Source organism: Trachurus japonicus, chromosome 4, assembly GCF_045865225.1.
Source record: "Trachurus japonicus isolate A0001 chromosome 4, Traja_1.0".
NCBI classification, from domain to species: domain Eukaryota; kingdom Metazoa; phylum Chordata; class Actinopteri; order Carangiformes; family Carangidae; genus Trachurus; species Trachurus japonicus.
The window spans coordinates 30,199,731-30,343,909 of NC_140910.1; the positions used below are offsets into that span (position 1 = coordinate 30,199,731).

General features: G+C 41.6%; 1 protein-coding gene across 2 annotated transcripts; it reads left to right on the top strand.

Annotated features, from left to right (window-relative positions):
* The first annotated feature begins 22,191 nt into the window (after positions 1–22,191).
* Positions 22,192–94,376, top strand: brinp3a.1 (bone morphogenetic protein/retinoic acid inducible neural-specific 3a, tandem duplicate 1). Of its 2 annotated transcripts, none has more exons than XM_085775166.1 (8): positions 22,192–22,331; positions 22,626–22,948; positions 50,246–50,436; positions 53,318–53,502; positions 73,892–73,997; positions 74,737–74,973; positions 83,087–83,309; positions 92,576–94,376. In XM_085775166.1, the coding sequence occupies exons 2-8, from the start codon at positions 22,683–22,685 to the stop codon at positions 93,690–93,692; spliced, it is 2,325 nt and encodes a 774-aa protein (XP_085631292.1). In that variant the 5' UTR covers positions 22,192–22,331; positions 22,626–22,682; the 3' UTR covers positions 93,693–94,376. The 2 variants fall into 2 exon arrangements, with proteins under 2 accessions (XP_085631292.1, XP_085631294.1); XM_085775168.1 differs by having other exon boundaries at positions 22,629–22,948.
* The last annotated feature ends 49,803 nt before the right edge of the window (positions 94,377–144,179 follow it).

The following is a 144,179-nucleotide window of genomic DNA, read 5'->3' on the forward strand; positions in this document are numbered from 1 at the left end:
CTGTGTGTCTCAGAGAAAATCCACTGGAAACTTATTGTGGGAGCTATGCTAATTTCCCTGACAATAGTGTGGGTGAGGGAAACATATTGCCTGTTATAGAGAGAGAATATGTGTGTGTGTGTGTGTGTGTGTGTGTGTGTGTGTGTGTGTATGCATATAACGCCATGCATAAGCTTTATGTGGGAACCCATATGTTAGTATGCGTTCCTCTCCTTCGCTGGCTGTATGTAAATGTGCTCCGAGATCAGCTGACTTTGACTTTATTATGGCTCACATGATGCAACGCTACAGGAAGCCCAAAGCGCCCGCGGTGCCAGACATGGTGCTCTCAGCGGCCTTTTGTCTGAGATTTGTTGGAATGAAAACTGGGCTGTGCTGCAGAGGGCAGGCTGGCCAACACCACACTGGCAGGCAGGCAGGGAGGAAGGTAGGGAGGGAGGAAGGTTGAAGAAATATACCGAGGTTTTACGAGACCGAGGATAATGTTAATTCTGTGAGATAAATCCTGAGAAATCTTAAATTACATGCAACAAAAATCTGGAGGTCTTATGTGAGAGTCTAGCCCGATAAAACCCACAGAAATTATGACAAATCTAAAAAAAGGTTTTAACCTTCCTGTTGTCCTTCCCAAAAAACTGTTGACCCAAACTGTTCCCTTCCTCCATCCTTCCTTCCTTCCTTCCTCTTCCTTTTGATCCAATTGACCTGATCTGTTCCCTCTCTCCATCTTTCTTTCCTTCCTTTTCCCATTCTTTATTTCCTCCCATCTTTCACTTCGTCCTTACTTCTTCCATCCTTTTTGATCCAACTGACCCATTCTGTTCCCTCCCTCCTTCTATCTTTCCTTCCTTTTCCCATTCTTTCCTTCCTCCCATCTTTCACTTCGTCCTTACTTCTTCCTTCCTTTTTGACCCAATTAACCCAATCTGTTCCCTCCCTCCTTCTATCTTTCCTTCCTTTTCCCCTTCTTTCTTTCCTCCCATCTTTCCCTTCGTCCTTACTTCTTCCTTCCTTTTTGATCCAACTGACCCATTCTGTTCCCTCCCTCCTTCTATCTTTCCTTCGTTTTTCCCTTCTTTCCTTCCTTCCTTCCTTACTTGACCCAGGAGGACAACAGGGGGGTTAAATTAGTGGGACTACTTTTTGTTGCATCAACAAAAAGCGAATAAATTACTGTAACAGGAAACTGCGTGTTGATGTGCACCATGGATGGATGTGTGGTGGAAGTTAATGACGGGGGATGTCCCGGCCCAATCTGCAAGACTGATATCACAGCTCAGTGCATATTTAAATTAATTGGTAATAGCTTTATTAAGCCCTGATAAAACTTCTTTATTTATTTAAGCCCACTCTGTCCAAACTCTGGGTCAAATCTGCAGCCACAAAATTGATCTGGTGCAAAGTAATAACCGCGGTCATAATCCTCAGTGTGGCCGCAGTACATGTGCTGGTGTGTGTTATTATTATTAAAGGCAGCTAATGCACAGGTGAGGTAGAGCAGAGTGTGTCACGATGATTTGTTAGATGAATGTATCATTAATAGGTTATGGCTGAATACACTTTCATCACCACCCAATGATTTGCCAGAGGCACTTCTTTCCTTCGTAATTACATAATCACACACTCGTATAAATGACAAATACCCACTGTATTTTTTTTTTTCCGCACACAGCAAAGTAAAGGGCGGGTTCAATAAGAAGCGTCCATGTGCTGTGAACACGAGGGAATCCACTGATCCTGTGAGGATTGATATTGAAAACAAGACTTAGTGGTGGTACTACCAGTACTTCAGGTATTGATCCGCCCGCCTCGACTGCAATGCAATGCAACATGATCCAGCACTGCACTGCACTCGTTAGTCGAGTATGTGCAGCCATGCATCCCTGAGAGATTATGTTGAAATGTCAGTGACTTACTTATCTCACTAAAAATGATATTTAACTACATAAACTGCTTTTCCTGTTTTGCAGTCCGGTCTGTTTTCGTATTAAACAGCTGCTAATGAAGGCCTTGCTCTTGTAAATGTGTCACTCTGCTTTTGTTTAAACACCCAAAAAACGTAGTGCTAACACAACAACGCTGTGACTGGTAAAGTGAGTGGAGCATAAAAAAGAACTATAGCAGTAACTCTAATCAGCCGGCGAGCAGTAGCTTTAGTGAAGATATTGACCCGGCAATGACCAGAGTAAAGAAAGTGCAGCTGCTCTGGGTGGCGTACAAATCTGTCACTTTACCCCGAGCTGCTTCTGCAACATTTTGCAACAAGATCTAAACACTACAACAAACCATGTCCATGTTGTGTCCTGATAAAAACAGCTTGACACCCAGAAACTGTCAGAAACTTTTTAACATTTCTTGAGAAGAGACTTGGTGAGCTGATGTTCTATGGAGCAAAGATTTACACTCAATGAAAATGAATCTGTACCAGAAGCTGATGGACCATTTATTCAGAGAATTGATGTCTTTGCTCACCAACAGCTGTCTCCAAAAGTGGAAAGTAGCATTGGTATTGTTATTATATTTCAATATTAGTGGCCTTTACGCACCAGGAACATGACGAATGAAAGACACAATAAAATGCAGAATATTTGACGGCAAATATTTCGCATCAAGACCAACCATACCAACGACGATGTGAATATCCAACATTCCGCTTACTTCTGCTTTAAGCAATATCGAATTAAAAATGCCTTATGGAAACAGTATAATTCGATTAGGCCTGTGCATATTCTCATTTGTCCAGGTCATAGTATCTCAAAGGAGGTTAAATCGAAAGCAACTGGACAAATAACTAAGTCCAGTTGCTTTCGATTTAACCTCCTTTGAGATATAATTCGATTAAATATCATGAATATTGATAAAAAGTTAATACTGTCAGAATTTCTCTTGATCGTCAAATGCTGATGGAAACAGTTTTTGCTGGATAAATGTGAGTTGCGATCGAGTTTTATGTCAATTCTGCTACATATCCCAGCTGTTCAAAGACACGGCAAGAGTAAACAAAGAAATATGCAGGTGTACAGGCGACAGACTGGCTTCATGTGAAGTGTCACAATCTCCCAGAACTGTTTTTTAAGCGCTGCCGTTCACAAACCACAGGTGATAGACAGGTCAAAACGGTGTTTACACGCCGCTGTCTTCTGATGACAGTCATGCTGCATTATAAGCACCAGCCTACAGCCCAGTATAACTTATATTAGTTAGTATAACAGTATAACAATATTTATTTATATTGGCTGGCGTGCATATGGCTCGTTACACTCCGATAATCGGTTGAGATGAAGGATGGATGTCCTTCTATTTGGAACACCTTAAATTGCAAGAAAACAACTCGACACATCAATATGATCGCAAAACATCACATGACATCATTACACTGGGCTTTTTATTCGATTTAAAGGTCTCGGATGGAAACACACTTGAACCGGCGTTATTCGCATTTATATTTTTAGCGATATTTAAAAAATTTGATTGCCAGGTGGATGGAAACATGGTTACTGTCATCTTGTTACCAACTCTACTACCTCAAACACAGCAGCTGATCACTGTCCTGACAGCCGAGCTGTTCATTGATGCTTCACCACACATTGTCCTTCACCTCGATGTCTTTGTTATGTTTGTGTCCCTTGTCAAACAAGACAAGAGTGGTGAGAGACACAGGTTGTTGACTTTGTTGTCACAGTGATGCTTAGGGTTGTGGTGTACCTATTTTTTCACACAACACGATTGGTTGATGTGTTTAGTCGCTGGACGAAAGTGCACAAACAAATACTGACGTGCAAATTACTCGCAAGAACAAATACATACCCGTTGTGTGAGGGCCTTAAAGGGGAATTGCCGATTTTTACAATCTGGGCCTTATTTCTAGCATAAAATATGATCATTTACTCACCCAGATAACTTTGGTGTCATTACAGGTCTACAGGGCAGCAGAATGCAGCCTCTAAATAACACATTATCTGCCGCGAAACTCGTTCATTTCACCAATATTTAGTTCTGATAGGCTAGTACTATTCCCCTCTGAGTCTGGAGTGACCTGTTCAACATCTGGCGTCTGTAGGTTGACCTACTAACCTCTGACCTGGATGATGTCATCTCCGACCGCTGCCCGGCTCATTCTGGCATTCGGGTCCGTTTTTAGCTCAACTAGCCGGAGCTTTAGTGAGTCCAGGCTGAGGAGAGGAAGCCTGTGGAAGCTGAACTTCGTCCAGCTGCTCATTTTGTTCTGACAAGTCGGAAACACGCAGAAACGAACCACAGCATTAGCGGTAGCAACTTTTTTCATATGGATATACACAGCCCTCGGCTGGATCTAATTTCGTCGGGACGACTTGTAATGACACCAAAGTTATCTGGGTGAGTAAATGATCATATTTTATGCTAGAAATAAGGTCCAGATTGTAAAAAACGGCAATTCCCCTTTAATGCAATACTAAGACGTTATTATTACCAGCAATCACCATCACCTTGCAAGAAATGTCCATGTTTGGCACCAGTGAAGATCTACAGACTCAGGACAGGACGTAACCAGGAAGACGACAGAAAAACAGCAGAAGGAAACAAATGAGGTTTTGATTTAAAACTGTAAAACCACTGACTATTAAATGTCTAAAGGTCATGCTCACAAAAATCGAACAAACGTGGGACAACCAGGAAGTTCAGTGAGCCTAGAGTCGATGCACGGTATCACGTATCAGTTTTAGATCAGTAACGGCAAATGTAATATTTGATTGATTGATTCACTCATTCAAAAGAAAAGCACTATTTCCAGGCCATAAAACCCAGTCACTGTCACGACCTGAAGTCATATGTCTTATTAATGACATTTTGATAGTGTTATGCTGGATGGACATGGATGATGCTCACACATTTACAATGAAACAACCCTCTACAAAAAAAAAAAAAAAAACTCTTCCTTTAAGCAAGTCCCGCTCCAAAAACAGAAGCTCAGAGAATCATCTTCAGATTGCAGCAGCCACAAACCGACCATGAAGGGAAGACATCAGCGCTGAGCTGTTTCCTGCCTCTTTAGGGAGGAGAGAGTAATGCTGGGAGACAGGCTGAGAGTCAGAGATGCACTGAAGGGTGTCAATATAGTACAAAATAGAATTAAAGTGTAATTAGGGAAATCATTACCTGACACTTCTGCAGTGGGGGATTTGGTTAATTTACTGAACAATCCTTCAGCGAATGGACTGTGTCTTAGAAGATTTTTATGTCAAGGGTGACTGAGTGCCTGCAAGTGGTAGAGGATGAATTCATAATGCGCTCCTTAATAATGGAACACAGATTCAATCAAATCCGCTTTAAAAGTGTTTATGCAGTGTAAAAAAGATGGCAAAGTTGATGCTGACAGAGTCGTATCTTATACTGCATCAAAGCCTGAGCTACTACTGTGAGGGGCAATGCATCTGCTTTAAAAATACCTCCTCATACTCCAGCTTCCTGAGATTTAGAGATACGACGACATCAAACGACACAAAGGGGTTAGCTGTAAGCTGCAGGTTTTTTTTTTTTTTTAAAGGTGTTGATTGCTCCTTTATTTAACCAGGTACAGCCTGTGTTGATTAAAATGTCATCATCAACACAGACCTGTCGAAGAGGGCATTAACACATGTTTTGATGAAGACATTAATGACAAACAAAGAGAGTTCAGAACAATTACCTAATTAAGGATCATAATAGGCATGATTAAATAAAATATAAACAAGAGCAAAACAAAGGCACTGACATTGTGTACCATTTTCCTGATGCTTTTTCAAATGGACTTGAACTGATAGTAATTGATAAATCACAGATTCATATGTGGAATTCAAACAGTGGAAGCTTTGTGTTGTAATTAGCTAAAAGGCACAGTGGTGTATTCAACTGCATCCAATGTGTTTATACTCTGGTTGAAAGATTGATCATTAAAGAAAAGTAAAATATTAAATAAAAAGGCTGTTTTTGCACTTGTAAAGAGAAAACAGGATATATCTTTTTTTTTGTTTTCTTTTTTTTTTTTTTAAAGTATATTTTTCGGCTTTTTGCCTTTATTTGATAGTGATGACAGTAGAGATAGACAGGAAATGGGGAGGCAGAGAGAGGGGGAATGACACGCAGGAAAGGTCTGCCCGACGCGGGATTCGAACCGGGGACGCCTGCAGCGAGGACTGTAGCCTCTACATGGGGCGGCCGCTCTACCCACTGCGCCACGCACCGCCCCAACAGGATATATCTTTAAAGAAGAAACTGAAAATATCTCAGGCTTTTTGATGATTTATCTTCTTTAGTAAATTTGACTTTAAAGGGACTGAGCAACATTGGGAGACCAGTGAAATACAAAGGTTTGTACAGCTGATCAGGAGCATAGATCATAGTATCATCCACATAGAAAGGAAAACGTTCAATTAAACATGTAAGACAATTTATGCAAACAGAAAAAAATAACGGCCCTAGGATCGAACCCTGGGGTACGCCCTGAGGAAGAGGAAGCCCAAGCAAAGCAGGTCACATTTAGTTTGAGCCGTGACCCTTTAACTTGTACGTTTTTAGAAGTAGCTGTTGTCTTGGGATATTAATGTGGAGGCAACGTCGGTGACATTGCTGCTCGCTACGCACTGATCATTTCCAGGCGAGAACAACGTAGCAGCACACAAGTTACATGACCGCAATTAGCTACAGTCGGTCCCCGCGGGAGGGAGATTTATGAGCAGGTGCATGTTTTCGTGTGTTTATTTGTATGTGTATGTGTGTTGTTGTTTTTTTTTAAAGTGCCTCGCTGGGGTAAAGCAGCGTGGCACGTGCGATGCCATTATTTTCACAGAGGAGCTTCATTTGTTGCTCCTTCTCAAGTAATTAATTTATTCATGCCAGTTAAAAATAAAACCAGGAGAGGACCCTTGTGAGAATACGGGTGGAGGCAGGGGAAGGAGCTGGAAGGGAGTCAAAACATCTGCTGGTCGCTCTGCACAGCCGCATCCATTAACCATCAGAAAAAACAAATAAAAAAACACCCCAATTTTGTTTTTTTGTTTTTTTTATTATTACATGTTGTTCTGTTTCATGCGTTCTCACCGAGTGTGGCCAAAAAACATTTCTTCTCCTCAGAGAAAAGAAATGAGAGCTTTAATCCTGAATCTTGATGCTTTTTTTTGGATTATTATTGTGGATGAAACCTTCAGCATTTTCATCCAGCTCTCCAGACATTCCCATGAATGTTAAAAACTAATAAAAAAGGACAGATATGAGAACGTCTAGTTCTTCAGAAATACTGTTTCTTTTTCTTTTTCTTCTTCTTCACTTCCCTTCCAGCCAAACAGTGAATAAAACCTAATGCAGAGAAGGTGAGTCTGGTTTTAACAGAACAAAACAAAACAAAAAATCTTTTGTTTTTATGCATGTTTAAACAGGACTAATCACCCGGTGCAAGGATACGAGCAGAGTGTGCTTTGTGGGTAATGATGCAGTATAAAATAAAAGGTGTGGAAAACATGACCTTCAGTCACGAGGTAAACAAGCACCAGCAAGGAAAAAAAAAAATCAATTCTGCTTTAAGAGAAGTATTCACTTTTCCTCTATAAATACCCTCTGTACTTGTAACACGCCCCCACAAGATCATTTACAATGATGAATATTTTAAATTAACTCCAAATTAGACTCTAGATCACAAAATGACTTCAGGTAGGTGGACACACACACACACGCCGCTACATCACAGTGTGTGTGCGTTTATGTGTGTGTTTCTAAGCACTTCTTATTTATTTTTAACATCTCCCTGGCCTAAATTGGGAGTGCACAAGTCCTGCAGCCGCCCCCCCGCACACACACACTCCTCTTCACGTCAGTCATTTTCCACCAACACCCTCAGATCCCAACATTTCATTTATTCTGTAAGTGTTTGTGATCACACGTAATTTGCTTTTCTCTCCACTGTCCCAGTGTTGATGGCAGCTGATGAGGTTCTCCAGAGCCAAGCCTTTTATTCTCCTGAGAGCATGTCCCAAACAGCATCTGGCTGTACCTTATAGCCACACACACACACACACACACACACACATACACACAGTCTGTCACACAGAACTGCCACATACACACTGACTAACACTACTATATTTAACCAGTTCGGTCTGTCTCCCTACTGCATTAGTTCCTAACCGTTTGTCCATCTGCAGTCAAACCATTAAATCCCACTGCAGTCTGTTGTCTGCTGCTTAAAATCTCACTGCTGTGTGATTCCAGTCTTGCAGGAAACATATGGTCTCTGATTAAAAAAAAAAAGATGATTTTATGTCATGCCAAAAGAGAAGCAGAAATCAATTCATAAATATCACTGCGAGGGGAATTTGTCTTTGTAACCTGATACCCCAGAGTCGTACGTACACGGCTTTAAATGATGATTTAGTTTTTTTCTTTCTGTCTTTGCAATATTTCTGTGAGGAGAAACTCACTCTAGGTTTCCATCCTATTAAGATTTTTGAAACATTTCCAACCTCAGCAGCCACCATATTATTTCAAATATAGCCCGCAGCAAATGATTGAGCAATACCTACAATTTGTTATGGTAATAGTCTCAGGGATTTTGAAATGATGATATTATTAGGGTGAATACGGTAGTGGAATTAGTGAGAAGAAGAAGAGGAGAGAGGAGAAAATTCAAAGCTATCAAGGACAGTTAATTTACCCCACACACCCCCAAAAAACTGAAAATCTACACAAAAAAGTTTGCATGTCATTAGAACATTAGAAAAAAGTTATCAGGTACAGCCACTTCCCCCCAAAAAAGCAGCAGTAACCCCATAACGAGGTCATCTGAGATCTAATGTGAGCAAACAGTGACCATAAAATTACTGCAAACATCTCAGCCTGCACAATCCAACAATTCAAAAGTCCAATATTTACCTCATTATCTCTGAGATTCTCCTCACTCATGGCTGCAGCACATTGGGGAGGGAGACTCTGCAGCTGTCCTCATACCCCCCCTTTTTGGTATTATTATTATTATAGAAGCACATATTTTTCCAAATAATCCAAAAGCTATAAATGCACCAGACTTATTAGTCGGAAATGAGAAAACCCTTAGAAATAATTTAGCTGTTTTATGCATGAAGAGGTAAATATGGATTCAATGTCACTGTTACTTATAGTCATTACTCTTTACCACCTTACACCATTGATCTGTCATCTTTGCACTAGTCACTAGTCATTCGAATGGAACACCGGAAATATTATGAATATTTTTATTCTATATTCTATATTCTTAAAGGGATAGTTCAACATTTTGGCAAATTGGCCCATTGCCATAATCGCTATAGTCATAGCAGTAGGTTCGTTACCTTTAATTGTCGGTGCAAGCTATTTTTAGAAAGGCATAGCAGAGCCGCAAGCTGCTCAGAGCTACGCTACAGAGGCTAATGGGATTACTTGGTTTCCCTCATCAAACTCATCAAATACACAATCCAACAACTCCACAACGCTCTGGTGGACAAGTTGTGACCTGTACATTCACCACGATATGAGATAATAACAGAAGGTTACCAGACAGAGTTGTTTTAGAGGGAAATGCAGAGACTGCTTGATGAAAAACTGTCCCTGAAGGCAACGCGCATCAGCGGTTTTGCATGAATTTCCCTCTAAAACAACTCTGTCTGGTAACGTTCTGTTATTATCTCATAGCGTGGTGAATGTGCAGGTCACAACTTGTCCACCAGAGCGTTTTGGAGTTGTTGGATTGTGTATTTGATGAGTTTTATGAGGGAAACCAAGAAATCCCATGAGCCTCCGTAGCGTAGCTCTGAGCAGCTCACGGCTCTGCTCCGCCGTTCTAAAAACAGCTTGCACCGACAATTAAAGGTAACGAACCTACTGCTATGACTATAGCAATTATGGCAGTGGGCCAACTTGCCAAAATGTTGAACTATCCCTTTAATAGTTTGTACAAAGCTGTATATTCTTCTCTCTTTTATAGTATTTGTCTCTTCATATGCTGCTGTAACGCCTACATTTATCATACCTGGATACATGTAAATAAAAAAGCATTATGTCTCATGTCTTATTGTTATTTCATATCGTCACCCAGCATCTCAGAGCTTGTGCCTCAGAAAGCAACATCACTGTGAGATTCACAACAATATTAAGAATATACAGGAAGCATGTGTGTGTTCTGTGTCACCTCCTGTATCCTGCTAAGCCGTGTGGGCCCTTTGCGTACTCTGATGATGACAGTTACACTTAAAATGGGCGAGCGATAGCCAGTCCAGTCGGGGCTTATATATATATATACGATATGTGAGCCGCATGGAGAGGATTGGATTGGAGCGAGGATCTCTCAGGGTATTTTAGCTGGACGCTGCAAAAGACTGGAGGCTGCACGGCTGAGGTCATTTATCAGCAGCCAGTCGCCGCAGGCAAAGGCTGGGTACTTTCTATCCCTGACCTATGTTCTCTATAAACCCAGACAATGTCCTACTAACACTGGGTTTTATTCTGGAGGAAAGTCTCTCTATCACTGGTGAATTGTTTGCTTTTTGTTTTCCCTGTAGGGGATGAATTGTCCTTGCGTCCCACTCCTTCCCTCCTCCTTCCTCCACCACCACCACCACCACCACCTCCCCGCAAATGTAGACCAGTATCAAGAGGGAATACTGTGAAGAAGCAGGAGAACATAACACTAACAAGGTTTATACAATGGGCAGTGCCAGCCAAGCAATCTGCTCGGTCAGATAAGCATTCTTACCATATTTTATGAGACCCTTAACCACATTCAGCCCAGCTGGACAAAAATGAAACTGGTTGCTAAGCTAAAAATAAGAGAAAAAGAAAGTGAGCTATTGTGCCAATCATGGAGATAAGTACTTGTTTTTTGTCGTTCCTTTGTTTGTGTACATTATACACACAGTACAAGTCGATCATTCAGCCAATAAACACAGTTTGAATCAACATTTAATCAGATGAGATCTGTTTCCTCTCTGGCTCCCAGCAGGTCCCACCTGGACCCATGCATCATCAAATCCTACAGAGTTTAGTTTCTGTGTTTGTTCTACCTGAAGACTGTCATATTATTTTATTTGATCACTCAGAAAACCACTCAGCCAATCAGAAGACAGTCCCATAGCCCCCTCTCTTCTGATTGGTTGACACCGACCTGTTGTTACCACAGCTCCAGAGGAAACCTGAGAGAGGAGATGGAAAACTACACAGTCTTTTTTTCCATTCTTATAACGCAAAGAAATAGTTCAGCACTGAACAAGTATAAAAAAAAAATATAGGACCTTTAAATCAGTTGCCATGACAATAATTACATGACTGTTAAATTATGATGAAATCCAGAGCTCCATATGACCAAAAAACAAAAAAAAAAGAGACAGAGCTGCATCTCCCACTTAAAAAAAAAATCGCAATTTGCTCCAGATGAATTAACAACGACAGAGATTATGTAAGAAGCCTGATGAGTCAGCTAATAGAAGTGATGCAACTAATGCTGCAGCCCATACAAAGAGGAATATCAGAGGTTTCTACACATCATACAGCTCTGTGAGGGTTTTATAACACGGCCTGGTTATTTATACGTATCGTATATTGATTGGTTTCTATTGTGATAACGTCCCTGCTCTGCATATAGCAGCATTACAAGTCTCTGTATTCTCCCTCTCATTGTTAGTGAGTTGGAGAAACAATCATTTCAACAAATCTGGATGATGGAGTCGATATCTGCCTCCACTATTACGCTCGGCATCGCTGACAAGAAAACAAGAATATGTTCTAACTGCGATAATCACGGCGCCTTGAAAACGCCCAGACATCGCTGGAGTTAGCCATCTGCTTGTTAGCCCCAGTGTTTTTCCACTCAATAAAAACGCAATAATGTTTACTCTTTGCTATGCAACACCATAGCGTATATATTTCAATCTGTGAAGTTAATGGTTTTTCAACTGGAGTGGCCACATTTGCAAATAACAATTTTGCTCCTGCAAATGAACTCAACTCCCTGATGAGGTGAAAAGTCTACCAGCCTTAACCGGGAGGGAATGATTTCACACGGGCTCCTTATCATATCATATACATTACACATGCACATGCACGCACACACACAAGTTCATGCATGCGTGAGTGCACACACACACACACACACACACACACACACAAACACACAGTGGCTGTCACTGCACTCCTGACTGACTGTGTGAATGTCAGGATCGTTCAATGAGAGAGGTTGAACATCTGGGGAGGCTGCAGGAGAGGAATGAGCCTCTCCCTCTGTGGGTTGGCTGACACATTTTATTATTTCTCTCTGTTTTCCTTTGTCTCTCTCTCACTCTCACTCTCTCTTTCTTGCTATATGCTCCGTGTGCTCTATTTGCATGAATGGGTAATGGCAATTTTAAAGGGAAGCACATGACGTGACATAAATAAATGACAATAAAAATGAGAACACACATGAGATAACAACAGAGACCGGCCTGGGTTATAAACATATAATGGATTTCTATACTGTACAGAGAGATATTATATACTGTATAAACTGCATTACAAGCTGCTCTCTCTCTCTCTGTGTGTGACAAGGTGGCAGGTGAACATGTGCTCGCAGGTATTTGTGCGAGAGTGTGGACTTTGCTTTTCACAACTTCATTCATAGAAATTTCACACATGTCCAGCCTCAGAAATAATGAACAACAATGACGATGCTCACACACACGAACACACAGAAGGAAGAGGAAGTGTAAAGTGAAAAAGAATAATAATAATGTGCTGAAGTCCTTGCAGGCATATGCTGTTGAAGCCCTGAAACAGCACTGATCTATCCAACTCCTCTCAAACAATGCACAATAAAAAAGACCTCACAGTGGAGCAGCGAGTTAATTAGAAATAAAAACAAGCTTCAATACATGAAATCCTGGAAACAGAAAAGAAAAAGCAAGGTGAGTGTAGTGCTACTGGACAAGAGACGCTTTTAAATCGTCTCCGGATTCTGCTAAAATTCACAGGATCTGCCAAACGCCCTCCTCACCTCTCACAATTAAAGTGTCAGAATTATCATTGGCCAGAAAAGGAAACACTCCTCTTCAACCCAGAGAGGCCGCAGTGTTGTGACAGGATAATAAAATTAACAGAAGGGTGTGAAACCACTTTGCGACCTCTTATGAGGTCATTCTGACTGCAGGGGAAAAAAAAAAGGACCGGCTGAGGTGAAACCACCACTCAACCCAGTGAAATATATTAGACCAAAGGAAAATCATCATCAAACACACAGTGAGCTTCAGCTGGTTCAATTCCCAAATCCTATGTGCTTACCTGGTGTACTATCTATGTCCCCATGGATAGTCAGGTCTATTTAACCCTGTTACACTGAGTCTATAATTATTTTACTAGACTGTATTTGATCATATTTTCAATTAAATTAGTCATAATTAAACTCCTGTCTGTCTATTAATAGTATTGAAAATCATCCTGACCCATCCTGATGATTGTTTAAACCATAGTTTCTCCATTACAGCAGAACTGAAATCAGCCCCAACTGTGAGCACTTTTAAATCCAGGTTAAAACCATTTCTCTTTTGCTTATGGCTGAACTCTTTTTTAATAACTTTAAACATTATCTATTTTCCTTTCTTCCACTTTTTTTCATCCTTCTTTGCTCTTGCTTTTAACTCTGTGTTTAATGTTTACATTACATACATATGTTTTTATTTTTTTTAAATGTTTGTTTTATGCCGTTCTTTTTAAATGTTTTGTCTTTATTAACACTGAGTTGCATTGGTATGATATGCGCTATATTTCCTTGCCTTGCCTTAAGTTATACATTACAGTATATATAATTCAGATAAGCTGATGTATGTGATCTTTACACAGACACACAAATATACAAATAGATTTGCATTCCTTATAACAATGGAAACAAATATTCTCTATCCATGATGCTTAGACTAACAGAGACCTGTCTGACCTGACAATTATTTTGGCTTCTTTGTCAAACCTGCATATTTTAAAGGTCCCATAATGTATAAAGTGAGATTTCCATGTTGGATTATAAAGCAGGTCTAGGTTCTATATATTGATAAGGTGGAAATACTGTATCAAAGCCTCACGCCAGGAATACACTGGGAACGGCCGTTGACTTTTAATCAACTGATCTCAGTCTTCAGACAGTTGATTGATTGGTCAAACTGTGTTGCTCCTGATTGGTTGGGACAAAAAAAAAAAAACAACCTCCATCCACATGACAAGTTTGTGGAATAGTTTGCTGTAGACACACAGGAGAGGTTTTTTGGCTCTTAAAGCCACATATACTTCTTAAGGATATTAAACATTTCAAATAAACCTCCAGAACAGTATAAAATATTGGGACCTTTCACCTTTGGCTGAAATAAGCCTCAGTTTGCAACTTAATACCAAACTAAAAGAGCCTAATTTTCTAAAACATATTTCTGTGCCTCGGTGGGTTTTGCTGTCCGGCCGACTAAATTACTTTTGAGACAAGTGGACGGGTCGAGTCGAGGGAACTGACTGCAGCAGAACCTCCAAGAGTCCAAGACGACAGCAGAGTCTGCAAACTTCTTAAAGAGTCATCCTCAGCCTCAGAAATCTGCTCCATCCACCCTGGGGTGAGATCACCAGATCAGCTGAGCAGCACTTATTATCTGATCCGCGTTGCCTGGCAACAACCGGGGTCCCGGTGAAGCATCACCTCGCCGCGAGTGAAGTCGTGAGAGTGCACCGAAAGTCGGGGCTCCTTAAAAGGGGGCTGAGCTCTGAGATGACGCTGCAGAAGTAGGTAACTTTACTTCTGCCGACTCTGATAAGCGTCGACGTCTGGAAAAAACACTTTGAAGACTTATTTTTAAGTCCCTGGCGAAGCAGATTATCCTCGCAGCGTTCTGCTGCTCGGTAACTCTCCAAACCACACGCCTCATTTCACTATCGTCAAACTATAAGCGATCGGTTCATTTAGGTCGTTCAAAGATCAACTGTGTTTGTGTGTTTGATTCTGACCTCATTAATTCAGCTGCTGATAGACATTTAGCTATAAATAAATATCTCATTTTACTACCAAGTCCTGCATGGTCTCGCGTACTATCCCTTCAAAGTAGAGCCAGGGATCCTCGTACCCAGAGTTCCTTGCTTCTGACTTTAAGACTGATTAATTTAGTTTGTCTATTTCCTTTCAATTGAAGGTGGCGCCCCAATTTTCACTGAGTGCAAATTTAAATTCAAGCGTAGTCGGCGCTACAGTTGATTAATGGCGTGTTTGGTGACCCAAATGAGCAATAAGTAATACAGATACTGATTATAGCTTTGTCAGACTATTGGCTTTTTTAATCACCACATTATGTTTGCCTCTGACCCTGCTGGGAGATGTTCTGTGGACGACAGCGAGAGAGGATGATTCTCTCCTCTTCTTTTTTTTTTTTTTTTCTCCCCCATAATTGACTGGTAGCAATTTATAATTTATGGACACACAGAAGCAGCTAACTGGCAGCCTGCACCACTTAGCGCTACTTATCCAAACAAGGCAAAAAAAAAAATTCAACGTCTTGATCCATCAAAGGCTCAGAGGCGGAGATAACTTTGAAGATTTATTTTTGAGCAGAAACACATCTGTACCGAGTACGGCGAGGCGCGTGTTTCATCTGGCATCTGGAAGTGTCTTTCCCCCGTCCCGCGCACGTTGCACGAGGAGAAAACAAGTAAAGCCAACACTGCTGTGACAAAGCACCGACAAAGGCTGTCAGGTTTTCAGGCTAATTAAAACCTCAGCCTCACTCTGTTCCCTGATCACTCCTCACAAAGACCCTTGAGTGGCATCAATGAGCACGCTCAGGCTTAAGTGAATGTTTACCTCCCCTAATGACTATCTGTCTCAGTGCTGAGTAAATGCAACTGCCTCGGTCCTCTTCGCCACTCGTCGAGGTTACACGGAGACGAGGCCTCGGCCCGAGAGGTCTGCGTGGCAGCTGTTTACCACACACACACACACACAAACACACACACTCCACCATTTGCAGGTTGTTATTGTTTTTGCTGTGCGTAATGATGGTCGGACAGCATGGAGCAACGCGCTGCTCGCTGCTTGTTAAGCAACAGAACAAAGCAGAACACCTCTCTCCTGCTCAGAGCTGCACGACAGCCGCCTCTTTAAAAAGTCCAGTCAGGTGAATGGAGGACTCTGACCTCCTGGCATACAGTATGTGAACATCTGAATGTGAATATCTCTTCATGTGTGTCTCTGATGGAGTGATGGAGTGCTCGAACAGAACAAATCGCCTTCCGTAGCCGGGTAGAAAACCAGCATGAGAACATAGTGACACATAGTTTCACTATCTCATTTTTCACTCTATCACCGTTTAGACTAATCTGATGTTTGTAATGTCTATAAAACCAATTATTGGACAAACGTTACTATTTCTGTGTGCACATTTTTGTAATTGGTCATGGCCGTTAGCCGTTTAACTTTAATAACTCAGTGACTCAATAAACGGTCCATGAAAAAAAATATTTTTTCCAGCGGATATCTGAGTTTCAACATGACTGAGCTAACTGGAGTAGTTTCATGTCGTGTCTGACCACGGGAGGGTTTTAACAGCTGACGTCCTGATGTTAGCTTAGCTACCGCCGTTAGTTTAGCTACCGCCGTTAGCTGTCCCTGTCAGCTGCAGCCACTGATGCTTTCTAGACACAGTGATTCCCCCAAACTGAACAAATACCACGCATAGCAATACAAAACACACAGACAGAAATGTTTCTTCAATCATTTCAGATTTGTCTTAAAGCAGATATCATCGGCACGGCCGTTTCGGCTAATGCTGTGTTCAAGGCAGGCTTTTGAAACCGTAAGTTACAGCTTCAAGTCACAACTACGACTTGGTAGCGTTCCAGGTAACCCGTAGCTCGTGTTTTTACCGTCCTGTTGTCTGTGAAAGTTCCCTATAACGGCCACTCGTAACTTCCGACCCGTGAACTCGTACCAGATCGAACTGGTATGACTTCACAGGAAGGAAAAACACAAAGTACGAGTTTCCTTGAACGCACCATGAGTTAGCAGCCCCCGCCCTTGTCAGGCATCAATTGGTCCTCGTGCTACGTCACCACATTCACGCGCATCCCTTGGCTGCACACACAGCCCTTCATGCCGTTCTCTCCCCTCATTGGATAACACTTGTATCCCACAAGGAAAATTTTCTCCTCGGGTTACAGCAGAGCAGAGTGACGGAGAGACTCGTGTTTTAGGCTGAAATACTTCATGTAAGTGATTGCTGACGGAAAATAGGACTATTTAGGACTTATATTAACAAAAACATTCCACTGATATCTGCTTTAACGGTGATAGGGCGTGAAAAAAATGATATATATAGCTAAACTCTTGTTCGTTACTTCTGTCCTCATTCAAATTATGTGCTGGTTTTCTACCCAGAAGTAGTTGTAAACAACAAGGCGATTTGTTCTATAGGCGATAGAGTCAAAGACAAAAATGGTGGGTTACTAGCGACACTCAAACTAACTCATGTCTTATTTCTACATCGTATTTTAAATATACAGTATTCATGGTTTAAAAAATCTATTAGAATAACAAGGGACTGTTTTCCCTGGAGCTGGCCGACTCTATTTTCCTCCAATGAGTGATGCTCTACATCTATAAACAGCAACAGGCTCACAATGAGATGGAGATGGCGGGCGCTGGGTCAACAAACAGTCACACCAGAGAGCAGAGTTTGCATCAACTGCACTGGACCCCCCGTGGACATGTTTGGTCAACAAAAGTTTTTTTTTTTTTTTTTTAAGGTCGGATCTGGTCAAATAGAGAAATACAAACTGTTTATTGACATTTAAAGAAAACCACAGTCTGGATTTCTTTAAGGCCGCACAACAAGCTGTGAACACAACACTGATACTGAGGCTTTAAAGTGATGAGGCAAAAACAACAACATACGGTTCTCTATATAGACATCCAGCCGGCACAAACAAACATTAGCATTCATTCAGAACTGGCAAATCCAAATCCAATACTCCCTGAAGTATCTGGGCTAATAGTGTGTGTAGTCGGTTTGTCAGGGATTTCTCACTGCTCCGTCTGCAGACGCAGAATGATGAAATTAAATCAAAACAGTTGGTGTGTTTTAAATAACCTGCTCAAAGTGCAATTTGAAACTGACAGAGTGAAAACAAGTAATGGAAACGTGAATTTCAACAAAATCAAATGTCATATGAAAATGTATGCTATTCTTTTTTAATGCAAACTATTTGACAAAGAAATATATGACAAAATTGATATGGAAACCCTTTTTTAAATTCAAATCATGATGCCTGCTGCTTCAGGCCTCAGGAAGCAGGATCCAACCAAGAAACCATGTTCAGCTGTAACTTTATCACAAGAGGAGAAAAACAGGCTTTGATCATATAACATCACACAGAAACAGACGATCCACCAGGAAATAAAAAATAATGGTCTGGAAAACCTCCTGAAGTTGGATCTCCAACTAAGGAAAGTCGTGATATGAGAATCCAAGATGGCTGCTACTTGTGTCAACAGCAGTGAAGAAGCTTCAATTTTACCATTTATTGTCAAGTCAGACATGTGTAATTACTGTGTTATATCAATATGCAATGCGATGCAATGCAATGCACGTACAGGCCAAGCCCAGGGTCTGTGCCACTGGGTGGTCGCAATAAGAAAACTGCCCTACAGCCTCTAATAAATATTGCATGTTTGGTGTTTTTTGTTGAGAATATAGAGAATAATTCAGTCATAGAAAGATGAGGCTACTGGGGGGGTTTGTGGGCTGTTGTCATCACCTTCCTCCCCAGTGCAACAGCCCTGCATGTGGGGGCAACTGTGTCCGTTGTGTCTTGGTGGTTTGATGGAAGGGTCACAGGTTTGCTGAGTTGTGTGTATCCTTGTGGGGGATTAACCTGTTTCTAACCCAGTCCAAATCACAGGTAATCCGCTACAAGACCATTCCAAATTTCTAAATCGTCTTGTGGACAAAACTGAAGTTGAGAGGCAGGAGCTCAGTTGTAACTACAGTCCATTATGCACAGTCATTTGACCCATTGTTCATGTAAAAGTACTCGTATAAACATAGTTGTTATTTTCCACCACATGCATTAAAGCAGAAGTAAGCGATCCGGTCGTTTTGGCTAACTTCCTGTCAGCCGATGGAGTTAGCAGTCCCCGCCCTCGTCCCTATGTCACCACATTCACGCACATCCCTTGGCTGCACACACAGAGAGGACCGCCCCTTTATGCCGTTCTCTCTCCTCATTGGATAAAGGTTGTAGGATACAAGGAAAGTTTTCTCCTCGGCTTACAGCAGAGCAGAGTGACTGACAGACCCGTGTTTCAGACCAAACACTCTATGTAAGTGATTGCCGTCGGAAGATATAACTATGTAAGACTTATATTAACACAAACATTCCGCTTACTTCTGCTTTAATGTGGTTGCTTGCAGCACATGTTTACAAATGCATGTTTATGTTGCTTCTGTTATTACAGCTCAGGTGTTTCTCGCACTAGTTCCTGACTGCAATGAGCAACCAACCCTAAAAAAAAAAAATCCCATTAAGAGACAATAAAGCTAACGCTGAGGTAAAAGTTGTAACCCTGAATGTGACACAAGGCCAAACAAGTAACCTTTCTTCTACATGGTTTGCAAATTCGAAAACGTCACATCTGCAGCAGGAGGCTCGGCTCGCGGTTTCCATGGTTCTGCTCCGGCAGTCTTTGGTGACCGTGGCCTCAAAGAGCATGTGGATGTGGATGTGGATGACTCCTTGTTATAGGTCACCGCTCAGCTACTGTGACCTACACATTTCCTGCTCCTTTCTCAGGCTATAATGAGCCCTTTTTACTGTGACATTCTCTTTGATTATCCCCCCCTCCACCCTTCATGTGCTTCGTTTACATCTGGTTTCACATGGTTGTTCCTTATGTTCCGTCAATTTGCCGATCAATCCCGCTGCCTCGCCACATCTCAACAAAGAAAAGAAGTCCACTTCAACCCCAACGTCACACTACTACATCCATAAACACATCTGCTCTTGCACACACACACACACAAATTGATGAATGATTTATTTGAAGCAGTATAAGTGTAAGCTGCAGGGACCTGGCTGCCTCATATGAGGTTTTTGGGGCTGGGAAACCTGAAAACAATGTTCTAAAAACTTGCCTAAAAAGCAACGTGAATCCATGGAAGTAATGAGCCGTGACACTCTCTCCACTGAAAATCATATTTTATTCAAAACTTAACAAAAAAAAAGTTTAACCTGTGCTTGCAGCAAGGCAAACTTTAAATGGTCAGCTACAGTGTGGTGTTAAAAACAAGCAGGTGAAAGGGAAAAAAAAGCCAGAAACAAGCAACACTACGGACCGGAGGATGTCGGCTCCTATTAGGGAAGTTGTCCTTCACAAGTCATCACAGCTGCGAGGCAGGGTCAGAGGAGAAAAAAGGGAAAAAACAGGCGCCCAATCCCAAGACATGATGATGAAACCGTGACAAATCAACTCATTCTTTCACTCCAGATTCCCGCAAGTCGCTGTGCCACGGGATTTTTTAGTTTCTCTTTGAGTTTGGGAGCCAGTGAATCTCACGACTCAATGGTGTTCATTTCTCTAATCCAATCCCTGTATAAAACCCTCCCTTTGAACGTCTACAGAAAAAGCTGAAAGGCAAGCAGCACACATCCCTCCCTCCCTCCCCGCGTTCGCCTTGCTCTCTGCCTCTCTGATCCGCGCTCAGTGTCCGATGCTACGAGCCGCTCGGATAGAGCGAGGAGGGAGGGAGGGGTGAGGAGGATAGAGCAGATCTAATTAAGTTTGCTGATGGTGAAAGTGATGATTATTCTGCAGGAAGAAAAGAGAGAGAGGAAGAGGGCAAAGAAGATAACGAGGGTAACTGCCGAGGGGGGGAGGGGGGGGGGTGGATACACCCTCCACTTCTGATGATGATGATGATGATGATGATGATGATGATGATGGTCACCACCACAACCTACAACCATCATTAAAGTCATTATTCACACAATTCCAACTTCCTCAGGATTCATTCACACTCAGAACTCAGATCTTGACTCCAAGACTGGAGAGTATAATATTAATGTTATTACGTCAAACTCTATTGTGATTTTTCTTTATTTTCAGGACATAATTCCACATTTTTTTCCAGATATTTTTGGGAATTCCAGCAGTAATTTTCCTGATGATTTGATTCCATGTTTGAAAAATTAACTGGATCCTTTTAGCAGGATGAAACAAGACAAGAGAAGCTGTAAAGTCAACTCATTGAAGTTGTCATGCATTGGTTTCTCTCTCTCCATCCATCCTTCTTTCCTTCCTTCCATCCTTTAATGTGCAGGAATCTTAACTGCAGGTGACTTAACTACAGTTTTTTCTTTTTTCTTTCTGAAAAACGAGCCACCTGACTGGGGCACATCATTATCCCTCTGACCATCGCCTCATCCTCCTCCTCCTCTTCCCTCCTCCTCCTCAATCTGAACACCTCCTCCTCCCCTCACTTCCTCCAGTTACGTCCCAGCCAACCGGGGGTGTGCTCGCTGCTGGAATAAATTAAATTGCGGCGGAGTTGGGAGGGAGGGAGCAAGAGAGAGAGAGAGAGAGAAAAGGAGAGAGAGGAGAAGGAGAGGCAGCGCCGCCGATGCCATTCACACAGTGCGTGCGCTGGGAGTCCAGGCACCGTCAGCAGCAGCAGCAGCAGCAGAGCTCTCGTGCGTCCTTGCATGCGCCTCGAGCGCGTCTCTCCAGTCAAGAGCAGAATGAGTTAGAGGGGCTGTAGCGGGAGAGACGACGACTTGGGGGGCGGTTTGGTCATTTTACCCCCCAAACCCACACCTCACCCCTCTCCTCTCCTCCCCTGAGCTTCTTCTTTGACAATTTAAGTCCACCTTGGAAACCTGCATCCTGCGACTCTTCCCGTTGGACCGGACCGGATTGGACTTACAGTGACCTACAGTAAAACTGCTGCTGCTGCTGTTGGAGGATCGAGGCTCCGCTGGAAATATGCCACAGTGAGGAGGGCAAAGGAGAAAAAAAAAGAAAAAGAGGAGAGCTGAGTGTGTCGGGTGTGAGTGTGTGTGTGTGTTCCGAGGAGGTTGGATGTCATCTTCGGTTTCGCTAACACCGACCTACCTCTACCTCTACCTCTAATTGTGCGTCTGTCTGTTTGTGCATTTGATTTGTGGCAAAAAAAAAAGAAAAGAAAAGAAAAGTCCTTCACGAGAAAAGTCATCCTCCGATGTTGTCCCGTCTTCGCGCCGAGCGGAGCCCAACTTCACGGTCCTGTCTGGGGATTTTGCGGAGATTAATTCCGACCTGTTACGGATCACAATACTTACAGAATAAGGTAAAAAAAAAAAAAATAGGAAAAAAGTTAAACCTGAATTCAATAAATATAATGCTGTTTTAATATTTTATTCCATTACATGCATTAAATGTTTTATTTGTTTATTTATTTGTTATTCTGACCTCTAAAACGCATGATTTCTGACCCATAACACCGGACCACCGCAGCTCTCTCGGCTCATCTTCATCCCACTCACGCGTAAAATCAGCAGAATCACAAGCGTATTGTTCCCAACCCCTCTTCCTTCTCTTCCCCTCCCCTCCTCCTCTTCCTTTTCCTCCTCCTCTTCCTCAGCAGGACTCGTCCAGAGTGCAGGGAGAATGAGGAGTCACCGGGGCCGGGGGAAGCAGCATGAGTGGCCCGTGCATCTCCATCATTAGACTGACGGCCCTCATGTTTCTATGGAAGTGGTTGACACTAAGCCTGCTCCAGAGCTGCAGGGTGTCGGTGGGGGGGGCAGCCGGGGACCACGCCACTGGGGCCGGCTTCAGTGGCTCCTCCACCGGGCCCCTCGCCTGGCTCCTGTCGGACAAGGGTCCTTTTCAGCGCTCGCAGGAGTTTGTTGATTTCACGGAGCGATACCAGCAAGGATTCACCACCAAGTACAAGATATACAGGTGAGAGACTGTGCTGGTTGGTTGGGTGTTGGGGGGGGGGGGGGCTCAGGTGCATGTGAAAGAAGGTTTCTGAATCCAACAGGCTCCAAAATGCAAAGCTGCAGACTTTAAAAAAAGATGAATTCAACTTCTGATTCTTGTGTTTTTTTTCTTTTGCATTTCTTTTTCTTTTTCTTTCCTGCAGGATCTTTAGAAAAGTCCAGACACATAAGATCACCATAATGCTTTTCTTCAGAGTAGAAAAGATGCAGATTTAGTAGGTGGCAGACTGTAGGATGAGCGTTGAGAAGAGATTACTTAGTGAGAGTTTTTGCATACAAATGAAAAGCAGCTCTGCATGGGCTCTGTTGTATAGAGGCACAGTGCTTTTCTCTCCTCTCCGGGGCTCGGCTGCCTGCCTGCTTCCCTTTTCCTCTTTTTCTGTGGGCAGCAGCAGCAGCAGCAGAGACATATGGTTCGAGCACGATACAAACCCACAGAACGCTGCATATCATCGGAAAGTCAAAGTGAAGATACCGCAGGAGGGTTGGGGCGAAGCAGCGGGACGTAACAGATATCTGACTGAGCCAGTTGATGTGTGACAGTGGGTAGACGGGATGGCTTCAGAAGTGTGTGGTGTGAAGTGCGGTGGGTGTGCTGCTTTAGAAGCAGCAGGGTTTTTGTTTGAAAGCCTGCGACGATGACATTTCCTCAGCTTTCGGAGACAAGAAAGAAAGAATTAAAAGGAACGTTTTTCCAGATGTGAAACGCACGGGGTGTTAAGGAGTTGTCTCTTTGATTGTCACTGAGATGTACACAGGTCTTAATGGAGAACAACATGCACATCTGCTGCTGATTCAGAGTGGCGTTTTTTACATACGAATTGGCAGATCTGAATCTTGTAGCCTACGTCAAGAGATAAAGGGCTGACGGATTCGTCATCTCACTCATGCGTTTCATGCTTTTAAATTCACCTGCTATACGTCAGCGCAGTGATTAATGTTCCTGCACAGATCAGAGTGTAAAACTTCAGTTCAGCAGGCATGTGTTTGTGTGTCTGCTGCTGTGGAAACATTTCTATAGCATTTAAATTGACAGAAAGCCTCCAGGTGGTCCACACACACACACACACACACACAGTGACCCCACCACACACACACACACACACACACAGTGAGTGAGCAGCTATAGAGGAGCAGGAGATTTATTTTAGAAAGCAGCAGTAATGTTTCCAGAATGCTCTTTTTCGCAGTACAGCTAAAACGAAACTTTGACAAAGTCGACAATCATGCAGCGTGATACAACACTGTGCCACCTAACAGGATGCTGAATGTCTGAGTGTGAGTGTGACCGTGTGTGTGTGTGTGTGTGCCAGTGCCAGGTAAGTGTTTTGATCCTCCTGTGATGAGAGCGATGCTGTCGGAGCGTCCGCGGCAACGGTGGCGGTGGCGGCCGTGAGCTGGTGCCAGCTGAACAGAGGTTTTGACTGACACTGGCATTTAGCAGCTGACAGGGGTGACAATGCCAGGCAAAGATAGAGAATGTAGCAGCGCTGTTGGCTCCCTCCTCCCCTCCCCTCAACCCCTCCCTCCCCCCTCCACATCCATCACTTCCTCCCCCACTCGCTCTCTGCTGGCCTCTTCTTTCTGTCTCCTCGATGTCTCCATACCTCTCTCATTTCATTTATTGTGTATTTGACAAGGACAGTGCACATTAATGAACAATTTTTATGATGCGCACATCACGTCATATATGTAAATATGCCGGATTTAGTAGGAAGCTACCTGCGTAAGTATGAAAAAACATAGTATTAGCAGCAGTTACAACAATAAGAAAACAGATAGCAGCCTGCATACATATAATATCAGTAAAAAATAAGAAATAAGAAAACAGATAACAATGCCATGCAGCAGCAGCACTGCATGGCATTGTTATCTGCATAAATATGAGAAAAAACAGAATATTAGCAGCAGATTCACAATAAAATTGCAATACAGAATAAGATACAGTAAGAAATAAGAGCTACTAGTACTGTATTAAAGTGCTAGTCAATATTTCATTCATTCATGGGTGCAGATTTGGTGAGACAGTAACCATTCTTTAAGCTGTTTTTTGAATGAACTGTCTCTAATCGGGGTTGGGAGATCTCTCTCCCTGCTCGTGTTTTTGTCCTCCTCCTCCTCCTGCGCCTCCAGCACCCTGCCCTGTGCATGCATGCAAATCACAACAAGATATTTGCATGCACAAGATTTCACGTCACTAAAACACACAAACACACACACATGGGCATCGTCTGACCACTTTCATTTCCCCAAAACTCCAGCCCTGACACCTTTTTAGTATTCAGTAACCTACAGTACGACTTCCATTGACCTCTATCAGCAAATATACAGAAATGCAAACTTGACATGTCTATAACCCCCCCCACACACACACACAGACACACACGGCCCCCCTGAGGTACAGTGGCCTTTTCAGTCTCCTCTGGACAAAGAGCGTAAAGCCGGCTAATTAGAAGAAGAAATCCAATAGAAACTGGAGGAGAAGAGGTAAAATATCACCATGTTAATAAGTGAGAATAATCCTCCGGAGCTGTCAGTCGCTTCTCCTCAGGTTGAAAAACAACCTTTTTATTTTATTTTATTTTTTTTTTATTTTAAGGCTTTAAATATCTTTCACCCGTAGCACTGTCATCCATCGCCGAGCAGTGGAGGATGCCAGTTTTACTGAGAACTAAAAGAGATCACAAGTGTCTTCAAACCTGCAACGGGCTGCTCAGGTTCCTTCTTCTTCCACTTCTTTTTTTTTGGGAGGGGGGGTGGGGTTCATTTTGGAGGCCAGACAAATCTTTGAGTGATTCATATTGATCAACAACAGCGTTCAGCCTCCTGCAGACACATTAGACTCCTTTTTATGGGTCAGTAAAAATCTTTTTTATTGCCTCTCCAGTCGTCAACGGTTTGTGTCGTTATCCTACGACCGAAAAGCCCAAAGTGGCCTCTGAGGGGGGAGCACGTCCTCACTCTGCAGCGTCAGAACCCGGTCCCCATATGGATAGGAATACAAACACACACACACACACACACACACACACACACACACAGAGGGGAATAGCAATAAGAAATTAGTTTTAATTAACCAGCGGGTTAAAAGAAGGTTAAATAAAAACATTAAAATCTAACCTCTCCCTCTCTCTCTCTGCCTCATCCTCATGTCTGTCTCACATTTTCTCCCCCCCCCCCTTTCTCTCTCTCCCTCCCTCCCTTGTCGAATGATCTCAAACCAATTGCTCTCCCTCGCTCATAAATATTCTCCAGAGCTCAGTTGGCCTTTCCCGTCAGGGGGCAGGAGAGAGAGAGAGAGAGAGAGATGAGGAGTTGGGACTACAGGGGACCATGGGAGTGCAGAAGGGGGGGGGCACGAGGCAACCAGAGTTTTACCCCCCCCTGCTGGGAGGCGACTGCTCCAAGAACAGCTTTCGTTTTTTTATGATAAAAGTTTTTTTCTTTTTCTTTAAATGAAGAATTTTCACAGCGTATTATTCCGAGTAGAAGTCGTGAAGTATTTAATTTTTACATTCGCAACCTTTCATCTTTTGTCTGGACTGTATTAAAGGGGCAGATTAAAGAGCTTAGAGACACATGCAGCTTTTCTGCTGCAGCACTGTAATGTGGAGTGTTGTCGGGAGAAAAAAAAAGTGCTTTTCAAACCGTAAATCCTCCGAGTGAAAGGTTTTCTCTTCTCAAGGTCTGATCAAATGCAGTAATGGGAGCGGTGAATTAATGGATTCAGAGCATTCAAAAGCAAAAGTGAAAAAACAGCCATGAGCAAACAGTCAAACACTTTATTCATTCAGTCCGTCTCCCTCGTCTCCTACATGAGGGGTCACAAACACTTCTGGCTTTTATTTCATGTAGAAACAGTTGTGTGTCTCCCTTGTTAGCACACACACACACACACACACACACACATACAAAGCTCAGTGTTAGCAGTTATCATTTACCTAATATGGATAAGACGTTTCAGTGCAGCAAATTAAGAAGCTGGAAACGGGTGTAAGATGAACAAGAGTGTGAGTCATTTAAAGGTACATTGTGTAGGAATTACTCCCATTTAGCGTTGCGGTTGTATATCGCAAGCAACGCAATCGTATTTTTCATGCTGCATTCACGTGAAATTGGGCGGCAGACGGACGACAGCTGCTGCACGTAACGGCATAAACAAGCCTCTATGTAAACAAGTGGTCCGTCAGCACGAGGCAAAACAATACACGTGACAATATGTTGTCATGGCGATGTCGTATTGTTTACCTGACCCACGTTTTACCGGCTTTCTCTGGACTTCTGTGACTAAAATGACATCTGGTTTGTTACCGACGGCCGTCTGTCTGACTACAGGTGAATGCAGCATCAGTGTAACGCTCCATTCCTCCTCACTGCGTTACCGTGGTGACTTTTCACAGACGCCACCTCGATCCGAGCCGACAGCTCCGGGGTCTCCGCTGAGTTTCCGTGGTTTCCTACCGTCACGCTGCCACTGAACGTAAAAAAACATGGCGACACGACAACATGGCAGCCAGCACCGAGCTTACCCGCTCCATGTAGATACGAATGATATGAACGGCTAATTCAGAGCTGAAAGGAACACTTCAGTTTGTTGATGGGGGTGGGGATACTGATTAAAGGGATAGTTCACCCAAAATTGAAATTTTGGGTGCATGTCAATATGCATTTTGGGTGCATGTCAATATAACGGTTGCAAATGGATACCAACTGTCTTCGTAACAAAAAGACACACCAAAAAACATCCAAATACCTCCATGCTGCTCGTATGTAATGTCCGTCTTGTATTGAAGCCCCAAAATGCGAAATTGTCCCGAAAAAAATTAAATAAGTCTATATTTCAAGCTTGTTTGTAGTGGAAGCTTCTCGAAGCTCCTCTTCCCGGTTCGTCAACGAACTAGACTTATTTAATTTTTTTCGGGACAATTTTGCATTTCGGAGCTTCAATACAAGACATTACATACGAGCAGCATGGAGGTATTTGGATATTTTTTGGTGTGTCTTTTTGTTACGAAGACAGTTGGTATCCATTTGCAACTGTTATATGGACATGCACTGCTACGCCGAGACCCCCTGTAACTCAGAGAAGCCACGGAGGACTCTGAAACTTCTCCCAGCCCTTAGTCGACATGAGGGTGAGTAGATAATGAGTGAAATTTCAATTTTGGGTGAACTATCCCTTTAATGAAAAACAGACTTTTGAACCAAATAATCAATTTTCATGAATAGATAACAGTAGAAGTTACACAATGCCCCTTTAATAAATTCAGAGTCTTGTGGTTTTTCTTTTTCTTTTTCATTCCCATGAACGGGACACGCTCTCGCTCCAGGTTTCCTGGTGTGTGGTCGAGCCGTTTTCCACAGACAGGAGCGTATTAGTCAAAATGTCAGCTCCTCCTTTCTTCTTCATGGGCCATAACTTTTACATCACGCCTCATCTCCCGTGTTTTCTCCTCTCTTCTTCTGTGCTGTCGGCCCCCCCGCCGGCGAATCCACTGGCTTCGTTTGATGTAAGGAGTCGTCTCACATAATTATAGAGTGATTAGTGTTTCAATTATATGCAAACATGTTTGTGGAGAGGATAGGGTGCAGCGGCATGACATTACAATACCTGGTGCTGCACTGTGTAATCATGTCATTCAGACTTGGAGGCAGCAGACAGAGGCCCATTGTGTTTTATCTGTCTCGTGTTTATGACTCTGCTATTGTTGTTTTGAGCGCTTTAGATGGGGAAGCGCGTTTAAAAAGAGATTATAAAATGGACTGGAATAAACGGGTACACAACTGCACGAAAGCAATGAGGAGAAGAAAAGAAGAGATTTTTAAGAGAGGAGCGCGTCAAGGAGTATATCATAACACAATACTTTCATTTACCACATCATAGATAATCCTGCAGGTGCATAGGGAATAATGATTTAATATTTCATGGAAAATATAAAACTCTTAGCTAAAGTTTTCGAGTTTCGCCTTGACAAAGACTCTGAAAGTCTGCGTTTTAACCAATATGTCTGACTGAATAAAAGCTTTAAATACATCACCTCTTTCTTGTTCTGCCTCAGAGCATCTGAGCTAAGATGTGTTTTCTTTTCTTTACACCTGGAATGGCTTTTTACAGTGACGTTCCCTTCGTGCACCGTGAGGGTGACTGGCAAATCAAATGGCAAGCTAGTTAACATAGATGTGAACAAGGAGGAGCATTCAGTAGGTTTATTAGAACACAGTGTCCTGAATGTTAATACATCACAGCAACATGTCCCTCCATGACTGCTTCCTTAAAGGGATAGTTCAACATTTTGGCAAATTGGCCCATTGCCATAATCCCTATAGTCTTAGCAGTAGGTTCGTTACCTTTAATTGTCGGTGCAAGCTATTTTTAGAACGGCAGAGCAGAGCCGCGAGCTGCTCAGAGCTACGCTACGGAGGTTCATGGGATTTCTTTGGTTTCCCTCATCAAAGTCATAAAATTCACAATCCAACAACTCCAAAACGCTCTGGTGGACAAGTTGTGACCTGCACATTCACCACGCTATGAGATAATAACAGAACGTTACGAGACAGCGTTGTTTTCGATAAATTCAGAGACTGCTTACTGAAAAACTGACCCCGACGGGAACGCGCATCAGTGTTTTTGCATGAATTTACCTCTAAAACAACTCTGTCTGGTAACGTTCTGTTATTATCTCAATGCGTGGTGAATGTGCAGGTCACAACTTGTCCACCAGAGTGTTTTGGAGTTGTTGGATTGTGTATTTGATGAGTTTGATGAGGGAAACCGAGAAATCCCTTGAGCCTCCGTAGTGTAGCTTTGCCAAAATGTTGAACTATCCCTTTAACCCTAAATATAATGTAAAGAGCAGTAAAGGAGGATAGCTGAAGAGACTATCCTTATTGTTTTGTGCACCAGGATGTTTATTTCTGTTGTAAACTTTCAGTTACTTTCGGTGCCACCCTCAAGTGGCCGTTTGAAGAACTGCAGTTTTCTGCACACTTCATTTTTCAGCCCTGGAGGCTGCTCATCGTTCATCGCTCATTTGTTTGCATTTATTCAGGCTTGAATGCTCCATGCTGTTGTTTTTAATAGACAGGGTCAATAAAACAATAGTGATATGCACCAGTGATTGACAGTTCATCAGTTGAATGCAGCATAAAATGTCCGATAGTTTCATAGTTGCATGAACAAATCCCAGACCTGCTTCCTCTCTGGCTCCTGGAGTGTGCCAGTTGTTGAACAGGTGTGAAGCTCAGTACAACAATAACAACAACAGATGCATGAAGTGAGAAAATGAGCGAGTGAAGACAAATCCAGAAAACATCTCAATTAATTTGACAAAAAATGCACTGCAAAGATTTTTTTTTTTTGTGTTTGCAGTGTGTTGAGCTCTCAGGGCCACCGTACTCGTCTCCCCTGCAGTCCACACATTGTTTGCTTTGAACCAACGCCGTGATCGATTCTTATCTCTTAACCAAGTTGTTGTTTGTGCCCAAAACCAAGCAAACTTTCATTTTTAATCCTTTTGTAACAGTTCTGGAAGGAGACGGAGAGCGCTGTCCTGAAGGTAAGGACGGCAGATCAATACGACGCTCTGATAAACCAACGGCTTTGTTGTTGTTGTTGCTGAGTTTGGAGGTCTTGTTGTAGTTGGGAAGACTGTCCTAATGGTTTGTGGTTGAATGGGGGGGGGGTTGGTTTATTAAACATTGGTTTATTTTCCATATCGGTGTCTGAATCTGTAAAAAGGAGAAGTAAACAAATCAAAACTCCATCTCTTGGTTTAATTGCACAAATGCAATGAGAGATTATAAAATCAGTTATAGCTGGTTCACGTCATGCTTTATTTATTGTTAGTGCTGCATGCGTTCCTTTAAATTCAGAACACATCCCAGCACTTCCCCCTCCTGCTACCTCTCTTTGCCTTCCTGACACACGTAGCCAAATCAAATCTGACCTTGTGGCTCACGGTGCAGGCTGTAGGAGCCGGCCGGTCCATCCTCGCTGCCATGCTCTCGTTTTGTTTATGATCAATATATTAGTGTCTGGAAATTATCGTGGTAAAGATTTTGTTTGCGAGCCCGTGGCAGAGCCGAGATCTAGTTTCCCCGTCAGCCACACCACAGTGTTTTCTCTCTCACGCCTGAACGGCCGAGCAGCTTGTTCAGTGGTGGAGAGACGACGGGTCGGTTTATAGTCCTGCAGTCAGAGGTTGAATGTGTCTTCGGGACAGAAAGCGGAGCCTCCTCCTCCTCCTCCTCTTTCTCGTTCTCTTTCTCATGATCACCAGCAGCAAAGGCAGTGACGAGGACTTCATCCAGCGCGCAGCTTATGGCTTCTGACAAGTGTGTGATGGGGGAGTTATCAGGGCCAGAGGTCCGTGGAAGCAGCTTTTACGAGAGGGGAGAGAGTCTGCATGAGTATGGCAAGCAGATTTAACATTTCAAAGCTAAATTTGACTATCCGGAATTAACGTTGTAGATATCAACAACGTCTTTCTGACTAGTCGTAATTACATTTTGAATAGTTGGATTGTTTATTCAAGATATCTGTAATTCAGTTTTGCCTAGTCAAAAAGAACATTTCAGATATCCACAACTACATTCTTCCTAGGACAAATGACGTCACTTTTGCTATTCATGTGTATGGGGTTTGTCATTACAGATATCTACAATTCAGTTGCGGATATCCGCTATGTGAATTATGGATATCTGTAACTGAATTACGACTAGTACGAATTCCAGTTTGAGATATCTACAACGTTATTTTGTCTAGTCATAATTCCAGTTACAGATATCTACAACGTCATTTCGCCTAGTCAAAACTTAATTTAAGATATCCGAAAAGGGACATGTAGATATCTTTAATTGAGGTGAATTAAAGATATCTTGAACTGGAATTATGACTAGTCAGAATCAAATTGAAGATATCTCAAACTGGAATTAGTACTAGTCATAATTCAGTTACAGATATCTGTAATTCACATTGCGGATATCTGCAACTGAATTGTAGATATCTGTAATGACAAACCCCATACACATGAATGGCAAAAGTGACGTCATTTGTCCTAGGAAGAACGTAGTTGTGGATATCTGAAATGACAATTGTGGATAGAAAGAATGTAGTTGCAGATATCTGAAATGTTCTTTTTGACTAGGCAAAACTGAATTACAGATATCTACAACACATATCCAGTCTGGCTTTTAAATGTTAAAATGGCTTGCCATAGCATGAGTGTGTTTTTATATGGATGGCCAGAGTTACTGTAGGAATAACTGGGATGGAGTTTGCATACCAGTATGAGGAGGTGCTGCTTCCTCCCTCAGGGGTCAACGTATTTTATGTCCTCGCCACGTCCCCACGTCCCTCTGCCGTCAGTGGGTTTTTTTTGTTTTTTTTTGTGGTGTTATTTCCGGAGCGCTGAGTCTTCAATGAAGCAATTTCCGTCGCAGTGTCACAAGTGGTCAACTGCAGGATATCTTTTCTGTGCAGTGAATCAAACATTTAAGAGTAAAGTGCACTATCAAATATTGCAGCTCTGGGTGTGTTCACCAAGGCTGAGCAGAGCGGATCTTCCCTGACATCTTGGAATCCAATAAAAACCTTCACCGCCGCAAAGTTGCAGATAAATCTAAAGTAACGTCTTGGTCGGTTTTTTTTTTCAAAATCACAATTTATTATTGTTTTTGAACATCACTTCACAGTGTCAAATATACCTGTGTGGTAGTGATAACAAGGGCAAACTGAAATGATGCAGTCTAAGGTACGTAGGATGTTCATGTTTCATAGTTTTTGGCAGCCTTGGCAGCGCATTTTATTTAGCCTGAGACTGAGAAGTGGTCTGAGTGGATGACCCTCTGAATTCCAAGAGGCGTGACCAGAGGACGTAGATCATAATGCCTCTGTAACGGACTTGGATAGACCTTGAACCAATCAGAGTAATGATCCAGATGACGTCTGCAGAAAGACGATAGTGTCTAACCCCCAATTTCCACTGGATCCGTCTCCGCTCCGTTCCGACTTTTTACGTTTTAGCTTTGTTTAACGTATCAAACGTTCGGATCTCCGGAGCTCAGAGCAGCCGGAGAACCGAGATCACGGGGGAACTACAAACTACAGATCACTTTGTCTCTCTGAGGTTGATTTTCTGTCAGTCTAATTACTCTGTGGTATTCTCTTTTACTTTCAGTTTGTGTTCTTGTTTTAAAATATCGTGGCTCTCCACCTCCATGATTAACATTTTTTAATCCATGACGTCCTCTGAGCTTCAGGTCCATCTGATTGATTGATGAGTTGTTAACTTGTGCCAGCGAGCAAAACTAATGTTGACAAAGTGATGATTTACGATCGGAAAGTCTGTCGTTGTGTTTTATTTTGAAATTTACCGGATGATTGGTGCGTTTGAATTCCTGTGTGGGGCGATCAAATCGACGGGGATTGACGCGTGATGGCTCCATCGTCCGGCAAGTAGCTGCCGGAGCTGTGACGGACTGGAACGGAGACGGATCCAGTGGAAATTGGGGGTAAGGATTTCTGATGGTTTTGCAAAGAAAATCTCAAAGTGTCCGTTGTCTACAGACACTCAACCGACTAGAGATGCACGGATAGGCAATTATTTCATCCGCAACCGCATCACAAAAGTCGTCATCCACCCGCCATCCACCCGAACCAACGTTTTTTCAAAACCACACCCGCCCGCTGATTCCGTCCCAAGCCTTTTGATCCATATAAGCGGTTGATTAGGCTACTATATCCGTGATCACTATAAGCGGTTTCCACTGTATTGTCATTTCCATGAAGAAAGTGTTGACTGTTGTTGCCAATGCCCTCAGATCAGGAGTGCGTTCCTCACAAAATGAATAAGGTGTTGCCATCTCTCATGCACAGACAGTGGGCAATTACTGCAGTGCCTGATGAAAATTTGACTGTTTCAAAGAGTGCTGCTCGTTTTTCGTATGTGGGTAACAATATTTAACTTTGTATATATTTTTCCTAATTGGTTCAACCGCCACCCGCCCGAATCTAATTAAAATATATTTTTTCGTCATGTCACCCGCCCGACCCGCGGTTTATCCGCGGACTCCGCGGTTGTGTCCGCAAACCGCGCATCTCTACAACCGACGTTACGATAGCTGCTCTTCGGTGGACGCCATGCTGCTTGTAAATAAAAGCTGCTAGACGTCACTTCTATTGTCTGTCCGTCCTGGGTGACGGATCCCTCCTCTGTTGCTCACCCTGAGGTTTCTCCGATTTTTCCTTGTTAAAAGGGTTTTCTATGGAGTTTTTCCTCAGTGGATGTTAGGGTCTAAGGGCAGAGGATGTTGCTATAATGCCATGTAAAGCCCTTTGAGACAAACTGTTTATAAAAATGGGCTTTACAAATAAAATTGCCTTGCCTTGACTCGGTTTTCTGGGAATTGGAAGTCGGCCTCAACGTCGTCTTCTCCAGACGTATCTGCAGAGAGAAATGAAATCACTGGCAGGTTGATCTGGGTTCACATAGCTGTACCTGAAACCCAGTGCTACTTGCATTTAAAGGTGTTCTCCTCCGGCTCTCTGTCAGCGTTGTTTGCTGCCATACCAGAGTGCAGTGAGTCTTAGAACTGGGTGGGCCATGGAGGGGGCCAGGAAAAGAAGTTTGCATTGCGACAGAATTGAGCCCTAATCAATAGGGCAATCTAGTGTTGCAGCCGCCACACAGTTTGTATGAGGGGTCATTGTTTACTCTGACTGCCCAATAAAAAAAAAATCTCTTCAACTTCAGTTTGGTTTACAGAGACTGTGTCTTTGAGTCGCTCTCTGAGCTGTGATCGAAGTCGACCGCGAACGCAGTCGGGAAGATTTAAACCTCATTCATGTCTCTCTCTTCGTCTGCAGGTGTGTTTGTAAACCAATCACCTTTGGTCTCAACAAGCCAATCACGTTGTCTCTGTCAAACTTAAGGAATCCCTTCTTTACCGCTGTCAGCTGTGATTTCAGTGCACATAGCTCTGACCCCCTCCGCCCCTCTTTCACCTCCAGTCTTCACATCACATCACATCCAGATCTCCAGAGCTCTCCTCCTCCTCCTCCTCCTCCTCCTCCTCCTCCTCCCACCACCACCAGTATCTAAACCTCAGGGGGATTTCCTCTCCTTCACAACAGCTTCACCCCCCTTTTCAAATCGACATCTCACATCCATCACCTCTCCTGTTTTGCACACGGCAATAAAAACTTGATTCATAGACTGTGAATGAAGTATCTCCTGGTGTCGCTGCATACAAATGACAAAAAAACTGATTTTGCAAAAAAAAAACTATCAAAAGTCCAGGTCAGAAAAGACAGAAAACACAGCTGTCAACTGTTTACAAAATAAAATGATGTTTTTGTTTGAATATATATATCCAAATATGCACTCTGCCTATGTGCATAATATGTGGTGATTGGCTGGTGCAGCTGGAGTCTGTGATTATAGAGGTAATTTAAAAAAAAAAAATCCCATGCAGGCCTGTCTTTTACTGAAAACACCTGTGTCATGACGAGGAGGAGGAGGAGGAAGGATTTAGTGGAGCTGCTGGCTTTCCATATGTTTGCATGTGTGCGTGTGTGCGTGTGTGTGTGTGGATGGGTGGGTGAGACTGAGCGTGCATGCCCAATTATGTACACAATGTGATTCCAGGCATTCCTTGTTCTGTGTGTGGAGCGAAGTCTCTTGTCAACACTGTTATGACAAATTGCGGTACAAAAGGGATCAGCAGTCTTGATGTCAGCAACCCTCTCTCTCCCTCTGTCTCTGTGCTGTGCCCTTGCTTTCTGCTATCAGAGGTGTAGTGATATTCATGGAAGCTACAAATCAATAACGCAATTACTTTTTTTTTTTAACAAAGATCACCCTCCTACAACATTTTAGCTGTTTTTTTTTCTTCCTCTTCTTTGCACTCAGCAGTATTTCACACTTTCACCAAATCAGCCTCAATAGGCTAAAATAAGGTGAAATGATAATAAAAAAAGAAGAAAAAGAAAAACTTGCTACTTTCCTTTTTCCTCTAAGAAAAAAAATGTTTTGTCACAACAACAAAAGAATGAAAAAAGGAAGATGGCCGTTATAACAGTCTTATTTAACTGGTGTAAAGTAGGAAAAAAGGGATTTTGTTGTGTTCAGTTCAGTCATATGTTAAAGAAAATGTCCATTACAGCAAGTAAGAGTAAACCATCACACACACACACACACACACACACACACACACACACACACACATATACACACACAGAAGCAGATAGTTTGAGTGTATCAGCAGAGTCTTCTGTGTCTCTACCTGTAGAAATATGATTGGCCGTTAATGGTCAGCTGGTTGCCTAGCAGCCGATGACATGAGTATGCAGCTGACGGTGAAGGCATGAATGATGCAGTGTTGTTCTGACCTGCTGTAACAGTGTGTTTTGTTCCTGTAAAAAAGACACATACACAAACACACACACACACACACTTGTTTTCATGCCTCCACACACTGACAACAGCCTCGGGCGTCGTGTTCTTCAGGTCGTCCGACCCGTTGTCATGAACAGCGGATCTCCATGACGCCCGCAGGGGGATCTCTGCACATACGGCAGCAAAGTTCAGTCGAGGTCTGGAGGATGAGTTGAGTTGATTTGGGTGGTTGAAGGTCAAAGGTCAAGGTCACTGTGATCTCATGAAACACAACATTTCACATAGAGGAGAAAGACTATCTATCTATCTATCTATCTATCTATCTATCTATCTATCTATCTATCTATCTATCTATCTAAAGTTAGTTTATGATGGTTGTCAGAATGGCTGACAATTATGCTTTTAATGTCAACCCAGTGTGTGTGCATGTGTGTGTGTGTTAATGGTGGCTGCTCTCTCTCAGAAACAAAGGCAATTGGAGCGCAGACCCTCAGTGAGAGGAGTTCAATGTCAGTGTCAGTGACTGGACATACAAACAGTCTGATGACTAAACACTGTTCTTTAAAGAAGTTGTTGTATATATTTTATGGAAAGTGTTTATTCCATGTTAGCTGAGTGGATTTAAAGGTCACATATTTGTGCTGGATACAAAGCTGCAGACACCAGATGATTTGGTGTAACTTAGAGTGAGTTCAAGTTGTACTGATTTTAATCTTGAACGCCCTCTGGAGTCGGATCTCCAACTCAGAAAGTCACTCCTGACATGAGGCAACTCATCTTTATTTATAGCACATTTCATATAATACCAAGGCAACTCAATGTGCTTTACATAAAGACAACACATTTAAAAAAGAACAGCATAAAACAACATAAAAACAAACAGCAAAGAAGAATAAAAAAGTAGAATAAAAGAAAATAGATAAGATAATCAAAGATGGCGGCTACTCGCGTCAACAGTCATGAACATGCTGCAGTTTTACTGTTTTTTTTTGTTTGTTTGTGTTTTCTCTGGTAATTGTTTCACATTAAAGTCAGCCATGTAGACTACATAACACTGTTCAATTCTTACTCTTAGACATTTTCCTTCACTCTTTGTATGTGTAAAAAACAATTAAAATGCTAACTAGCAGTGGCTAATGGCCCGTTTGTTTTGGTGCATGTTACATGTTTCCTTCGCAATGTTTTTTTAAAAACGTTACAACCTCTTTGCATTGACATCTAACATTTACATGTATGAAGTCAGTAGATTTTCATTTTGTTACATTAATCGTCCATTTTTCCAACTTCCGTGTTTGTTTTTCAACTGGGAAGCGCTAAACTTGTATGTGACGTCATTCAGAGCTCTGACTTCCAACGTAACCTGAACGCACCATCAGCATAGCGACCCATGTGAAGCAGACGAGAGTCCACTTCTCTGGCCTCTGAGCTGTTTGTTTATGGCCGAACCACAGTGGTCCAGACCGATGAGTGCCCTGTGAAGGAGGAATTATGGGTAACTGAGGGACGTAGTAGAAGTTTATTCACAAACCCATTGGCAGCAGAAACCCCCGCCTCAACACGCCAACCAGCCTTCAAAACTCTTCAGACTTCGGCTCGTTGCTGTCGTTGTTGTTGTTGTTGTTGTGCCTCCTCTTCTGCTACATCATATGATGGACAGATGGTTCGGCCAATCACCTGCCAAGTATTTTTCCATAAGCGCCTTCATCCCCCCCTCCCTCCTCCCTCCTCCTTTTCCCAAACTGTTTCCCAACAAGCCGTCCCAGATGGTTTCTGGGTAACAAACCATCTGGTGCGTCACAGAAATAAAAGGTAGCGACACCTCCTCAGCTCTCTGACGCTCGCTGCTCATTCTCATTTATTTTTATTTGTATCAAAATCAAAAAAAAAAGTTGCGTCTCCATCAGGAGGCTGGGTTTCTGTTTCCCGGCCAGGAGTAGGGGATTTCTGTTTTTTTCTTTTTTTTTTGTCACCGTAAGGTTGCCAGGCAACTGGGGAGAGACTCTAGACTAATGAGTAATGGCAGCTCACTTCAGTTGTCTTTAGTCTGACTTCAGGCCTATTTTAATCCATGTGGTGAGTATTATTTCAGACCAGTGAAATTTAAAAGTTAATGCATGTATGAGGGAGGAGAGGAAGAGATCCAGTCTGACAGTTTCTGGTAGGAATTTCTTCTCTGAACTGAAACGAGACGCCCCGGAAAGTTGGAATCTCGGCTTCTTCATGGCTGTGCAGGTTGTTGCTTTCCTCTTGCACCATTTTGCATCCCCGTAATCCTTTGCCCGTGTAGTAGTTCCAGGACTCAAGTCGGGTCACGGTGTTAACGTGGCTAATCAAGCGTTTTCAAATGTTGAACTTTAGGAACGCTGTGTAGCATCAAAGGGAAGCAGGAAGCAGCGTGTCGCCTTGTTTATGGGACCTCTCAGCAGGTTTAATAGGATTTTCACAAATTAATGGTCTGATGTTTGTTTGATGTCGGAAATCTGTTGGTGGCAATTTCATGAAGCGTTCACAACCAGCAGCTATTAACTACATCATTACTCCTCTCTGTCTCTGTCTTGATCTCACTCTCTTCCCTCCATCTTTTTGTTGTTGTTGTTGTTGTTGTTGTCTTTGTCCCTGCTCCATCACTGTCCAACTCTCCTCCTGTTAAGACGGGCTCATCGCATAGCTTAATTAACAAAAAAGTCAACGTGTATGTGTGTATGTGCTATACTATGAAGGTGCCTTTCAAGGGGTGAAAATGCCCACAATGCATCTGGCATGCGCAAGAATTCCTTTTTGATGTCGCTGCAATGAAAAAGCCGTCTTTGTGTGTAATTCTTAATTTTTGCAAAAGATCATTTCTCTGTTGCTAATGGTGCAAACACACTGAGCAGGATCAGTGTCACATCAGATTAAACCAAGAGGAGGAAGAACATAAAGGGAGAAAGCTGCTGCTCCGTCGACGTCGGCGTCTGCCTCGTGTTGGGTCGAACAAATAAATAGTAATGTAGTGTTATGTTACTGAATGAAGCATGAAGGACTTTTCTTCCCATTCTGCACTATTCTCTTCGGGGAGGTCTTTGAAATAACTTTGAGTCTACATCAACCAACTGTTTTGCACAGCGGGTTATTTTGGTATCTGGGGTAACCCAGCTACAAAACACAACAATGTGTTCTCACTCAGGCCGCACCGACGACAAGTAAATGTTTGTCTTGCAGGTAAACGTCGCTCGTGAGTTTATTTGTTCTTAAGTCAATTTTTTTTTTTTGGGATAGATTCTTTTTGTTATTTCCCCCCGACACCTGATTGTGTTTCTCTTTGTTTGTTGCCTCTTGTTTTCTTTTGTTTAATTTGAATATGATGAATGAGCTTTGATTATGTTTCAAAATGGAAATGAAGTCAACGCCACGGCCAGTTATACATCCTGCAGGCCAAATAACATTTCTATTCTTTTTTTACATTTTGAATGAAATCCGGCACTTAATTAATGGACATAATGCAGAAAATGGTCACAAAATGTTTATACCGAACCGATCAAACAGCAATATGTTGCTTCATTGCAAATAAAAGGATTAAGCTGCAAGCTTTTAGTTTTTTTTTTACCATGACACTAAAATCTGATTTATAATTAAAAAAATAATTAAAAAAATGTAACACTTCATTTATTAATTCATTGCCATTTATTAATTCATTGCCATTTGTAAGCCTTTGATTTAATAGGACATTGCAACAAAGTGCTGCAGGGGATTCACCTGCAGCAAACTGCACCCAAACTGTAGCAGAAACAGATTGAACATGATCTAATCAGCATTTTAGGTTTCCTTCAAAACACAAGTGCAAATGATATTAGTTAGTTAGAAGAATTAAAACACACACCAGCACTAGGAGCTAAATGAATCCTGAGATCATCCACAAAATCCACCAAATTTGTTGTTTGAGTCAAAGGTGAAATTCAAAGTAAAATCACATGTGTTTTTAAATGTGCATTAATTATATAAGAGCTCATGTTTCATTCCTTTGCTTCTCTAGTGTGTAAATATTGTGCATGTGCTTCAGAGTAAATCCACATGCAGTTTGGATAGAAACAGTTTTGATTGCTGCTGCAGAGAGCAATGATCTGGACCTAACTGCTCCAAAGTCATTACACCGTATCTGCGTTAAAAGGAAAAAAAAAAAAACAGTGAGGAGAACAGAGATGGAAGGGAAACCGTCTAACAAGCTCACCGTTGGAAACAAGCTTATAAATGCAAATATCCACAACACCTGCGACGATGCCGAGTTGGAGCTATTTTTACTTTCTCGCTTTTTCTTCCACTGTGACGTTCAGATGTTCCTGTGATGAGTCGGAAACGAGAACGTTTGGTGGCAAAAAAATCAAACAACACCAAGGAGAACGAGGATCATGGAGATACAAGACATGTGTAGTGATTTTAACCATAAATGATGTTTTACTCCATGACGTCCTCTCACACGGTGCCAGTTTGAAGGATGTGGCGTGGCCTCCTTAGTGGTTTCTAATCATTTCAAAGAATTATGGCATAACCCAGCTGGTGGGGCTGTTTTTTTTTATTAACAGTCTTTATATAGACGCTCCCCAAAGTATTTTTCTTCACAAAGAATAATGACATTGAGGCCGATCTAAACAATAGTGTATGTGGGCCGGTTCCAGGGTGCCATTCCGAAGGGCCGCCACTCCGAACGTTTACTTTAATTTGTCGGAATGCCGACCCTTAATTATTTATGGGAAAAGGGTGCCATTACGAACCTGAAAGAAAGGGTGCCATTCCGAACCTGAAAAAATCTTGAATGGTTTACGGCACAGTGTAAACAAGCTTAATTGTGGTGGTAGCGTAGTGGTTAGAGCATCTGCTTTTGACGCGGTGGATCAGGGTTCGACTCCCGGGAGAGATACATATTAACTGCGATTTTATTGGCCTCTACCTAACCTTTTTACTAAACTTAACCAACTCCTTTCTACATTGCCTAAACCTAACCAAAGCACAGAGCAAGGACATTTATTTTCAGCAGGAGTGCCGCGGCTGCATCAGACCATGGATGTAATGCATCAGACTCGCACCTGGGTGAAACTTTGGAGGCGGAGGGGGAGGGGGAGGGGCCGGTCGGGCGCTGTCCCCGCGGCGCGTCGTGTCAAGCCGGGCAGGAAGTCAAACCACGAGAGAATCCGGTCAATTTTCAAAATAAAACACATTCGGAACGGCGGCCCCTCGGGAAGTTCGAAATGACGGACCTTCGGGAATTTTCGGACTGGCAGACCGTCGGAATGGCGGTCCTTCGGAATGGCGGTCGCCCCCCATGTGGGCCAGTGCCATTGAGCTTTCAAGTAATGAAGAAGTAGAATGCCACTTAGAGTACAGTTGATGGGACTCAGCTCGGTGCTTGAGACTCATTGGAAATATGAGAATTTGTGAGTTGTGCTATTGATTTATAGATCAGAATTAAAATCAGAAACGTATTTATTGCCAAGTATGTTTATAAATACAAAGAATTTGACTTGGTTTTCAGGTGCAGACATAAAGTTGACCTATCAAGGGCACGAAAGTACTATTTGTTGTCCCACAGGGACGTGTCTCCTGCTGGCAGACCCATGTAGGTCTCCAGAGTTTGGCCATGTTGGAAACTACATTTGCCACTATGCCAAGGGAAGTGGTCACATACGTATATGACTCGCCTAACGCTGCTGCCCAATGACACGGCGTCACCACAAGGCCGCCATCTTGGCTCAGTCTGCTCGCTCCCTCAGAGAATTCAGCCTATGGTGCATGTTCTACTAAAATAACCAGAACTTGCTCAGTTTTTGAATGATTTTCCAACAGTTGGGTTTGTTATGAACGTCAGAAAGGCAGTTATTAAAATTATGAATAATTAGAATCATGTACGTTTCTATGAAAGAAACTATAGAGTAATAGCTATATACTGACAAAATTTCACAGAGTTATGAATAGTTTTATAGTGCAGATGACTGGATCACCCATCTACTGCAGCCAGAGTCAGAGCAAGTCGACCTACGCAATATGGCTGCCTGTGAGATATGTCTATATGCGTAGTCCGATCTACCTCCTTGAGCGGACATAAAGCATCCTGCAGGGCCGACATGTGATTATTGTCAGGAGAGGGAAACTGTAGAGCTCATACTCATCATGTGAATAATTGTGAGGGCTCTGGAGAGAATAGGAGGTGTGAAGGAAAATGTAAGGAGCTTATTGGAGAGTGGTGAAAGTGCACAGGGAAAGGAAGGTGATTTTCTGGTTGTGACTGGTCTGTATTTAAGGAGTTAGACGACAGAAGCAGCAGAAAGAATATGACCTGAAGGTGGCAGTAATGCAACTCAATGGATGCTGCCTGCCGTTAACTAAGAAGAAGAAGTGAACAGGTGTTTCAAGGCCGAGAGGAGACAGACAAACACGTGAAGAGCTCAGTTGAAGCCTGGAGGCTGACACGTTTGTGACTGGAGAAGTTTTTGAGTGTCCTGATTTTGAAACTGTTGGCAGAGGACTTCAGTCTTTGAAAAAAGTGACTTTGAAGAACAACTAAGCATCTGAAACAGAGCGAAAAAACAAAGACTGATCACTTTGAGTTACTAAAGAAGCAGATTAAAGCTCCACCTTATGTTGAACCAACTTTATTTTCAAGCGAGCATACACTAATAGCCTACAAATATAATCATGGGTAGTATATTCTGATTTTGCCTATTTCCTTCCAAGTTATCACACACTGGACCTTTAAGTTGTAAGTTTAAGTTGTATTGGTGCAGTTTTACCAAGTGTTCAAGGACAGGATGAGTCCAGCTGTTTCCCTTCACTCATCACCAGTTTAAACTCTGGCTAGCATGCTAACAGCTAGCCAGCTCAGCGCTGCAGACGTCGTGCTGCTCAGAGGACGTTGTATAGTATAGTGAGGTCTTGTCTTGTAAACACATTGACGGCTCTTGTGAGGCGACAATCACCACCACCTGCTCCCAGCACGGCGCCGCGCTCAGCAGCATCAGCAGCAGCAGACAAAGCCTATAAATAGCCCCTTGGAGGTGAAAGACAGTCGTGTTGTTTTTTTTTTTTTCTGCTGTAAAATATTTATTTATTTGCAAGAATCGAGTTCCTTCTTTTGTTTTTAAAAGTGCTCGGTTGTGTTTCTCTGACAGCGTCTAATGCTCTCGCTAAAAGTCCAGCCCTAATTGTGTCATGGAGACGTCGCTGCTACGACTGCGTTGCTTCTGCTCCACTGTGTCTCAACTGCATCAGCCGGTTATTAAGGGATAGTTCACCCAAAATTCAAATTTCATTTCATTATCTACTCACCCTCATGTCAACTAAGAGCTGTGAGAATTTTCAGAGTCCTCTGTGCCTTCTCTGAGTTACAGGGGGGGTTCGTGCAGCAGTATTTGTCCATATAATGGTTGTCAATGGATACCAACTTTCTTCGTCCAAAAAGACACACCAAAAAACATCCAAATACCTCCATACTGCTCGTCTGTAATGTCCCTCTTGTATTGAAGCCCACGACATGAGAAATTGTTCCGAAAAAAATTAAATAAGTCTATATTTTAAGCTTGTTTGTAGCAGAAGCTCCCAGTGTCTCAGTTCACAGCTCTTCCTGTGTCAGTGCAAAGTGCTCATGTCGGGGCTTCAATACAAGAGGGACATTACAGACGAGCAGTATGGAGGTATTTGGGTGTTTTTTGGTGTGTCTTTTTGGACGAAGAAAGTTGGTATCCATTGACAACCATTATATGGACAAATACTGCTGACTCAGAGAAGGCACGGAGGACTCTGAAAAGTCTCACAGCTCTTAGTCGACATGAGGGTGAGTAGATAATGAATGGAATTTGAATTTTGGGTGAACTGTCCCTTTAGCTGGGTTGATTCCCTGATTTGTTATGTTGGGCAGCGAGCAGCGCCCTCAGGCTGCCTGTACGCCGTGATGGATCTGAGACTCCTGCGCTGTGATGGACAGGTAGCAGGGTCCGACTCCCTCACCTCCTGGTGCAGGGCGCCGCGGATCGCTCAGAGGGGGGGCTGACAGCTAGATGCTGGGCGAGCCCCCTGCTGAACAGAGCTGCAGGTGAAATAAACCTGCCCGTGCACAACTTGTGTGTGTGAGTGTGTGTGTGTGTGTGTGTGTGTGTGTGTGTGTGTGTGTGTGTGTGTGTGTGTGTGTGTGTGTGTGAGTGTGTGTTATAGGCAATTCCAGTCACTCAGCCCCTCACTGAGGAGTGTTAAGGGTGAAATATGCCTGCAGTCCTCCGTGAAACCCAGAGTCTTTTCATGTGTGTATGTGCGCGGCGTGCAAAAACGGTTGAATGGAAATCTTCCACAACAGATCTGTGTGTATTTACTGTATATCCCTTCTCTTGTGTTAGGTTCAATATCACCAGTGACCCGTTTTCAGGTTTTTAATGCATAAAAGTACCACATAGATTTGTTCATAGCATCAAGGCTTTTTGACTTTGTCAGGAACCTCTATTTAAAGCAGAAGTAAGCGGAATAGTTGTGTTAATATAAGTCTTAAATATATATATCTTCCGACAGCAATCACTTATAGAGTGTTTGGTCTGAAACACGGGTCTGTCAGTCACTCTGCTCTGCTGTAAGCCGAGGAGAAAACTTTCCTTGTATCCTACAACCTTTATCCAATGAGGAGAGAGAATGGCATAAAGGGGCGGTCCTCTCTGTGTGTGCAGCCAAGGGATGCGCGTGAATGTGGTGACGTAGGGACGAGGGCGGGGACTGCTAACTCCATCTGCTGACAAGAAGTCAACCAAAACGACCGGATCGCTTACTTCTGCTTTAAATACAGACCAGTCACAACCAGAAAATCACCTTCCTTTCCCTGTGCACTTTCACCACTCTCCAATATGCTCCTTACATTTTCCTTCACGGATCGCTAATTCTGCTTTAAACAAAATAAAACCAAAAAATTCAACAAAATTCTAAAATGCTCTGGTTAAATTATGACATTGTGTTGTTAGGGTCAATTTTGACCCGGTTATAACAATAAGAACAATAATGAGAGTTAAAACTGAAATCATAAGTGCAAATCAACCCTTTCATGGATAAGGAGTCTAACAATGTAACCAAGAGATGAGAAACAAATGGGATGATAAATAATTGTTTTACTGTGTTTTACAGCTGATTTAAGACTCGGGTCAGAACTGACCCTAACACCATAGATGGCAGCAGAAAGCTGACAAGAGGAAGGTTGCATTGAAGCCAAGGGGTGTACTGACAAAAAAGGCCCACAGGCCCACACCAAAGATATTAAAACCAATATTTTCATATGGTAGCAGAAAGCTAACACAAGACGAAGGATATACTATATGTGTGTGTTGTGTTCTCCAGATTAGCTGTGGCACCGTTCATAAATGTCCATCAGCGAGCAGCACAGTGAAGCCGTGTGTCTATCACAGTTAAGCTCTCCCTGTTTCTCAGCCGGCCCCAGTGGAACGGACACAAACACTAATGGCTGCTCGTTATAAGAGAAACGCCGACATGAAGCGGGGCCTTAATGAGCTGCTTTCTGCTTTGTATTTTTCTCCGGGGGGTCGTTGTTATTGGTGGGAAATTGATTGGCAGCCGGCCCCGGCACCCACAGGGGAACATCCTGCGATATTTCTGGGCGATAGCTAAAAGTTGTTGCAGCAAGGGCGGTAGCTTTGTTTAGATGTCGGCGGCTGCAGGCGCCGTTTGGGTCATGTGACGTGTAGGACGACAAACGAGAGGAATCTCAAGGTTTCTAATTTCTCTGCTCTTTTTAAAGCTCTGACTGGAGGAAACTTTACGTCATTGAAAGTTTGAAGGACTTGTGAGCTCTTATTATCCTGACATGCAGCCGTATCCTCTGTCAGTATTATGATGTCAAACTGTCAAGAAGCTTTTGTGTCACTTTGTGCCAGTCGTCCACTCAGACTGTCTGAGTTACACAAAGGCATATTATACTCGGACTGGAAAGGATCCGTTAAGTCTGGACACTTCAGAATATCATTTAAAGTCAAAACCGGTGTTAATGCACAGTTTCATAAGAATGAATCAGGACTTCATATATATACATAGAATAAACTACTGATGCAAAAATACCTGACACGTCAAGGTGCTTCGTATTAATCAGACCCTCCAGAAAAATGCAATTGCATAATCAGCTGAAGTCTCCATGTCATGCAGAGGTCACATTTTTTCAAAGTGCCACACGTTCGCTGTAAAAAGATCTTGCATGATGTTGTAATCCCCTGCATTTTTGTCGCAAAAAAGTCCCTAATATCTTTGCAGAATAATGTGCAGAAAAATGTTGCATGTTCACTTCACACAGGAGCAGCAATTTTCCCCCTGTTGCCTTGGGAACGTTATTGCGTTAAGTACACGACATGAAACGTCATCGCCTCGCGCGATACAATAAACAAGTCCAGAAAAGCTTATAGAGTAAAAGCTTTGAGATTAATAAGACAAATCAGTCTCAGTGTCTACAATACGAAAGATCACGGAATAACTCAGGAATTTTTTGTACGTTTGAGTCACTGAAGCTTTGAAAAAAACAAAAAACAAGATGAGAACTTTAATATTCCCAGCATTTTCTGATGATGATATAATACACCAGATTGCATATCATAGGAAGTCATCAGAAATTTGTCTCTTTACTTGAAGGTAGTATCTTAGTAAGAACAGGATGTCCGGGGATCCCTTTTTTCCTTCTTTTTCATCAAGTCACATTTTTTGCAAGTTCTTGTTTTAGCAAATTCCTGCAATTGTATTGCATAAAATTGCAGAAATACCTGGAATAGTTCATCATATTTTTAAGAAAACATGCAAAAACTCAGCCTTTTTCAGGAAGGACTGAGTAAAGCAAAAGAAAAAAGGAAAAAGATCACATGGTTCTGTTTAACCTTCAATAATCACTCCGTCCACACAGCTTCATCATTGTGTAACAGTTTGTAGGTTATTGTCGTTACGGCCTTTTTATATAATATTTAGGTTTTTTTGGCAGCATTCTGTGCATTAATTAAATAGTGGGGAAAGCAGACTGATGACAGGAAATGAGGTGACAGAGACGGAGTACAACACGTAACAAAGGTCCAGAGCTGGACTCAGACCAGAGACACTGTGAGTAATGGGCAGCTCTGCACCACAATGTGCCCCCCTCTTCCTCCTCCTCCTCCTCCTCCTCCTCCTCCTCCTTTTTTTGGCCTCAAACAGCCTTTATCCTCTAAATTCAGGCTAAAACTGATATCTTAATTGCAGTCTGTCTTGTTACGGCATCTCCCATTCTGCATCAACGCATGATTAAATCAAGATAATAATAAAAAACATGAAAAACAAGTGGTGAGGAGTGGTGGATGAACACAGGAATAATGCAGTGTTATATAATGTCTTTTTGTTTATCCTCTAATCAAGTCTATACTCAAGTCATCGTCTCTTCGCTGCGTCTCAGGTGGTGCAAGGCCACTTGAGTCACGCCTCTTATTGTCTATCATTTATCTCTCCACTGATTTAGTAGCTCAGCGCCAACAAACACACACACACAAACCAGACACGCATATTTTTTACATTTTTAGTGAAAAATTCAGCAGCTTTTGTTTGGTTTGTTTTTTCTGTTGAGAGGAAGCTCCACCTCCACCTGTGTGTTTCTGATCTTTCTTTTTTCCTTTTGACATATCACCGTCGTGTGCGTGAAACGTGCAATTTTACATGTAAGTGTCGCGTCGTCCCAGCAGATAAGTCAACCTCCCACCCAACAGAGAATGAAAAGGTCTTCACTCCCCCCCCCCCTCCCCCCCTACCTCTCTCCTGCTAGGTTGAGGTTGCAGCGTGTTTATTACCAGCGGTATTTGAATAGAGCTAATCTATGCATCAAGCAGCAGCACTCAGTCTGCTCTTGGTAGATAAAGGCAGCCGCCGTGCGCTCCAAGGCCGGGCTGAATATCAAACGCCCTCAGAAAGCAGCAAGACTCTGTCCATGATTACAGCCTCAGAAAAAAAAAAAAAAAAAGTGACTGGAGATGAGAAAATATTGCGCTATTATTTAAAATGGTCGGTGGAGAAACACAATGTTTTTCCACCATGGTGCAAAGCAATTCTGCGAGCTCCATGGTAGGTGGAAAGCAGCGTGAGGCCGTTCGCCCTTTCAAAGAGCGGCGCGCAGAGATTCACTCAGAGGTCGTACGGACGGCGTATTTAAGGCTCGGCGAGGAACAGATCTGAAGATGAGCCTCCTCCGACGGTGCAAGCTGCGGCCTGTCGGCTGGAAAAACCGCCCCAATAGTATTTTGGGTTAAGAGTTAGGGTTCTTATTTCCAGAAGCAGAAAGCAACTGTTCAGATCAGTGTTTTTATTTTGACTGTGATATAAAAGTTTGTGTACTAAAGTTACTACATGTTGGTATGATGTATGCAACACATTGACTAAAATCATGGATACACCGATTCCATTAGATCCAGAACTCTGTCTTTTAGGAAATGTAACAGACTTGAAACTAAGGAGATGCATTGATAGAGCTTTTACTGTTTTCCAGATTTACCTGGAAGTCAGATTCCTCCCTCTATATATCGAAATGGATAACAGAAATGATGAGCTGTTAGCCCTTAGAGAAGATCACTTATGTCATGAGAAACGTACAGAGTTTTCTTTGTGGGTATATAAATGTGGGAATGTATGTGGATGTATGTGCAGTACATGTATGGCTGAGGATACACACCTGTGGTCCTTTTGATGTCGCGTTTGTAAAATGACAGATTTCTTGAGGCTGTATGGAAGGTGGAAACAATTATCCAGAAAAGGACAATCAATCTAAATCTAATCTAAACAGATACGACACCTTTTTAAAGACCTGACAACCTTTTATTGAATAGAGAAACATTAAAGGGATAGTTCAACATCTGGCAAATTGGCCCATTGTCATAATCACTATAGTCATAGCAGTAGGTTTGTTACCTTTAATTGTCAGTGCAAGCTATTTTTAGAACGGTGGAGCAGAGCCGTGAGCTGCTCAGAGCTACGCTACGGAGGCTCATGGGATTTCTTGGTTTCCCTCATCAAACTCATCAAATACACAATCCAACAACTCCAAAATGCTCTGGTGGACAAGTTGTGACCTGCACATTCACCACGCTATGAGGTAATAATGGAACGTTATGAAACAGAGCCGTTTTCGAGGTAAATACAGAGACTGCTTGATGAAAGACTGTCCCTGAAGGAAACGCGCATCAGCGGTTTTGCATGAATTTACCTTTAAAACAACTCTGTCTGGTAACGTTCTGTTAACAGAGTTTGATGAGGGAAACCAAGAAATCCCATGAGCCTCCGTAGCGTAGCTGTGAGCAGCTCACGGCTCTGCTCCGCCGTTCTAAAAATAGCTTGCACCGACAATTAAAGACTATAGGGATTATGGCAATGGGCCAATTTGCCAAAACATTGAACTGTCCCTTTAACCTGAACAGCTGTGGACTCTCTGTAAGCCTTGAACTGGTTCAATTGTAAATCAATGTTAACACCCAGGTACGATGTTTAAGGTGTCCTAGTGACACTTGTGTCACTATGTAATCTTTTTCTAATTTTTTTTAAATTTTGTATTATTATTATTTATTTTTTTATTTGTTTTGTTCATTTGTTGGTCTTTATGATTTATACCACTCTGTCTCTTTAGTTACAGTTGTTGTTTAACCTCAGTACTTTGTTAACTGTGTAATTAAGTGGGAATGAGTCGAGCTGTTCTTGCAGAAGTGAAAACTGCAAAATAAAATACTCAAATAGATAAATGTCTGACAGTGATAGAAACACGCTGATCCGTTACAACCTGTGTCCTCTCATGTGTGTCTCTGTGTGTGTGTGTGTGTGTCCTTTGCTGACGACGGACATGTGTTTGTGTGACATTGCAGGGAGTTTGGCCGCTGGAAGGTGAACAGCTTGGCCCTCGAGAGACAAGAGAACAATGGCTTTTCTCTGCCGCTGGACCCCGACTTCCTCCAGACCATCAGGCAGCTGGGCAGGCGGCCCAGTCTCAGCGCCATCACCGACAACATCATCAGGAAATACGGGACGCACTTCCTGCTCTCCGCCACACTGGGAGGTAAATGAAGGAGGCGAGAGGTGGTTTTTTACCTTTTTTTCTTTTTTTAGATTTTATTGACTTACAGACGGGGGGGGGACAAACATTTGGCCCCCGTTACACCACAGGACGTCTTCCAGAAACCTGCTCACTTGTTGTCACAGGCCGTCAGCTGCCAAACAAAGGCCTTAAAGGAGTAATCTGTCCCAAAGCCCGCCTCTTAATCGTCTCTGGAGCTCTAAAGCTTTGTGCATTGTTCTCAAACAACTAAATATTTGACCAAATATTAGCCCAGCTGTGAGCGAGGTCCGATTTCTCTCTCTTTTTTCGGGGTTGTTTAAGCTCATATTCTCTGTTTCAACACAGAAAAGTCTCATGTTTGGACGAGTTTGACAACATGAAATACCCGCAGATTTTTTTAATTTTTTTTTTTCATAGATGCGAGTGATGCTGAGCCGAGCTCCCGTGGCTATCTGCTGCTCCGTCTCCTCCCAGCTCCTCCGCTGGCTCTTTTCATCTCTGGTCTCTCTGGTGTATAAACTCTCAAAGCCCCGGTGGAAACAGACAGTATTTAAAATAGATTACAAAAGACAAAACCCTGAGCGCTGTGTGAGCAGAGAGCAGAGAGCAGAGAGCAGAGAGCAGAGAGCAGAGAGCAGCAGGCAAAGTCTGACCTCAATTAACATTTCACATATAGACAAGTCTTCATGACATTTAACCCTTTAGGGCTCTGAGCTGTTTTGGATACTTTTAATTTTGCCTCTTAAGATCTTACAATGTATTTTTTTTCATTTTAATCTATTTTATTAATGTATTGGACCCAAAAATACACAAATCACATCGAGTAGCATCAGCTGATTCCACCACTTTTTGTAAAATGACCAGAAATGACAAATATATGGACAGAAATGCGACGCCGGCCCAATTTGTACTAGTAAATTATGTGCTATTATGTTATGTTAAACTTTATTATAGCCTCAGGTCCACATGCAAGACACACAATACAAAAACAGACAACATAATACATGCACTACTCAGAAAAAAGTTATGGGATATTTGACAAGAATATCCCTATAAAAAGTTCCTGCTCCAGTGATATTCTATCATGAAAGCCTTTTAAGTAGAAGGATGCTATGGTCATTTCTTTATCTCAAAGTTTTCTCAAGTTTTCTCCTCGGCTTACAGCAGAGCAGAGTGACTGACAGACCCGTGTTTCGGACCAAACACTCTATATAAATGATTGCTGTTGGAAGATATAACTATTTAAGACTTATATTAGCACAAACATTCCGCTTACTTCTGCTTTAAGCTCTGCATGTAAAAGGTTATAGTGCATTTTAGCTGCATTCTGAAATTTAATCCAAAAGCCAAACATCCCTAACTTTTTGAAAGCTCTGATGAAAGCTAAAAGTTCATATTTAATAACAATCATTAGATAGAAATTTCTAAAAGGATAAAAATGTCATATCTCAGGTTTTATTATCTATCAACATCAAACAAAAAAAAACTAGGAGAAAGTTTCAAATCTGCACTTTCAAGCTCCAGGCGACCTTGAGTTTTGGTTACGCTGCAGCATCACATGATCTGATCGAACATCCTAGAGGGGTTAAAACTCTTTATGTGGCAAAAACACAAAATAATTTTACATCTGAACTGTTGAACACTGGGTACAAAGATGCCACGACATTAAACCTGTGGATTTGTTCACTGACGTGTCAATTAAAGTAAAAAGCAAATTTCAGGTATGATGATACTGAGATATGATCATTATTATTATCAGCTTCTTTAATTCCTCTCTTTGACAGTTAGCAGAGTTCGCTATAATCCCCAGCAGCACCTCTGAAGCTCGCTAATGAACCCGTTAGATCTCACTTCATCTACCTGGAGACGAGCGTTAACCCTTCCCTTCCCCCTCCTCCCAGGCGTCAACGTGCTGCGTGATGTGAAACTTCAGTGTCTCTCTCTTCAAATGAAAAGCACGTCGTCGCCTGTAAAAAGTCGACGACGCTGTTGGACAGGATGTTCCCATTGATCCGTCGCTCCCTCTAACATCTGTCAGTCCACCCGTCCTCTCACAGCTTTTGGCTCTGTTTCGCCTTCAGAGACGATCTCCCCTCCACCCCCACACCCCCCACCCGCCTCCGTGCACTAACACAGGGAGATTTATTGTCCCTGAATTTGCACACACAGGATGAGATGAGTGGAGGCTGCAGCAGGTTTTCACCCTCACATCTTCTGTTTTCCTGCCTGTGTGATTGTGTAACGAGCGCTGGCAGGTGTTCAGTGGTTAATATTTACCACCACGCAACAGAGAACATTTTGTATGCATGCATGTGTGTGTGTGAGTCACAACTAGGGTTGCAAAATTCCGGGAATTTTCAAAGTTGGAAACTTTCCATGGGAATTAACAGGAATATATGGGAATTAACGGGAATATATGGGAATAAACGGGGATACGTATATCCGAAATTTACAAAATTGATTGGTGAGGGTGAGTAATATTTTACTCAACATTCATGTTTTTGTGGTTCAGTAGAAGAATTGATTGTTCATACAAGAAGTTCTACTCACAAATAAATCTGTTGAAATGTCATGTTTTGTAATTGTATTATTTTCCAAGGATGACTGCTTATGACAAAGCAAAATATTTACATTTATGTTTGGATATGATACAGTTTGTTTAAATTACCCCAAATTTCCAGTTAATTCCCATAAATTCCCATGGAAAGTTTCCAATTTGGAATATTTCCAAAATTCCCCAGCTTTACTTCCCATGGAAAGTTTCTGGGAATTTTCCGGAAATTTACTGGACATTTTCCACCCCTTTGCAACCCTAGTCACAACTGAAGTTTGTGTACCTATCTCTGTGTGTGTGTGTGTGTGTGTGTGTGTGTGTGTGCAGGGGAAGAGTCACTAATGATCTTTGTGGACAAGCGGAAGTTGAGTCGGACGACCGAAGTCAGCGAGTCCAATGGCACAGCTGTGACTCTGGAGGCTCTGCACCAGCTGGCTGCCTCCTACTTCATCGACAGGGAGAGTACGCTGCACAAGCTGCACCACATCCAGATCGCCTCCACCGCCATCAAGGTAACACAACAACACCCAACACCGACCGCCACCGCCACCGCCTGCTGTTTCTGCATAACAATTCAATTCAAAACAAAACAAAACAAAACAAAAAATCCCATTTGCCAAAGATTCAAAATGCCTCTCAGTGTTGGATCTTTTTTCTTGTTTTTACACTTATGATTACGGCAAATTAGCTTCTGTCTCAGTCGATAAACATAATGATTCGACTTAAAGAAGTGGTCTGGATTAGCTTTAACGCTCTCGCTGAAGAAATAATGAAATCTCAGCCAGTTTAGAGTCTGAACAGGAGGAAGTCTACATCAGCAGGTTTCTGCTCGTCTTAATGAGAAAAGCTTCAGTGTTTTTTTCCGTCCAATCAGGGTGCAGTTTTTTTTTCCTTCTTCTTCTTCTTCTTCCTCATCTCTGCAAATGAATTCATGACACCCTCTTTAAACCACTTTATTAATACTCACAAACACTATAAGATCACTTTGAAATAGACAAACCACTGCACACTGACATAGACTTTACTATTTATAAAGAGCGTTTTCACTTTCAGCATCATCATGTTCGCTTCACGCACTGCAAAAAGAATATTTGTCTTATTTCTAGTCAAAACAAATCTCATTATACCTAAAATAAGACTCATCACATAAAAAGTAGCTTGTTTTTAGACACTTTTTTTACTTCTTTCAAGCATATTTTCACTTGAAATAAGTAGAAAAATCTGATAGTGGAGCAAGTTTTTCTTCCTTATTACTAGCACAAAGAACTTGCTTTCACTGGCAGATTTTTCTACGTATTTCAAGTGGAAATTTGTTAGAAACAAGTGAAAATGATCTAAAAACAAGTTAATTTTTAGGTGATGAGTCTTACTTTAAGTGCAAAGAGATTAGTTTGGACTAGAAATGAGACATTTTGACAAGAAATAAGACAAATATTCTTGGAAAGATTTTGAGTTTTTGCAGTGCTTAGGCCTTATTAACAAAACATTAACACGTGTGCTCAAATGCCAACTGGTCACATGACCCATAATTATCCAAATCGTATCCAGAATTTAACAAAAATGACACAATACAATGTACAAAACAATCTAAATATGCATCACTGCAACAATCATGGTGTCAAGTAAAAAAAAAAAAATCAACTATAGCCAGCATCTCATATGTATTATGTCAAAATAAAAAGCCATCAGCCAACAGGAACTATAGCAACAATTGCACTCAGGAAACACAAAACTCCTGCTGTGATTTTAAAATCTGTGATTCATAGACTGCGAGTCATTGACTCAGACTAACAGGTGTTTATGTGCTATATTTTGAATGAGATAATAATAATAATGGCGCTCGTGGTCTCCTGTGGGAATAAGTATTGGAACAATTAAGGAAATTACACAATGGCACAATGGTCAGTACTTGCCAAGTACTTAACACTTGCTAACAATTAGTGTGTGTGCAGTTTACGACCCAGCGATCGGCCCTTCAGTGGCGCACGCTATCGTTCTGCTGCAGATTATTAAAACATATTTTACAGAACATAAGGCAATCTCAGTCCTCTGAGCCTCCATGAGGACTGATAAACTTTTTTTTTTTTAATTAATGAACACTTCAGAGGGAGTGGACTTCAAAGCATCACATATTAAAGCCAGAAAGACAGAGGTTACCCATGGTAACCTGAGGAGCAGAGCTAATATGGGAAAGTTATTTAAAGAGGCAGAGAACACCTTTTATAATTAAATTGGTTATATCTCCTTATCCTCCTCTTCTCTTACTCCTATTATATATTTGGTCCTATATCTATAGGTTTTTCTTCTTGTTCTTGTTGTGCACCTTGTGTAGCAGTGTTTGCTCGGAGTATCATGTATAAATAAAGTTAGAATTGAACATTTTTTCAACCACAACCTCCTTTTATTGTGATTTTAATTGAACCCTAACAAACATTACATCTAAGTCACTTGTTAATTGAACTATTATCAGTATTTGATCCAAGTTGATTAGAATACAAACCGGCCTTTTTAAGTTGCTGCTGCACAGATTCACAGATAAAAATTAGTTTTCTCTCTCAGTCATTTTAAACACTCAGTATCTCTGTGTGTTTTGTCTCACGACGTCTTCACTGCTGCGGATCCCCCCCCCCATCGTGGGACAGTTAGATTTCCTTCTTCATGAAAACCCATGAGCCAAGAAGCTTTTCTTTCCACTCCACACTCTTGATTTTAGTTCTTTTAGCCTCTTATGTTTAGTCGCCTCAAACTGAAACTGAAAAAAAGAAATAATATCAGAATTTCTTTTTAAGCTCTATTTGTGTTTTAAAGTTTTAAAGTTTGTGTTCAAAGAAACTCGGTTTTAGATCATTTCAGTGACAAATCTCTTCACTGCCTCGCTCTGACAGACTCCTGAGCACCCGGGGAAAAAAACTTTACATGTGATTCTGTCTTCTTGCTTTATGATGTAGTGAAGCATCATTTAACATCAACTGTATTTTCTCTGGAGAACAAAAATGGACAAAGGTCTTAAATCTTGCAGCATCATTAGCCTTTCCTGAGGCGACACCAACACCAGTGAATTTCTCGATACTTATACGATACCACCTTTATAAAAAAAGAAACTGTTTCACATCAAACTATTTCAAGTATTTAAGCTCCACTGGGCTTCAACAGCTTCTCAAATTGAGAACCAAGGGTCTGCACACCAGATACGAACATGATACGTCATTTCATTTCTCTGTGGGGACGGTTCACGTTCACTCTGGTTTCAAACTGGTCCGCACCACTGGCAGAGTTTCATATTTCCATGACGACTGACCAGAAAAAGACGCGCAGTAGGCTACGTCATATTTGCGTGACTCAGGCTCAAAGTTTGTGGTGCGCACAGTGGCGGCCTTAGACATCTGGGGGCCCGTTTCAATATTTCATATGAGGCCCTACCCTGTTAAACATACAATGATTTGCCAGCTATGTGCCCATGTGTCGCTGATGCTTTAAACCCTGAAAGGACGCAGTAACGCACTATCCATGCATCCCAGGTACGCACAACACATTAAGTGTTACAATCACTATCAGGGCAAGAAACCAGGACTTCGCAGAAAAAACGAGGACTGAAGTTGGTTTTCATCAAAAAGCAAAATCATTATGTACATTTTCAGACAAACTACAGGCTTTAACAATATTCTGAATTTAAATTGGCAACAAAAGTAATGAGAGCAAAGTGCTCCGCGTTATTTCAGCACCACGGACAAGGAAGGGACGAGACATGCGGACAGACAGACGTCTACAGGCGCTGATCCTGCCGGTGCTGCGGTGCTGGAGCAGCAGACAGACAGCTGTCTCCTTCATTATTAAAATCTGTAAATAAGCTGCCAATAATATCACATTTTAGTTGTGCTCTCGCTGTGTTTTATTTCTCTGTTAAGTTAGGACGTAGTCATAGATCGCCTGTTTGGAGGCATTTTAACCCGAGGAAAAAAAGGAAAGAGGAGGAAAGTGATTGACAGACGTCAATCATCAGGTTACGCAACTGGGCGCACGTCAGGAGGAAAGCAGGAAAAACAAACACTAAGAGAAAAGGAATAATACTGGGAGAAGGAAAACGAGGGTCTATTGATAGTTTGCGGGCCGTTTTCAAAGGTAATAGCCTACGTTGTTATTAATATTTCCTGCCGTATTATTAATTAGGAGCGATTAGTAGGCTACAGTCGCGGTGTGGCATGACACGCGCATCAGTGGTTGTAGAGCGGATCAGGGGTCGAGTGTGTAACCGCACGGTGGACAGAGCTGTTTGTGTGTGTGGTGGATAGGCCTGTGTGTGTGTGTGTGTGTATGATAAGGTGAAACCTATGAATTATTGTAGGCCTACTGTCTTTTACTTGGTGGCTGGCAGCTGGGGGCCCCCCTGGTGGCTGGGGCCCGTTTCAATTGAAACGGTTGAAACATAGGTAAGGCCGCCTATGGGTGCGCACCAGGCAGACTGAGCAGATCGAGGTCCGACCACGACACAAACCAACACAGGTTCTATCAACGTTTTTTTTTTTTTTCGCGTTGGAATCGATTTAGTATCGTTTCTCATGACAACCCTATAGGTGCGTGTGGTTCTCTCTTCTTAAAGGGACAATGAGGGGTTCGCGCGCATGGCGAAATTCTTGGACCGGTGCAAGACAGACGAAAGTGAAAACATTTGCCAAGAATGTTTTCATCAATGAAAGTCTGAGGTTGGAAGACGATCAGATACCGTCATAGTTCCGACCATAAACGGCGATTCGGCGGCGTTAAACGTTATCTCCGTAACTGGCCTACATACCTCCGTCCGGTTTCACCGTTTTTATGGACGTGTCCATTTTTACCGTTGGGTATAAATGGGCCTTTATTCTCATGACCCGCTGGGCAGCGTCCGCGAAACCAAAACTAGGAAATGCTGGGCGAGCAGACCACTTAATGATAATAACAAAATAACAATAAAGACAAAACGATATATTTATCGAAAATGGACCCATTAACAAGTGTGGGTAGATTCATCCACATTAATATGAGACTTTTTTATAACGAAATACAAACTCCTGGTTGTCCCTTTAAAAACCATTGTCCTGCAGCTACATAACACGTAACATAAACAAATACACAAATACACTGACTGACTTGAAATTCCTTATTTAGCTGGCTGATTACAGATCTGTTTTTCCGCCTAACCCTCTCTAACCTCATTGCACACGCTTTATTTATAAAGGTTTTAACGTGACACTGGAGTAAACATGCAGCAGCATTGTTTCCCCTTCTCCTCGCTCCTTCATGTGTGCATTCACGGGTGTGTGTATATTTATATATATATATATATTTATATATGTACGCGGAACAGCACCACTATGCATATCAAAATATGCTTATGATGTAAATATCACCCTGCATCTTTTTTACCGCTTAATACCTTCGGGGAGTGTTCATTCATCACTCTGTCAGTTGTTATCAAGCAGAATGAATTGAATCGGCTGAGTTTGCCCTTCGCGCCGCAGACTGAATCCTCTGCGCGTTCCCAGGAATCTGTTTCTTCACATGGCTTTAATGTGTTTATATTTGCTCGTGGTAAACAACAGATTAACGTCGCTGAATGTCGGTAAAATCGGCAACCTGCAAAAAAAAAAAAGAAAACAACAACAACCATCTGAGACACTGTCAGCTTCCTGTTTATCATGGGCTGTGTGCTGTGATTACACCTGTCTCTGCAGTGGGAGTTATGGGACTGGATGTATCGGGAACAAACACCTCTGATCTGACTAATGGATCCGCAGTTATTGCTTTAATATGAACCACAGTGTGGGGCCTGTCTCAGCTGATCTGGGAACTGTCTCTTTCCTGCACTGACTTGTGGGTAAAAAACCACTGCTTCACTCTGAGACAGCGGTGCAATAGAGAAAACGTGCGATATTAAATAAGAAAAAAGAGCACTTATCTGAAATAACAAAAACTGAAGGAAGAGTGGAAGAACTGTCAGAGCTCAGTTGTCAGAAATAGGCTACAATTATAAGAAAACATAAATGTGATTATTATAGCAGCGTTAATACACTCCATCCGGTGAAAACCATGTACCTCCTTTTCTCTGCGTAGGCTATGACAAACATAAAGACCATCAGTGATGAGATGAGTTTCATTTGGGACTAATTTTTTTTGTTTGTTTGTATTCTGGCGACATTTGGTCATTTAAATTTCACTTAAGCTGCGTTCACACCGGACCTTTTGTTTTTAGAACGAGCGACGAGTTTACATGTTAAGTCAATGCAAACGAGCGACTGAGCGTTTAATCGCCCAGGCGAAAAACGCTGGGGCTCGGAGCGACGGAGCGTTTTTTCGCTCAAGTCGCTCCCGTCGCTCCCGTTGCTCAAGATGAGAAATCCCAACTCTCCAGCCGTCAGTCGCTCGTCGCTCAGTGCTGATTGGCTGCTGTAATCCCGGTGGTGCCGGTTTAAACAGAGACACATGGCAGTGGGCATGACGTCATCAAAGCGAAAATGCAAATCTGTGGCTCTGTGGCTCAAATTGACAAGCGACTGCAGCTGAGCAACGGGGCGTTTTTTTGGAGCGATACGAGCGACAGCGACAAAAATAAAAGGTCCGGTGTGAACGCACCTTTAACAGTGAGAATGTCCATGATTTTCCTAGAGGTCTGTGTGATGTAGTAAAATAGTTCCATCTGAACATCACACTATAACATTAAACAGTCAAAATTTAAAAAAAAAAAGTATACTGGAGAAACTTGAACTAACCAAATGTCACCATGTAAGTGCCATAAAACTGCAGTTCCTTTAACTGCCACTAGACTTAATTGAGTCATTCCTCATTGACCTCTATGTTAAAAAACTCAGGACATCCTGGTGCAGAAAGCAGCATCTTTAGCTCAATACTGACAACTGTGGATAACTCACCTGTTGAAATTGTATTTAAATCTTAAAGTTCTGCAGAATTGAGGGCGTGGTCACTGGATGAGCGTGTGCTTTCCGTAAACTGGTCGTCCAGGCCAACTGAACTTTTTTCTTGGTTTCTTGAAGACGTTTCTGCAGGGCTGAAGAAGCTTTTCGGATTAGAGATGTGATGAGAAGAAACGTCTTCAAGAAACCAAGAAAGAAGTTCCAGCAGGACAAACATTCACCGACGTCTCGTCTCCACGTTCTCCACCGTTTTGGACCAGCCAGCGTCAGGCGCTGCCAAGATAGTGAGGGTGGACAATCATAACGTAATAGAGGTTGCGACCATCTTTATATCCCGTCTGTGGAGCTAATACATGTGGCATTTTTGCTTGATTAAAAAGCAAACACATTTATTCATTAACTTTGTCAAAAGACCAGCCAATTAGAAGACTAATTGCTTTTCCACTTCGCCGTTTGCTTCTTCAAAGTCCACAAAGTTTTCCTTCCAGAATTAATTAGGACTTGAATGAATGCTATAGTATGTTATGTCACTATTGCATTAACCACATTTAATTTCTAACTGAGGCTGATTTAAGTTGATATCGTAAATCAAATGTGAAATGTGAAAGCGCTTGGCTGCATACAGGAGGACATGGTGACGCCTGCTCTAAAAACTACTTTGCCTTGTTTGTATGTTGCTGCTGGAGTGGTCTGCAGCGACGGGAGCGTAACTTAAAAAAACACAAACATAAAGTCGTCTGCAGTGAGCGTGGAGGAGCCAGAGGAGCCTCTTAATACAGAGCCGCACTCGAAAAGAAGAAGAAACATCAGCGTCAATTTCCCTAATTCTGACCGTGTGTGTGGCTGCAGATCGTTTGGCCTTTTTTTTTTCCTGAGCCACAGCCCATTTTTCATGGACTTGTCCTTATTGATGCTCCACTATAGAGCCCCATCAGAGACAGGACTGTACATTCTCTAAAGTGAATTGGCAAGAGAGGACATCGAGCTGATTTGGCAGTCGCCACTGAACCCGAGTCCTGCTAAAAACCCCTCTGATTGAGATGAATGGAGAATAAGCCCTCTGGGGGTACATTTGTTTGTAAGGCGTTTTCAGGTGACTGATGTAAAATATTCACAGCGTCAGCAGCCTTTAATTCCAAACATGGGTTTCTTTTTCTTTTTCTTCTTTTTTTTTTTTTTTTAACCTCACCCCAATGAAGACGGATGCCAAAACAAAGCCGCCTTTAAGAGGCGCAGTGGTCCCCTGGTTTTAAGAGATAACATAGTCTAAATGGTAGAAATGTCTGGCCTGAAGGAACAGGAGCACTGGAAAATAATCAAAGACAAGGAAAAAAAGAAGAGATCGGAGTGTGGTGGTGGTGGTGGTGGAAGTGGAGGAAAAAAATGGCTGTGCTGCCTCATAGTGTGATGAATCAGCCTTTCCATTTCAGTAATTTCCTTTGAGAGCCTCCGTCATTTGTCAAACGTTTTGCGGTATGAGTTAAGGTGTCATGCGACTGAACAGCAGAGATGAGACGAGGACAGACAGGCCTTATTTAGCATTTACCTTTTAGCCCGGGATGCTGCAGGTACACAGGAAATGCTGCATCAATCAATGCGCTTACCTTTTTATTTCTTTTTTTTTCTTTTTTTTGATTTCTCCAGCCCGGGCCATGGCTGCGTATTGAAGATTCATTAAACCAAAGTTGGGAGGAGAATATCATTGACGGGGAGGAGAAGTGATAAGGAATGTTTGACCCAATTTGCCGTGCGAGCCCTGAGTGCTCAGTCAGTCATGCAGCGTCACGCTTCATTTGTCGGCGTCGCAAAAAATAAAAAATAAAGAGAGAGAGAGAGAGAGGAATAAAAAAAAAAAGAAAACCACACAAGTAAAACCGGAGCTTCAGAAATCAGATAATGGCAGCGAAGGAACAGTCGCAGCAGCAGAATGCAGCTCTCTGAGTTCAGGGCAGTTTGATGGAAGGATAAATAAAACAAAACCAAACAAAAAAAAAAAACAAAGTGTTCTGGACGCTGTTATCAAGAGCACTGGTAAATAATTCATTACAAGCTGATTTTTTTTGTGGTTTTTTTTAGCATTTTCATTATTCAGAAAGCAAGATAAATGTCCCTCTGTTTTCTTTTCACCATATTCAACTCATCCAACCTTTAACAGAAGCCACAGGTTTCCCTTTAGGTCGGTGTTAGCCAATCAGAAGAGAAGAGGCTGTGAGTCTTTCTTCTGATTGGCTGACTTGTTTTGCAAGTGATCCAATAAGAAAAGTAGATCAAATTTAAGAATCAAACTCTCAGGTAAACCAAATCCTGCATTAGTTGGTGGTGGGGTCCACGTGGTGGGCGGGGCTTGGTGACTGCTTTGTTGTGACATCACAAGGCCACAGGAAGAAAAACAGCAACTTTTTTTATTAAGTCTTTGGAAAAATGAGCCACACACTGATGCGTTTAAGGTTCCATGTTTTCAACTTGCCAAATATTTTATTTTCAAGTTAAGTAAGTTCTGATATCTGAAGATATTTTGTCAGTCAGTGAACCAATCAAAAAAGTGGAGGATCTGAGCCTCTCTTCTGATTGGCTGACTATTTTATGAGTGAGCCAATAAAAAATAGAGCAGATTTTCAGAGTAAAATTATCAGAGAAACTTAATCTTGGGTCCAGGTGGTGGGCGGGGCTTTGGGTGACTGCTTTGTTGTGACATCACAAAGTGACAGGAAGTCCTGACGGCTGATTTTAAGGCTCAGTTTCTGAATACAGGCTGTGTGCATTTCTCTGTGGACTGAGGCTTTGATACTTTCACAGTATTAATATAAAACCCAGAGCTGCTGTTTAACAAAAAGAGACATTGGACTTTCTACTCTCCACCTTTAATCTGCAGCAGGGTAAAAGAAGCAAAGGCTAGAGAGGAGAAATAAATACACAGGATCAGATTTATTCTCTCTCTCTGCCCTTCTTCAAGTGGCTGGGACTTCCTGTAAAATAGCATAACTCACTTTCCCTTAAAAAGACTCAGTGAACATAACACTACACACTGTATCACTGTATTAAATTCCACTTTCTTCTAGGAAAGGTTCCCCTCTGTTCCCCTGTGGCTTTGAATGGCTTTATTTTTTTTCTATGAGGGCACACAATAATCTCATTCTGATGCTATTTTCTCCCTCTCCCCTTCTTCCTGCTCATAGTTTATAAGCTTATCCCTCGCTGGTTGATATTAGAGTGTAAGCCAGTGCAACAAAGTGGTCTTAAAACATCCATTGAAATCCTCAAAGACTGAGTAAACAGGCGGGAATGCATCTCAGATGCAAATGTGGATTTGCACATCCCTCCGTGCCGTGGTGATTAAGCAAACAACCGTTGTTGAAGGTGCAGCAAAAGGCAATTTTGAAATGAGCAATGATTTTCATGAAACATTAATGTTATCTTGTACTTTTTTTTCTCCTTCTCCTTCTTCTTCGTCGTCTTCCCTCTCCAGCAGGCAGAAAGTGCAGCCATTTAAAGTCCATTGTTGCTCAAAACATCTGACAACAGCAGCTCGCTAAGTGACATTTTATGCTGTTTTTGTGAAATTATTCATACGAGGGATTTGCAGCAGTGATGAATCCTCATCAGTAAAATATGCTGCAGCCTAACTGCTCTTCTAATAATATTAAAGCTTGTGAATTTTTTTAAATAATGGATGTGCCTCAGAGCCAGTGGACTACAGTACAGTAACAGGCTTAATGCTGCAGAGGCCACACACCAGCGATACGCCAGTGAACGACATAATCTGAGACGTTACAACAGCAAACTTGTTCAATCGATTTAATCTCGTTCACTTTGCTCAGTTGATCAGCTGTGTGTATTTAGTCCGAGCCTCTCCAGAGGGAAACGGAGATGTTGAGCACACAGTGATGAATCCCAGCTCAGCGTCTCCGTCTTTGTTTCATGTGTCATGCATTTGCTTTTGCAGCAGCAGCAGCAGCTTTTATTTTCTGTTCTTGCAACAAATTTGAACTTTACAGAAGCAGAGAGAGGTGTGTGTGTCTCTTCTTGTGTGTGCATAACCTCTCCAGTGGGAACACGAAGCCACACACACGCACACACACACACACACACACACACACACAAACACACACACTGATGTAGAAAGTGAGTAAAACTAGCAGCTGTGCAGCGCTTAATCCAGTTATGGTGCCAAAAACTGGCTCTGGCTCTCACCTGCTCCAATAGTTGAAACAACACGTCCTGAGCCATCGTATTTGGGCACCGAAGGGGGGGTGGAGGGGTGTGTGTGTGTGTGTGTGTGGGGGGGGGGGGGTTGTCTGAGAGTGGAAGTGTGTCAGCTCTCCAAGCAGCAGTGTTTTCCCTCTACAACATGTCTGGCAGCAGAGCAGAGCTGCATTTTTCTGCGACAGAGTGTAAGATGAAGCTGAAAAGGATGCCTTCAGGGCCCACTTGGGAATATTTGTTTGCCGCTTGAATACACAGACCGGTGACAAAATAAAGGGAAATGAATGGAAAGAAGAGAAGAGAAGAATAAATGCAGATCCCTTCTCATACGGGGGCACGGGAGAATGAAGACGATATGAATCACACCACATGCTGAGGCTGCGGCATCAACCGTCACCAGATCTTAATCCAATTGATGGAATAAATATGGCTGACAGTCTGCTGCACCGTCTTCAAAGAGGCTCCCAGAAGCTTTTTATTGACATTTTGTCTTGTTGTTTTCCACTCGTGCGTCTTCCTGAAGTGAAGCCAGAGTATAGTAAAACATTAGGCCGATGCATTCAGATGGCGGCGGTCACGAAGGCTGCGTCCATCTTTGTTTACAAAGCACAGATTCAGCTTGAGAAGATCGGTTCTTCAGTTTGCTCTCGAAGTCGTGCCACAAACTTTTCTTCTGTGGATGTTTCACCAGACCGTTGCAGCCCACAAAACCATGGACGTCTTTGCAAACAGTTACTTTTTTCACAGCTGCCATCATTAAAAGCACCAAGATAGAGTATAAACATAATAATGATATGTAACACAAATTGTTGTCGGCGTTGTTTCTTTTAGAAATGTCAGTTAACGCTGAACACTGACACGCAACTCCCACATCCACCCTTTGAATCTGCTTATTGAGTATGAAGTTATGAATTATTGTTGGGATATCTATGCTCAGACACTAACCAGACATCGTTGAAGACATGAGCCATGTTTGCACAACAATAACCAGAATCAAATAGGAATAAATACAGATCCGTCCTCTTGTGTCATCAGTGACCCGTTTTCAGGTTTTAAATGCATAAAAGTACCACATAAATTAGTTTATAGCATCAAGGCTTTTTGACTTTGTCAGGAACCTCTATTTAAAGAAAATAAAACAAAAAACTAAACTTTTTCACAAAATTCTTAAATGCTCTGGTTAAAATTATGACATTTTTCATCAATTTTGACCCGGTAATAACGATATGAACAATAATAAGAGTTAAAACTGAAATCATAAGTGCAAAACCAACCTTTTCATGGATAAAGAAGCCTAACAATGTAACCAAGAGATGAGAAACTGACCCTATGGCAGCAGAAAGCTGACAAGAGGAAGGTTCAATTGAAGTTAAGGGTTATACTGACAAAAAAGATATTAAAGATATTAAAACCAATATTTTAATGGAAAAGGAAGCTGAACAACATAACCAAGAGAAGAAAAACAAATTGGATGAAAAAACATGTTTAGTGTATTTTACAGCTGATATAAAACACGGGTCAAAATCGACCCGAACACCATAGATGGCAGCAGAAAGCTAACAAACGACGAAGGTGAATCATGTCGATTGGAAAATTTAAATCCAAACGGGCTCATTCGGAAATAAATTTCTTTCCGTTCAAGATGGGTGGTTTATGCCGGTCGATTTTCAGATCAAGATCCATGTAAAGGGTTAATCTGATCAAAGTTGTCTCTGCTTCTGACTTTCATCCACTGGCTCCTTGGTGGTGGAAGGGAAACAAAACGAAGCGTTGCCGTGGCCAACCCCCTCGCGTAGATCACAGCAGGAGAAGTATAAACTGCTGTGGCTGCAGCTTCATTAAAGAGTAAAAACCAGAAACAACAGGAACGATACAGGTCGGTTCTGATCAGAGGAGGCAACAGGCAGGTAGAGAGAGACGGAAAAACTTCTTCTTCTACTGTACAGTGAATTTATTCAGATGAATTGCTTGATGCATGTACACGCACGTTTTAATCGGATCATATTATTTCGCGCAATGAAGCTGGAATTTACGATGAGAAGAAAAAATGCACCTGTAAACGTGGCTGTAGAGAAGTTAAAGAGTTAAACAGCGTTCAGACTGTAAACACTAGTAGATGGAAACATGAGGCAGGTGTGATGAGATTCCTGACGAGCAGATAAACAGGTCACGTCTGCAGCACGTGGAACGACCGGGAGCTGCTGCTTATTCCAGGAAAAGCCTTTAAGTGCAATTAAATGTTCCATTAAATGCAGCTGTTAGTTATTCTGACACAGTCAGCACAATTATCTTGTTCTCAATTATGGCACATTAATAACCGCCTCCCCTCCCCCTCCCCACACACACACACACACACACACACACACACACCTTCCCTCCATGTCATTTACATATCACATTCTTAGAACAACTTGCATGTTTTTTTGTTTTTTTTAAGCAGCGACTGCCTCTTAAGATCCTGAAATATGTGTAAACCTATGAAATATTTATTTATATTCTTTTAAATTCTTTCTGGGGGTCGGTTTCTAATAGAGCGGGCTGACTGTGCACACATGCTCTGCTCCACTGGGCTCTTTTTTTTTTGCAGATGGTCTCATTGCTATGCATAGAAAAGCCCATCTTTAGATTTGCATTTGGTCAATTTTCCCCTTTAAGTTGGACATCTGTCTGTGTTAGGAATTAATCTGCGTATCCCTATGGAAGCTCCTCGGATTTTAATTAATTGTGTTAACGCATCAATAATATAAAAAAAAAAAAAAAATCAGTTACGTTCTCTTCTTTCCCACTTCGTCTCCGCCGGCCGGTCCCCGACCAAAATGATGGCTTTGTATTCAAAAGACTTTATTTTAATAAGTTTAAATTGAAAAGCAGCAGCTGAGTTCAGAGCAGGATATTGAAAGAGACACTGGACGACGGACGGACAGAGCTCCCAGCTCTTCCTCTCTCTCTCTGACCTTGTGATAGACGTTAGAAAAAAGGAAAAAAACAAAACAATTTTCCTGCCCACAGCGGCTGAAAAACAGTCGTCCTTTCCCTCGCGGCTGGAAAACCACTGTTGCCGTCATTAATCCACCTAAAAGATGCGTTTACTTATATCTGACCTATGGGAAAATATTAAAAGAAGACACAGTCATGGTGTTTGGCAATAATTCGCAAAGTGACAGCGAAAAGGAGATGGATTTCCCTCCAGGTTGGCAGTTTATCTTCTCTGCCCCGTGAAGCCTGGATAGATGGATTTATATGTATTATATATATAAATGTATGTGTGGTCTAAATCAGGCTTTTGTCAAGGAAGACTGAGCTGAGATTGTGAACAATCAAACCGTGAGCTCAAAGGGGAAAAAGAGCGATTCTTACACTGTTTTATGTGCGTCTCTTGTTTTGTCAGCACAAATCTGGAGTTGTGTCTTTGAGGCCTCGGCGCCGTCGTCGTTGCATCTTCCAAAGCTCGCGGCAAAAAGTTGTGAGATCTTTTTCATGCCGGTCTCAGAAGGTACTCTAGTACTTTTTTTTTTTTTTTTTACTTTTCCAAGTTCTCAGCCAACTTCTTCAGTGGATCAGCATTTGAGAAAATTTATTTTGAAAGATACTTTTTTTTCATGCAGTCTGTCCTTATCATTATGCAGCCTGTAAAAAAAAAAATAGCGACATCACTTTGATCTCTTTTGACACAGTCTAATTTCTGCTTAATTCAGCCGACTTCCCATGCCGGAGGTAATTACCAGACCATTTTTGAGGAATTTTTAGTTTATTTTTGTTTGTGTGTGTGTGTGTGTGTGTGTGTGTGTGTGTGTGTGTTGGCCTGTGCCATCAGTATTAATCTTTTATACGTCTGCCAGGAATGGCAGCAGACGTTTGCTGCTCTTAGTTCTATTTTCGCCTCCTTTTGTGTCACATTTTTCATTGAAAAACTTGTCTAATTACACCTGGCTGTGATAAAAGACCAACACCAGCAGCTTCACTACAACAGAGTCTCCTCTACGTTCTTTATTTTTTTATTTCATGTGAAGTCATGTGACGTTAGTTTCACTGCTGCTTGACTCTGAGAAAGTCACTGCACATAATTCTTCTGGAGTGCAAAGAGCAATAAGACCCTGAAATGCTTTACTCTCCAAATATAAAGTGAAGTGGTGGCGTGAGAGCAAATCACCCGAGTTTGCATGACCTTGATGCCCAGAAACTCATTTTTAAGCACAACTAACCCAGCCCACTTCTGCACGGCTCTGCAAAGTTTATAAAGCACCATGTCACTACAAAAGACCTTCAGATGAAAAAGGGCTTGAAAATATCCAAAATATCAAGTAGTCACCGGGTTTTAATACAGTTCAGTCACAGTCAGTAAAATCAATCCCACACAGGCTCATTCTGGGATGTCTTTAAGTCATTTTTATCACATTAAAGCTCCATACAGTATAAAGGTAGATGTTTGTATTAAAGCTCCATACAGTATAAAGGTAGATGTCCATGTGTAGTGTGATTATAAAGCAGCTCTAGGTTCTATATTAATACTGTGAAAGTATCAAAGCCTCAGTCCACAGAGAAATGCACACAGCCTGTATTCAGAAACTGAGCCTTAAAACCAGCCGTCAGGACTTCCTGTCACTTTGTGATGTCACAACAAAGCTAGTCACACTAGGCCCCGCCCATTTACCACCTGGACCCACCATCCATCCAACAACATGTAGGATTTGGTTTCTCTGAGTGTTTTATTCTAAAAATCTGCTCTATTTTTTATTGGGTCACTCAGAAAACAGTCAGCCAATCAGAAGAGAGGAAACCTTGATGTAAAACTACATTGTGGTGATAAAAACTACTGAATATCTTCCTATTAAAACTTGCCAAACTTTAAAATAAAACACTGGACAAGTGCAAAGGGCGGGACCTTGAACACATCACTCTATGGTTTGTTTTCCACAGATTGTGGCCCTGGAGCTCCAGTTAATTGAAGCAGAAAAAAAACAAAACAGTTGTTGTTTGTCTTGGCATCATTCTGTGTTATTGTATTCAGTCAAGCCACATATTGAATCACAACATTTTAATTTAGAATTAATGTAAATGTAGAGTTTGTTTTGGAGTTAAGCCAGCGGAGAACGAGCAGCAGCAGCAGCAGCAGCAGCAGCGGGTTTTAATAGATCGCACAAACTGGTAATAGAAATAAACACATTCAGGTCGAGTGGGACCGGGGATCATCTGCCTGAACAGCTTCAAAAGCTTCATTTGTCCCGGAGAATCATTTCCTCCTGGCACACAAGAGAGGCTTTTTATTTTCTTATTAAAAAAAAGAAAAGAAAAAAAAACAAGACGAGGACAACGGGTTCACTTCATTTTCCCACATGTAAATACAAGCAAGCAACAGATGCTCGACAAGAAACCTTATCTTAGTCCTCTACACTCTATTAGCTTCTCTGTCATTAGAAACTTTCTCCACATTAGCATCCAGTTCTTAAATGACTCCAAGTTTTATTTTTATTTATTTTTATTTTTTTTCCATTAGTGTGATTTGGGTTTCTGTCTCAGCTTAGGTTCTGTTTGGATTTACTCAGTAAAAACCTGCAGAGCTCCTCCACCCTGCACACACACAGTGATGTGTTTACTGCCCAGACTGTTTATTCAGACAAACAATTCATGCACACACATCTCACTGCTGGACAGTCCACAGGTCTCTGTATACATATCTCTCTTCAAATACGAGCTGGTAAAAAAAGAAAAGAAAAGAAAAGGTGGACAGAGACGTCTCCCTGTGGCTCAGCTGCTGAGATTCTTCTCTTACTCCGTCATGGCTGATGCTGCTTCTAGGGGTGGAGATCTTACTCTGGAGATTTTTTTTACTGAATTGTTTGAAATCCTCTTCGCACTCCAATTGCAACCAATCAATTAAATGTTTTTTTTCACAAATATGAAAAAAGTCAGTCACCTGTGGAACGGGCTGTCCTGTAAAAACAGCATCCAATCATCTTGAACGCCACTTTCAAGTCAATTGGATCGTGATGTGTCAATCAAACTGCCATCTCTGTCCCTCCCTCCTCTGTGCGTACCGCTTTTTGTGCTTTTTGTGCACTAATCGCACACGCTCAGAGTCTGTTCTTGCGCTCTGGAGGCGTGGCTTCGGAGAGGAGTCTGAGGAAAGGAGCTTGGACTTTTGAATTGTGTATTTTCAAAATGTGGCCTGCTGGAACCGTTTTCCAGGATCTCCTACTCTACCTTTTTTTTCTGAGCTGAGGCCTTGTATAGGCCCTTTGGGTCTCTTGTCTGGGCTTGCACCTATTGTTTTTGGGGGTTTTTTTTGTAGTAGTATTTTAATATGTCCCATTTTTATTCTTTATTGGTGCAAAATAAATAAACTAAACTAAAACCTTTAATCTGGATCAGGACAGGTGTGTAAAACCAGGCTGTTCAAAACGTTTAATCTTTAACAATCCAGCATCCAGGATCATGTGATCCATCTTTACTTTTATCCCAGCTGTTCAAAGCAAAATTGCAAACTTTTCCCAAATATGGATTATCGCTTAAAATGAGACATTTATGAGATGTTTTATTTGAAGAAACAAACAAGTAACAGCAGAAAACAACACAAACATCTAGTTATAGCCAGACCTGATCTGACCCACAGGAACTACATAAAAAAGCAAATATACATTACTCAAATAAATACATTGTGGATATTTTTCCATGAGTTTTAAATATGATGCAATATACATAAATGTTGTTCATTTGACCAATTTGAATATTAATTGGGATCAGAATAATCAGGATTGAACCAGATTAAAACCAAGACTGGATTAAGTGATCGAATCCTAAACCCCATTTTGAAGATTTGATCCAATCCTTTATCCAAAATCCAATCAGATGACTTTTGAACAACTGGGCCCAAGACCTCACGAGCCGATCCAGATCCAGATGTTTTTAATGAATCCCACTCGTCTCATTCGACCTCCAGGAACCAGGAGAATCTTCATTAGGTAATTAAATCCATATAGCTGCATTATCAGATCTATAAAAGTACCGTAATAATAATAATAATGCACGTTGTGAGGATAAATAAGTCTGACAGGCAGCGAGATGACCCACTCTCAGAGCCAAACACACCAACTGCCAATTTGTTTGGCACCTCGCTGGATGTCACTGAACCGTTTCCTCGATTCGTAAAAGAGGGAAGAGAAACTGGTGCCCATTCCCACTCCAGCTCTCCGTCGCTCACTTGGAGTGTCATTTATTCTCACACCTCCCACACAGACACACCACTCTCCACTGGGAAGAGTTGTGTGTTTTTTTTCCTCTAGGCTACAACGTCCTCTCCCTCAGCAGCGTGAGCGACAACCGTGGTGAAAATTGTGCTCTTCTTTGATCGAGGAGGAGGAAGGAGGGAAGAAAGAAAGAAAGAAAGAAAGAAAGAAAGAAAGAAAGAAAGAAAGAAAGAAAGTGGCTTGATTGGTCATGATTGCAATAATCACACCTGCTGTAATCTCACTGTGGTTGTAGTGTTTTCAGCTCCGTCACAGGTGCAGTGAAAATGGGCCAAAAGAAAAAAAAAAAAAAAAAAAAAAAGCCCCACTTGTCACACTCTTTGAGCTCAAATCACACACCTTTGTGTCGGACACCATTGATTTTAACAAAAAAAATAAAAAAGCACTATTGAATTCAAGAGAAATTTTAATCCACAGGCAACACCTTTGAAACCGTTTCACACACCACCCCATAATACTCAGACAGTTATAATTTATACGGGAGTACAATGTGTAAAACTAAATTAAACAGCATCAACATGTGGTGTTATAATTACCCATAAACCTGTGGTAACTCTTCACAGGGCACTTGTTTATGCCCTGAACCATTAGAGGCTTTTTTTTGTTTCTCTTTTTTGTTTTGCTGCAAATCAAGAGCAATGATGTTAAAAAAAAACAAAAAACATTTTAAACACATGGATAAAGTTACAAAAAATGTTATAATTGACAGTTAAAAATGCTTGATGAGTATAAACTTAAGTATTTGCCTTCAACTTAAAATAGTAACCGAATGTGGTGAGTTGCCCGATAATACACTAGGCTAGTTATAGCCTGACATGTTAGCATGTTAGCATCTGCACTAACGCACACAGAGACACCCTGGACTATAACCTCAACATATACTGCAATATACCTACTACCTCAATGTACTGTGCAATAATACATAACTCACTGTGCAATATATTGTGCATATAATTTATTTTTATCTATTTATTTGTATACTATTGAAATGCTTTTATATTGTATTTTTATTGTATTGCTTGTTTTGCACTGAAGGGGGGCTCTAAATTTGTTATACCGCGAGTATAATGACAAATAAAGGTATTCTGATTCTGATCCGATATGTAGCTAGGCCATAGAGTTTATGTGTTTTGTGAGAGGGGATGGCAGTCTGTGATTGGTTGGATGAAGAAAGGCGGTGCGAGAGGATAGCGGGAGAAGTGGGAAGAGGCTTGAAGGCGTGCTTAAAGCGATAGTCTTCATGTCTGAACTTTCGCTTATGTCCATGAGGCTTAGACTGGTCACATGTTATATCCTCAAATGTAGCAGCAGCTCTCCAAATACTGCAATCATGTATAAGGATAGGTATATGAATAAATTAGATCCTGAAACTTTTAAATATGTCACAATTAACAATTCTGTTTAGATTTTGAGTTTACAGCCTGTTTTTGTGGGAATTCTTCACTAAACTTGACACCTTTTTAACTCTCTTCACTTTAATCTTGACTTTGACACCATTTCAATTTTTTCTAACACTTTGGTTTATGACCAAATGCAAATTAAAAACCTCCCTTCAAACTCAGTCAGTTTAGCATCAGCATGTTAGCGCTGAGTCTCTATAGGCTGGAAGAAGAAGTGTTAGAATAACAAATTAGGATAACTTAATCCAGGATTAGAAAATCAATGCTTTGAAATGTCTTGTTGTGTAATCTCCATCAATAATGAAATAAAACATTTTTAAAAGCAGCTCAAATCCTCTACAGGGACAACCTGCATGGGAATTAAATTAACAGGATAATTTTATCCAGCTAACTGCATCTAAGTCTGAGTTTGTTAAAGAGGACATCCTGCATTTATGTTAAAATAGTTTTATGGCCACAAATACATTTTGTTCTGCTGAATCGATTTTTGATACTATTGATTATTGACAGTGTTGATTAGAAAAAATGATCCCACAGTTTTGTTCTCTCATCACATTTCATCCACTAAACATTTACACCCTGCGATTAGATAAATCCTCAGGTGTATGTGTGTGTGTGTGTGTGTATATAATTGAATTGAACATGCTTACACTGGTACGACAATGGATGTTCTTTTTTTAGCGTGTTATAAGAGTGTGTGTGTGTGTGTCAGTGTGGGGGCGCCGTAATGGGCAAACAACAACGTAATAGAGTCGAGATCAATTTGACAGATGACACCAACACAAGTTAACTCATTACGCCTTTTTTCACTCCGGGGATCCTCGTCGCACCGCAACTCGATTTCCAGCCCACCGGCTCACACAGTCATTATCCCCAAACACGATTTGCACGACGGCCACGAAGTCTAAAATAATACCTAATATATTTTGTGTTTCTCATGGGGCGGAAGAAGAGAGAGAGTATCGAAGAAGAAGAAGGAGAAAGAGAGAGTAGAGGAGAGGAAGTTGTTAATCTTATTCCGTGTGACATTTAGTCACATGCTCTCTCCCTCTCTGTATATTTAATGACATTAGCATCTTACTCTGTCTCTCAGTGTGCTTGATTGTTATATGCCTCCTCTGTTTTCTCCCCCCCTCCTTCCCCCTTTAGGTGACCGAAACAAGGACGGGCCCTCTCGGATGCAGTAACTATGACAACCTCGACTCTGTCAGCTCCGTTTTGGTTCAGAGCCCTGAAAACAAGATTCATTTGCAAGGTTGGCCATCCATAATTGAACTCCCCCCCAATTTCTGATGGAATTGTCACAGTGTCTGTTCTCTGGCAAGCTTATAACTGCAGCACGAGAGTGTCAGAACAAATTTAGCTTCAATCACTCTTTTCGCTTGTGTGTGTATGTGTATGTGTGTGTGCGTGTGTGTGTGTGTTTTCTTTCTTTTTTCTGTCTTTTCTTTTTGCCATGCATGCTTTCCTGCTCGCAGAGCTCTGAACAGAGTCCCAGGCTGTAATGAATCAGAGTAAAAAAAAGTAGCAGAAACAGAACTTTGTGTTGTAAAAAAAATAAAGAAATGAAAAGTTTAAAGGGATAGTTCAACATTTTGGCAAATTGGCCCATTGCCATAATCCCTATACTCATCAAATACACAATCCAACAACTCCAAAACGCTCTGGTGGACAAGTTGTGACCTGCACATTCACCACGCTATGAGATAATAACAGAACGTTACCAGACAGAGTTGTTTTTCATCAAGCAGTCTCTGCATTTCCCTCTAAAACAACTCTGTTTCTGCTCCGCCGTTCTAAAAATAGCTTGCACCGACAATTAAAGGTAACAAACCTACTGCTATGACTATAGGGATTATGGCAATGGGCCAATTTGACAAAATGTTGAACTATCCCTCTAAGTGAATCTCAGCGTAATGCATGTGACACCGAGACAGAAGAGGCTTTATGTGACGTTTCCCATGTCTCTTCCTCCTCCTCCTCCTCTTCCTCAGGCCTGCAGGCCGTGCTGCCAGACTACCTGAGGGGCCGCTTCGTGCAGGCGGCTCTCAGCTACATCGGCTGTAATGAGGAGGGCCAGTTCGTCTGCCGGGACAGCGACTGCTGGTGCCAGTGCGCCGTGGACTTCCCACAGTGTAATTGCCCCGAGGTGGATCTGAGGGCTATGGAAGCCAGTTTACTGCAAATCCGAGATTCCTGGAACATGGCCAACCAGGACTTTGAGGAGTCAGGTCAGTATATATTTTTTTTCCCTCCCTACCTCATCCTCCCTCTCCCTCTTCCTCTCTCTCCCCCACTGACAGCAAATTACACCCCATTGTTCGAGGAGCCGATGGGCAAAAAGAAAAACAAAGACAGAACGGCCATGAAAATAAGGGGGCAATTACATCCAGCCCGTGTAATGGGAATTCATCGGTACACACACGCACACATACACACACACTTTGTAAAGCAGTAGCATTGTGTGCTGCAAAAGTCTATGAAAACAACAGAGGAGAGCGTCTCATCCCTATTAACTGTAATTGCACAGACATGATGGATCGTCCCAAAGTCGCAGTGTTAGCTGTGGTCATCGCTTAAAAACTCTTACACAGAAAGCACAAAATAAAACAAGCATTAATTTCCTCATGAACCTTAAAGCAGCAGTATCTGACTCCGACTCTGCAGCAGCTGCTGTTGGCCTCACAATAAATCCACTGTGTCGTTATATAAACGTGATATTATACATTTCTTCAAAAAAAAAATGTTTGTCGGACAATTTGCTAAATTGAACGTCTGACAAATTAAGGTACTTGTGCACTAATGACATTGATGCAAAAAACCCCTTGTAAATCCAATAGTGCCATAAAGCAGCCGCTGGTTATCGATCGACAGCATCAGCCCCTCCACACACACACACACACACACACACACAGTGGTCTAAAAGCAGCTGCAGATATTAAAGGCCCAGCAGCTGCAGTCTGCATAGAAAAAAACTCTCGTCACACAGTTGTGCGCTGTCGTCGGAGCCACTCAGACGACCACTTCCTCCTCCTGTCCGAGTCCATATGGAGAAATTACACCGTGCAAATCTTGAGTGTCCAGAAAATGAAAGGGAGAGTATAGCGTTTTGACTCTAATGGGAGCAGGTCAACAGTGTTTTCACTTCACTTCATCCTCACTCTGTTGTGACACACAGTAATAGTTGTTGTGTAGCTGTAGCTGTGATCCGTCAGCAGCAGCAGCAGCAGCAGATGTAACGATGTAACCTGTGATTTCATTTCATCCTCCTGCAGCTCAGCTCTGGCTGTTATGAAGCTGTTTTCATTAGTTCAGCTAATTTAACGTCAGCTGGGTAAAAACCAATAGCTCGCAGTGTTAAACACAAACACACAACAAGCAGAAGCAATCGCATACGTTTTTTTTTTTTGCTCTGCTCCCTCTCACTGTGCTGTGTCATGTACTTGAAGTCCTCCTCTGTCTCGGTGTCATTACTGCAGCTCTGTGCTGCATCCACAGCCTCTGAGGGCATCTGGCTGTTCCCACTCACTTCCAGCCCTTTAAGCTTCTACTTCTTCTTTTTCTCATTTTTCTTCTGCTTCTCCTTCTTCTCCTTCTTCTGTGTCTCACCTCGCCGGGCCGACAGTGCAGTGGTTTTTAGCGGTGACATGCCTGTGTGCAATGGGCGAGTTGATTAGTGCGCAGCTGGTGATAGCTTAAGCAACAAGGTGGCCTGAAGAACGGCAGGAACGGTGTTGTATTAAATAAGGAAAAATAACTAAGTCGCCTCCAAACCCCCCCAGGGAGCCACTCGTGTTCAGTATTTGATCCAAGAGAGATTAATAAAATAATCACGACTCTTGATTGTTGAATGAGGTTGTTGTTTTGACTGGAAGGAGCAGGAAGTCGTTCCTGCCATCCATCACACTCTTTAATACAATACAATAATAAAGTATTATTATTCAAGAGTTGCACTTGTACATTAAATTACATTGCACTTTTTCATCCAGCACGAACTGAATTACTGTAAATATGTTGGTAACACTTTATAATACAGTAAGTACACATTATTAAGCATTAGTTAAGCATTAATAAATACAGAATTCTTCATATATAACGCATGCATACTCATTAATGCGTTAATCATGAAGAATTCAGTATTTATTAATGCTGAACTATTGCTTAACAGTGTGTACTTAGTATAAAGTGTTACCAATATGTTTTATGTGCCCTTAAAATTGTATACAGATTTTGTTACTGTATTCTTAAATTATCTATCTATCTATCTATCTATCTATCTATCTATCTATCTATCTATCTATCTATCTATCTATCTATCTATCTATCTATCTATCTATCTATCTATCTATCTATCTATCTATCTATCTATCTATCTATCTATCTATCTATCTATCTATCTATCTATCTATCTATCTTTCTTAATATTATTGTTAGCCTACAAGTTATTTTATTCTCCCAATTATTGTATCTGTATATTTTATTCTATTCTATTTGAGATGCTGTGACACAATAATTTCCTATTCTATTATATTTTATTATATTTTTTTTGCTGATGGAGGACGTGGATGCATAGATTCTATTCTCAGTGTTTAATAGATGCTGTAATTCTGCATCTGCACAAATATTACGAGTCCGTATTCATAACACTGATGCAGTGACGGTACTGTGAGTATAATGTTGTGCACCAAGTCGGTGCATTGTGCATTAATTAGAGCATTAAACTCAAACCCGGCTACGAGAGAGAAACAGTCACATCATTTATTCACCGTTACCTCACAATTTAGTCATTTAAGGGGATTCTGCCAAACAACGCTCACACATAATTAGCCTCCAACCCCGCTCATGTTATTTTTATTAATGATGATAATAATAATAATGCCCACACACACAGACACACACACCCACATACACACACTGTCTGTGCTCGCGCTCCTCTAAATCTGACAGTGTCTTCTATTTTTAAAGTCATACAAAAGGGAAGCGCTGTTACCTCCCTGGGTTCAGTGGCTGACAAGATAATAATGGTGGAGGGAGAGAGAGAGAGAGTGGAGGTGGGGGGGTTGGGGGGTGGGGGGTGGGGGGGTGTCCAGGGAGGAGGTATCATTGTCTCAGTGCAAAAAATAATGGTCTGTAGTTCAGCAGCAACTTCCAACAGTGTCTTCCACTGGAAACCCAAGAGACGGAGGCACTGTCACTGTTTCCTTCACAGTATTTAAAGGGATACTGTAGTTCAACATTTTGGCAAATTGGCCCATTGCCATAATCGCTATAGTCATACCAGTAGGTTCGTTACCTTTAATTGTCGGTGCAAGCTGTTTTTAGAATGGCGGAGCAGAGCCGCGAGCTGCTCAGAGCTACGCTACGGAGGCTCATGGGATTTCTTGGTTTCCCTCATCAAACTCATCAAATACACAATCCAACAACTCCACAACGCTCTGGTGGACAAGTGACCTGCACATTCACCACACTATGAGATAACACAACATTACCAGACAGAGTTGTTTTAGAGGGAAATGCATGCAGAGACTGCTTGCTGAAAAACTGTCCCTGAAGGCAACGCACATCAGCAGTTCTGCATGAATTTCCCTCTAAAACAACTCTGTCTGGTAACGTTCTGTTATTATCTCATAGCGTGGTGAATGTGCAGGTCACAACTTGTCCACGACAGTGTTGTGGAGTTGTTGGATTGTGTATTTGATGTGTTTGATGAGGGAAACCAAGAAATCCCATGAGCCTCCGTAGCGTAGCTCTGAGCAGCTCACGGCTCTGCTCCACCGTTCTAAAAACAGCTTGCACCGACAATTAAAGGTAATGAACCTACTGCTATGACTATAGGGATTATGGCAATGGGCCAATTTGCCAAAATGTTGAACTATCCCTTTAATTCATCAAAATATTTTATTGTTATTAACCCTAAACTAACTAAGATGTCTCTAAAGATGCAGCTTGCTTATTGCATGTCTTCACAAATAAATCCAGATATAGATGGATGTGTGAAAAAAGTGGAAGTTTAGTCGTTTGCATCGATGCAGAAGACAAGACAAGACAAACATCTCATTATGGATTTAAAAAATGAACAAATCCTATAAAAAGACCAAAGTCTGTTGTTTCTAAGAGATGAGACACTCAGAGCTTCATCTGTCTCCAGAAATCATTAGACATATATAAGTTACGATGCTGCACAGAAGGAGACAAAATCCAACATTTGTTAATTTGGAGTTGATCCCACATGAATCTTATTGATGTAAACATGAGCTGGTGCAGGATTGGCCGGGGGGGAGAAGAAAAAATTAAGTGTTAAAACAACAATATCCAGCTGTTAAAATCACATTTACATCTACAGGAGGAAGGAACAGGCTCATAATGTGGAAGTCAGGTCTTTGAACTGCTCGTTATAACAAAAACAGGAAGCCTTTGTCAAACCTTTATTTAACACGGGAACAAAAGCGAACAAACATGGAGGCTGCTCGGTGTCTCCTCGGGGCGACGCCTCTCATTATGAGAGCAAAGCCCTGGAAAGACCCTGGACCTCCCTTTAATATATTTTATTACAAGCTTTTTAATCAAGTTAATTTTTTTTTTTTTTTTTTTTTTAAGGGAACGTGTAACGCACCTTCGCAGAATCACCAGGGAAGCCATCGACACTTAATTGGTTTTTCTAATCAGATGCTGCGTTCATCAAGATTAATGTTAACTAATTACAAACAGTGGTGCCAACGCTTTTTTTTTTTCCTGCAAGTGTTGCATACACGTCGATTTTCCCATTCAACCAACCAACAATGATTATGACGGTGATGATGATATTGTTATTGAAGCTCTCAGAAGTCAACAGTGTGTGTGTGTGTGTGTTTACTGTGCAGCTCCACAGACAGAGCCCCAGTGTGTCGGCGCTGGGAAAACTGTTGGCCGTTCAATAATGAAAGAAAAAAACTAAAAAAAAATAAATAAATTAGAAATCTCTCCCCACCCTCACGTTTAACTCTCCCTGCCTTCTCCCATTAGCATATGTGTCAAACAGTATTACTTCCAGTTTGCCCCCGTGGCTCTGGAGCCCCTCTGCAAAGTGATTCCCTCATTTGGTCTTGATTGAATTTGCCAAATCCAGTTGGATGGGAATGGAGAGAGTTAGTTTAGTGTGTGATGGAGGAAGTTACAACCCTCTGTGGTGTGGCAGGAAGTTTTGTTTTAGGGAGGAAAAGATATTTCAACTCTTACAGGAGCTAAACGAGTCCCTGCCTCGGGGTCGGTACTCTGATCCGCCCCGAATAACTCCTGGGTGGGGCTTGAGGTTTACTCAGTGGCCGTGCTAACAGAAAATGACAAAATAATAAATAATAAAACATAATAAAACCCAGTATTATTATAAAGCGTCTTCACTGCTGGAAAAAACAACAAGTGCAGTAAAAGAAAAAACACCACAAAACGATTACACAACGATGGAAACTGTTGCACAATGATTGCGTCGAGTCCGGTGGGTTTTATATGAGTCCGACTCTGCAGTGCAGATCCAATAAAAAAAAACAGCCCAAATCATAAAGTTGGCAGACACCTGCTGGAAAACCGTAAAATCATTGCACATGCAACTGACAAACATGTCACAAGCATCCAAACCTTCGTATCTGCATCAAATAACCACAGATAAAATGGAAGATAAACCGGATATGGCAAGTTCCAACCAAATAAGCCAACCAAATATTGGGAAATGCATCTCTGGTATCCTAGTGCCAGGCCCAGATTAACATAAATAAATCCCAGGTTTCATTTCAGATACCCACCCAATGCAATTTTTTTTCCCGCCTGATGTCATCAACAGTTGCTCAGTTGGGTGGAAAACCGCCCGGTCGGCTTCACTGGAGAGGAGACACAGCTGCTGATAGAGTGAGAGGACGTTACTGTACAGTTTACCAGGAACTTGGCTACTTAGTTAGTTAGTTAGTTACCGTACTTTTCAGACTATAAGCCGCTACTTTTTTCTCCCGCCCCGGTGTCCCAGCTCTCGTCTCTGCACACCGCAACACAAACGCGCTCCGTAACCTGTAATCTTTTGTTTATGGCGGTTAAGACTACACAAACACATGCGCCATAACAGCGCAGGGTTCAAACTTAACTTTTTTGCTCACTGGCCAACTGGCTAGTGAGCTTTAAAAATCTACTGGCCAGAAAGATTTTTTACTGGCCAAAAATTATGTATAGCTGTTTTGTATATTTTTCATTGTGTTGAACTGTTATAATACACTCATAAGCATTTTTAACACATATCATAGCTATTAGCATATTTTTGTGTGGAATAAAGGAGTCAAGTTTGCCTTTTTTCCCTAAAAGGTTTATTTTAGGGATGCACATGGTTAACCGTTTAACCATTAACCTATAACAAGAACTTGACCGAATAATACTATCAGTTATTTATATATATTTATTTATTAGCTCCTTATGTCGTCAACTCATGGGGGCGTGTCGACATGTGCAGACTTCCACTGCCTTCAGTCATATTATTTAGTAGCTAAAAGTTTCACAGGAGGACTGACACTGTGCACCATGAAGGAAGATCAGACAATAAATGTAGCCTACACGGACATAGATGTGCATCACCTGTAATAACGGCGCTGTAATAAAAAATACAAATAAAAAAAAAGACGTGGCAGCTCTCCTGCAGCTCCACAGAGGAGCTGTCAGAGGAGCTCTGCTGCTCCTCTCTCTTCAGTCTGGTGTTTGGCTGCACTTTCAATGAGAAAAGTTCCATATGAGCGCGATCAGCAGAGACAGAGCACAATGGATGTGGCATTGATCAGATATCGCTGCGCACATGTTTATTTAACGGCAAAAAAAGAAAAGAAAATTGGAGCGATGTTTTTTTTTGCCGTTAAATAAACATGTGCGCTGCGATATCTGATCAATGCCACATCCATTGTGCTCTGTCTCAGCTGATCGCGCTCATATGGAGCTTTTCTTATTGAAAGTGCAGCCAAACACCAGACTGAAGAGAGAGGAATACACACGTGCGCCGCGAGCGTTGTAATCGGTCACAAATCATTGCTATACGGCATGAGCTTTAAGATCTGCACGACACCGACTCACAACCCAAGCGTCACAGCCGGGTCGGGAGGAACAGTAACAACAACGAAGTAGTTTTTTTTTTTTCACTCGCCAGAGTGGCCAGTCAGCCGGCTTCCTTTACTCGCCAAAGCATCAAAGTTAGTCGCCACTGGCGACTGGCGACCGCTAATTTTGAACCCTGATCGTAGGCCTATGTTATGTAACGTTATCCACTGCTCCATTTATGGATTTTTCGCCGGCTTTGTTGTAAACAAATGCACATGGGCGAGAGGAGCGTAACCAAAACAGCGGAAAAGTGAGCGGACTTGCATAATTCCCTACTGTCTTTCTGTGTAGATATCTCATGTTACAACTTGAAAACCTGCGGCTTATATTCAAGTGCACCCTATACAGAATTTCTTTTCTTTTCAAATTTAGCTGGTGCGGCTTACAGTATATTCAAGTGGGCTCAATAGTCTGAAAAGTATGTATTAGTTAGTTAGTTAGTTCATTTTGAACATGTAAAATAAAGTTTCCATAGTGTGTAACTAGAGAAGTGAAATGTAAAGTACATTTGGGCTACAGTATAAAAATATTGATTTCAAATATCAGCCACAGATGATGTATTGTTGTTTTAGAGAGTGAGTCGGCTTTGAACCACCAATGCAAGCACATACACACACACACACAACACATACACACACTTAGTACATGGATGTGTTTTTCTACTGACTGACCTCTGACCTCCTCACTGTCCCTCAGACCTTATTGATTCTTCTTCACTGTCAGAAGGAATCAGTCTAACTGCTCCAATATGATCTTGCATCAGTTTGTGTGTAGACTAGTAGTATATAGTAAAGCAAAAACACTCACTGTGGGGACAGTTAATGTTTTTGCTTTATCTCCAGCTATTTAAATGTTATTGTCCAAACAACAGTGGTCCAGCTGCACTATACTATGTTGTCCTGAGGCAATGAATAATAAAAAAACACTGTTTTAGTGTAGAAATATAAACAAAAAGTGTCTTTACACGATTCAATCTGCTTCTTTACATTCACAATGTTGTTATTTAAATGTAAATATGTTAAATAGTGATGCTTATCACACTATTTGCTGATCCTGTGTCCAGTCAGGACTGATCCAACTCCAGAGAAACACTCAAACCCACTTCAGCCCTTGTTTTCTTTGGTCACAGACTTGTCATGTTACTTTCTAATCAATATTTTATTTCTAAAAAACACTTAAAGGGGCAACGTCATCATCATCATCATCATCATCACCATGCCTCTTTTTTCCCTTTTTCCTTCACAGACGAGTTCCAGAACTTCGTGCGGCGGCTCCCCACCTTCTACGCCCTCAACACCTCGGCCATCCAGTACTTCTGGACCACGGAGCCGGCCGTGCACCAGCGCTACAAGCAGCTGGAGCTCAACACGCAGCAGCTCCTCAGCAAGGCGCGGCGCATCGTCAACAAGCTGTTCACCCTCAGCAAGAGGTGTCGGAGTCAGCCCAAAATCGTTCTGCTGAGAGAGAGGTGAGAAGCCGAGAAGTATTCCTGCTGACCTTTCTGTCCACACGGACGTGGATACGCACGTGTGTGTGTGTACGTGTGAAAATAGAGAATATATATATATACTGGATATATCCAAAGCCTGCAGCCACATCACTAGTCCTTTCAAGCGAGCTGTTCTCCTCCCTTCCTCCACCTCTCTCTCTCTCTGTGCACGGTGCATTGTTATCCCCTGAACTCGGCATTATGCTAATAATACACACAATATATTAGGGCTTTGATATTCAGCTGAGGTCTTACTGGAGTAAGCTATAGTGTCACACCTGATGACTTGGCTGCACTCCCAGGTCTCCTTTACATCCAGGAAATCAAAGTTAGCCTCCTGTGAAATTAAAGTTTGCAGTGTTTTAGAGGAATGTGCTAAGTTTGGGAGATTTTAACGTCGGTTAACCAGCGCGTGATGAAATTGTAGCGGAAACAAAAAAAAAAAAGAAAAGAAAAGACAGACAGACAGAGGAAGAAAGTTTCTCCATCGCTCCTCAGCAGATCATTCAATCTATTTTGGGTCTTTGCAGCGGTACAGTCTGCAGACTGAGCTTATGAAAGAGAAATGTGATTATACGGGGAGACAGCTGATGCAGCCCCGGTTTTATTTTAGCAGCTATTTCAGGTGAAAAACCAAATATTCATCCTCTGAAATGTGATTTTTTTTTAGTCTTTCTGTAGAAACACTCACCACCTTGTCTTTCCTTTAAATAAGGAAATGTCGTCCGTGTTCATTCAAACAATTACCCACTCTTTACGCCCACTGAGCTTTATGATTAGACCCAACAACCTGAGAACTGCTACAACTTTTACTCCACCGAAGCTTCTGCTGGTTTTCAAGGGCACAAACTAAAAATACAAATCGCTGTTACATCTGATTTATCATCGCAGACTGACCGCTGTGAGAGAGGAAACCGCTTGTGAAATTTAATGTTGGTTGGGGGGGATTGGGGAGGGGGAAGCAGGTGTAAAATCTACTGCACTGTTTTATCAGATCCACTCAGTGGGAGGGAGACTATCGCTGCACACAGTGGGCGAGAGAGCGAGTCAGATGAATGCAGATTGAAATGCAGCATCACAAAGATGCATCAGCTCAGCAACGAGAGATGAGAGAAGAGACAAAAGAATGGAAATACCGCAACGCAAACTGAGTAATGGTTGTTATGTGCAGGACATTTTTATTTATCACACTTTATGAATGAAAACTGCCACAAAAGAAATGTATTGTCAACCTGTTTCACATCAAAATCAGGGAAAATCTGAATTAATGAAGTAACATTTGCAGAGGATTTGTCCATTTTTAACAACAACGCTCTCAGTAAACGCGCAAATTAAAAATGCATGACAAAAATTTGATACTACTAATGATCAAAATCTGATTTTATTTTAAATTTAATCAGAGGATAAATCCACTGAGATGCACCATCCCGTTCATGAGGAGGTCCTCACACACTGACAACATTTTTAATTAGTTTATATTCACACCTGAGGTAAAGAAACCCGCACCCTAACCCTATTTAATGATACAAGTGAGATAAAAAAGTATTTCGTTCTAAACTCAACACATGATTTCTACCAGATTATATCATTGGTCCATTTTTTTGGCCAAAGGATTCAATTCCAGTGTATCATTATTGGTTTTCAATAGGAGGCGTATGATGGCTTACTGCACTGTAAAAATACAAATGAATGACACAATTTTGACATATATGTGAGTTTATTAATACAAGGAAAAAACAGTAGCACTGAGAATATAGAAAGTGTCGTTTTGAGGTTGTTTACCTCAGAAACAACATTGTGCATTGTGCATTTGAATGCTTAAAAAATCAAAAAAGGAAAGGATGTTTTAAACTCATGACAAGAACTGATGTTATTTAAAAACTTTATGCAGTAAAAGTAGCAAATAACATAAAATGAAGGATAGAAAAAAAAATCAGGATAAAAGGTTTAAATAAAAACCAGATGCACACGCAGCAGCAGTTAGCAACGTTAGCTCTGAAGCTAATTTTTAATATTCAGGCTACGAGGCTAAAAGACAGAATCTGGAGCAGAGAGGAGGAAAGGCGTAATCAGACCTGGTGATGAGAGCAAATACTTAAACTGGATATTTTGTTGCCTGCTGTGATAAAACCTGCTGCTCTCTACAGATCTAACAGGGAGCTGGTTCACATTAATGAGGTCTGAAGCTAAGTGAAGCCGACACGCTGCCGTTTCCTCTCCATCAGAATCAGTGCATCATGGGATATAATATCAAACTTTTTTTATTATTATTTCATTGGGTGATTTTCTGTATCACCACCTCTGACGCACATCTTTGTCAGATGGAGAAAAGGCAAAAAAGAAAAAGAAAACTGATCTACTTTTTCATTTGATGCTGCAAATCCATTTTCTTTTGTAACTTTCCAGTTCAGCCCTCGGAGATAAGGGCAGCGTGTCTCTTCTTTTTTAGCTTTTTGCTTTTTCACAGTCTGAGAGTATGAGAGGTGTCACAGCGGCAGTGATATGTTTTTCTCTTCTTTTTTAAGTAAATAAATACGGGCTTTATTGGAAAAACGCAGGACGTCTTCCATGGAGGAGAAAGTTTTCTTTCTTTTCTTTCTTTTTTACCCCACATGTGAAAATTGAAAATCTGTGGCAGGTCAGGAGAAAAAAAAAAGGAAAAAAAAAAAAGTGGCCGTCATTGATCTGTGTGAAATGAGCTGACAGACGATGAACAGATTGCAGAGCGACTCCCCGGCTCCTCTGCAGCTCTTACTGCACACTGCGTCTCCGTGACAGTTTGCGCGTCCTGCTGACACCGTGCAACTTTCCGATGGCGGGACGGCTTCCTCTCCCTCGCTGTGCACAGCCTCCGCTCTGGAGGTGAGATATGCACAACTGACTCTCACTGATGACTTTCAGACTGACTGGGGAACTGTTAACGCTCCGCATCCACTCTCCCTGACAACACGTCGCCAGATTTAAAACAAACCCCCCCAAAAAAACAATGGTTTGATAAAAATGTATTCTCCACAACCACAAACAGCAGATCCCACATTTATGAAATAATTTGACCGGCCCTGCACCAGCACATCTATGTTCATCTATTACTGTACGTAAATACAGGTTGAACATGTCGCTGCATACGGCTTTTGTTCAGTCTTAAGCCTGGTGCAGTCAGGGCTCGAAACTAACACCCACTAACCTGTTAAATGTGTGTTAAAATTCACTTTAGCAGCTATCGATAAAAACTTAGTGGTCAGTGTGGGCGCTGATGAACGAGGCAACTGTATAGTCTGTATAGTCTTTTAAAGGGATAGTTCAACAGGTAAATGCAGAGACTGCTTGCTGAAAAACTGTCCCTGAAGGCAACGCACATCAGTGGTTTTGCATGAATTTCCCTCTAAAACAACTCTGTCTGGTAACATTCTGTTATTATCTCATAGCGTGGTGAATGTGCAGGTCACAACTTGTCCACCAGAGCATTGTGGAGTTGTTGGATTGTGTATTTTGATGAGTTTGATGAGGGAAACCAAGAAATCCCATTAGCCTAGCTCCGTAGCGTAGCTCTGAGCAGCTCGCGGCTCTGCTCCACCATTCTAAAAATAGCTTGCACCGACAATTAAAGGTAAAGAACCTACAGCTATGACTATAGGGATTATGGCAATGAGCCAATTTGCCAAAATGTTGAACTATCCCTTTAAATACAAGAAGAACTTAGAACTTGTGGCGAAGGTTGGGATGATGTTTGTTATAAAAATGGAGGCCTGGTCACAATTATTACATAATCGCCTGATTGCGATCATTTGAGCTGACCACAATTATTTTGCATAACGGTTAAAGTCGTTTCCGTTCACGTGTATAAAAAAACTGGATGAACAGAAATGACGTCATATTTCCATCTCTGTTTCCTCGTCGTTTTCCACTGTCTGAGGTTTGACCGGTCCTCTTTTAATGACATCATCACATTGCACAACCCTTCTTCTCCCATTGTTTAATGACACATGATTGGAGTTGTGTGGAACTGTTTATCTCAAGGAGCTTAATTTCTAATATTCAACGACCACATTTCGATGAGCATCTATTGACATTAGCACCATGGATTTAGTTGCAAAGCCTAAAGACAAACAGAAATGTAGTTTTGATTTATATCTTCTAGTGATTAAAGCCAAATGGCTTGGAGCTTCTTGTGGCATTGCGGCTGCATTGCATAGGTTATGTTCAGTATGTAACATGCATTCACTTCACCTCAATAAGCGTTAGATCTCATTGTAAATAAGTATATTCCAACATTAATTACAAAGGGATTTGTTTTCTGTCCTTTTCAATGACCTGCCCCACAAATAAAGTGAACATTTCTCAACCCGACCCGTGCATCACTAGTATAAGAACGACTTCCTGCTTCAATGCACTCGTAAACCTGATGTGAGACAAACACAACAGCTGTAGTTTTCTATAGAGTCGGACTTTTCTCATATGAGGGTGTTTATGTTTATGTTCAGTGAGTGATTGAGCGGAGGGAAGAGAAAACATACAGTAGGCTAATGCCACTAGTAGCCTACAGAAATCTGTCACGGTTATAAATTGTGGATCTTATTTCTTTTTTCTCCACATTAGAAACTCTAATTAGTCTTTCTTTTCCATATTTGCCTTGGACTTTAAGTATTTCTTCAATTATCTGCTGCTTTTCACACAGCTTAACAGATGCAGAGAAAAACCGACGTGTTCATTTAAGACAGTGTGGTGTCTGACAGCATAAAGGCTTTAAACGGCTTTAAGTGCATTGTGCAGCTGCACTTAAAGAAGCCTGTATGCAAATCATTTTTTTCCCATTATGCATTATTTGCAGCAGCTTCGCTATTTCTGACCTCAGTTGGAGTCTGAAAAACGGGTCTTGAACTTTATCTCCGTAGCACCTTTCATGCAGCTCAAAGTGATTTTTTTTTTTTTTTTTTTTTTACAATTCAGCAGCAGAACCTGAACGAAAGGAGATTTTGTGCGTTGAGTTACAAACCTTATTTCATTTCCACGCAGCACATCAGATCAAACAAGTGGCCATACTGTGTGAGGGTGTGTTCAATAATACTAAATTCAGTTATCAAATCAGAGAGAGAGCTTCACACCCAAAGTATCAAAGTCTCCTTCATCATCATCATCATCATCATCATCATCATCGTCTATGGATTTTGGTTGTAAAGTTTCTAGCAAACAGCTTTCATCTGTCCGTCTCTGTTCGTCGCCGCCGTGCACAGACGTGGGGGCATCCAACATTTATATCGCCGTGTGTCTCATCAGATGTTCGGTGACGGGGCGTCAGCCGGCGAACACGGCCATATGTGTTTGTTCCCCATGTAAGAAACAGGATCTGGTCCTCCAGAAAAAAAAAGAAAAGAAAAAAAAATGTGCCGGAGGTGGATTTTTTATTCCATTTTTCTGAAACGCTGCTGAACCTGCTGTGTGGAGCTGCGGAGCCGATCCTCACTCACTTTGATCTAATATTCATCATTAAAGTTGAAAAATTCCCCCAACGCTGTACATACATACACACACACACACAGGCAGCACAGCTTTTATTCAGACAAACTTTTCTTCTTTTTTTTTTCCTCCAACCGAAAAAAAAAAATGTTTTTAAATGTAAATTACTTATACATGCACCATTGTTCCCCCCTAAATTAATTTAGCAGCAGCTGCAAACAGCCACAATAACAACTACGACTAACTCTGCTGCAGTAGAAGAAGGAGAAGAGAAAAAAAAAAGCATGGATTCAGAAATGTGACAGATGTGAGACAAAGAAAATGAAAGACTGATTTGTGACATTATATTCTTGTCATCTGCTCCATCTGCCACCGTCTTCACAAACAACCTCAGGAATTTTGATTCACCATTAGAGTCGGAGGCTGAGAATAAATAAAACATGTTACTGGTACTACGGCTCGATCGACTCATGTATCACAGAATATAGTAGCTGTGATTTATGATGTTATCAAAGGGCCTCCTTATTGTTAAAGGCTCATATTGTGATTATTATTGAAGGACCTGCAGGCTGTTTTATATTAAAGTCTATATTTAAAGTGTAAATTGAGGTTATAATAGTTACAGTGCATGAGGAATGTCTGAATTTCATTTATTTTTCTTCCCTCGGTTTTAAAGTAAACAAGACAAAAGAAGAATCAGGTCTGATTTAGAAAAAAACAAAAAAACATTGTTCTGTCAGGAGACGAACTGTCAATCACCTAAACTTTTTTAAAACCTGAACAATTTATTTTTCTCTCTTTCTCTTAACTTTACAAGGCCCAGTGAAACAGCAGTGAGAGGACCTTTAGCCTCCATGAGAGGAGTTCTGTCTGACTCTGAAAGCAGACATGTGGACGGGGTCTCAGTCTGCTCTCTGAGAAGAAGAAAAAAAAGATTGAATCGAAACGTTCAAGGGATTTGAATGGATCTGGCTCACATTGTCGGGGCCTTGCTTAGTGGACAAGAGTCTCTGGACGGTGTGAAGTGATACAGAGCTGTAGGAGGGCTGCAGACCTTCACCTCTACACCCACAGTGTTATTACAAGAGGGAGATGTTACATTTCAAGCTTCAACCTTTCATTCCACCAACACTAAAAGACATGTCTCCATTGCATGCTATCACTGTGTTTGCTACGAGTTAATGACCATGTGATGGGATTCTTGCTCTGCTCTGAAACAAGATTTATAGATATTCGAAGGATGTGTCTTTATTTTCATTAGGTCTCATACAGTAAAGGTAGATGTTTGTGTTAAAGCTCCATACAGTATAAAGGTAGATGTTTGTGTTAAAGCTCCATACGGTATAAAGGTAGATGTTTGTGTTAAAGCTCCATACGGTATAAAGGTAGACATTTGTATTAAAGTGCCATACAGTATAAAGGTAGATGTTTGTGTTAAAGCTCCATACAGTATAAAGGTAGACGTTTGTATTAAAGCTCCATACAGTATAAAGGTAGACGTTTGTGTTAAAGCTCCATACAGTATAAAGGTAGATGTTTGTATTAAAGCTCCATACAGTATAAAGGTAGATGTCCATGTGTAGTGTGATTATAAAGCAGCTCTAGGTTCTATATTAATACTGTGAAAGTATCAAAGCCTCAGTCCACAGAGAAATGCACACAGCCTGTATTCAGAAACTGAGCCTAAAAACCAGCCGTCAGGACTTCCTGTCACTTTGTGATGTCACAACAAAGCAGTCAAAGCCCCTCCCCCTCACCACCTGGACCCAAACATCCATACAACATCTTTCAGCATTTGCTTTCTCTGACTGTTTTATTCTAAAATCTGCTCTATTTTGTATTGCATCACTCAGAAAACAGTCAGCCAATCAGAATAGAGGCTCAGAGCCGCCTCCTCCTCCTCTCTTCTGATTGGCTGACACCGACCTGTTGTTACTAGAGCTCAGAGAGAAGCTGAGAGAGAGAGAGGAGATGGAAAACTACACTGCGATGGTTTTAAAATTGATGTTGATCTTGAACCCACAATAACAAATCTTCAACAGTTAAAGGGTTAGTTCACCCAAATTTAACTCATTATCTATTCACCCTCATGTCGACTAAGAGCTGTGAGAATTTTCTGAGTCCTCCGTGCCTTCTCTGAGTTACGGGGGGGGGGGGGGGGGTCCGTGCAGCAGTATTTGTTATGGGTGCAACGGTACAGGTAGCCCACGGTACGATATGTACCTCGGTTTTTGGCCACGGTTCTCGGTACGGTTTCGGTATGTGTTTTGTGCAAAGAACTTTTTTTTTCTCCCAAAATAATGTTTATAATTTATAATATTTCTAATACAGCTCTCCTCTCTCTCTATCTCTCTCACTCTCACTCACACACACACACACACACCTGAACTGTCAGTGAACAGCCCCTAGCTCCTCCCTCTGCACACTCCTTTAGTCTTTCAGTAGGTGAACACTCTGAAGCAGCTTTCAAACAGAGATCGCACTATATTGCCGTCATGGAGGACGTCACTATGCTGCAGCCACAGTCTCTCACTGGGAAAGAAGGAGTTAGTCTATTGTGTTTTTTTTAAACAGCCTTTCACCACCTCTCATCTCTGTCAATCAACTCCTGCTCGACCTCGGTCTCTCTATCGCGCGCGGACACGCGGGCACGCGGATACGCGACCACACACGTGCAGTGTGCATGGACAGAGTTGTGCTGGAACTCTAATAAAAGCTAAATGTGCTAAATCGCGCTAATAACTAATTAATTTCCCCCGCGATTGCGATCAGCGACCGCTCATGCCGCCGCCTGTTTGTTTTCTTTTTTTTTTTTTTTTCCCTCTTCTGTGTGTGAGGCTGAGCTGCTGCACTTTCAGTTGCAGGGGGGGAGTCACTGTGAGTGTGTGGAGGCTCAACAGTGATTGGACATCGACTCGCGGGGGCGGGCTTTCGCCTTAAACGGCCATGCACACACATACACGGCACAGCTGCCTGTAAAGCAGGAAGAGCTGATGGAAGCTGAATCTGAAATACCGCGGTCCAAGAGCGTATTGCACCGTGTAGGCCGTACCGAACGGTTCGGTATTTTACCGAGAACCGTTGCATCCCTAGTATTTGTCCATATAATGGTTTTCAATGGATACCAACTTTCTTTGTAACAAAAAGACACACCAAAAAACATCCAAATACCTCCATACTGCTCGTCTGTAATGTCCCTCTTGTATTGAAGCCCCAACATGAGAAATTGTTCCGCCGGACACGGAAAAGCAGTGAACCGAGACACTGGGAGCTTCCACTACAAACAAGCTTAAAATATAGACTTATTTAATTTTTTTCGGAACAATTTCTCATGTCTGGGCTTCAATACAAGAGGGACATTACAGACGAGCAGTATGGAGGTATTTGGATGTTTTTTGGTGTGTCTTTTTGGACGAAGAAAGTTGGTATCCATTGACAACCATTATATGGACAAATACTGCTGCCCTGCCCCCCCCCCCCCCCCGTAACTCAGAGAAGGGACGGAGGACTCTGAAAATTCTCACAGCTCTTAGTCGACATGAGAGTGAGTAGATAATGAGTGAAATTTGAATTTTGGGTGAACTATCCCTTTAAAACTTACAACAGGAGACTTGTTACATATTTGACCTCCAAACTTTTCTCATCGGTGAAACAACTCACACAGACACTCGACACTCAACACATTTATGTTTCTGAGTGAAATGGATTTTGTTGAGTCATTATTTATATAATTTCATAGATGTATCAATGATGACTGCATTAAACCTTAACTAACCATCTCTGTGTTGCAGGCCCTTCAGCTACTGGTTGAACTACATCCTCTCCATCATGTACTGCAGCGAGAACAACCACATCGGCTCGTACCTGGAGGAGACGCGCTCCTGCTCCTGCCCCTACGAGCACCCGCCCTGCCAGGGCGTGATCCCCTGCGCGGTGGGCGAGGGCACGGCCTGCGCCTCCTGCTCCTACGAGAACCGCTCCCGCTGCGCCACCTGCAACCAGGGCCACATGCTGAGCCAGGGCGCGTGCCGCAACGAGGTGCCCGACTCCACCGACCACTACATCGGCTTCGAGACCGACCTGCAGGACCTGGAGCTGCGCTATCTGCTGCAGAAGCGCGACAACCGCATCGGCATCCACGGGATCTTCGTCAGCAACGACGTGCGGCTCAACAACTGGTTCGACCCGTCGTGGAGGAAGCGGATGCTGCTGACGCTCAAGAGCAACAAGTACAAGTCCAACCACGTGCACATGCTCCTGGGGATGTCGCTGCAGATCTGCCTTACCGAGAACAGCACTCTGGACCCCATGCTGTCCGTGTACGTCAATCCGTTCGGGGGGAGCCACTCGGAGAGCTGGATCATGCCCATCGACCAGAACAACTACCCAGACTGGGAGAGGACTAAATTAGACCTTCCCTCCGACTGTTATAACTGGACTTTGACTTTGGGAAACAAGTGGAAAACTTTTTTTGAGACAGTCCACATTTACCTACGGAGCAGGATCAGGGGGCCGTCCACAAACGGGACCGGACCCGTGTATTACGAACCTTTGGAGTACATGGAACCGGAGCGAAACCTGGGCTACATGAAGATCAACAGCATCCAGGTGTATGGCTACAGCATGCACTTTGACCCCGAGGCGATCCAGGACTTGATTCTACAGCTGGACTACCCGTACACTCAGGGATCGCAGGACTCGGCGCTGCTGCAGCTGCTGGAGATCCGGGACCGGGTCAACCGGCTGTCTCCGCCCGGAGCGCAGCCCCTGGACCTGTTCTCCTGTCTGCTGCGGCACCGGCTCAAACTGTCCACCACGGACGTTGCCAGGATCCAGGCAGCGCTGCAGACGTTCACTGCCAAGCAGCCCAACTCCATGGAATACGAAACAACCAAATTATGTAGCTAATAAGCGGGCCGGCGGCCAGGCGCGCAGATGGCAGAGCAGTTATCACACGGGCCTTGATGGCGGTTAAGAGCATTTCTGGAGCCGTGCGATGGGGGACATTTGGGGGACGTTTTCCGTTGTCGTCATGGATCTCAAGAGTGCGTTTGAGGTCCTCATGTCAGCTTTTTCGTATAAATTTGTACAACATCGTAGAATTAAGGAGGATTTCACCAAACTTGCCTCATAGCTTTTACTTTTTCTTTCTCTTTCTCTCTCTTTCTCTTTCTCCTGCTGAAAATAATGAAAACTTTGACAGTTAATAATATAAACCATCACCGACATGTTGCCGATAACGTGCTGACGTTTGTAGATTGCACAAACCTGAATCACTCACATACGTAAAAACAAAAAGCTTTTGCCGATGAAGTATTACCCAAGCAATGTAATCATCTCACGAGTTAAACCCATCTCAGCACCAGCATGTTCTTTCTTTCTCTTCTCGTTTGGTATTTTTCTGGTCACAGTTATTTTTGTGGGTTTTTTCTTTTTCTTTTTGTTTGTTTTTTTTAACATCACTTCACCTCCTTTTTGAACGGGCACCTGGTCGTTGATTTTAGCTCCTCACTCCTTCTTTTTAAGACTCTACTACACATTTTTTGTAAGAAATACAACGTGAACAAATAGATGCTGTATTATTCCAAATTTGCAGAGGGATGGGTGGGTGGGTGGTTGGTGGGGGACAAAAAAAAAAAAAGAAAAAATGACACCATTATCACAATATATGTTACATGTGCTTTTATTTTTATAATGCTGTTGTTTGTGAAGCAAAAGTTACAAAAACACTGTCTATAAAATGTACAATACAATTTGTTAATACAGTAAATAAAATACATTTTTATGTGTGGTCTATAGATAGTGTCTGTGTTGTGTTGTGTAGTATGTCACGCTTAAATCGAAAACTGGAAAAGTACAGATGAAACAAGAGCTGCAGTGAGTCAGAAACACTTTTTGCTTCTTATATATGACTTAATTAATGATCAGATATGGTTTACTCTGTATTTAATTATCTGGAGCTGTTGATTCCTTCAGGCCAAACCTGTGCACCTCTCACTGACGACTGATTTTCATGATATATTATAACAATATCATGGTTTTTTTCCACAAAATGAGAATGTGTATATTAAACATGAAATCACTGGTAATTATATCCCCACACAAACCTAAATAAATAGATATAAAAGAACTAAAGGGGTGTATCCAGGGAGAGAAAAGTCATTACAGATGAATAGTTCCTAAATCAATGTTTTGCCATAATTTAAGATTTATAAACTTCCCAAAATCTTACATGAACTCTTCTTGTTCAATCCATACAGATTATGTTTTATTGCTTTTATGATAACCCATCCTCTCTCTCTCTTTCAGCTCCTGCGTTAACGTTGTTGTTGTAAATTTCTCCAAAAAACAAATTTTCTTTTTAGATTCATACACTGATGTTTTGTTGCATTGAAAAAGAAAAACATCTCAAAGACAAATCTGAACAAAGCTCAGCGAGATGAGATGGACGTAGTAGCATCTGTTGCTAAGTAACAAACAGTTGATGAGTTGATAACTGATGTTGAGTTTGCTCCTGTAACCAAACTGGAGGACAAAAGGTGTAAATTATACAGGTAATTTAGAATAATTTAGAATCATCAGTATCTTTGTTCATAGTAATTACTCAATGTTAATAGATTAGAGCCATCATTAATGATATTAGTAATACCTGTGAAAAAAATAATAACCTGAATGTCAGATCGCTTTATAAGATAAATTTGAGTTCTGACTTTATGAAAACTGTTGTGAACAATTACTTTTACATTTCTCCTTCTGTACTGATACATGATGATGTGAACATCATCAGGAAGGAAGCAAATGTGTCAAAATCTGGAAAAAAAAAAAGCAGTTGATTTTTTGAAGATGTGACACATCAGTTTGACAGTTTTACATCGACATGAGGCCTGTTGTTAAGTATTCAGCGTATATTTCATTATTTTTAACAATGAAGTAGCATGGGGAAAAAAAGAGTGTTTCATGTTTAACGTTATACCTTTTGGAGATCATTATAATCTTCCATTGGATTAACTGTTCACGTTAACAGAAATTTTGACCAGGGGTGCCCAAACTTTTGCATGCCACTATATATACACCTACTGTATATCTATTTCTATATAGGATCTCAGTCTTGAATCAGAGAGACTAAGTGCAGATGCAACAGTTGAGTCGGCTCCATTAAAATCCTGTTGCATTCTGTAACAATGCTAAATTCAGTGGTTGGTGAATGTCACCGTCGATTTATTCTCCTCCGTCTGAATGGCACCTTTTACCGAACTCTTTTCAAAGCACATTAGACAGAAAAAGTAACGGTTTCTGAGTGAAGCTCTATAATGATTTTCTCTGACAGCTTCATAAGAGTCTGACACTTACTTTAGAAAATAGCAGCAGCAGCAGCAGCAGCTGATATCTGGCTCATCATCACACACTCACCTCTTCCTTTTTGGTCCTCAATCCTAACATGTTGTTTCTCTCTGTATGAGAAACACTGGTGTGATATTATAGCATGATTAAATGTTCAACATGTGTTGCTTTTTGGCAGATTTGGGGATTTTTTTAAGGAGGATGACGGAGGTTGTTTTACTTTAGATCTCCTCTGGTTTGGTGCAGAAGCCACATCATCATCATCATCATCATCAAAGCCCGTTATATCAGGTGCTTATTCTTCTTCTCCCGCTGGTCTCCACGCTGCTGTAATTTGTGGGGGTTTATGTCTTCTACTCCAAGCCGTGAAATAAAAGCTTCGCACATCGAGTCCCCCCATCCCCACCAACCACTGTCTCCACCACCCCTAGATGATTTGTGCAATACGCACAGTTTGCAGCCCCGGCCGCTCCGCACGTCGCCCATTCTCTCACTCTCTCTCTCTGATGTTTAACCATTTCGTATGATGAAAGCCTGCAGTGTGGAAATGCAGGTTCAGAGAGAGGGAGAAAACGCCCAGAGTATTCCCCTAACCGCACAGCAGAGGTGCCACATGCAGGATCTGTCAGGGATGTCTGGAAAATGCAAATGTCTCCTTCCTCCTGTAGGAATGAAAGAAGAATGGAGTTGAAATTACACGAGTAAAAAATTTCAAAGATTTCTCAACAATTTGTTTCCCCGAGACTTTGCTGACGTAACGGTATAGCACAAGAGAAACTTTAAACATGTGCGTTCAAGTCTTTTATTGTATTGCCTGTAAAAAATCAAAGTATGGTAATGTGCCCCAGTGCATGCTGGGATAGGCTGCAGCCACCCACAGATGCATTCTGTTTTAAAAAAAATGTGCTATTAGGCTAGCTACTGAACATACACGTTCCGGGGTTAAACCAAAACTCACAAGTCTCAACATTTCATTGATTCATTTCCTCATATCTGAGTCGAATCCCTGCGACATACTAATACTGTAATTACACCCCACCAGCAGGTAATTTTCCCCTTCCAACGTTTAATGGAACAGAGCCGAAGCCCCATCATGCACCGGAGTGTCTGGTGTTTTGCTTTTGTCATTATTTTTCTTGCATAGCGATTTGGGTTTGAAATTATCCGTGAATTACAACAATCACAATCAAGTAACATCACGCCTGTGTGGAATGTTTTTACTCTGTGACTCCATCAGAGTCGGAGCGAGCCAAGACTCTTTATTTGGAGTCCCACCAAAAACACAGGGATAGTAGTTTAATTAAACCACATGTCCAAGAGGGAAAGAGGGAGGGAGAGGGGTGGGCATGAATTTAATGTCTTCGTGCTCCGGCTGCCATCAGGACCCATCCATCAAAACAGAGGGAGGAAATAAAAGTGTTCAACCAGTGTAGGAAGATGTTTCTGTTATACAGTATAAAGGTAGATGTCCATGTGTAGTGTGATTATAAAGCAGCTCTAGGTTCTATATTGATACTGTGAAAGTATCAAAGCCTCAGTCCACAGAGAAATGCACACAGCCTGTATTCAGAAACTGAGCCTTAAAGGGATAGTTCAACATTTTGGCAAATTGGCCCATTGCCATAATCCCTATAGTCATAGCAGTAGGTTCGTTACCTTTATTTGTCGGTGTAAGCTATTTTTAGAACGGCGAAGAGGAGCTACGCTACGGAGGCTAATGGGATTTCTTGGTTTCTCTCTTCAAACTCATCAAATACACAATCCAACAACTCCAAAATGCTCTGGTGGACAAGTTGTGACCTGCACATTCACCACGCTATGAGATAATAACAGAACGTTACCAGACAGAGTTGTTTTCGAGGTAAATACAGAGTCTGCTTGCTGAAAAACTGTCCCTGAAAGCAACGTGCATCTGCGGTTTTGCATGAATTTACCTCTAAAACAACTCTGTCTGGTAACGTTCTGTTATCATTTCATAGCGTGGGGAATGTGCAGGTCACAACTTGGGATTGTGTATTTGATGAATTTGATGAGGGAAACCAAGAAATCCCATTAGCCTCTGTAGCATAGCTCCTCTCCGCCGTTCTAAAAATAGCTTACACCGACAAATAAAGGTAACGAACCTACTGCTATGACTATAGGGATTATGGCAATGGGCCAATTTGCTAAAATGTAGAACTATCCCTTTAAAACCAACCATCAGGACTTCCTGTCACTACAATGAAGCAGTTAACCAAAGCCCCGCCCACCACCACCTGGACCCACCATCCAACACTTGGAGGATTTGGTTTGTGTTGTACATAATCTTGTATCCCGAACTTTGCTAATTTTTTGTATCACTCAGTAAAAAAAAAAACAGTCAGCCAATCAGAAGAGAGGCTCAGAGACACAAATAAATCTTGTGGATGTCAACACTTGTAATAAAATATGGGGCCTTTCAAGTCAGGCGGAGGAGGCGGAGCTCAGAGCGAATGAATTCCCATTAGAGAAACTACAGAGTCATTTATTAAAAAAGGGCAAATGTGTTTTTGGAGGCAGATAATTTAAAAAGCTGGGATTTGACATTCCGTTGCTTTGGTGATTAAGACAGTCTCTGACCTCTCCTCGTATATAATGTCTGATGGCAGCCGTGTGATATTTGGGACACGACTAAAGCGTTTTTGTTTCCGTCTGTGCTGAACAGAGTCTGATCTCGGCCTTGAGATGAAAACAGAACCAGAACCGTTTAGCTTCAGAGCCAATATAGAGTCCTTTCTTTTAAATCAATTCAGGATGATGCCATTCAAAGCACAAGTTAATAAAAGCAGCTTTGTTGTGCCAGTACAATCATTTTTTCTTCTTCTTCTTTTGTTAATCAATAGATTATTGCAGGTTTGATTTGATTTAATGAGAAAAAAAAGAAAGAAAAAGAAGTCTGAAAGTATGCATTATGTTATTTGCTCTTCAGAACTGCTCTGTGTCAATCCAGCTGAAAATAGCTTCAGTTTATTTATTTCATTGAAGGTGAGGAGAAAATGATGAGTTCAACACTGGAATCAAGGATGAATGTACAGTTTCTTTACTGATCCACACTGCAGTTCAGCTTCATCCACATAAACCTCTTTTACACAGACAGAGGGTCAATGAACACAAGTTGTGGCACCTGTAGGAATTGTTTGGCTTCAGTTACTTCCATCGCTGCAGGAAAGTTGGATATTAACTAGTTTCTTAATCCCTTAAAAATTTTACATGAGTTTTCCCACTTCATATTCTTAAAAAAAAGAAAAGAAAAAGAAAAACCTTCCGCAGTTTACCACTGGACTCCACCAGCTTACATATACTAACTAGGGGAAATGATGGAGCTCTAAAACTTCTCATCAGTTGTGTATAAGGTCAATAAGACCTTCACAAAGACAAAATCAATGGTTTAAAGATATGTGCTTCTGAATCTCATTGACAAGCAGTGGCCTATTCATGTAGCAGCGATCGGCTCAAAGACATGGATGCTTCACAATCTACCAAGAAAACACTCAATGTTTGACACAAAAACATAGAGTGTACTTTTGTGGTCTAGAATTTCTTATATTTCTAAATCGTGCATTGTTGGCTTGTCGGTCTGTCCTTCTTGTCCACACTTGAACATCGCTACACTTCAACCACTTAGCTCATACATGTGGACTCAATACGAAACTCAATTTCTTTCCTGATTGAAGCTGGTTTTGAGTGAATGCAGAGATATCTTGAAAAGATTGTGAGTGAATTATATTATTTAAAACAAAACTAAACAGACAGAAATTTACATCGGGTTCAGGTATCGTATGTCCACTTCAGACAGACAATAAGACAGTTAATTAAAACATTTTAAAACAATGAAAACCAGTTGAAGACAATTAACAAAATTAGGACAACCACATCAAAATTGAATTAAAATAAAATGAAATTAAAAGAGCTCTTGTACTAATCAAGATGCCATAAAAATGTAATTCCATATTTAACCCTACAATAAAACTGATCCCAGTGCTGCAGACAGTGTAAAACAAACACATATGTGACCATTTTTATTCCACAGTGAATCCAAATAAATGCCTCTTGCATGTAAGTGATTTTTTTTTCTTTTTTTTAATAATTCATATCAGCAATTTGAAAAATCTAACACTCTTTTTTTCTTGAAATATTTTATTTATGGCAATTTTCTTATGTAAGAAAGTGTTTGAGACTCCATCTCATTATAAGTCAAACAGTGAGAGAGTTTAAGTTCCATTCACGACGGGCTTCGGCTCTCAAGTATCTGCGTTCCCGTTCTCAAGAGACAGACTATTCTCTGATTCGAGTGTCAAAATATTTCTGCTATCAGCATGTGCTGCTTTGCTTTTCATTGTTCGGCGTCGTGTTGTTGTTCCTCCTCGGTTTGGTCCCGGCTTCAGCTCCCTACAGAGCAATCTGCACGACTCTTTGAAAACGCACTTCATAGTTCACCACACAAGCTGCAATCAGGCGCAATTCCCAAAGTGACCCCGAGAGTCGCAGCCCCCTTTTTCTCCTGCAGAAAGAAAACACTCATCCGAACTCATAATGCCTCAATGGCGGCACTAAAACATAATGTTAAAGGATGAAAGTGGAAGAGTGCCGTCTGCACAGAATGCGGTGGGTGAAGGTGACAATATTATCATCATCTCAATGCCACATCCTCAGAGAAAACACTCCCTCAGAAACTTAAAGTAGGCTGTCAGACATGGTGTCCTAGCCTAAGAACCTGGATGAAAAAAACCCCAGTGTAATTCAATCCGTATCACAATAAACGTCTGAAACATGAAGGAGCTTTGAAGGGTATTGACATTCATGTGGCCTACCTACGGTGCACTTGAGCTGAATATTGTGGGAACAAATGTTTAGGGGTATAAGTTATTTTTATGCACATTATGCTTCCTTGCCAGAGGGGGTAAGTGAATCCAATTTAGCGGCAATAAAACTAAATTAATGGACTACAAGCATCGGAGCACATAAAGAACTAATTCCATCTGAAAGTAACATTAACACGGAGAATATGTAATTGCAAAAGGGGGTCTATAAAAATAGTGATTTGGTCGGCCAAATGCAAATGTGTCCCTCAATCAACTGTGCCAAGTTCTGCTCAGGCGAGACGTGCAAACTGGTTCTGAGGCGAGATTTTCCCCCTAAATCATCAGATTTGAGTGTATAACCCAGAGGTGAATAACACATCGGAGATAATGGAGCAGAAAGATTTAACCTCCTCAATCTACCTTTGGACTTGAAATTACCTCCCTGCAAACATCCCTGCAGTGACGGCTGTGTTGTGTTGTGCTGTGTTGTGTTGGCCCTGCTGCTGCTGGTTGCCTTTAAAGCTGCACTGATGCGGGAGGTGTTGCTGGTAGTGATGGGCTCACAGAGAGCTGTCAATTAACTTTCAGCTCTACTGAGCTTTTTAGCCTCTTAGCTTCATAGCTGTGGCTTTTCTTTCTTTTTTTTTTTTTTTGGCCCATAAAGCTCGACCTCCTTTCCAGTAGTAGCAGAAAGCTGATAATAGCCAACAGGCTGTGATAAACCCACCCTACACACCCAGCACCCAAAGTGAGCAAGGAAAACACAGTGAACCATTGAGCCATTAAAGAATGAAAGACTGAGGCGGAGAATGAGCCAAACAACTATCAATGATGCTCCGTCACTTCAGCATTGTCATTGATATTGATGTCAGACGTTGTGTTGAACTTGTGACCAAGAAAGTAAACAAACACATAAATTCAGTCTAATTGATGGAACAACCAGCCAACTCTTCATACTGTAGTCGTTGTTAGCCAGCGAAGCATGATAATAGGTTTTGTGTTAGCATATGGTACATCCCTGCAGTACTGTTTGTCACGTCGGTTGGCTTTAAAGCTGCAGTGATGTTGTTCAAAGTGATGGACCCACAGAGATCTGTCAATTACAGGCCAGGTGCTCTAGTCTAGATAAAGTTAGCATCTAGCAGAGGAACATGATGGAACATTTAGCCATTAAAGGGCCCATTGGTGAGCTTAATGTTGGCTTAAGAGCTTCAGTCAGGGCCAGGGGTTTTAGCTGCACTCTGATAGCCTAGTTCATCAAGAGACATTGGTAAACAGGGAGTGGGAATCAGAAATAGACATGGCTGTCTGCTGCTGGTTAGCATGCTAGCTTCAGTTTAGAAACAAGAGTTAGCATAACCCTAGGTGTAACTTTTGTTTTTTCTTGACGGCTGAGTAAACACCTGTTAATGCTAATGTAATGGAGGGTCTTGGTGCACTCACTCACCCATAAAGGATGTGCAAACCTGACTCTCGAGCGGTCATTGACCTCTTGGCACAACAGTTTACATCGTCGCCTGCCTTGCGGGAGAACAGGGTTCGAATCCCACCTGAGAACACAACGCAAAGGGCCAGATTGACATCGGTTACACTAATTAATCTATAGCAAAATGTACAATTAGTGGCTTTAAAGAGAGTTCATTAGGTTGCTTCAAACACAACTCTACAACCCGGTGGCAGACTTTGTGTTGGAGTAAATTCTACTTTTCCTAAAGTCTTACTTGTTCTTTCCCTTTGTGTGAAACTTTATAATATGACTGTTAACTTATGCTAAACTCTGAGGAATACATAAATTAAATGTAACAACCGAGCAAACTCTCTGTAGTGTCTTTTGCTAGCTAGCGAAGCATAATAATGGGTTTCTGTTTGGATATCAGTCGGCAAAAAAACTCTTTTTGAAAAACTGTATTTTCATTTCCGAGTGCTAGATGTGTGTGATTATTATTTTGTTTTGTTTTTTACGCCTCTTTTATTCAGCACTGATGAGCCAGGTGTGGGTGAGTATAAGCTTCTGCAGAAAAAAAAAACACACACGCACACACACCTTTTTAGCAATTAAACCAAATCTCTGAACAATTTCATCAAATCTCAGCTGAAATATACTCATATAATTTGCTTGTCTTTTGAATTTTGTGATACCATGCAAGTGGAAAAAAACAAAGTGCCATTCTCGAAGTGACGCTGAATATTAAGCTGCATGCAACAGAGAAAACAATGCAGAACCTGCTGTTATAGCTGCTTTGGATTAAAGAGAGCTGATAACTCGCTTGTCTTAAGTAACATTTATCAAACTTTAAACAGAAAAGCTGTGATGTGTGAAAACAGAGCTATTTCTGCTCTGGGGTTTCAAAGCTCTGTCAGAGGCAGCAGGACACACCACGCAGCTCTTACACTTCTTATTATTATTCATTTCTCTGATCTCTTTTCATTCCATGAAGAACACACAAAGGAAATGTGAGGCTTAAAAGACAAACTCTTGTAACAAAAATATGCTAACCTCATTTCTTTAGAAAATAAAATACGTCTCTCTTTTTTTGTTCCTGCTCTCTTATCCGCCGCTCTTTGAACATCACAGCTTGCCCTCTTGCCCAACCTACTTATGCATGCCAGGGAAAAAAAGTGTTTTGTGTCCATTTCTATTCCAATTGCTTATGATAGCAGAAGCGCCTTGGTTTCCTCTGGGGCCAAGGAATGCTCATTTGAAAAATCGCCCAGACGTGCATGGAGGTTGCCAACCTCAATTTTTGATGCAGTTGCTCATTTTGTGTGTCTTTCTCAGGAGTCATCGCCCAGCCCCACCGGAGGCCTGGCCACACTAGCCAGCCAATTATCAGGGCCTTTTCCTGCACCTGCCCACTGCTGCCCTATGTGTGTATGTGTATGTGTGTGTATGTGTGTGTGTGGATCTGCAGCCTCCACTTCATTCACCAGACCAGGGAGCAATGGAAGCTGATGCCCCCACTATAGCTCAAAGGAGCTGTGGTGGCATTTAATGAGAAATGTTCAAGTATTCCAGGTCTGCGGTGAATTCATGCACCGTGTTGCAGGGCGTTGTCTTCAGAAATTGTCGGTTTCAATTGACTCAGCAGCTTCAGCTTATACTTTACCTTCATGTTACTTTTTTTTTTTTACTCTTCAAATCATCCACTGTCTGGAGTAGAAAGATTAGAAAAGAGAAACTCTACTTTCATGTTGTTTCGCTGAAGAAAATAATCTTTTAAAGTGAAAACTAAGAAACCTCACAAGTTGTGCGAGTGCGAGACTTTTCATCCTGTGACTCACAGCTGCATTTTGTTCTGTGGTAACATCTGGTGGTCTTCCAGGGGCCACAATAACTTCAACTTAAAGGAATAATTCACCAAAAAATGAAATTCACCCTCATGTTGATGAATACTCCTGAGTAGTTTTTTTATCCCTCAAAGTGCATCTGGAGACCCGGGAGGCCGGTTCGTAGTCTAACGAAAACTTTCTATGAGATTAATAGGGACCGACACAAAAACGTCCATAAAACTACACAAAAAAACATTTAATATTCCTCCTTACTGCTCGTCCACTGCAATCCAAATGTCCTGAAGGGAAATAGTCCAGAGTTTACTCGAAACAACGTCATTTAGGACATTTTTACAGACTAAACAGTCCTGTATTGAATTTGCCTCGGGCAGAGTATTCATCAGCATGAGGGTAAGTCACTAATGACTGAATTTCATTTTTTGGTGAACCATTCCTTTAACTTCAAAATTAAACAGGAAGACCAGAGACAAACCATGACAGTAGGGGTGTGACGATACATCAATGCAGTGACCAACAAGTTGAGTCAGCAGCATCGATACCAAAATGAAAACATCAATCACAAATTCATACATAGTAGCTAATGCTATCATGTTGTTGGGTGCGCTTTAAACCAGCACTAAGTAACTTTTCAACCTTCATAAAATATTTTCATAACTTTTGTGATGATACATCGACTTACAACAAGTTGAATGACACCTTTGTCGTGGTCTGAGGGGGTCTGTATCTCTTTCTCTGGCACTAAGCAGCTTTGAGGAGCATGGTAGGAACCCTGCTCTCACTTAAGTTTCACTTTCACTTTTGCAAGTCACAACAAGGAGGGAACAGGCAAAACGGCACTTTAGCAATGGATTATGTTTGTGTTTTCACTTTGAAATGATCCACTGGAAACAGAAACTTAGTTTTGATGTCTTCTGTTAATTTAAATGCAGGATATTTACAGGGCTTCACGCTAGTGTTCATGGGAAATGGAGTCTTCCTTCAGGCAAAACACTACCGCTTTGGTCCACAGGCGCCGCCAAACTCAACCAAAACTGAAAGTTCTTTAGTACTGCTTTAATTTTGAAATTCCCCTGTCTGGTTTACACAAGTATAAACACAGTCTAAAGCTTGTACCACAAAAGTTAAAGTGCAACCTGAAAAGAGCTGTAAGTAGCCTACTACAGATGCATTTTCATATTCCACTCACACACAAAAAACATATTTAGTCTAATATCCTTAGTAGGCGAAAAGTTCACACCAATATCTTGCTTTATTGAAAAAACAAACAGGAACTGAATGTCTCAGTTTTAATCATTTTCTAGAATTGAAATAGAAATGTGCAACAAAGGGAACATTTATATAAAAGAAATAGATTGTTTTTCATTGAAATGTCTGTTTTTTTATTTAGTTTCTTTCTTGTGGTTTGATAATGAAAGTGATTGAGTGTTTGTCGACCATTGCATCAATATAATATCTTGCCATGATGAAACTTATGATTTAGCCTACACTCCTACACAATAGAAGTATAGTGTAACCATGACAACAAAGATAATGTAACCTGAAAGAAGTTCATATTTTAACAAACCCCCCCCCCCAAACAGTTATGACAACCAACCATGGTCTGTTGTTGATAACATTTAAAAAATAATTTCCATGTTTTCTTTAGTAGATGCCTCACCAGCCATTGCATTATGGGATATCTGTCGGTGTGATGGAGGAAAGAGGAGCTGAGAGGATATAACCACATATGTTTAAATCTATTCATAGTGTCAGCTATCCTGAAACGTCTCTAAAAGCCAATGTGTGTGTGTGTCTGTCTGCCGTACAGATCATTTAGGCCGGGCTACTTTGCAGTGAAGCGTTTCCTCCTCCTCCTCCTCGTCTGCCTCGTAGTCGTTGCAATAATCCAACACGGTGATCAAAAACAAGCAAAACTGATGAAGCGCTGTCCTGGATGTAAATTAGTGCAAGTCTTTTTCTTGCTCCAGCCACATGAGACACGGGAGATTGAGTGTCGAGGAGATAAGAGGAACAAGTTGTCAGCGTGAGGAGCGGCCGGGAGATAAACTGATTGGAGGCCAGATTGGATGTAAAACCGGTCTGCATAAGTAGTTCTTGTCATTCAAACATCAGACCCAGTTAAAAAGAAAAAAGAAAAAAAAGAAGCCTGAACGTGCCGTGAGTCTCCTCAGTCCAGCCTGTTTGTCACTTACTCTGGGATGTGACATTTTCTTCACCACGTTGCCCATGGAGACGGCCTTTACGATGACATCCACCTCTAACGGCGCTAATGGAGGACCTAAATGATCACGGCCAGTAACGTATAATATTCACTAGGATTTTTTTATCTTGGATTTTAACCCTCCAAGGAAGGATGAAGGGAAAAAAGGAAGGACGAAGGGAAAGAAGAAAGGAAGGAAGGCGGGAAGCTCGAAGGAAGAAAGGAAGGGAAAAAGGATGAAGGGAGGCAACAGATTGGGCCAAGAGGAAGGAAGAAGTAAGGATGAAGGGAACAAAGGAAGGAAGGGGAAAAGGAAGGAAAGAAAAATGGAGGGAAGGATATTAGGTCAAGGAAGGAAGCAGAAGGATGGGCAAAGGGAAAGAAGGAAGGAAGGAAGGAATGGAAAATGATTGTGGAAAGAAGGAAGGGAGAAAGGAAGGAAAGAAGGAGGGAGGGAGGAAGGGAACAGATTGAGTCAATTTGACCCAGAAGGACAACAGGAGGGTTAATCATATGACTTATTTCTGTTACTAAAAGCTTTATGTTCTAGGTCTTTTCTTCTTTTGCAATATTTCTGTGCAGATCAGAGTGAGATTTATTAAATAAACAGTTGGTTTTCTGACAGAGGAGCTGCAGAAACATAAAGTCAACAGTGAGAAGTGAACTCAAACCTGCAGGTATCCCTGTACTTTGTGATCTTTCATTAAATGACATTGCAAATGTCAATCCACCAGGGGAGTGCGTAAGCTTCCTGAACCCACTGTGTGTTGTGACTTTGTTTAGTTATTGTGTTATCAACTTGTTCTGAGCCTTTTTCTTTTTTTTTAATGATCCGTTCCAATAACAGATGGCAATTTTCTTTTCTCTGTCTTCCATTATAACCATATCACTGTCAGTTTGCTCTGTATAATTACTTAATTTTCTGAACTTTAATACAAATAGGAAAATCTGTTGCAGATAAGTTCATATACACTACTGCTTTAAAAGTAAGGTGAGACAAGTCTGTCTGAATTTGTTGCATCAAATGTGATCCGTCTTCCCGTCACACATTTGACTTCCTTATTTATCAAAAGGGAGGCAGCACTGACATATTATCTTGACAGTGGTGAAGTTTAATGAGTTGCAATATATTGTGACGCTCCGAAATGGAAAACAATTTTCAGTCGATACATGCAGTGTAATGCTTTGGCAAGATTTCATATCGATACGGTCTCTCATCCCTTGATGGATGGATGTGTAATAATGATAATAAGAGTCGGTGTGAGCAGACGATGAATCCTGCACACATGAATATTCATCATGTAAAGTCATTAAGTGTAGAATCATGTAGAATAGTTTGTCAACTGGTTGTTTATTGACTTTCTCCACTATGATTTCCTTCCCAAAATGTTCTACATTCTTTTTATTAGTGGTAGCTTGTTCCATTTCCTGTTTTATTTATTTTCCTCTCATTTCAGATTCTCACTTCCTGTCTTCTGGTGCCTCAGCCCCGCCCAGATTTATTTCACCTGTGTCCTATTATCCCAACCTCCCTTGTGTATATAGTCTGTGATCTTCCAATTTCCTGTGCCAGTTTGTCTTTGTCCCTCCGTGTCATGTGCTCCAGCTGTTTTCTGAGTGTGTTTGTGGTTTTGATCTCTGCTCTGACCTTTGCCCTGCTCCCTGTCAGATTTCTTTGTTTCATTCTGGACTGACTGACTGCCTGTGTAACGGACTTTAGCCAGTAAAGACGTTTTAGGGTCAATGATGTGATGCAACCCAATGTCAAGTGGTGTAACCATTTTTTTTTTCCATTAAAATATTTGACTATATAAGGAAAAATAAATCTGGACTCAAATGTGGAATCAATATTATTCACTTTTCCACTGCAACACTACATTTCTTGATGAATTGTATATGATTTGTCGCATTATTTAGAGGAAGAGCGGCGTTTTGGGGATTTTTTCCTGTCCAGTGTTGCTAAAAATGCATTAAAATCCAAATATAGAAACACAGCAAAAACATCAATTTCAATTTAATGTTTTCAGAGGAAAGTATTTTATTTTTATTTCATTTTATTTTATTTTATTTTTCCTAAAAAAGGTTCAAATGTCAGTTCAAATTACATAAAACCAACATGAATACAAAGTAGACATTTTAACATATCTGATGCATGCCTTTTAAACATTTATTTAAAATACTTTTTGTCAAGAGCCCCTCCTCTATACCAGCCTTGTCACTAATAAGATAAGATATTCCTTTCCCACACAGGAAAAAGTGACATTTTGTTGCAACAGTAAAAAATATAGAATATAGACACAAAAATAGTAATAAATGCAGCACTAAGTCAAAAAATTTAAAATTGTATAAATAAAATACAAGAAACTATGTTATGTGCAGGTATATAGTATTTGTATTGTATTTGTGCAGTTGTCAGGTTGTCCAGGGTCTGTTATGGAGTAGCAGCAGTAGTAGAGTGAAATGAGAAAACAGTAAATCAGAGTAGCATGTAAGACGTGGTGACATAAAAACATAAAATATAGGTTTGGGGTATGTTTGATAGATAAATAAAGAGGTTTGTTAGAATAAAGTATATTACTGAGGTACATTAAGGCCATTTGCTAAATGCAAATTCCCATAAAGATGTCGTAGCAGGTCTCAGGCCCGTCTGACTCACCGGTTGTTCTTGTCCTAGTTGCATCAAAATCAATCACATTTCATGTGATTTTCACGACATTCCCACTCTCTGCAGTCGCCCACTTATCACTGACCCACCTTAAAAAAGAAGTGTCAGCTGGAGTAGTTCAAACCTTTTTTCAGCAGGCAGGACGTAACCGTGCTGTTTTTCAAGGACTATTTTCACTATTTGGAACAAGCCGGATGAGTTTTTACATCTCACTTTGTTAGAGACTATTAAAACATTACACACTTATAATATAGGTTAGGACTTTCTCTGATGTTCTACGGGATCTAACAGAGCTGTAGTTTAGTATTTGTGCCCTGGAAGAATTATGTTCAGCTACCGCCAGAAGTAGAGCTGGAAATGTGATTCATTACCGCTGAATTTAATATACAGCAACTTAATAATGTACAAGAACATGTTCAGAAAGGCTGTAAAACAACAACACGGCTGAATATTATGACCATTCTTTACAAACACTTATAAAAGCAGTCTTTTATTGTGCAATTTGTCCGACTGCACCAGTTGTACGTTCCTATGATTATGTTTCTGGCAGCAGAAGAAGAGGCTGTCACCGTCACCAAACAATGTGAATGCATGCTGTTTGTCATCCGAGCCCGGGCCATTTCTCGGGGGTATTTTCCCATTTATGACAGGATTTATTCTCGTTCTCTTCTCTTTCTCTCTCTCTCTCTCTCTCTCCTCCTCTCTCTGTTTCTTTAATATATGTCCTGACTTGCGGGCACTTCCTCATTATTCCTATCTTGATATCTGCCACTGTTAATGAGTGGAGGGACTCGAGTTGCAGAGTTTGAGCATTTGGATTAATGTGGGCGCTGCAGCGGGGAAGTTTGGGAATAGCGCACACTCTCACAGTTCATTACTGTGGATATATGACATTTTAAGGCTGTGAGACGCCAGGCTAATGATGCTCCCCGGTAAACACTGGAGACTGCCAGCCACCGCACCTGAGAGTGTTCCTCTAATAGCAGGAATGTCAACACGGTGACAGGTCCACTTCCTCTGCAGTAACTGCACCGCTGCTGCTGCTGCTGCTGCTTTTAGAAAGAAATCATTTTATTTTTCGACGGCAAGTCTTTGGTTGATAAAAAAGACACATTTTAAGATGACACAGTTTGGACACATAAACAGGGACACCTGTTTAACATCCTTACAAGCGTATAATGTTCCAGTTTTGTAGAGACGGACCAACTGGGTGGTGGTAGTGGTAGTGGTGGTGGTGGTGGTGGTGCCACATACTGAAATTCTCTCCTTTAAAAGGCGCCGCCGTCATTATAGGTGACCTGACTGACAGTGCATGGAAGTGGACCACAACAGGAAATATATTTAGAGAACAGGGCATACTGTTCCAAGACAACACCCCCATTTATTCCAGTGACAGTTGCATACTGGGCTCAGCGCTGGAGAAGTTCTTCAGGCATCAGTGCTTTTGGGCCCAGAGAGCTCAGACATTAGGATCAGAGTCTGGCTGTGATGGCCACTCTACCCACCAGCACAAAATAATACCCTGATACTATGACTTCATGACTTTTTTTTTTTTTTTGGTCCATATATCATTTATGATTCTTGTGCTTTCAGCCTGTTCTTTACCCAATTGTGATTGAAGCTACTGCATCACATACTGTATAATCTCCTCCTAGCAAGATAGAGCTATTTTACTTTTTGTGATGAAAGCTATTTGTAAGAAAACAATATATATAACTGTAGCTTAAAGGAGCTGTTTTTTAAGTTTTGCTATCGTTATGGCAAAAAACTTAACAGCAGTAGCACCACATTGTGTAATAATATGATACATTTTCAACTCATGATGTAATGACACCGTACTTTGTAATAATCTGCCACATTTTGTAATAAAATCCTTGAACGTAATATGTAACATGACTTACCGCATTTTGTAATAAGTTGTTATATATTGCACCAAATTATTAAATTTTTTTCATAAAAAAAAGTGCAACACCCACATTTAGTAATAATTCGATGCAATATGTAACAACTTATTACAAAATGAGGCGAAGTTTATTACATATTGCATTGAATAATTTTATTATGAAATGCGGCGTTGTTACATCATAAGGTGAAGATGTATTACATTATTTCATAATGTGGCGTTATTCACAATTACCAGTACTATAAGGATTTGAGCCTTATAGAAACTCTGAAACAATATGGATGTTTAAGTCAACCATGATGAGGAGGACAGGGGGAAAATGTGTTGTACTCTACGTACGTACACCTACTCATGACGAAGACCCGAGCAGCCAATCGAATGGCTGGTTTTGCATGTGTCACTGCCGAAATTGTCTTTTGAAATGTACTATTGTATTTTATTGTTATTTATTTTATGTAAAGCACCTTGGTCAGCCTAGGTTGTTATAAGATTCTCTATAAATAAACGTGACCTTGACCTGATGAATTCAAGTGTGTCATTTTTCAATTTTGGTCACTTGAAGTTGTAGATTTCAGTTGTTGTTGATTGAATTATTTTATTACTGTGCACAATCTGAGTTTCTTGGCTCTTGGAGAGTAACAATGAAAAACAGCAGCTGTGAAAAACTGAAGTTAGCATGCTAACCAGCTCACTGTGCCTGTCTCGTCACTCTCACGCTGGGCCCTTATTGGAGCCTCAGGGCATCAAACCAGATGAAACTCCATCACACTGAGTCATTAATGTAGGTCGTGATTTCGAGGTGGAGGTTTTGGTTACACACCATTTATCAATAGATTAATTCCCCGTCATTAAAAAACCTACATCAGCACATGTTGTCATAGCGAGCGGGCAGCCTGAGGATTAGCAACCTACTGACTCATTCACACATCAACAGGGAATGGGGATGCATTTTATTAATCAGTCTGAACCTAAGTGACACTGTAGTAAAAACCCTCGGGTGTAACTTTGTACCGATCGTCTCTACACTTTACACCTGTCAGCATAACACAGTCCAGGTGTTGCCGTGTTCAGCCCGTGAACATGAATAATAGATCCATAAAGAGTTAGCACCTGCAGAAAGTTGTCATGTGGACCTCGTCAGGTCAGATAAAAAGCGTTGTCATTCACCTGCTCTTGTCATTTGCCTGTAAGGTATGAATTTTTTATTTGCTCTAGTATTGATTAGACCATGCAAACACATAATGGGAAAGAGGGATTTGTTGAGAGGCATTGATCACCCCACCGGCCTGACAGGAACCTCTCTCTCTTTTTTTTTTTTTTTTTTTTATTTCCAGTAATGTCATTTTGCAAATGGAGGTCATATTTCAACTTTATTGAGTCCTGCCCCGTCGGCGCAGCAGCTACATGGAGTCAGCATAAAAAAAAAAAAATGCCTTGGAGTAGCAAAGCCAGCCTCTCTTTTGGGGATAAAATATGCCCATCCCGACACAGGAAGTATTTATCAAGCTTCAAATTGATAACATCAACAGCCAGGGGCACAACCCAACCACTTCACATACGGAGCTAACCCAATATATAACTCCAGCCTGTCCAGCAGGAAGGAAGAAAAAAAAAAAAAAACCTTCACTTGAGCGGGAGACAAATTATCTTTTGATTTGAAATGGACCATTTCCTTAAATACCTGTATTCCTAATGAGTCCACTCCGCCCTCCCTTCCCCGCTCTCGTTCTCTGCTTGTCTTGCTATTAGTGTCCAGGGAGCTAGCAGCGAGTTGCCCGACTGCCTGGCTGCCTGAGTGATTAACTAAGGCTCGGGGCTGACAGGCTAGCTACCCCTGATACAGGCAGGAGGGGGATAATGTGGGGCTCTGTTTAGCAAGGCGGAGAGGACAGGAGAAAATAGTAGATGGGTTAGAAAGGAACAGTGGGAGTGGGGAGGCAGAGATGATAGAGAGGAGAACAAATGGACAGAGTGAATGTGGAGTGAAAGGAGGAGTGAGAAATCCTAATAGAACAGAGGATGTAAATATATAAAAAATAAATAAAAACAAAGCTGAGGATGAGGAAAGAGTGAGTTTCTAAGAAGAGAAGACAGGATGCATGATGGGTATGAAGAGAACGGGTGATGGGGGGTGCACACAGGACCTCAGATGCGAGTCCCTCATGAGATATCAGTGAAGTCTATGTGGTGATCGAGGCTCAAACTAAAGTAATGATCTGCTCCAGTTGAGAATAGGCCATGTGAGACCGGCTCAGATCTAATGGATGGTGCAGCAGCTGAGCAGGTGTTTCAGTCAGAAAGCTGCTCCGTTGGTGTTGGCGTCTTCTGAATCACACATTTATGGACAGTGTGTATGTGTGTGTGTTTGAATCGGTCCCTGCAGAAAAAAAACGCTTTTATGCAATTGCGTAATTCAATGCATCATCAGCCAAAGTTTGCATATTATGCAGGGGTGGTTGCATGTTTGTCAAATATGCTGCACTTTTGTCGCAAAAATCTTGCATGTTTCATAATCCCTGCAATTTCTTTGCTAAAAAGTCACATGTATCTTGACAGAAAGTTGAAAAATGTTGCATGTTTATGTAACCCACCTGGCGTGTGTTCCACCAACCCTGCAGGTATGTCTAATGTCTAGGTTCTAAGAGGAGACCGAAAGTAAAATAGAGCAGTAAAGTAGTAAATGAAACACTTTTATTTCTTCCCACAATAACTCACACCAACCGTTAACCTGTTTCAATTCACTGTATTGTTTTCTGTTTCAATGTTTCAATGTTTAACGGTTTGTTTCACTTTTTTTCCGGTATTCACCTTTAAGTTACACAATAGCTTTAAATTGATTTTTTTCACTTCAATACACTTTTTTATATTTGTAACGAGGACCTTTAACTTGTACACAATTGGGCATGACAAAATTTAAACACACATCTGGCCCAATTTGAAGTTAAATTATCAATACCAAAACAAATATGGCAACTTAATTATCACCATGAAATTTAGCGATAAACTTGTATTCAACCTTGTATCAATTCACAAATAAATTGTTGGGACCCAACCAAAATAAAAACCAAAATAAAAAAAAAAATAAAAAAATTGAGATCTCAATAAACAAAAAATGTACACTTGTGTCAACAGGGTGAGTATGAATCAGTCTTTGGTTACTCAACCCAAGTTTGTGAATGTTTCAGTTTATTTTTGAGTGCACTCAAGTTTCCTACCACCCGTCCATCTTGGTTACAGACATGAAGGCTGTGAGGTGAGTAGAGGAGAGGGGGACTGAAGACGGTGGAGATGATGACTGGAGATCCAGTGAGCAGTGATGGAGGGGAATGATGAGGGGGAAACCAGAAGGCAGCTTGGCAACTCAATCCAGTCTGTCGGGATATTCAATAGCCACGTCGTTCGGACGGGTCAGGAACCTCCGCGACGTCGGAAGACTTCTCTTTCCACGGTCAAAAAACTCTTCTAACGTAGCCTTGCTACTTCCTACTTTAAAGACAAGTAGTGAACTATTGTTTTGTGCTAATAACAGCTCTCTGCTGATGCTGCTAAGATCACTCTCCTGAGGCCCGTGCAGAGACCTTTGGAGGGGCAGGTGCTCAAAAAAAAAAGAGGTGCGCATATATATATAGAGCTTGCTACTGTGACGCTAATGCGGCACAATGCATTATGGGAATGGCGGCTTTTGGAAATTCTGACACTTGGTGTGAACGCAAAATTACATTGAGTTTGGTCTTGGTTGAATACATACGGTCAGTCTGATTGGACAAATTGAAACGTCAATGATATGTGATAATGATATAGGCTATAATAATATAAAATCAGCCCAGTGCGCGATATAGAGCTGATACGAGCGGAGTTTTATCTGTCTTCATGTTGCCCTTTCATTCATTATCCCGTTACACTCTGAATCAAACAGGTGGGGAATGAGAAATCCGCAGCACTAGTCCATTGATCACCGTGTCTGTAGTGCTGCATGAAGCGGACTAGTGTGATCTGGCTGAGGAAAAAAAAAACCTGATGCCCGATGATCCGGGTAGAAAACCAGCACGTAATTTGAATGAGATCAATAGTAACGAACGAGAGTTTAGCTATACCTATCATGTTTTTCACGCCCTATCACCGTTTACACAAATCTGAAATGATTGAAGAAACATTAATATTTCTGTGTGTGTGTTCTGTGTTGCTATGTGTGGTATTTATTCAGTTTGGGGGGAATCACAGTGTCTAGAAAGCATAGTGGCTGCAGCTGACAGGGACACGGTAGCTAAGCTAACACCAGGACGTCAGCTGTTAAAACCCTCCCGTTGTCGGACACGACATGAAACTACTCCAGTTAACTCAGTCATGTTGTAACTCAGATATCCGCTGGAAAAAAAAAATTTCATGGACCGTTTATTGAGTCACTGAGTTATTAAAGTTAAACAGGTAGCTAACGGTTAGCCCGGCTAACCTATGATAACCATGACTAATTACAAAAACGTGCACACAGAAATAGTAATGTTTGTCCAATCATTGGTTTTATAAACTTTACAAACATCAGATTAGTCTAAACGGTGATATAGTGAGGTGAAAAATGAGATAGCCTATGTGTCACTATTGTTCTCATGCTCTCATGTTCTATTGTTCTCATGCTGGTTTTCTACCCAGCAGTAGTTGTAAACAACAAGGCGATTCGTTCTCAATGCCATATTTACCCAGAATGCGTCACGCTTTTTGCTGTCAAAGTCACGTGTGCCAGCAAGGTCTATATAGTGATCATAATAATAATGAGAAAAGAAAACACATTTACTATGCTGAGATTTGAACCCATATTAGAGGAGGGTTCTGCTTAGTGAGTGAGGAGCTCTATCAGGTGAGCTATACATCAGCCATGCAGCTATATCGTGTCTGCCGTCTTGAAGAGTTGGCCGGCGGTAAAACAGCTGGCCCCAACTGACTTTTATCTTGATGTCATCAGCAGGACTGCATCTTCACGCAGCGGTCGCAGTCACCTCGGTCCGACCGTTGTGGCATTTGCCCACATCCCCCTATGGCCAGTCCGTCACTACTCCCGTTTCATAGCGTAAATGCAACATTGTTGCTGTAACGTGTGATGTCGGGTTTTGGGCCGAGCCCGTCTCTCGCTGCGGCGGGGGCACGTCAGGGCACGTCTTGGTGGATGATGTTACAACATGTTACCAAGTTGAGCCAGGTCATTTCATTTAGGCTACATAAATTATTATTATCATTTGTTAAATGCTATTCTTGAAGGGCTACTGATAGGCCTTCACACAAACACACACACAAAAACACACACACAAAAAAAAGCACCGACTAAAGGGCACTTTGGGCATCAAGGATCAAAGGGGCAGCACCCTCCGCCCCTCCCTCTGCACGTGCTCTCCTCACTCGTGTCTGTTGTTTTCTGACTGAAACAATCGTCAGTGCACCACCTCCTATCGCTCAGTTACATCACTAGGCGGCAGCGGTGAGCCACCAAAACTGAAAACCTAGATAATCTGAACTAGAATGGCTGTTCAAACTCTTACAATGGGCTCTATGTACAGCTCCAGCACTTCCTGGATTTAAGGCAGGTCCGTCATTTCCTGTCTTACATTATTGGACAAACTGATTAATCCAGGTGTGTCTGACCATTGTGACTACTCAGACACACCTGGATTAATCAGTGTGTCCAATAATGTACGACAGGAAATGAAGGACCTGCCTTAAATTCAGGAAGTGCTGGAGCTGTGCATAGAGCCCATTACATTAGGTGCGTTCGAGATGAGCCAGGCGTGCGCAGAATCGATCGCCGGTGACCAGCGCACAATGCATGCCGGTTAGATTTGTGTCCGACTTGATCCCGACTTGCTCTGACGTCATGCACGCGCCTGCAACGATAACCTCACGAGATCAAGGCGGCCGCAGCTTTTAGAGCCAGGCGCCGCAGTTGCTCTCCACCGACTGCAACCGCCTGCAGCCTCAGGGCATGATGGGAAACACACCGGATCATGAGCTGATTGGCTCTTAGTTAGGACTGCAAACACTACCTGTTGTTGTATAATGCTAGATTATATGAATCTCATGTTGTAGGCCTATACTGCTTAAAAAAATATTCACACTGAATCAAACTTATATCCTGAGAAATATATTGGTTATTTATTGGACAATTGCAGTACAGCATAAGAAATATATACTTTGGTGACTTCCTGTTTGTATTGACGGCGGCTGGAAACTGTCCGACTTGACTGCAGCTTTCTGTCACCGCCCGCTGCTGCTGCCGCCTGCTCTCGCCGACCGTCCAGGCGAGGCGCAGTTCATCTCGAACGAGCCTATTTACTTCACTCAGCAGCAGCCATTTTCCCCCCGTGGCCCTGAACATTATGAAGTGGCGTAATCATGCAATGTGAAACTTTAGACCATGAAAAACTCGCCCCGCACAAGAAGATAAACAAAATCATAGCTGCTGTACAGCGATGGGTCGGGTCCGGGTTATTTTGGCAAATTTAGGTCACCTGACAGAAATATGTTGATGCATGACATATGAACAGATACATTAGGGATACAACGATAGAGTTTGATGGTACAATTATTGCCTGAGCAAAAAAGGGTTTTGCTTTCACACAATTATTCCTTGTAATTTATTTCCCCAAAATATGGATGTATAACATCACATGAGCATCTGGAATCTGAGGTATTGTTGTATTTTCAGAGAAAAAGAAATGAAGTCCGCACTCTGTATCAAGCTCCTCTATTGTTTATTGTGGAACGATCAACGTTTCGATCCCTGTGGATCTTCGTCAGGATAACAAGGCAAAGCAAACATTTCATTCATATAGTCAGTTGGTCCCACCCCACAAATCAAGCCCGAGATGCAACCCAGGTGTGGCGCATCAGTGAGAAGACTGAGGCTCCAGACTCCAGAGGGAGTTTGTCCCCCGTATTAGTTTACATTTAAATAGTATTTTCTTTCCTCCTAATATCAATTTTCTAAGTTTTTTCTTGATTAGATTTTCTTAATATTGCTCCTATGGGTGCCTTACATTACATTACATTTTATTATATTGTACATGTATATATTATCTGTATATCTGTGCCTATATTGTGTCTTTCTCTAATAACTTTAAAAAATAAAAATAAAAAATTCTAAATACTTTTATAAATATTTTCTTGGGTCTCTTTGTTAAATACTTACAATGTGTTTATATTTGAATTTGTGTGTTTATTAGGGTCCAGGCAGCATCAGCTGCCAGGACCCTATTAGTCCAGTAATTTTAGGCCAAAAAAGGGGTCAACGTTAAACAAATTGCAACAGAAGCAAACTCAACTGATTTTGTACCCTCAGCATGTCCTGAGTGAGGGAAAAAAAGCCCTGAAGAATCCCATTAGGGGAAAGTTTCGAAAAACACCCAAACATATCCCATTTATACGCATATAAAAAAAAAATTTCACGTGTATAGGGTAAAATTTTTAACCTTTAGATATCTCCATGAAAATTACTGAGTTGATTACTTACATTAAGACAAACAAAAAATGTATTACAAGTTTTTTGAAATTCTTTGTTAACATGAGCAAATTTGCATAAATGTGTATAAATTTGCATAAATTCCACCGTTTTGATGGCACATGTATATATGAAGTTGCTGTGGTGGTACCGGCATGAAAACTGGAATGAGTTGACTCCATCGGTCAACCGACAAGTTGACCACTTTAAATTTCAAGATGACTGCAATTTTTCAAGACAGCCACATCCTTAGTAGAGCAGGTATGACATGAGCCAACAGTGCATAATCCAATTACGTATGGCTAATTTGCATACATACAACACCTGATCTAAACATTGAGTAGAGTAGGTGAAAATGTCTTGTTCAATCTTGTTAACATATAATATGTTAACAAGATTGAACAGGACATTTTTTAACTGCAATATGATATTATTGTTAAAAAAGGAATGGAACCAATTTAGGCTACCCATGAGCATTAATAGAGACGGAGCATGTCATATCTGCTCTACCAAGGATGTGGCTGTCTTGAAAAATTGCAGTCATCTTGAAATTTAAAGTGGTCAACTTGTCGGTTGACCGATGGAGTCAACTCATTCCAGTTTTCATGCCGGTACCACCACAGCACCTTTATATATACATGTGCTGTCAAAACGGTGGAATTTATGCACATTCATGCAAATTTGCTCATGTTAACAAAGAATTTCAAAAAACTTGTAATACATTTTTTGTTTGTCTTAATGTAAGTAATCAACTCAGTAATTTTCATGGAGATATCTAAAGGTAAAAATTTTTACCCTATTCACGTGAAAAAAAATTTTTGTATGCGTATAAATGGGATATGTTAGGGTGTTTTTCGAAACTTTCCCCTAATGGGATTCTTCGGGGCTTTTTTTCCCTCACTCAGGACATGCTGAGGATACAAAATCAGTTGAGTTTGCTTCTGTTGCAATTTGTTTAACCTTTTCTCATAAAATGACTGGACTATATTGTTTTTCCCAGTGTTCTTCTTTCTTCTTCCTAGGAAGTCCTACTTCCCATGCAAAATCAATGAAAAAAACTTCACAGAAATGTTCGACCCCATGCCAGATTTACTCAAATCCAATAAGCGTTTAAATTTTGAAACTTTGAAAATTTCTACCAAAGCAAAGGTACATGCTACAGTTTTGAAACTTCACCAAAATGTCGCCCCAATACTGCTGAAACTTTTGTCCACTTAAACTCATTACAAATTATGAAGTCCACAACTCTGTTATTTTCAAAATCTGTAAAACTTATAATATATATATAATATATCTCCTCCCACATTTTTTGCTCGATTGACACCAAACTTGCTAGAGAGCATCTTCAGACTGTCCTTCACAGTGCAAAAATCCCTGTTTAACAGTCTCACTGTAGCTCAGTGTGTATGGTGTCAGCTTGGCAACACAAAGGTTGTGGGTTCACATCTCACTTCAATAACCTTGTTGGTGCATTTTCCAACCGATCTGTCTCTTTACCTCTTTGTCTTTCTCTCTCGGTTTATGTTAACATGTTTCTTCTAAAATGTTCACAAGACTTCCAGCTAGCAAACAATAAATTCATAACAGATCAACCATATGTGCTACGGCTTTGCCACTTTCAAATTGCCCAATTTTTGTCTATAAAAAAATTGCCCGGCCCCGACCATTGCTGCGCAGCAGCTATAATTGTTTATTTTGTTTTTTTGTCTCATCTCCCCTTAACAGCCTTCTCACTGATGCGCCACACCTGGGTTGCATCTCGGGCTTGATTTGTGGGGTGGGACCAACTGACTATATGAATGAAATGTTTGCTTTGTCTTGTTATCCTGACGAATATCCACAGAGATAGAAATGTTGATCGTTCCACAATAAACAATAAAGGAGCTTGATACAGAGTGCGGACTTCACTTCTTTTTCTCTAAGTTTACTTTGTTGGTCCTGCACCTGTAGTGTGTTTGGATGTGCGTGCTCCACTCCACTTTTGTTGTATTTTCTAGGGCTGTTTTCGACTAAGGATTTTCATAGTCGAATCTGATTCGTCAGATTTTGCCATAGTCGACTGATCGTCGAACCTTTTTTTTTTTTTTTTTTTTTTTTTTAGATAGCAGCAAATTTGCGACTTTTTCCCGTTTCAAACAAAAGAGCTAAAACACCCCAAAAATATGGTAGGTGTAAAACAAATACCTTTATTTATTTTCCACACTTTGGATGATTTTTAGTAGCCATTGTGAGCCAGGGTATGCGTTTATGTTACGTTGCCCTGGACAACGCTCCTTTTGCTCGGACTGTGAGTCATCCCTCATCCCTCAACGTGGTGAAGGATAGCGGTGGTCGTGGACACAGAGAAACCGCGCGTAAAACATGTAGTATCAAAACAAACGGAGGTCAGAAGGACTCGACAATCCGTACATTACGTTAATCAATCCTGTAACACACACAGTGTGTGACCGCGGCACCGGCAGAGAGACAGACAGGCTGCAGAGGGACGAGATCACAGCTGTGACTCCCGACACTGATGGTGCGTTCATGACAACTCGGAAATCGGAAAAAAAACAAGTTCCTCTTCTGAAAAACTCTGACATGTCAAACTTTAGGATGTGTTAGGGACTAATTCATCTGTCTAACCATCAGAACTATTGACACTTGAAACGGTAAACACAGCTGATCCATCGAAAAAAAAAAAATCACCGCTGGAGTTAATTTATTTTCCGTGATTGAAAGCAGGTTCTTGAATGTAACTCGGTCAAAGTCAGATGTATCCTCACAATGTTTTGCTGTTCTGTCAGGTCATGCATGATAAATGTTGACAAAGTTAGACTGTCAGACTTCCTTGGTTTTAAACTTTGGCGGCTCTGCCTCTCGTCTTTTTGCCACTCAGTGAGTGTTCTGCAGTGACTTCTGAGTACCGTGACTTTGACGGTCCTACACCTCCGCTCATTTGAAAAAAAAAAAAAAAAACCTCCGCTCATTTGATTGTGCAACTGCAGTGGGTGATTTATTAATACGTAGTAAGAAGCTAAGACTACCGTTTAAACGCACGTAATTTTGAACTCTTTATTAACAGAAAGTAGGCAGGTTTTGTATCAAAATAGGCTTTTTATAACGAAAAAAGTCATTCTATGTAACAATGTATGCTCAGCAGCCGTGGGCACCCCCATATAGTCAGAATGGTAGGGTCTTGGTTAGATTCGACTACGAGGTTCATAGTCGAATCAGACCCCTCCGAATCGAATCGTCGAATAGTCGACTTTTGGAGGTCAGCCCTAGTATTTTCCCCACAAATGTTTATTTATATATAAATATTTATGTACTACTGGCCCGCCGGTATGTTGCACGTACCACTAAGACACTATCTAGGCCTACTGCAAATCCCACAATGCACTGCCAGTGCACGTCTATCAGGGGGTCCTTGTCCCACTTGTTCATCAGCACCAGCAACTGTTGTGTTTAATGTAAAAAAAAATATTAATCAATAGGCTAGTATGAATCAGTCAAAGTTCTTGATATTGGTTAATGGTCAATCATGTGCATCCCTAAATGAAATGACTATGGAAAGCAGCAGATAGAGCCATTAGAAATGAATGCAAAATGTATTTATTTAATGATTAATGTTGTTTTGTATGCAATAACTTACAGGCTTTGTTAGTTTTAGGTTCAATATGTGCAAAAAAGTCATTTTAATAAGTTCTCAATAAACAACCAGTCCGGCGCTCGACTTGTACCAATTTTTAAATTCTGGCCCACGGTGTATTTGAGTTTGACACCCCTGTTTTAGAAGTTAAATGATCCACAAACAGAAACTAAACAGAGCTGCTGCATCATCCTGCTGAACTTTCAGTGTGACAAAGCTCCGCCCCCTCACATGACTTATAAACCAGGAAACAGCTGCACTTCCTCTTCGGTCCCAGAGATGCGATGGGATCGGCCGTTCTTTTGACTGTACTGAATCACTAGAATCAGTTCTTTAAAATGAGTCGTTCAAAAAATTCGTTCACCGAATCATGAGTGAGTGAGTGGCAGCGCAAACCTGAATCACGTCCTCAGCGGCAGTTCTCTGTGTGCGCAGTAGGTTCGTGAGTGAGTGTCAGCGCGAACCTGAATCACCGTGTCAGTACGTTCGCGAACGACACGGAGTGAACTGGAGCCCTCAGCCCCCAGTACATGCAGTGAACGACGCGCGCAGAGCCTCAGCCCCGACTGTCAGTGAACGCATCACTGAACACGCACCGTTCCCTCGCAACGAGAGTCTCCGCCACCAGATTCGCAGGTCATTCAGTGATTCACAGACCACACAGCAGTTCCACTGTCGGCCTGCACGCTCGCTGCTGAGCTCAACTACTGAACTGAGAAAGGAACGAATCAGGTCAGGAAGTGATTCTAGTCAGTACGTTCACTTAAATAATTTGTTCCTTCGAACGAATCACTCGCGAACGACACAACACTAATGCAGACAGAAGAACAGATTCACAGATTCACAGATGCAGATCCAGCTTCAGACCAAACCAACAACTTTCTGTGAGTGAGTCCAGCTACAACACTGCTGCTTCAACCTGCTGACACTTCACACACTGAAGGTGAGTTTGACTAAAACTTGGACTCAGAGTCACAGTAAACTTCAGTCAAGTCAGTAGAGGAGGGAGGGGAGCCATGACTGACTCTACTTCTTGTCTGCTGTGTTTTCAGCTTCACTCACAGACTAAATGGCTTCCAGATTAGAGGAGGATTTCCACTGTCCGGTCTGTACGGAGGTCTTCAGAGACCCTGTTCTTCTGTCCTGCAGCCACAGCTTCTGTAAAGACTGTCTGAAGAGCTGGTGGAAGGAGAAACAAGATCCACTGTGTCCAGTTTGTAAGAGAAGATCTTCAAAGAATGTTCCACCTTGTAATCTGGTGTTGAAGAACCTGTGTGAGAGCTTCTTGCAGCAGAGAGAGAAGAGATCTTCAGAGGCTCTCTGCAGTCTGCACTCTGAGAAACTCAAACTCTTCTGTCTGGACCATCAGCAGCCCGTGTGTCACATCTGTGTCCATTCTGAAACACACACCAACCACAGAATCAGACCCATCGATGAAGCAGCTTCGAAACTCAAGAAGGACCTTGAGGAAACTCTGGAGCCCTTAAAGGAGAAGTTAAAGGGTTTTGAAGAAGTTCAAGTGGAGTTTGGTCAAATAGCAGAACACATTAAGGTCCAGGCCCGACACATAGATTAAGGAGCAGTTTAAGAAGCTTCACCAGTTTCTAGAAGAGGAAGAGGAGGCCAGGATGGCTGCACTGAGCCACAGAGGACGAGCTGAGAGCTGAAGATGTCTCATTCCTGCTCAACTACAAGGCTGCAGTGGAAAGAGTCCAGCAGCGCCCCCTGCTGGAGGATCCACAGCTGGACTCAGGAGCTCTGATAGACCAGGCCAAACACCTGGGCAACCTGACCTTCAACATCTGGAACAAGATGAAGGACGTGGTCTCCTACAGTCTTGTGGTTCTGGACTCAAACACTGCTGGTCCAAAACTTATCCTGTCTGAAGATCTGACCAGTGTGAGACGAGGAGGAGACGAACAGCAGCTTCCTGACAATCCAGAGAGGATTGATCCTTACTACTCTGTCCTGGGCTCTGAGGGTTTTAACTCAGTGACTCACAGCTGGGATGTCGAGGTTGGGGACAGTACAGATTGGGAACTGGGTGTGTTAACAGAGTCTGTGCAGAGGAAGGGAGATGAGATAGTGTCTGGATTATGGGGAATAGGGTTTCATGAAGGTGAATACAAGGCATGGTCACCATCAGGTCCAGACATTTATCTCCCAGTGCAGAAGAAGCTCAAGAGGATCAGAGTGAATCTGGACTTGAACAGAGGAAAACTGTCGTTCTCTGATCCTGATACTAACACACACATACACACCTTCACACACACTTTCACTCAGAAGATGTTTCCATACTTTAACACTAACCTCCAATTGAAGCTGTTGCCAGTGAAGGTGTCAGTGTCAGTGGAGCAGAGCAGTTAGAGATAAAGATGATCATATTTATAATGTTGTTTATTTCTAAAGTCAGTAAATTGACCCTGTTGAACTGCATCTGTCCTGCTGTCTCATTATTACACTTTTCCTTTTTTCTTTTTTACTACTTTTCCTTTGTGTAAAATATTTGCACTCTTTTTTATCTTTATAAGTAATTTCACATTACGTTTGTTATTATGACTTTGTGTTGAGGGATGAGTTATGAATGATAAATTACTGAACATTCTTCTCTAGAAGAAGATTTGGAGTTCTTTAGATTAAAAAATGTCAATGAAAAGTTGAAAAGTGATTCTTGTTTAATTACATATGTAAAAAGTTTGCAAAATGTATCAACGTGTCAGTTCATCACAAAAGCTGAGCATTTGTTCCTGTTTTTCATCAACATAATAAAATTATGTCTTGACTTGGATTCATATTCAGCTTCGTCTTTAACGTCTCCTGCATCTACACAACATCCCATTCTCTTTATCATTAGCAGCAGAGGTGGAGGAAGTGTTGAGAAAACCTGCCGCATTATCAAGGATTATTGGCCACAAGAATCACAAAAAGAAGAACTGTTTAGTACACACACACACGCAGACACACATACTGTATATGACGGCTGTGAATCACAGTGACAGCTGCAGGTTGAAGTCCATGAAGTGCTCGATGAGAGGCTGCGGTTTCAGAAGTGATTCTCTTGTGGGCGTGGAGCCGACAGTGAGAACAGGTTCATTAGCACAGTGGAGCGATTCGTGACAAGAGACAAAGAACAAAAAAAAAGAAGGTGTGTAACTTCTACCCGTTTGGCCCACATGCTTCAGTTTTGTTCCAATGAGCCTTTTTCTCAACACAGCTCCATCCCTCAGGACTCTTTAATTGACAATTGACAATCAAGATGCAGCAATTAAACCTTTCCATTTATAACTCACAGCTTTCACACTGGCTCCGAGAAAACAGGGCTTTATATAGTTTTGTCATCATGTGTTTACAGGCCTTTTAAACATATGAATTTAATTTTCATTGGCACACTATTCATGAGCATCACAGCTTAGTTTGCTGTGCAGCCGAGCATCCTCTCTCTCTCTCTCCATCTCTTCTGTCTGAAAAAGCCATTGGTCAAGAAAAGATGAATATTACTGCGCCAGCGTTTTTCTCAATCATTATGCATTAGCTGCAAATAGAGAGCATATCACACTAACTTTTTTTTCTCTCCTCACTCTCTCCTCCTTCTAAAAGGGGGCCTGAAGAAATCCAACAATTTTGGTGGCAATAACTATTCACAAATTCTGAGGGGACAGATAAGATTCAGGATTGGAGGAGCGTGCACATTAATTTTCTCTTCCAACATGAAATCATGGCGGCAGCATTTTCCCCCCTAGAAAATGCTTGGCTCTGTATTTTGTCACCTTATTAGTGTCTTCCCTGTCCCGACGCTGCTGTGGGTACTTTCCATATATGACAATGTGACAAGTTGCAGAAAGCCACTGGGCTCTTCTAGGTGAGAAAGTGTCATCGAGGACCGATGGGAACTACGTAGGAAAAATAATAAATTCTGCACTTAGTAGCGCCTATAGGGCCATATCTTCATTTCTGCCTCAATACCCCTGGTTATTGTAATTTGTATTATTAATGTGTAGGTGGATATTAAAGACTGTATCCACTGACAGTCTGCCAGGGAGAAGATGAAAAAGAAGAAGAAGAAGACGGCTGGCTGAATTCATCATTCAAGTTGATGTAATAGGAAAAAGAGAAGTTCTATATTTCTTGCAAACGAATCCACGTTCCACTAAGTCTTTTGTTTCTGTTGAAGCAAAACGGGAGACAAAGGCTCGCACAGTATGGAACCAGAATCCATTCAGTCACACACACACACATACACTTCCTCTTTGGCTTTTATTAAAGGTACATTGTGTAGGAATTACTCCCATCTAGCGTATTGCAAGCAACTCAATCGTATTTTTCATGCTGCATTCACGTGAAATTGGGCAGACGGACGACAGCCGCTGCAGGTAACGGCATAAACAAGCCTCTATGTAAACAAGTGGTCCGTCAGCACGAGGCAAAACAATACACGTGACAATATGTTGTCATGGCGATGTTGTATTGTTTACCTGACCCACGTTTTACCTGCTTTCTCTGGACTTCTGTGACTAAAATGACATCTGGTTTGTTACCGACGGCCGTCACAGACGCCACCTCGCCCTGAGCCGACAGCTCTGGTGTCTCCGCTGAGTTTCCGTGGTTTCCTACCGTCACGCTGCCACCGAACGTAAAAACATGGCGACACCACATGGCAGCCAGCACCGAGCTTACCCGCTATGCATGTAGATATGAATGATATGAACGGCAAATTCAGAGCTGAAAGGAACACTTTAGTTTGTTGATGGGGGGGGATTACTGATTAATGAAAAACAGACTTTTGAACCAAATAATTGATTTTCGTGAATAGATAACAGAAGTTACACAATGTCCCTTTAAAAAAAAACCAAAAAAAACTCTTCTATAAAGTGAGAACCACCATGGAAGCGTGAAGCAACTTCAGAGGAAGAGAGTGAGGGAAACTCTGCAAACTGGGGTGGGGTGGGGTGGGGTGGGGCAGAGTGGGGGGTGACTCACCAACTGGGATCAAAATACTGCAACCTGTCATTTTCCATCTCTGCTCCTCTTCTGGCATTGTCCTTTGAAGTCCTCTCCGAGGCATTAAATCATGCTTAATTAACATAATAGGAGTGTTAATGGCAGCCTTGCAAATCACAACATCGAGCAGCCATTAGCAGGCAAACACACAAACAAAGGATGAGCATTGATTAAAAGGGTAAAACTGCTTGAGTTGCAGTAAGGTAAAAAAAAAAAAAAAAAAAAGGTAGAAAAGCAGCTCTTTAAGTGTTGTTTTTTTTTTTTCTTTTTCCCATTGAGGGGCCATTTAGTCCACGTACACCTACGTCTAAACAGAGCCAGAGCTGGAAGAGGCGTTATCACATCCATGGCTGCACCGAGGAAGACTGACATGTATGCCTTTGCACAGTGCAGCCAATTATTTCCCTCTCCAAGCGAGTACTGCTGTGCTGACTCTCAAATACTGACACATCCAGCAACAGCGTTTGAAGAACATTTCCCCCCCTTCACCTTCACACTCGACGAAAAAGAAAGAAAGAAAGAAAGAAAGAAAGAAAGAAGGAGAGCTGCTTGGTGTGTGCAGCTTATTTCAATCAGAGTTGCAGTCAGTTCTCCAGAGGTTTTATTACAAATATGTTAAAAGCTGCAATTATTATATTTATCCTTGTTGCTCCCAAGTTGCTGCAAAAAGCCCCCGAGGAGCGACACGAGGTAGAGGCTGAAGAAGAGACACGGAGATCAGAGATGTAGACATGACAAAAAAGAGAAAATCAGCCCTCGGGCCTCAACATCCTGCCTGTTTCCTCTTCCTCTCCTTCTTCTTCCTCTCCTGCAGAAACAGGCTTCACATAAACCTCACTGAAGTGCAAAATTATATCAACACAAATGCCTTCAAATCAACCGTTAGCACTTTTTCATCATGAGCCATTTAAAACCCTTCGTGATGAGGAGAATGGGTGATGGGGGGGTTTCACACCTTCTCCTGCTAAAATCTGCCTCCCTGCTCATCACAGAGACAGAGAGAGAGAGATTCTCTGCTTCTCTGTTTTACCTGTGTTGACTCTTTCTTCTGCGCCGCCTGAGGGGAAACCAGGAGGATCAGAGCGCTGCTCAGCTCCAGCGTTTAAACTCTTCCTGTTCCTTGTTAATAACAGTTACGCACCCAGTTTCTGCACCGACCGACACCTGTACAACAACCTGAGCAACGCGCGTCACGTACCATACCGTATCCGTCCTTAAAGGAGAATTCCAGTCATTTTTGACCCCTAAATAATTTTCCTGATGGTCACACGACAAAACACGCGACTAAAATCAGTGGTGGACAGTAATGGAGTAAATTTACTTGACTACTGTACTTAAGTACATATCCAGTGGATTTGTGCTTTACTTGAGTATTAGATTTCTTTGGTACTCATTACTCTTACTTGAATACATTTCGAAGACAAATATTTTTTACTTTTACTCAAGTTAATTTCTAGGAAGGCTGAAAAGTCAGACTTTCAGGTCTGCTCTTTTTTTTTTCACTGTTGGACACAAGCTGTGTTTGTCAAAGAAGGAAACCCTAACCCATGGTTTCAAATAGCTAGTTAATTCTCAGAAACAAGAGTTAAAAGGTCCTTAAATTAATTTAGAAAAAATTATAGTAATTCATTGATGTGAAAAATAAGACATTTACTCGTACTCTTATTTTTACTTAAAGTAAATTTAAAAGCATGTACTTTTGGATACTTAAGTAGGGCAAGTACTTTTTTACACTTACTCACATGTCGACTGAGCTTCTTTTACTTGTAACGGAGTAAATTTTGACCCGTAGTGTTTGTACTCTTACTCAAGTACTGGGGTCAAATACTTTGTCCATCTCTGACTAAAATTGATGCAGGCAAACCGGAGTTACACCATGGCTACCCAGTGCTAGGGATAGCCACAACGCTAACCTATGGGGGCAATTCTTTCAACCACAACAAACACTCAAAAAACAATCAAATATCTATGGTACATGACTGGAATCCTTATGACACACCACTGAACTCATATAGTGTAGGCTACAGTATAAACAGTATAAACTTTGTGTTTTTGCATGTAGTCACTCACCTCAGATAGCCGAACTCTGAAACGTCCTGGAAAGACATTACTATCTGATCACAAACTTTTTTTTCTTGTTGTGATGATCGATTCTTAACAAACATTTTACAAAAGTTTATTTTTGTAAAGAAATCATCACATCAAGGACAAAGTGTTAGTTTCTGTGGCGGGGAGAGCAGGTGCTCTGAGATCGGATAGTAATGTCTTTCCAGGACGTTTCAGAGTTGGGCTATCTGAGGTGAGTGACTACATGCAAAAACACAACGTTGTTTATACTGTACACTATATGAGTTCAGTGGTGTCTCTAAGTATTCCAGTCTTGTACCATAGATATTTGATTGTTTATTGAGTGTTTGTTGTGGTTGAAAGAATTGCCCCCATGGGTTAGCGTTGTCGCTATCCCTAGCGCCGTGTAGCATAACTCCGGTTTGCCTGCATCAATTTTAGTCGCGTTTTTTGCTCCCCCCAACACTGGGTGACCATCAGGACAACGATTTAGGGGTCAAAAATGACCGGAATTCTCCTTTAATGCCTCTAATGCTCCTGCTGCTGCTTACTTCAGACTATAACAGTTGAATTCATTTCTTTCTCCCACTCCAACTTCTCTCCATCATGAACTGATTATAGAGCTGCGTTCACGAGACGCCTTTTCTACATTATCAGCTGGCAAACCACATTAGGCTGGAAAAAAAACAACAATGACAAGCCGTCATTGTGTTGCCTTCACTCCCCCCCCCCCCACCACCACCACCACCCATAATGCACAGCATGATCCGCTAGCTGCCTGCTTTCAACTGACTAAACGCTGAATTTATGAGTCTTTAAATGAATACTTTAGAGAGGGAGGATTTACATCCTGCTGCGGTGACTTAGTGTTTTAGTCTCGCATTCGTTCAGACAGGACGACACTGAATATTTATGATTTATTTTAATTTGCAGAGAGACATGCACAGTCTTTATGGAACTCACTGTAAAACTGTCCAAAACACAACAACAACAACAAAATGAGAAGTGTGTCAGACTGTACGAACACTTCTCTGTCCTTGTGGACTGAAACAAACATCTCAGTCTGTCCAAACTGTCCGTCTGTCCACACAGCCACTTAGCTATGTTACTGCTTTAAACACAGGATTATATTTGTCACAATTAGTAGAAGATTAGACGTATAAATTATTGATTTTATCTTTTTCTTTTTACCTTTAAGCATCTACTATCTCTGTATTTGCTTCACCTGCAAAGGACTGGACATATGGTGTGTTTAACCCGATTAATGTGCAATTAGAAACTGTGAAGTAAAATGAAAACAGTAGTAATGGAAACGTGAGTCAAATTGTAAAACCATGATTAGCCAGGCCACGGGTCTCACTAACCCCCAATTTCCACATCCTCTCTCGTATCCGTTGCGGTTTAGCTCCAACTGTCGGATCAATCCTTCGCCTACTGGATGTGTTACGTCTCTGGAGCCCGGAGATCACGGGAGAACTTGAAGCTAACGTGATAACAGCCGTCTATAAAGTCAGATTAACAACAGATCACTTTGCCTTTCTGAGTTTGATTTGCTGCTCACTTCAACATTACTGTCATTTCCTCCTGTCTTTGTAGAACAGATGTGATGTATCAGAAAATGTTGCAGTTTTCCATCTCCATGATTACTTTTTTTCTTAAAGGGATAGTTCAACATTTTGGCAAATTCTCCTATTTTGTTGGATGTGCTAAATAAATGCACAAAAAAGGGAGCTCAAGTGTGCAGACTTTTTCCTTTTTTTTATCCTGGCAAATTCTCCTATTGCCATAATCCCTATAGACACAGCAGTAGGTTCATTACCTTTAATTGTTGGTGCAAGCTGTTTTTAGATCAGCGGAGCAGAGACGCGAGCTTCTCAGCTAATGCAAAGGAGGTGTGCGGTACTTTTGCTTTTCCCTCATCAAACTCATCAAATAGCCTACACAATCCAACAACTCCAAACCGCTCTAGTGGACAAGTTGTGACCTGCACATTCACCACCATTATGAGATAATAATGTAACATTACGAGACTGAGTTGTTTTAGAGGCAACTGCAGCCGGAACTACATTCAAGACACGGCTGCTGGGCGGAGGGATTTCAAAAATGCAAGTAGTTCTGAGTATTTGCTTCATGTGTCGTAATGATACATAACTATATGTTATTATTTCATAGTGTGGTGAATGTGCAGGTCACTTCTCCATGAGAGCATTTTGGAGTTGTTGGATTGTATATTTGATGAGTTTGATGAGGGAAAAGCGCAAGTACCATGCACCTCTGTTTGGTTCGCTGGGCAGCTCACGTCTCTGTCCTGTCAACCTAAAAACAACATGCACTGACGATTAAAGGTAATGAACTACTTCTATGACTATGGATATAAAACTAAGTATAAAAGACAGACAATTAAAGAGCAACAATAATTATATGATAATAATAAAAATAATACAAAAACCAAAAGCTAAACACAAATGGAGGTGTAAATGGTAGTAGAGATTATATTGTATGTGCAATATGCATGTAATAATAAAGAATGTGCAAATGATTGTGCACAGTGCAAACTGAAGGTGCTTTTACATGAGGTGGTGATTATAGACTCCCATCAGCTGTTTAGGAGTCTGAAGGCTGAGGGGAAGAAAGATATCTGTCCAATTTAAGTCCAATCTTCAGTCTTAGCTCCGGTCTCTTTAGCTGCTAAATGCTCCACCATGTTCTCCTCAACACTTAGTCTCCAGCTTCATCTCTCTGCTGTTTGGTGTTCAGCAGGTGGTGTACACTGGATTGATGGGAACTTTGGGCTAAGAGCAGCCACCTGCTGCTGCTGTAAACACTGTTGTTTGCAAATGTAGCGAGAATGAAGTCGAACTGTAAAGTTGCAGGCTGGAAACAATCGACTTCTCGTAGCTGAGAGAAGCAGCACAAGTGTTGATTAAAGCCACTGAATTGTTGAGGGTTTGATTTGCATTAAAACACTTTTAATTCCCGACCTTCAGCACACTGTGGTTTCCATCAGCAGAGTTTACAGAGAGGAAAACTTTGTTAAGACTCTGGATGGGTAAGTACTTTCAGTTCTCATTGTATTTTAACGGTTATATTGATTAGCATTTCATCTCCGTCAAGTTCTCTAAAAAGTTATATAAAAAAAAAAAAAAAATCTTCGGGCCTGTCTGATGGATCAAACTTTACTTTCTGACAAACAGCTGATCTGATTCATTACAAGAGACAACTGAATATTTTCATGCATCCTATATTTTCATAATCTATTTGATATGTTAATGTTTAATACAGACACCTCTGCTTGTTTAGCTGTTTTTACCTTTCATTAACTTATTTTTAATATATGAATTTATTCAGATTATTTTGAATGTGTGAATGTATGTTTACTTCATTAGGTGAGATATCGCTTCTACTAAGCACTATAGACTTTTTTTTATTATCTTAGGCTACTTGTTTATTGTTTTTTTATTTTATTTATTTAGCTATTCTTATGTGGAACTTTAATTGTACAAATAAAACAATCAATTGTAGCAGCATTTTTCTCATTATCTGTGCGCATATTTTTGTTGGTTTCCAATGAACGATGACAACCAACAAAAATATGCGCACATTTTGTGTGTTTTTACGATAATTTTCTATATTTAAACATTCATTCATTCTTCGATTCATTCATTCATGATAAACTCAGTCTCTACAGCTGTGATGTTCGACAATAGAGAGCCTAAGCGGAAGCAGGAAGTAACGTCGCCATAGGACCTCAACTCTGAAAAACTATCCATGCAAGTGAATGGGACTGAAAGTTTTATTTCGTGATCCGATTGAATTGTGCCATGAGAAAAAAATATGACCTCTACCTGTTTAAAACATCGCGTTTCATCCGTAAAACGGCAACGGAAGAATGTATTTTGTGTGAAGACTGCTCTACGGACTACAGATCAGGTGTCCCACAAAAAATAAGTCACCAACTGACACGGGAAAGGGCGGCATTTCCCACAGCCCTATTTTCCCACAGCACTATGTTCCCACAGTTCTAAGATTTTTCTCAAAATTAGGCCCTATGTTCCCACTGGACTCTCTTTACTAAACTTGACCAACTCCTTTCTTCATTGCCTAAACCCAACCAATGGTGGGACCAAATCGCTGTGGGAACATAGGGCCTAATTTTCAGTGACAACAAAAGTTAGAAATGTGGGAACATAAGGCTGTGGGAACATAGGGCTGTGGGAACATAGGAATGACCCCCATTTGGTGTGTGACGTCACCTACGCGACTTGTAGTCTTTCTGGTTACAGATTCTTCCGAATTTTATTCTACAATAGTTTTACGATAAACTGCTGATTTCTCTTCATGAAACGTTATGTTTTAAACAGGTTTAGGTCATATTTTTTTCTCATGGCGCAATTCAATCGGATCATGAAATAAAACTTTCAGTCCCGTTCACTTGCATGGATAGTTTTTCAGAGTTGAGGTCCCATGGTGACCGTTACTTCCTGCTTCTGCTTAGGCTCTCTATACATAATCCTTTTTTCTACAAGTCTCTCCTGTCGTAAAACCCCGCCCCCAACACACCTCCAGCATGGGCCAATGGCGTCCCTTCAACTACAGGCTATGCACTTTCTTTTTTGAAAACTGGCGCCATAAGAGCCAAGATGGCGCTCACCGTACTGAAGTAGCAGCAGCAGCAGCAGCAGCGTCAGCTCCGTGCCTATCTCTGGCTTTTGAACACAGTCCTCGGTCGTGTAGTGGGATTCATCCTCGTCTGTCTCGTCCTGTGGATTATAAAGTGTGGGCCCACGCAGGAATATCGGAGCTACACCAGATCCTGAACCTCCTGAGCAGCAGCAGCAGCAGCAACAACTACCATGGCAGCTTCAAGGTAAGTCCGACACTGTGGAGAGTGTTGTTACAAGACCATTCGCTTTTCTAGGAAGAGGAGTTAGCCTACTCTGGCGGAAAAAACAAAAAACAAAACATTGTGTTGGTCCAGTTGAACTGTCCTTGTTGTTCATCGCTGCTGTGGGACATTTTGGACATTTTGCTTGTGTGGTTTCATCTGACAGCAACGTTGTTTTCTTTTGTGATTGACACTTGGACTTTAGTAGGATTTAGCCTAACTGTGTTGTGTTGCCATTTGTCTCTCTTGCTTGTGTTGGTGGTTGATTGAAGGAAAGGTTCATGACACAGGGTCTAAGGTGGCTGAGTTGTGTATGGTTGTGGTGGATTAACCTTCATAGACTATTGAAGGCAGCTCTGGCTAGTAGGCAGGTAATCCTCTAAAGCCTGGTACAACATATTGTAGGTATTAAATTTAAAAACTACAAACTTTTGTCTGGATACACGGCCCCCTCCTCTATTGATCCATCTCGGCTCCTACTAGTCTGATCTCCCCCTGAGATCTAGAGTCTGTTATAAAGAAGCCTTTCAAATACAGCTACATTATAATTAAATTGCTTAAAAACAGAAACAATTTAGGGTGATCAGCTGTCACTTGTTGTTAGCTATTCCTCAAATTAAATTTAATTATGATGAAACTTTTTAGCTCCAGTGTGAAACAAATCTGAGCTTTGTCACAACACATTTTAAATCAAAGTTAAAATCATAATTGGTTATCATCTATTCTAATAAGACTCATTTTGTCATTAGCTTTTTTTTTATTGTACTTTTTTCCCCCTTTAATTAATTTACTGTTGATCTTGTTGCTTGTATTATTGTCACCCTGTGGATAAAATCTACTACATAAACACAGCTGCTGCCTCTCCTCCTCTTGGTTTGACAGCTTAATTGACCTTCAGGACTCAGGATTTTCATACAATCACAAATAAATTTGACCCCGAGAGCCTTCAGCATGAGTGACTGTAACAGATAGGGAGCGTGTAATCAAAAGAAAAGCGTCTGTTATGGAGCCGTTCAGAGTGACAGTCATCCTGCATTAAACACTCAGGAATTCAAGTGTTCCTCTGTGGTTCATCAGCAGCACACCTCCACCTGTGACACAACACACAGAACGAACGGGGTTAATAGGGTTCAAGTGCTGCTCATGTGCTGGTGATCAAGACCTGCAGACAAAGTGACTCAGTCCGTGTTATTACATTATTTTCAGCTTGGATTTTTTTCTTTCTTTTTTTTTTTTAATGAGGATCGGCTGATTTGCTTCGTTCTTGTTATGATAAAACTGCTGTTACTAAAGTCAGAAGAGTCTTAAAGAGTCAGACTTGAGGACACTTGTCTCATCCTTGGCCCCATGTCCCAAAAACGTGGGTCTCTGTGATTCAGTGGGGAGAGGGACAAACAACAGGATGGATGGAGTTAGGGCTGCAACTAACGATTATTTTCATTATCGATTAATCTGTCGATTATTTAAACGATTCATTGATTAGTTGTTTGGTCAATAAAATGTTAAAAAATGTTGAAAAACATCAATCAGTGTTTCTCAAACCACCAGACGACGTCCTCAAATGTCTTGTTTTGTCCACAAACCAAAGAGAGACTCAGTTTATTGTCATAAAGGAACAAATAAACCAGAAATATTCACATTTAAGAAGCTGAAATCAGAGAATTTTGACTTTTTTTTAAAAAAACTACTCAAACCGATTATTCGATTATCAAAATAGTTGACGATTAATTTAATAATCGATTATTGTTCGATTAATCGATTAATTGTTGCAGCTCTAGATGGAGTTGCAAGTAGTGATCCAGCTGTGCATTTATTTACAGTGGGAAAACAAAAGAATGAAACCAGAAGGGAGCAAAGCCAAATATGGCATCTCACAAATTCTCTCTCGAGTGCCTTGTCGGCCAGTTATTTGCAGTGGTACGTCCTCTGTCTGCGAGTCACTAATGTAACTACTGCACTTTGCAGACACTTTGGTACGATGAAGCTCTTGATGTGTGTTTTTTATTTGTGTCAGTTTTTAGATGGATTTTTTTAGTTCTTACATTCTGGGCTAGAGCAATTTTATTTAACTTTTATTTTATGATATTTTTTTGCCTATTATCATGACTCAACATAGTGAAGCAACCAGTTTAACTTAGTTGATGTAATTGTCCTTGTCTTTGTTGTACGTCTGTGTTTTATTTCACACTTGCAGCTCTGTTGCACTATGTGCCCAAGACAATTTTCCCTTCTGGGACAATAAAGTTTTTTTTTATTTGATTGAAGTAGTGGCTACCTGTAGCTGTTCAAATGAAGGTCGGACTGTTGCACCTACTTCAACAGTGTTGTCATAGCTACTTCTTTTAGGGATTGTCATGAATAATGGGTGTAGGGGTATCAATAAAATCTCTGGGAAATTGATTTTGACCACGGGGGGCTACTGCCGGACATACCATCTCTGTCAACATGAGAATCAAACCCATGACCTTAAAGCAGAAGTAAGCGGAATGTTTGTGTTAATATAAGTCTCAAATAATTATATCTTCTGACAGAAATCACTTACATAGAGTGTTTGGTCTGAAACACGGGTCTGTCAGTCACTCTGCTCTGCTGTAAGCCGAGGAGAAAACTTTCCTTGTATCCTACAACCTTTATCCAATGAGGAGAGAGAACGGCATAAAGGGGCGGTCCTCTCTGTGTGTGCAGCCAAGGGATGCGCGTGAATGTGGTGACGTAGGGACGAGGGCGGGGACTGCTAACTCCATCGGCTGACAGGAAGTTAGCCAAAACGACCGGATCGCTTACTTCTGCTTTAAGGTCAAGGCAGAACTGATCAGACACATGATCATCTTTCACTGAGCTCTGATATGGAGGAGCTGTAACCACATAACACATGTATCACATGTGCGTATAGATAGATCATACATTAGGGATGGGACGAAATATCGTTTGGCGAAATTTCGCGATACAAAATGTGACGAAATGCATCGTGCTGCAAAATAACGTATCGCGAAATAAACACAGGCACGCCGCGGCATAATAATTGGCCCGCTGGCACCTCCACCGCTAAATTTCTCACAGCCACCAGCTCACGAGTCACTGTTTTGTTTTCCGGGCTTTCTGCGCTCTTATTTTGAAAGGACAGCTGGAGAGAAGGAGGAGGGAGAGAGAGAGAGATATGATTTGATTTGACACGCAGCAAAGACGGAACCCAGGGTCGCTGCACACCCCGACGCTCGCGGCTCAGCGTATTTAATTCTGAGATCAAGTGACGGTGAGCGGCCTGACGCTGCTTCATTATTACCGCCGTGGCCTCAGAGTCAGGGCAGACGCACGGTCACCTGTTACCCGGGATCTCCGCGGGTCCGTCAGCGCAGCCGAACGGCCGTGCCGTGGTTTAGCTCCGTCCTCTGCCCGGTGTCGACAACGTCGAGATTTAACGTGTCCTTTTTCACTCTCCACTCCTTCAGCCTCACGTTCTCACGTCCTCACAGCAGCTTCTGTTATTATGAATTAACCTGGTGATGATGTTGTAACCCACCTACACAGCTGTTAAATGATTGACTGTTTGTCTGGCTGTTTGTCTGTCGGGTCTTTGAGATGTTGTGACTGAACATTCTGATATGATTTTTTTTTCTGGATGCACTGCAGTCTGTTTTGGCATTTTCCTCCGAGTGCAATATGTTTTACATGTAGGCTAAGTTTCTGATAGGATCCAGGTCTCTGTTGTGAAAAATGGGGAAATATCTTCAAAACTGGATGTGGCTATATGGATAGATTAAAATCCCAGATGTTGTTTGTATATGTCACATTGCTTTATTGTAGTAGCACCCTCATTGACAAGAAAATTTCAAACTGGCACTTGCACTGCTATTTTTTATTTTTAAGAAAAACTCCTAGGCCAGGCTAACCTAGAGAGGGAGGCTGATATAGAAATAGGAAAGCAGTGTGTGTGTGTAAAATAATTATTGATTAATTTAGAGAAATTAACAACCTAGAGACTAAACACAGAGAAAAGGTCTGAAATAGAAACAGAAAGCAGTTTCCCTGTTTGTGTGCAACTAGAGAAAAATAAATAAGTTATAATTTATTATATAATTTATTTTTCATCCTTTTTTTTGATATCGTATCGTGGCATATCGTATCGTGACCCTGGCATATCGAAGTGCATCGTTTCATGAGTTTAGGTGTATCGTCCCATCCCTATCATACATGGGCATTTTATGGCCCGCGGGCCAGACCCGGCCCGCATGCCGTCTCAATCCGGCCCGCAAGCCGAACTGCTATTATGACCCGATTGCTTTTATTACGTTGATGCGCACTAATCAGCTGTTTGAAAGAGTGACAGCCCTGTTAGAACAGGAGCCTGCACATCGCAGACAGAAAGTAACCTCCTCCAGGTAGAAGACAGACGGCTGCTCAGTCTCTTTCACTGTCTGACACCGGAGCTCTGATGGAGGAGGGAGAGCAGCCGCTCTGGTGCAGGTTTTCTCCACAGCGGAGTTTCTGACCACCGTGACCCTGTCAGCGGTAGCCTAGACCGCGGTACCGGGCCGGTGTTTCACAACCCTCCGTCAGCCGAATCATAACTGCATAACCTGGAAGGTTTTTTTGGCTTGTGTTTTTTTTCCTGTCGCTCAATATTGTTATCTAATTATCGTCCAGGCCTACGCACAAGTAAAAGATTTTCCATCTCCGTGTGGACGAGGCCTCAGTGACTTCTTGTTTACCATTTCTTGTCTTTATTTGATCGTACTCACCTTGTGCAGCTGTTTTACTTCCTCTCTTTATCTAGTTTTTCTCCCTTTTTGTTTGCCCAATTACCTCTGGTTGCTCCTGGTCCTGTTCATCTCTGTGGTTTCCTTCAGTTTGTGCTTCAGATTTTTGCCCTCTGGGTTTTGAGCTGCCACAGTTTGGACTTCCTAACTTTTGTTTGCCAGCTTGTCAAATTAGACAACTGTTACTACAACCTCCATATCCTCCACATGTTACATCTTGTTTTCTAAATATCGAAATGTTAGACACGGTTCAGTACGAGTTGACTTTTGAAGATAAAACGACACCTTTTTGTTGTCGTCTCGTGAAAGTTGAAGAAAGTTACCGAGGTGTTTTCGTCACTTTTGCGCAGACGGGCGACCTCTTGTCTTGCAAATCAAAGGACTTGAAAGCATCTCACGGACACAGTCTAGTGAAATTAGATGTAAAGAAGTAGCATTGAGGATGCAAAAGCATTCGTTGGGCTTAAAAGCAAGACAACAATGAATCCACCACTTGAGGGAAGACAGAAGAAGAAGAGACGCTCAATAAACTGCTGCTGCTCCTGCAGCGTCTCACTGACCATGAATACAGCTCCACTCTTTCTACTTTATGACCTTTTATGTAGCTTTTTATGCACCGAGGGGGGAAAAACAGTCTGGGTAATTGTCAGCAATGCTTTCATCACACACACATGCACACAAAATCCTCTTGGCAACAGGAACAAACCACCATTTTTAATACATGAAGAGTGAGAGGTGCCGTGTCGAGCCAACGTCCAGGTCAAGAATCGGCTCGCAGGCGCTTTGTTAAAGACTAAAACATGACTGTGACATTTGAATATTTCCCTTCAGCTCTGAACCCATCGTCGTCCTCAGAGGATATTTTCATTTCATAGAGAAAACAGCAGCACAATCATTTTTCTATAATGATCTTCTCTATGAGGAACAGGCCAAACATCACCTTTCATTCCCACTCCCAGAGTAATGGGAATGTAAATGCATGTTAAATGCTAAATGAATTTTTTTTTTGTATGATACAGTTTCCCTCTAAGTGACCTGTATAAAAGCTTTTTTTCCCTCCCCTCCTCTCCGTGCCTCCACAGTGGGAGCGCTGCCCGTTCATACTAATTCATAATAAGTTGTCTTGCGAGGCAATCACTCACGGCTCTGCTGCAGTGACCCGTTCCCCGGCAAGGAGAACGACTTAAAAGAGCAGCACAGATGATTTCATGAGACTGCACAGTCCACCCACCTTTAACTAATGACTTGGAAGTAATGGCCTCCAACAATTTTATATTTTTCATTGACAGTCCACATTAGAGCCAGCAGCATAATGGAGAAACTAGGCTGTGATAAAGGAAGAGGCAGCGGGAGGGAAGTCCACGGCCGCTTTTGTCTTAAGACACGTTGTTCCACTGATTTTTAACCTCACGCACCAGGAAATTACACTAATTTACATCTAATTTTATTATATGGACATAATATTTACTATCGAACCATCTTATTTAAAACATTTTATGGTCATGTTTAACAAGATCTTAACTGGACTTTCTTCAAAATATTGAACCAAAATATATTTCTTCTAGCAAAAATTATCATTTTAATCTTTATGTGTCTTTTGACTGATTCCACAGAACTCATCTGTTTGCACTTGCTCACAACTTCTCATTGACTTTACAGACTTTACTTTCTTCCGGGTGTGCCAACAAAGTTTTAACTGATTCCTTTTGATAGTTTTGTGGAACCAAACTGTTTAATCGTAAGTGTTGCCAGTGTTGTAGCACAAATTGGACATATAGATGTCAGTGTCATGTCTGCCTGTGTTGTGTCCAGATAAATGAACTTCGGAAGGAAGCAACTTGTGTCATTCGTTGTTGTGGTTGTTGTGTTTTTCCAGGATTCTGATTGGTTAGCATGGCTTTATGCTCCTCGTTACACTGCCACCTAGGGGTGGGCATTGCCAAGGACCTCACGATACTTGAGTCGCGATACGATATGATATTGTGATATCCAAATTTTGCGATATATTGCGATATTCTACATAGTTCACTGAAAAATGTAAAAGGCATTATGCATCTTAAAATCCGAGTTGTATGTACATCAGATGATAGTGATAATTCATGGGACAAACTGAGTCAAAACAATGTAATTCAAATTATCCATGCCATTTTATTGTAACTACACAAGCGCAAGTTACAACAACATATTTGCATGAACAACACACTGTCTGAGGTAGCAGTACAGTGATAGTACGTAGGCTATTTAATCGGCGACTTCACCGACGGTGGAGCAGAGGTGTGGAAGTTGTACTGGATTTACGTCTGAAACATGCAGTGTTTCCCCTACCATTGTACCGGCCTGGCGGGCCGCCAGGCCAACGAGAGCCCCCGCCAGGCCAAAAAAAAAAAATATATATATGGCAAAAATTCAGAAATCAATAATCATTTCTGTTTAGGAGGCTCTGTGCAGCGCTGTTCTGCAACACGAGTTAACCTGCTTCGCTGCCTAGTAATGATACGTCGCTCGCGGCTCGTCGTAGGCTATTTAATCGGCGACTTCACCGACGGTGAGCGGCCTGACGCTGCTTCATTAACGCCGCCGCTGTTTCAGACTTGGGGCAGATGCACGCAGTAACAGTCACCGGCGGTTACCGTTACCATACCGACGAGCTAACGTGTCCTTTTTAGGTTACAGCCCTGTTGTCAATAAACACATGTGCAGACGGTGCTTCAACCGAAATATACAGCTGTAAGATGATTGGCTGTATCCCTGGCACTGTTGTGTCAATGTCCCACATCCTTGAGTTTTACAGGGGCATCTCAATAAACTAGAATAACATGGAAAAGTCTGGGCTATTTCCAGTAGTTCAGGTCAAATGGCCCCAACCAAGTATTGAGAGCATTTCAATCAGGATAGACCATTTACGACAAGAGAGCCAGGTTTGAGGATGAAGATGAAATTACATTTATTGTGCACGAAATAGACTTTGGCGCTTAGGCCACGGGAGTAGACCAGCTGAATAAACTGATCTGGGGATGAGAAGCTTGCATCTGAAGTAGTTTTATCCCCCCGGGCCTAGACACTGGTGGTGGTAGGGAAGCTTGAAGTCGCCTGATGAGGGAACTTCTCGGTTGAAGATCCAGGTTAAGACAGTCTGTATCTTGATGGAGGTGGTGCCGGGGTGGAGGTGGGCTGAGAGTTTTGCAGGAATGACGGCTGGATGACAGGAGAGAGAGAGAACTTTTAAATTTCACGCTAATGACTGATTGGTGGAAGGGAAAGAGGATGGCAGACTGTGATTGGCTGAATTATGAGAATGAGGGTGGAGCGAGAGGATAGCAGGAAAACAGGGAAAGAGCTTTGAGGCGTGCTTAAAGAGATAGTCTTCCTGTCTGAACTTTAGCTTAGCTTCATATAGATGGACATACGTACATTTCAAAAGGCCAACATTTTCATCTAAAAAATGCTTTGTTAAATTGGTCCTTTCTAATAATATATTTTTTTTAGATACTGAATTAATACTGAAGCTAAATTGTCCACTGTCCACTGCAGCATGTGAATGCAAAATCTGATTGGAGGAGCCAGCTATCTGTTAAAATGTTGTCCAGGTTAATGTTTTTGGCCATTGAAGGCCCTTCAGTTCAAGATTTCTGTGATCAGGCATTAAACAGGTGGCTCACCTGTTCAGATAGGGCATGGAGGAGGGTGTAACTGCTACTGGTCAAATAATGTGAAATAGCATTTAATTTTTACATGTCTGCAATGGTTGTCATTTAAATGTAATTATAAATAATGATAAATACTGCTTTCCGAAGAAAGAAGTGTTGTGTGGTGTTGTATACAGTCAACAGGAAGGATTTTAGTAAGATATAAGTCATGAGCGAAAGTATGCACCACACAGCCAGAAAAAAAACTTAGGCAGGTCAAGTAAGAATTTAGATTGGGCAAGTAGATTTGAGAAGTACTTGCCCGATAGGGCAAGTAGGAAAAAACCTTAACGTCGGACCCTGATGTGGGCCTCCTTTTATATTTAATAGAGGTGGGAGCGTGCTGTCTAGTGTTGTCACGATACCAACATTTTGGTACCGGTATCGGTACCAACATGTTTTTCGATACTTTTCGATACTTTTCGGTACTTTTCCAAATAAAAAGAGAATACAAAAAATGTCATTATTGGCTTTATTTTAATAGAAAATCTTAGAACTATAACATATGCATCAGTAAATAATCAGTAAATCAGTAAACAGTTACTGCTGCTGCAGGATTAAATGTCCATCTATATTAATCTGAACTCTTCCTAAATTAAAACATTAGTAGTCTGTTTAAAAATGAATATCAACTTGTTTTCTTTGCATTATTTGAGGTCTGCAAACACTGCATCTTTTTTTGTTATTTTGACCAGTTGTAATTTTTGGGAGAAATTGTTATCAGTAGTTTATAGAATGAAACACAAACGTTCATTTTACTCAAACACACAACTATTGTTTCCCATACGTAGACCAAATTGATTCTGCCCCCCCATCAACGCAGTATCGTTCCGTTAAGAGAGAGAGAGCGAGCATGCAGAGAGAGCATGCAGCCAGTGGTGATCCGCGGTAAAAACGAAATTTATCAACCAGCAGTGTTTGCATTAATTAACGAGTCTGTGGCGGTCGTCTCTCTCTCGCGCGCAGCGCGCGCACACAAACACAGGCACATGGACAGGTGGCGCTGTAAGGTAATTAAAATGAGCACCTTGCTTCGTTTGTGACTCGCTCTCTCGCTCGCCTCGGCTCAAATTACAATGCGGCGACCTCACGCGGCGACGTCACCGCTGCCGGCGGCGCAGAATGAAAGTACCGGTCCCATCTAAGCGCAGTATGGTACCGTTTTAAATGCGTCAATACCCCGGTACCAATCTAGTACCGGTATACCGAACAACCCTAGTGCTGTCCCACGCGCCTCATCTGTTCAGGATTTTTCTTTGGGTACCACTGGGCCTAAAAAATATTCTAGGGGAAACACTGACATGATTTATTATTTGAAAAAAAATCAAAATTCAAATTTTGAATAGGGTTAGGGTTAGGGATATCGTATCGCGATACAAAATATCATGATATATTGCCGTATCAATATTTTTCCCCACCCCTACTGCCACCTACAGGTTTGTCATGCGCAGAGCAGCCCTTAACGGCATATTTGCGCAAGTTTGTGTAAATAACTAGTTTTTTGAAAATGATTTGGTGTGAACGATGTTATTTTTTTAAACGTAAAGGGGGAAATATCAGTTTTACAGGACATGAACCGCTGTCTTACAGGTCAGAGTCCAGTCCTGAACCATCCACTCTGACTCGTCTGCAGCATAATGATGTCACACTTCTACAGTTGGGTAAAGA

What these genes read in the sequence shown, in the direction of transcription:
- brinp3a.1 (XM_085775166.1), top strand. Translation starts at nt 22,683, where the DNA reads ATGAGTGGCCCGTGCATCTCCATCATTAGACTGACGGCCCTCATGTTT. An exon ending in AAACAAGATTCATTTGCAAG is followed by an intron (nt 73,998 to 74,736) that starts GTTGGCCATCCA and finishes CCTCTTCCTCAG; the next exon opens with GCCTGCAGGCCGTGCTGCCA. An exon ending in ATCGTTCTGCTGAGAGAGAG is followed by an intron (nt 83,310 to 92,575) that starts GTGAGAAGCCGA and finishes TCTGTGTTGCAG; the next exon opens with GCCCTTCAGCTACTGGTTGA.